General features: G+C 37.5%; 1 protein-coding gene and 1 non-coding gene across 4 annotated transcripts; both read right to left on the reverse strand.

Moving 5' to 3' along the window:
- Positions 1-4902: 4902 nt before the first annotated feature.
- bon (tripartite motif-containing protein bonus) lies at positions 4903-107775 on the reverse strand. 3 transcript variants are annotated; one of them, XM_089247948.1, is made up of 20 exons: positions 107596-107775; positions 106941-107075; positions 97622-97690; positions 91415-91464; positions 77986-78072; positions 68159-68439; positions 64729-64770; positions 49885-50219; positions 45895-46154; positions 45598-45808; positions 44964-45227; positions 42764-43272; positions 42275-42510; positions 26352-26838; positions 22685-22739; positions 19302-19873; positions 11766-11865; positions 9523-9597; positions 7699-7851; positions 4903-5242 (listed from the first exon to the last, which is right to left on the reverse strand). In XM_089247948.1, exons 2-20 carry the CDS (start codon positions 106941-106943, stop codon positions 5042-5044), a joined length of 3990 nt encoding a protein of 1329 aa, XP_089104074.1. In that variant the 5' UTR covers positions 106944-107075; positions 107596-107775; the 3' UTR covers positions 4903-5041. The 3 variants fall into 3 exon arrangements, with proteins under 3 accessions (XP_089104074.1, XP_089104076.1, XP_089104075.1); XM_089247950.1 differs by lacking the exons at positions 106941-107075; positions 107596-107775 and adding an exon at positions 102061-102194; XM_089247949.1 differs by lacking the exons at positions 64729-64770; positions 107596-107775 and having other exon boundaries at positions 4905-5242.
- Positions 91293-91395, reverse strand: LOC149071716 (U6 spliceosomal RNA). The gene has a single exon (XR_016194665.1). It is a non-coding gene; the product is annotated as a U6 spliceosomal RNA (small nuclear RNA).
- Positions 107776-123331: the final 15556 nt, after the last annotated feature.

Here is a 123331-nt window from a genome sequence, read left to right on the forward strand (position 1 = left end):
TTTGTTCTGTTGCTAATGTCATGATGGAGCAGTGTACTGTAGTTATACTGTGCAGTTTCATTATGTATTTGAATATTACACAGCACAGTATATATTTTGCATAACTGCAAAATGTAGGTAACTATATAAATTATGTACTTCTGGATGCTCAATATGAGTGTGCATTCATATAGCATTTTTCGAGCATAACTCTTGATATAATTTCTTTTTTGTCAAACTCAGCTTCTCAATGCAAAGATAAATGGTGCTTCTTGATACAATCTGTTCGTAGTCCAATGTTATTAGTAATCTAATGCACAGATGAGAAAATGTATTTCCATATTTTGTCATTTCCAAGATTTTTTCAGCACACAAATCTCACACGAGGTGGCATGTTTTCGAATACCTTGAACATAGAGACGTTTAAATTTTTCCTGCAAAATGGTGAACATATAAAACATGTTTTTGTAAAGACACTGTACTCTGAAATAATATTTAAAAATCAATTGAAAAAAAAAATTGACAATTTCGAAAAAAAAGTCAATCAAACTTTCAAAACTATAATTGTTATTTATTGTACTCATAAATGTATTGATAGAATAATTAAAAGGCAGAAAAAAAATTTGCATGAGCCCGTCTTGTATGATCATCTCAGACAAATTGTCGAATTATCTTTTGTGAAAAGAAGTGCAGAACCCCCAAGAGTGTTGCCTGTAGACTGCTTGCTTAGGAGTTGAGAGGTTTACTTGATTTGATCAAATTCTGTAATAAAGTACAGTAGCCAGAAATTAATGTGTATCAACTTTTGAAGTATCAACTATATTTCATACTACTTCAGGAATTTTACTTTATACATGAAACAATGACAGTGAACTAATAATGTAGATTACAATTTTTATAGCTTATTTAAAACTCAAAACCAATGAAAATAACTACAAATAAGAAATAATCTAATACTCATGAACTCTTAACCTATTTTTCTGTTTGCACAACACTTATTTACGTTAAACTCTTTCTAAACGTATTTTTTTATTCCATATAATTTTATTACAGATGTGAGAATATTCATTTTTCTTTTAAATAATTTAAATTTTTTTACTAATTTCATGTATATTGTGAAATATAAGTTGCCTGAAACATTACAACCAAAACAATTTTTGGTATAATCACCCCCCCCCCCCTATTAATCCTGGTCATGATGAGAGGTTTTAAAAGTTTGGTTATAGAGATTTTAGAAACCTTTAGATTAAATTATTATATAAACAATTATTTTAAAATTAGATAAATTTTCAGAAATAAGTTCACAACAAAAGAAATTAAACCAAATTTGATTGATAAAGGAAGCTATTCTTATATAGTAACCTTCATTCTAATACAGAACTGTTTTCTTCAATGCACATACACTTAAATATTCTGTATCACTCACTTTTCTTTAAAAGTTGTGCAATTCAGCCCCACGTAAAAATCATAAATTGAAACAAAAATCATTCACAAAAATTAAAGTATTTGTGTGCTCGACACTGGGTCATAAAATAAAGGGTAGAATTTATCAAATGATTTCATAATTGCTTTAAATTAACCATGCCATCAATAAGTTGCACAAATTTTTCTCGGAATGTAATTTTTTCTACATTTTTAATAGTAATTATACTCTTGCAAATGATGTTTCACAATTAAATAGCATATTCTCTTCCCATCCCCATTGGCACTGTTTACAAACAATGCAGAGTATTGTTTACAAACTGGCATTTCTTTGATGGCTCAATCGAATACACATACATAAACCTCTGCTTTTGAATAGAAAAGTATTTGTAATTTTATATGGAAAAAATAGAAATCTACTTTTTTTTTTTTTCGTGAAATCGGACATTAATATTGTTTCAGCATTTGTAATATTAAAAAAAGCACTAGTCGTCACATGGGAAAATGAGGTGGGGATGTTGACAGAGCTTCAGCCCTGTGATGGGTTGATCATAATTTTTTGTTTTTACATTCTAAATTTACATCAAAGGGCCCACAGAAAATCCTGGCATGGGGCCCGGCTTCAGGATGTGGGGACCTTGGTTGAGGGATAATCAGGGACCACTCAGCAACATTATATATCACACTTTGGATACTTCAATTTGTTTATATAATAATTTTATAAAAGGAAATATAAATAACTGTTGAATAAAGCGTTACACATACCTCATCAACTGCTTGAGAATCATAATCAGATTCCTCCATATCTTCCAGAAATACGATCGAGCATGTTTCTTGTGACGAGGTCGAAACGGATGAAGAGCTGTACCAACGTTACAAACATCTGTTTCTTGAAATTTCTCTAATTCGTTACTTTATTCAATAAAATAAAACTACCAATAACAAAAATAAATAACATCTTGCGGCGATAGCCAACGCGATCGTCCTCCATCTTGTTTTCAAAAACACTCGCAGCAGCAGAAGAAAAAAGAATAAACACGTGATCGATATTGACGAATCAGCATCAAGATCATCATCATCACTTGTTAAACGCCGTGGCCTTGTCACAGCCGCTCACTGGTTAGCCGAGAATACCGATTTTTTCTAACATACGCGATAGCAGTCATCCGCATGTTATTCGACCGGCCGTTTAACAGTCGCTCCGTGAATACGGCCATTAGTCAGCCACCTCGTTGGGCAATTTGCCTGTTGTGGCGTTGTATTTGTTAGTCTTTATTATGCACTCCTGTACCTCGTGGTTGCCTCACTGTGTTCGGCTTTACACATACAAATACCATTATAGGGTTAAAAGATGAAAATACAACCTTAATTTGGGCTTTCCAGGTTGAGCATTTCATGATTTCTTTCTTTTTTTTTTTGATCGACAAAATCAAATTTATTTTCATGCTGCCCACCGGTTTAAAACCAAAGAAGAATCACAACAAAACTTTAATTTTTATTCGATAGGTGGCGGCAAGCGCAACACTTTTTATTTCACGTAAAATAATGAAGCATCAGGTGGATTGATCATTAACAACTGCTGAAAGCAATTTTTATTCCTGATTTACAAATTTACAACCGTACATATATATACCAGTATGTACAAAACATAAATAATATTAATTATCATCACATCTACAAATAAATTCATTTTGAGCTAAAATATCATCCACGGCCCAATATATTTAGATTCTTTTTACTAAATAAAATTTCGCACAATATAATATATCTTCGATTGTAACATTCTCTTCACGATTAAATAAACGTGGCCATCTCTAGAGACGATAAAAGAACACTTTAATGATAGACAGTCGCACATTTCATTGACACATAAAGGCAGTTCCACAGGTGCCGAAACCCACTTGAAAAATGTGCAGTTTAAATCAGGGACGGATAAATCGCAAAAAAAATCTAGGAGCCAAAAAAAATCGCCTAAGGCGCCAAAAAAAAAAAAATCCAAAATAGTGCTTCTTTTGAATTTTACAGTGACGCTCTTTCATGTCAGCAGATATGCTGCTATAAATTGCCAAACATTTTGTGCTGTTCTCAGCCTGCAATTTAGTTACCACGCAAAGAAAATTTTAGGCGCTAATACCAATTTTTCAGTCGCCATGGCGATCTGATCTGGCGCCTGGGATTTGTCCAGCCCTGGTTTAAAGGTCTATTCACACACATCAGTGAAGTCGATGCACCGTCTTTGTTCAGACGCCGATACATCCGACCCTTCACTGTATGGGCTATTCACACACATCAGTTCAGTGTCGGTCAGGTTCCAGTCACCGCCACGAAATTTTACCAACAAGCAATTCAACGACCATAGATGGAGTCGGATTATGAGCAAGTGAGCACTAATTTACTCATTCGATCATTCCTACGCTCACTAATTTGCTCATTCGCTCACTCCCATGTTCCCTCGCACACAGATTTGTTCATTTACTCTTTTCTATGCTCACTTATTTTCTTAATCACCACTCTTATGCTCACTTGGTCACTGATTTTCCCATTCGCTCACTCTTATGCTCACTTGGTCACTGATTTTCTCATTCGCTCACTCCTATGCTCACTAATTTGTTAACATCCAAGTGAATCATTAAGTGACCAAATCAGTGAGCACAGGAGTGAGTGAATGAGAAAATCAACGAGCATAGGAGTGGTGATTGAGCGAATAAGTTAGCGAGTGAATGCAGAAGTGGTGAGTGAGCATAGGAATGAATGAATGAGAAAACCAATGAGCGCAAAACGAGTGAATGCGCAAAGCAGTGAGCGAATGAGCATAGGAGTGAGCAGCGTTGCAGCAAGAAAAAAAATAAAATATATAAAAAATACATTTTAATTACAATTCGGAAAACGATGGCTAATGGAGCCCTCGTTCGATTTGTCAAAAAAAATTCCTTCCAAAGAAACCGAAGTATGACGGCAATCGGATTCTGCACCGCGCCTGATGAGTGTGAAAATGTAAAGGCTAGCAGAGGAAACCGTGAGCGGTGTGTGTGTGTGTGTGAATACACCTTAACACAACACGTGATGAAACATTTTGCACCGATGAAAACATTTCATACTACTAAATGAAAAAAAACAACAACAAACCGGTGATTTTTCGGGATTGCATAACGTGACCATATGACTCGCTTTACCGGGACGTTCCGCTGTAAAGTAGCCAATTTTAATAGCTGAAACCACCGAGAAATCACAATAAGTGAATAAATGACGCGCAATTTCCTACTACACAAAAAAGTTCAACACAATGAGCGTATACAATCATAAGAATGATTCATGAGTTGCGAAAATAGTTCTGATTCTCGATTTCATTAAAGAATAAAAATTCAAGTAGGATTCGTTGAAAAAAATGTGGTAAAAAACGGGGCATATGGTCACCCTATAAAACCAGGCATGGCTCTCGCTCTGTTACACGGGGGGGGTGGGTGATGTTACTACAGTGGGGGGGGGGGGGAGGGGGTGTATCTGGGAAAGAAACGAACTCACAAAATGTTTGTACGCATCCGATTCTCGAGTGCAGTCAACAACAACGGAAAAATAATATCTTTTAAGCTCAAGAATTACCCTGTGCGCGATCCCTAGTACAAGTGGCAAAGGCACAATATTAATCCGAATCGAATGAAGATGAGGACGAAGTGGATAAGCATCTCTTGCTGGATCTCTTGGATGATCGCCACGGGATGATCTCGGCCGGTGACTCGGCAAGTTCGTCACTGCCATCTTCGGGACCGGCAAAATAGAGCGACATCAGGCTCTCGAAACGAGCTTCCAGTGATTTGGCGACCTCGTATAATTTTGATCCCTCCTGCAGGAGATGAAAAAAAATTTTTTTAATACTTTGACAACTGATACTTTCCCCACGAGATTTATTCAAAAAAGCATCCGAATATAATTTTTCGTGCGTGAAACCAATGAAACTAGAGAATAAGTGAGCGCCGCCGTGTTTTCGTTTTTGACAAAATGTCACGAAAATCTTGAACAAAGCTGCTACTACCACTAAACCACACATGTACCTCGTCCATATTCATCTGCGGAACTTCTAACGAATTGGTACATGCTGGAATGTGCGTGTCCGTGTTGTGAACCTACCGCGAAGCTTGTTTATGTGTAATGCTTGTTAAAGTGCTGCCATCTACCACATATTTTTTGAACTATGAATGAAGTGTAATGTTCGAAGATTTTATCGTTGTAGGCCTGTTGCTCTCTGCGGTGAAACTTTTTTAACGGGGAGATCGGCATGCATTCGCACCTCGAAAGTTGGGAACCACAGAAAACCAACTTCAGCCGACCACCACTGCGAACAAAGCTACTGCATAAATCGCGATGGAGCTGCCAATTGCGACACAGAACATCTTGGTAGTACTCCTGGGTGATGGTTATGCCGTGCGGAACGTACTCCTTCATCTCCAAAGACTTGTTGAATCTTGCGGATTGTTTCCACTCTGGAATCACTGATCTTCACTCAGAATTTAATGTATTACCGTTCTCAAGTTTTTCTAGCCATTTTGCCAAAAAAGGAAAATGCGACGGCGGTCGCTTAGGCAAGATTCACACTGGCGCGCAGTGATGGTAACCTCGTCAAGCAAAATTTCCCTGACTAAATTTTCCCACACATTCCGAAAATTGTCTTGCCATCTATCGGTGGAAATATGCAGTCAAGTCCAAAAATTTGTCTAAGTGGGAAATTTTAAAGAGTTCGTCAAACAAAAGCATTTTTTGAAAAAATAAAAAAAATTAATTTAGTGCAATACTTTTCTATTGTAAAACACTTGACTACGTACTTTCCCCGGTAGCTGGCAGCACATTTTACGAAATGCGTGGGAAAAATTTAGTCAAAAGGGAAATTTTGCTCGACGAGGTTACCATCACTGATCGGCGGTCTGCTGTAGGGTAAAAATTCAAACATGTGCGTTAGGATCTCCTACATACAAGGGCATAGCGAAGGGGACTTGGGGGTCAGGTTCTCCCCCCCCCCTCCCGAAATGTGAGAAAATGGTCGAGAAAAGGGAAAAAGATGGCCGAATCTATTGTTAAATCACTTCGGTCCCCGCCCCCCGAACGAAATTTCTGGCTACGCCCCCGCCTACATAGTGTAACACTGCGAGGCGCAGACGGTGTTACAGTTTCGACTCTTGAGTCGACTCCGTCACGATAGTTGCACCAAACCACCAGACCACACCTGTACAGTGCACGCCTTTTGCTGTACGCTTGGTGTGCGCACAAAAAATTATGATAGGATACTTTTGAACAGACCTCTTGTATCAGTGGATAACATTCTTAAACGATGCATAGCTGCCAACCTTGGATAATAATTTCCAAATCCCGTATAAAGACAAATATTAAAAGAGATTTTTGAGAAACACAAATACATTTAAACAATATGGGATTTCGACGTGAATACGTCTTTTAAATCAACAGATGACACTGGATGCATTCGCAAAAAGCTGAGTGGCGAAATAATTTAAACGTTCATATCTCAGGAAGTATTCAGTGTTTTGATGGCTGCGGGTAGATCTCGTTAAGGCAAATCCAATGATACAACTCTGGTCTTGATACGCCCTCTGGTCTGAGCATCAAACTCACGACCCGCTTCGTAACGAAATCGTTTTACGCTACATCTCGAGAGGTTCGCCAAGCTGACAGAAGCTAATGGTGACGCCTGATAGGCATTTTTGAGACAAATCCAATGATGCTACTCTGGTTTTAATATTTTAATACCTCTTCCGGTCTGGCCACCAGACTAGCAGCCCGCATTCTTGATGATTTCGTAACAGTTTTCTTTTTAGGCTATATCCGAAGAAGTTCGCAACACGAATAGAGAACATTGGTATCATCTGCCAGCTATTACAAGGACAAACCTGACACCAATTTCATTACGTTTATACCTACCACGCAAAGGTAGGCCCGAAAAACATATTCAAGTCAAAACTTGCGGCCGTGTCTATGACACTGTGCTGACTGACCGCAATTTTTTGCAAGTTACTTTTTAGAGCGGAATCTACATCTCAATAACAGGAGATTTTGTCACACGGGAACTGTATAAGAACTTTAATTTTTTTTTTAATGTATAAACGACCCTTCAAACAAATTTTGAGATTTTAAGTAACAACTGGACGTCGTTCGAAAACTTTTTGCAATTGAAATTATGTTTCTAATGTCAACGGCTGAAGAGATATTTGCTGCACAAACGATTCGTATTTCAAGCGGAGTTAGTATGCGCTACATCATTATTACTATGCACTCAATGTTTAGTATACTTACTCCATTGAATGTGCGGCAATTTGAGAGCATCAATTCAATGTCCTGACGGAAGTTCTGTACAGAACGATAGTTTTCAAAATTTGAAGGGCCAAGTTTCAATTTGATTGTAGACAGATCCATTGGTTCCTTGATAATGGCATAGTAGAATGGAGTCTAGAAGAGAAATACGTGAATAATGAAACTTATACAGTCAAGTACACAGCAGGGGTTCAAAGATTCCGTTCTGCGGGCCAGAGATAGAAGGCCTCCGCATGCTGCTTGTGACGCCAGTAAGTAGTTCATTTTCCCCTCAGAATATTCAGGGAAAAAAATTCTCGTGCCGGTATCATCATTGTGCTGAAAAGAAATTATCGGGCTCGGAATTGGCGATTTCTATGCCCCGACATCCAATCACTGTGCGGTATTTGTGAGCCAATCAGGAAGATGCTAAGCAAAAATGAGAAGAAACGAAATAGGATGCTGTGTTTTAAAATGTGGCAAACTTGCTAGGTAGTCTGAATGACGTTTGTGGCAACCCGTGCGGAGGCCTTCTATCACTAGGAGGTGCTGGCCAGACGCGGCTCACCAAGGGGGCTCCATCCGGTCCGCGAAAGTTCTTCAGGTACAAAAGTTACGGTAAATGTGACAAATGCGGTTATTATGTATACTCACCAACCATTTTGGTAAGTTTGACAAATTTCCCTAAATTATCATTTTTGCCAGCGATTATGCATAATACCCAAGCACCGCGTCGTTAGTAAACATAAATCGTACTACATCATATAGTATATCATATAAATCGCCAAGACGGACATTAAGGGAGTGGCACCTCTCTCGAATCTGACCTCAATGGCACTCGACTCAGGAATTTATCCCGTTTCGCCCAGCCAGTTTTTCGTACTGAGTGTAGTGTCAGATTTACTAAATTTTCCCGTATACCCTTCGGGGTGGGTTGGGGGGTGCCTCACTGAGATATATAAATCGGACTATACGATACATACGTATTATACATGATAACTCATACAAGTATTTTATCATTATATCGGGGTATGATCGCAAACTTTATCATTATATACGGGTCCGACTACATTCATACTAGACTCATTTGGAATTTTTTTCATATATACAATATTCACCAATTACACTTGGGTATTATGCATAACGACAGGTAAGGACGACATATTTCAAGTATTTATCAAACTTATCGAAACGATTGGTAAGTATGCATAATAATCGATTTATCACATTTACCATAACATACACAATACGGTAAATACCTAGGCTGACAATATTTCCTTCATAAAAATAAGGAATATCGCCTAAAAAAGTAAAGTTGCTAGACCTGCTGCAACCAAAAGTGGCTGGAGATGCCTGACTAAAGTCCGAGTTACATCCAAAAAAAGTTGCTAAAGGCAATCAAATTTGTCAATTACAGCCAAAAAAATTTGTCAATTTCAAGTAATTTTCCATTAAAAGGCAAAAAAAAAACAAAAAAACTGTCAAAGGCAAGTAAGTTGTCAATTTCAGGCAAAAAATCGTCAAGGGCTAAAGAAAGTCGCCAACTATCGATAAAATTGCCATTCGCAATAAAGGATGGATACTGCAATCCAGAACGTGATTTATCAAAAAATAAAAATAAAAAAAGCCAATCAATCGTGGAATTTACCGCCCCTCCGAATACTTACCACCTTGAGCTATAAAGGGGCTATTAACAGAGGGTGCCCGCTAAGTCCCCCTGCAAATGCTCCTCTGACCAAGAGTTAGTAGTCTCTTTTTAGGTTTTGGATTTCATTTGAAACAACGAAGGAAAACAAAAAATTGAAACTTTCAGTGATAGGTGCCTACCTTCTTGCTGACTTTATGATGGAACGGGAGACTATTCGGATCGCAGTACAACTCTAGAAGAATCTTTTCGCAATACTGGAAATATACACAATACATGTTATAACAGGGATGTAATTAACCGCGCTTTAGTTCGGATCACACGCACTTTCATAAAAACAATTCACACTCATAATAACAAATACACTGAGCGAGAAAAAAAAATTAATCCACTATAACTAAAATTATTGAACATGGAAAAAATATTTCAACACTAATAAAGATATGATTGCACGCAAGAAAAAATACTATCATTCTTGTATTAGTTACTCCTTACTTTAAAATGAATACTTTCCCCTATGAAACTTTCCACTTTGAAGTAATGCAACCGGCAACGTTTATGAACTGAACTGTTTCCTTTATTTCGAATCAATTTTTATTCAGTTTTATTCAGGTCATGTTATTTTATCATGAGCGAAAGCTTTTTCGAAAATTTGTAAAAAATTAAGCATTGAAGATATGTAAAATTTTAAAATGGCACGGAGTACCATATACGTACCATCAAATATGTGGTAAAAATTTGAAATAAATCAATCGATGAATAATATTTTTAATAGTATTTCTACATAAAATTTTTTACCACGTTAAAAGGTAGGAGGGCCCCTCTTTTAAACCAGGAGTCTTCAACGTATGGCCCGCCGGACACAGTCGGCCCTCGGAGCTTTTTGTGTGTGGCCTGCCGATCATTTTTAGAAAATGGTTGAAAACATTGAAAAATGATTAATTCCTAATTTATGAAAGAAATAATTTTGGAATTGAAAGAAATAATTTTGGAATTGAAAGAAATAATTTTGGAATTGAAAGAAATAATTTTGGAATTGAAAGAAATAATTCTAGAATAAATGAAAGAAATAATTCTAGAATAAAAGAAAGAAATAATTCCAGAATTGATGAGAACTCAGAATTAATGAAAGAAATAATTCCAGAATTGATGAGAACTCAGAATTAATGAAAGAAATAATTCCAGAATTGATGAGAACTCAATTAATGAAAGAAATAATTCCAGAATTGATGAGAAATCAATTAATGAAAGAAATAATTCCAGAATTGATGAGAACTCAGAATTAATGAAAGAAATAATTCCAGAATTGATGAGAAATCAATTAATGAAAGAAATAATTCCAGAATTGATGAGAAATCAATTAATGAAAGAAATAATTCCAGAATTGATGAGAACTCAATTAGAGAAAGAAATAATTCCAGAATTGATGAGAACTCAATTAATGAAAGAAATAATTCCAGAATTGATGAGAAATCAATTAATGAAAGAAATAATTCCAGAATTGATGAGAACTCAATTAATGAAAGAAATAATTCCAGAATTGATGAGAACTCAATTAGAGAAAGAAATAATTCCAGAATTGATGAGAACTCAATTAGAGAAAGAAATAATTCCAGAATTGATGAGAACTCAATTAATGAAAGAAATAATTCCAGAATTGATGAGAACTCAATTAGAGAAAGAAATAATTCCAGAATTTTTTAAACAAATAATTTCAGAATTTGTGCAAAAAAAACTTACTTAAAATAACAATTAGAGAAATAATTTCGTAATTTCCGATAGAAATTATTTTTCACAATCAATGAAGGAATAATTGCACAATTATTAAAATAAATTATTTCAAGACATATTGAGGAGGAAAATACTTACAGAATTACCGAAATAAATAATTAAAGAATCATTTTAAGTGATTTCAGCTTGAAATATTAATTTCAGAATATTAACTAACTTTTAATCAGTAATTAATCAAGGACTTTTTTTCAGAATTAGTGCAAAAAAAAATATTTCAGAACTAATGAAAATTGATAATTAATAAAAGAAATTATTTAAAAATAAATAAAAAGTCTTAAATTATTTTTGTCCCTGTTTAACTCGGGAGTTCCATTGGCCCCTTCCATTAAGATGTCACTAAATTACATGAGTTAGTGGCCCACGGGTTTCGTGGGAAGTTTCGATTCGGCCCATCGTGAAAACCTCCCTGTGCCTTAAACGAACCATGTACTTGTTCCGTGTTTATTTTTTGTCACTGTTTCACAAGTCATCTCAGAGTTAGGGAGACCTTTCTATGTTTCTCTCAGACGCTGTGTAAGCATCGAGACACTTATATAATGCATATTATAATTATAAATCATGATTAACAAGATAAACATAAGAACTAAACTGCCTCAGAATTCTAAATCAATAAAAAATGATAACAACAGCGTACCTTAAGCTCTCGATCGGATAATCCGATTCTTTTACGTTTCTTAACGGTATCTAGAGGCGTATTTTTGACGTCTTCACAGAGACGGCAGAACCATTCTCCACTGAAACAAATCGATTAAGTGTTAAGTACCGATGAAGCAATGCATAATTTTATTCTATAAAAAAGTGATAGTTTCTCCCCACTTAGTTGGTTGAAGGTTAAGAATCGAACAACATTAGGCCACAAAATAACCATGATGGGTCGTGCTTCACGAGTACTACCAACTGGAAATGAGTAGAGAGCCTCGTCTATTCCTAGACATGCGTAGAAAAAGAGTACGTGAAGTCCCCTCTTTGAATGCGCAAGAGTTTAAGTACCTCCTGGATGTATGTGGGCTTGCGTTTGCCAATAAATGAGTAGGAGAGACTTGTGTATTTCTAGAAATGTATTGCATGTCTCTAGGCTTCCTAGCTCTTATATACACCATGTTTCCAAAAGTCTGTGTCTTTTTTAGAGATAAGACGTTTTCTCGAATTTCTAGAAAAATATCGGGCGAATCGTTCTGACATTTCAGTCACGCATACCTTATATTAGTGCTCACCATTTCCAGTGAAAATTTAGTCATAAGTGCCTCTAGGGATTCGGCAAAATATTAAATAATAGAAAAAAGGATTTTGATCAACCCTGTATCAGAGAAAGCTGAAAATGACTTGTAAAAATATTGTAATATCTACGCGCACCACTTTGTGCACTACTGTTCGTGCAAATCGCACGTATATCCACGAAAATATAAAGGTTTTCCGTAAAAATTCCAATTTTCATCGCAAGATTTTTGCTTATAACATGCCGCGTTTTCAATCAATTTGCACGAAATATACAGAAAGCATGACATTATAGATGAAGCGTAGTGTATAGAAATTTAAAATATAAAAGATAATTAGTCAGTAGAATATGAGTAATTTTAGTAAATGATTATTGATTGTGCATGCGCAAGAAATATGAATTTCTCATAATTTGATTACCAGATCGAATGATATAGTGCAACTTATATGAAAACTCCAGCAGCAGCATGCCATGAAAATTCAGATGGATATACGCGATATTTTGAGTAGCAATTTCGAAACTTGTTCAAAGTAACTGAATAATAAGGAATTTTCTACAAATTGGTATAGGATTATTTGCCGTTATTTAATTTTTTCTATCAGTTTGTTTATTTTGACACTACACACGCGTGTTATGAAAGAATACATCTCTTACATAGCATCAGACACGCGTCTTCGCTCACGTGCACAATGCTGTGGGCTTATTGTCGGAATAATCAAATAACGTAAAATAATCGTTTACCAATTTGTGAAAAATCCCTTATTATTTCCAGTTACTTTCAGCAAGTTTCGAAATTACAGCTTACAATATCGTGTATATCATTCTGAATTTTCACGACATTCAGCTGGAATTTTCATATAAGTTGCACTATATATCTAGCAATCAAATTGCGAGAAATAAAATTTATATTGATTGCGCATTTTTATACAGTATGTTTCATCTATAGCGTCATGTTTTCTGTAAATTTCATACAAATTGATTGATAACTCGATAAGTACTGATTGATAACTCTTATAAGCAAATATCATGAGATGAAAATTGGAATTTTTATAGAAAGCGTTTTTATATTTTTGTGAATATACGCGCTATTCTCACGAAAATGCCCAAAAGTATTACACAGAGTTAGTACAATATTTTTCAAAGTTGCAAGTCATATGCGGCTTTTTCTGAGAGATACAGGGTTGATCAAAACCTTTTTTTTTTTCTTATTTAATTTTTTGCCGGTCCTCTAAATGCACTCGTGACGTGACTAAAGTTTTGCTGGAAATGGTGACCACTAATATAAGGTATGCACGACCGAAATTTCATGACGATTCACCCAGTATTTTTCTAGGAATTCGGGAAAATGTCAAATTCACTTTTGGAAACAATAGGAAAAAAAGTCCTTTTATCTAGGAATAACTCGTGAATAGTTGGTCCTAGAAGCACACTTCTAGTTGGAAAAGAGTCCAAATAACGTTTAAACCTCAGGTACGCAATTCATATTGCAACGGGTTGCATAGTTATTAAAATAAAAAACAATCAACTTTTTATTTGGTGATCCTGTCTGAAAAAATTCAAAGAGAGAAAGTTGTTGTTCAAAACCAAGTGTTTTGTGCCCAACCGAAAAAAAATTGCTGTTTTGAAGTGCAATATTCTAAGATATTTGAAAACCGCTGAAGGAAAGAACCGCATAAACAAACGGACAAGTTCATTATGCTGTTCTTTCCCTCATTTTCAGCAATTTTCGAATTCAAATATAACCCAATGTAATATATCATACTCAAATATAAATTTAAGCCGCTGTGGTGGTCGAGTGGTTATAGTGCCGGACTCGTGATGCGAGGATCCGGGTTCGAACCCCACAGTGGTGGTCGGCTGAAGTTGGTTTTCTGTGGTTCCCAACTTCAAGGCGCAAATGCGAGCCGATCTCCCCGTTAAAAAGTCTCGCCACAGAGAGCAACAGTCCTACAACGGTAAATCATTCAACCATAACACTTCACTCATAGTTAGTAAAACTGGGGGCAGATGGCAGCACTACACATAACAAGCATTACACAGAAACAAACTTTACGTCAGGTTGCACTACACGTACACGCACATTACCGCATGTACCGATTCGTTGGGGGGGGGGGGTTCCGCGGGGGGGGTGCATGTGTGGTGTAGCAGTAGTAGGTAGGGGCTCGGGGATCCATGATGTTCTTAAGTCAGCCACCTCGTTGGGCAATTTGCCTGTTGTGGCGTTGTATTTGTATTTGTAACCTATTTGCACCAACTATGCGTACTCATTTGAGTACAGCGGAGATTTGGCTTTCTATAAGATTTCAGCCCAGCAGCTAGACGTTGTATAATTTAGCGCGTGTAGATGACGACCCTATTCAGAGATTGGCATCGAAAACATTCTCGTGAAGCCATTTATGGTTTAGAAATTAATTCTCTCTCTCTCTCTCTCTCTCTCTTGAGAAGTTGGTGTATTTTATTATCTCGTGGGTAATTTTGTTTTGCACCTTAGGTTCTGGCCAGAAATGACAAGTAGCGCCAGACGAAATGCAGTAGTGTTTACAGTCCAATTTGAACAATCGCGAACATTTTGGAAAAGTTTAAATGTGTTTTAGTATTACGCAAAATTTTTTTAGTTGTTTGCAACTTTTAGGTATATAAGGGTCGTGTAAAATGTCGGTTGAAAAATATGAAATTCGTCACATCATTTGGTCCCACTGAAAATCCATACTTTGTGCTTTCAGGGCTGCAATCACGATTAATTCCGTCCGGAGGAATGTTCTATGGACATTCCCCTTGACAATCCAGATGGGAATTGCCCCGTGCGAGGGCAAAAAGACGGAGAGACGCACACTGACACACAAGAAGGTCATATTGTCTGTCTGGTGGAATCACAGTGGATTAGAATGAGTGAGTGAGTGAGGGTGTGAAATGCATGTCAGCATACGGTTTCTTCTTCCCCACGCTACATTTGCATGCAGAGTGTTCTTCACCCGATAAATTTCAACAGGAATGCAGTTTTAACGTTTGCGGAGCAGCCGTTTCGAAACGAGCTAGTACGTTTGCGTATCATGTTAGACCATGCATTCTTTGATGACAATTCTGTGGTGTTTGGTCAGAACATGATAACTCCGAAATCACATTTTTGAGATATACGTATTTTCATTGTCATTTAATAATCAAAAATAAAGCATACATACACACACAAATACGGATGAAAATTTCATGCATGAAAAAAAAACCGGCCAAACGTTGTTTAGCCGTACGCACGTATTTATGCATTTATCTCACTTCTAATTAGTTATAATTAGCTAGACTTACTTTTAGATCAAAAGGGCATTTTTTTGGAGATATCATGTTCTGACCATATACCACAGAATTGTTTGTATTGGTGTGTACGATCACCTCTTAAAGTTTTTCCCATCTTTTCTGAATCACCCTGTACATAGATTGATCGATTGATTGAGCGTGCGTGCGCGTGTGTGTGTGTGTGTGTGTGACTCTGCAGTGATGCGTCAAGGTTGGGTTTGGTTGTCCAAGTCGAACTTGCAAAGATAGTCCTGTGAGTAAACACTTTGAATCACCCTGTATATGCACCTTTACAGGTATAAATTTCATACACGCATCTCAAAGCGTTTAATGTGCTACATTTTTTCCCCAGCAAATACAAATACAAGGCCACGACAGGCAAAATGCCCAACAAGGTGGCTGAGGAAAAAGATGCCCATCATAAATATGGATGTCATATATTTCAAAAATACAGCAACCCAATTAAAAATGCAATTACAAACAATATATATACAAGATGAAATATTATACAATGCCCATAAGAGATACTTATGGTTGTCTCTTATTCTAAGTATGGATAACTTATCGATTTACCCCAACATGTTATCGTATTTCTTTTTAAATGTGTCAATCGTGTTACAATTTACTACCCCTGGGGGTACGCTATTCCATTTATTAACAACCCTATTCGACAAAAAAGTTCCCTGCGACACCATAACTTCGAATTGTCCCTTACCAATCGATACTGGTGTCCTCCACACATAATGGATTAGTGAATGGGAAGCTTTAACCCTTTAAGCAGCTACTAGAAATGACTAAGTAGGCTTTCTTCCGATTTTCAGCACGCGTAAACGAAGGGTGCAGGGAAAGGTTTTCATTTTTACAAAATATCTGGGCTTGTCAATGCTAAAATAAGAGGCTTTTTATGAAGGCGAGATATCTCGCCATTGCCGCTTAAAGGGTTAAAGTCTGGGGAGAATATAACGCATGCTGTCATTTATCATGCAAACAAATATTTGTTGTCATCGTCATTTCAAAATACTCACCGATACATGTTAACAGTTTTGAGGGCCTGGCCACTTTTTAAGGGAACTCTCCGTTTCTTGAATTTCATGGATAGTCTGTCAATGGGGAAGGGGGTGGATAAAGGGTTTTCTTTAATTCAAATGCATCAGTGACGTTTTTTTTTTCAACCATAGTAAAATCAAATGCATAAATGCACTCACTTAAAATTTCTTGCGAGGCTGCCATACATTTCAGAGAAATAAAGAGTGTCCCATAATGTTATCGCTAGAATGAGAAGGGGGAAAGGAATACAAGTACCGACAAAACAATTTTTTCCTACCGAACCCAGGACCGCAAAATACTTATTCGAGGGACGCATTCATTGCACTAAAATTCAGAAATCACCAAAATATGGAAACCCTGCTCACATCATGGGGAGCGCGACTGACGAAATTTCTTCTTTCCAGTCACAGATAATCATTTTTCCAGGTCTTCTTCGACTACCTGCTTATATCTTTTCGTTGAGACAAAGGGGTGGCCATGATCTGGTTAGAGGAGGTTTGATCTAGAGGAGTCACAGATAGGAAAAAAATTCGTCCTTTTTCCTCTCTACAGATGTTATGTGTGTAGAAGAAACCCCCCCCCCCTTCTACTCCCAGGGTTACTTAAGGACTTTTTTGGCGCCAATGGCTTCATAACTGCCAACTTTGGAGAATGAGAATTCGGGAGGTGTTCGAGCAGATCTAAAGTCCGTACAAAAATAAATGTAAAAGGGATTTTTGAAAACATTGCAGGGATTTTTCATTAGTAAAAGTGAAATTGTAAGGATTTCTTCATTAGTAAAAGTGAAATTGTAAGGATTTCTTCATTACATTAGTAAAAGTGAAATTGTAAGGATTTCTTCATTAGTAAAAGTGAAATCGTAAGGATTTCTTCATTAGTAAAAGTGAAATTGTAGGGATATTTCCCCGTTGCGGAAATGTGATATCGTAAAAGCCACCGCCAATCAGTAGGTTGAATTCCTTGGGTTAAATTACTTAGTCTGAAGAATTAAATCCCGCCAATCATAAAATTTCCAGCGGGCTTGAAACGGGACTCAACCGGACCTATAGATAAAATAGATACACACGCGATCGTGCCAATTTTGGATGTCAAAAGGCTGGATTGACGATGGCTGGCAAAAAATGAGATATTTTTTTGTGATTTGAAGCAATAACATTTACACAACGCTCGTGACGTCATTTAACGGATCAAAAACGAAAGCAACAGTCTTTTTTTCGGATAAATTCTTTGAGAATAAATATTTCCCTTAAATGTGGGCAGCTATATGGCTTTTAAATTGTATGGAAACATGCAAGTAAAAACAAGTCATTTGCGACCCTTGGCTCCATTCGGTAAAATTGTCTACCAAAATACGTGTACTACGTCCTCACCTTTCTCATTTTAGCGATAGAGTGCTGCGACACCATGTATATTAAGTGACCATAATTAATGGAAGAGGAGGTGTTCCAGGACTTGATAGGGTGAAAAACATATTGTGCCAAATTTGAGTTATATGGTGCGCATATATATATATTTTTGAAGTAAATATGGACATCAAGTCTTCTTCTTTCTTTGCAATTTTACCCCTGGAATTTCAGGAAAATTCAAATTTCTTTTTTTCAAATAATAGTACAATATTCATTTTTCAGCACAATATACACATTTTTTTACCATCGAGAACCGAACACCTCCTCTTATTTACTGCCACGCTTATTCCAAAAGCAGGAAGAGGCAACATCAAAGAAAGTGACATACAATTTAACCTCTCATAGGCATGGACGAGATATATCTCACCTTCTCTCAACCCTTAGATGCAGGATTTTTTTTTTTCGATCTGATAATTTTTTTCATAGTTACTGACACATATAGGGAAAGAAAAGAATGAAGAGTCATTCCAAAAAAATCTATCTCAAATTGTACTGCTTATGCAGGGCCTTAAAGAGGCCGTATAAAGCCTCAAAAACCACATGTAAAATACATGTATTGAAGTAATATTACATTCCACATACACAACTACCTTCTTTGGGATTGAAACTATGGTAAGAAAAAAAAATTTGGGTTGCAAACTTCAAGGCAAAAAAAAAAAAGCAAACAAAAGATGTAGTGCATGTAATGCATGTTCGTATGCGCATTGGCTAAAATTGACAATTGTCGATAGAGCTTCAGCGGTGCACGCTATGAAATGTGTGAGTGAATGTGGTTAATACTTCCCCCCCCCGGCGGCCCAGATTTATACGGCCCATATCGGAAGCGTCTGCGAAATGAGTTTGGTTTGCGAGCCATTCATTGGCTAAAAATTCCCCCGGTTAAGTGGATTTGTACGACCAATCCTGGAAGTCCCAGCGAAACAAGTTTGGTTCATAATCAATTGATTAAGAACCTCCCTGACCCCCCACGATTGTAAGTGGATTTGTACGACCTATTACCTATATCGGAAGCTCCTGCGAAACAAATTCGGGACTCGACACATAGGATAAGAACCCCTGCTTTAGCCAGAACCCAGAAGAAAGCCTACTTCTTTTAAAAAGGAAATGGAACTTTACATGGGGAGGTTCAGTGGTTTGCACTATGCCGGTCAAAGCGTTAAAAGTTGGCAAAAAAGTTAGCTTGCAGTTAATTTAAAAACAAAATGATACCTACTCAGGTATTCCGATGATTGGAGGGATGTGGCATTCAAAATGAAATACTCTTGGACAACTGCTGCAGCAAAGGACACGGCCACCATCCTTACACACGGCACAAAAGTCCTCGTGCGTTTCTGTCCTGTTCGGTGATAACGCGTGGTGACTGGCCGAAGCTGCGACGGCGTCTACGTTTTCTGAGGCACGAGGACTTTCTCCCAGTTTTTCGGGTCCCTGAGGTTTTTCGATCGTTTCGGACGCGCGAGAGCTCTCTTCTTTGTCAGATGTGATGCTGCTGAGCGAAGAGGCCACCGCTGCTTCTGCCACGAGCGACGACACGGTCGTAGTTACCCCGATGTCCACACCGTTCCCAGTTTCTTGATCACAAGGATCATCCAACGTGGAACAGTCGATACCGAAAGCCGACGGCGAGGGCAGAGGCGAATCACCGTAAACGTCTAGGAAACTTTCTTCCGAATTTTTCTGTTCGTCTTGGTCGACGGCAGCTGAAGATGGCGATGGTGGGGCAGCAGCGGCACTGGCGGAAGTCGATTGGGACACCTCATCTGTCGTCACGGTACTAGTAATTCGCTGGAAAGACAAAAGGGAACAGAAAATGAATAAAAATAGCAAGAATAACGAACAAGGATGTCACAAACGAAGAAGCATGTCCGATATTTTGGAAAAATTAACCCCTTTACGATCACGGACGTAATATTGCGTGCCGGTGGAATAAATACAAAAATAAGTTTTCTGTATTTCCTTTCCTCTCTCTTCACAATCGCGAAGCTTTATAGTAACCATATCGATTAAAAAGTTGCTTTTTCTTTCCCCTCCTTCATTTCTATACTCCTGTGAATGATTTTTTTCCACACATATAATGCATCTTTCTACTATACACATGTAAGAACGAAAGAGAAGAGGGAGGGTGAAGAGAGAGACCAAAAAAACTCTCTTATTACCTTATCCATGTATTATAATTATATATTTTTACCGTATGCCTGTAAAGGCAGGACGGCAGAACATGTTGATATATATTTTTTCCTTCCCCCCCCCTTTTTTTCTAACGTACAGTTAGCTCAGGACGAGGTTACCAGATTTATCGCCGATTCGTCAAATAGAGATAATCTACATTTGTTGCCAAAAGATTGTACGTGTGAAGTGCTTAAACAAAGCAATCAAAAAGTATGTGGGTTGAGACCACATTTCCTCGAGAAGAATCTCCGGATATTGGTACTATATTCTAAATACGGGAACATCGCCAAAAATTATGCCAAAAATAAGCAACTATTGCCAAGTTGCTAACTATTGCTAAAAAATCGCTGAAAAATCCTCAATGAGAGGAAATGATGCACTACTGCCAATTGAAATGGATTAAAATTAATTCCATCAAATAAAAAATTTGCTTAGAAGGCCGCTCAAGTGATTTGAAAAATGTACCGCGGGCAGCTTAAGTGCTCTGGAACTTGGCCGCGAATCACTCAAGCGATCTATAAATAAACTGCGGGTCCTTTAAGTGATCTGGGAATGTGCCACGGGCCACTCAAGTGATACGGAACTGCACCACGGGTCATAATGTTCTGAAAATGTGCCATGAACCACCCAAGTGACCCGGGAACGTGCCGCGGCCACTCAAGGCACGTGGAACTGCAGAACGGGTCTCGAGTGATCCGAAAATGTGCCACTGTCCACACTTAAGGGCACTTGAACTTCACTCAAGTGATCTATTAATATACAGCGGGTCACCTAAATGATCCAAGGAATGTGCTACGGTTCGCTTTAGTGAACGTGGAACTGCACCGCCGGTGATTCAAGCGTTCTATAAGTGCGCCGTTTCGTTAATTTTCACAAAATTAGGTGTGAAGTCAACATCAGATGACTCCGAGGGCCACATTTGGCCAAATGTGGGTTGAGCATGTATGACCAACTTGTGAGGCGATAAATGGAAAAATTCTGGGTATAAAACATTCCCAGAGCATCTATACTGCATTTTTTCAGAAACTGCATTTGCTACTTGCACTTCTTCTTTTCAAAGTATAATTTCAGAGGCCAGTGGACTTTTTAACGGTAGTAAGATTGCTATTCTATTTACTTGTTCTTTGTTGTTTTCCGCTCTTTTCGTGCGTTTGTTTTTCCTCCTTATATTTCAGAATTTTTTCCGGAACGGTCACGCCCTCCGGGTTAATGACCTAGAATCGCGTAAGTGACAGGGCCTGGTCGTGAAAGGTTTGTTCTGTACACATAAACAGAGAGTGACATCGTCTTTAACCCCCTTCGCTAACAAGCTATTGGCAAGAAATTCGAATGATCTATATTTGACGAATCGGCGATAACCTTGTTCTAACCTAACTGCACGTTAGAAAAATGAAAAGATGGCGAAGGAAGAAAAAAGCAGCAAAAAAAGGAAGAAAAAAAAAAGAAAGGAAAATAGTATAATAGATAAGTACATTCGTTCAAACTGAGCACAACTCCGGTCTATCACCATAAGACAATTTACTACCGATTGAGTTGTGCCTGAAGTGTGGTTCCCTCCCCCGAATCCCGTGGGTCTCGGGAACCTCCTCTGGTCGAAGACCTCCTGGAGTCCAAAACCCCTGGGCGGGGCCACGAAAACCATTATACACAAAGTATACAAATAACTAATAAATACATAGTACACACAACTGCCTCAGGACATTTGGCCAGTCGTGGCCCAGCCTTAAGTCGCCTCGCGATCAGTTGCATAATTGGAACGGTTTTCTGGGAGCTGTCTCGCGACAGCTGACTGTATGGCGCAGCTCTTACCCTTCCATGAGTCAGCTTCTTAAAGTGTAGCCAATGGGTCTTTGGGAAGTTAGCCCTAATAGATAAGTACAAGTAAGAGAGAGGATAGAAATATGAGAGTAGGTATATGTACAAAATCAATTTCTCTTTCCCCCCCCCCCTCCCTACCTGTTCTCTTTCGTTCTGAAATGTGGGGGGGGGTGAAAATCACTAATAGTAGTATAGAAATAAACGGAAGGTAAAAAGAACAACTTCATATAGGGTTACAACAAAGCCTCGCGATGATCAGGCCTGAGAAAAGAAAACAGAGGGAACTTGTTTGTGAATTTACTCCACTGGCCCGAATGATTTTGACATTCTGAACACAAATATCGCTATGAAAAAGGTTTTATCGGCCCTTGTTCTTGAGATTATTACCCTGTTAACAGAGCAAGTGCTTTGCGGACGTTATTGTACGGTGGGAAAAGGTGGAAAGGACCATAGAACAACGTTACCAGGGAAAACTGTCAACCTCGACGCTGGCGGGCTAGTGTTGAACGGTTGCACGACACACCGAATTACGTAAGAAATGAATGTTTTTGTTTCGTACTCAGAAACGTTTGTGAAAATGTATTGTTGAGTGAAATAAGATCCACATACCAATGTAATGGGGTCTTCATCATGCGCAGATCTTTGCTCTGTTACTTCGAAGCTCCTGAAAAGCAAAACGAATGATTAATTCAATAATTTCATTATTATTATTATTATTATATTGACTTTGATTCTTTATTGAAGTATGCACCGTAAATTTCTGTACATAACCCACGACTTTTTTGTTTTGTTTGTTTTACGCGATATTTATTAACAGTGAAACCTCGATACAACAATATTCTACGGACCAAGAAAAAAATATCGTTGTTAGAGGAATTATCGTTACATCGCGAGGCAACATTATTATCATCACGCGCTATCAAATGCATGCTGCCGTTGGCATCTTTTCTAAATCGGCGTTGTCAGTACACCGAAAAAAATGCTCGTTTTGAGTATTCATTCGACACAAAAAAAAAATTTCAATTGATCATTTGGTCATTTTTGTCGCACCATTTTCTGCACACGAGGGCCGATTAGAGAGACCGGGGCCTACAAATTATTTTCTATTCCGAACAGCAGCGTTCGACACTTTTCCTTTTTTTTATACCTACCGAGAGGTCGGTGCGCTAACCTCTCGGTGTGGGACTCTCTGCGGTAACAATATTTTTCTATGGTTATGTTTCTGCTGTACTTCCGCGTCCGGAAAGTTTCTGGCAAGGACGAATCGGCTATCGAACTCTAGACACCTTTAAACATCCTTTAGCACGGTTCATATACTCATTTTCGTAACAAATATTTCCCTGACTTTCCAGTCGAGAATTTTCAAAAAATCTCAGGTAATTTTTTAATCAAAAATTTAATATAAATTAATTATATTAGTAGCAATATGTATAAGCATAAATGCGTACATGAAAAAAATGTAATAATCGACAATCTGCGATCATCACATATAATAATCTCAGATTATCGATTATTAAAATTTTCTGATACACGCATTTATGCTTTTCAAATACACCTGATGGGAAAAATGGCAATCAAAGAATGCAAGATTTCCCTTTTTCCGCAATATCACTCTGTCTGGAAACATTACCTTAAAAATTTCTCCAACGTCCTTGAGTTGTTATAGGATGATTGGGACGTATAATTTCAATACCCGCAAGATTCAAGCCTTCACTGTTGTTTCACTCTTGCCATAGTAAGTCAAAGATGTGGGTGGTTTCACTGCATCACAATTCTTTGCAAGTTGGCTTGTACTCCTATACTCGCGCTGGAACCGACAAGTTTAGCAATCTCTCTCGAGAGAGAGAGGTTTGTTAACAAAACTCCTCTGATTTTACATGCCTGGTATAGCCCTGAATAGAATCATATATTGTCTGCCCACGTTGCTCAAATTGAACGGTTTGCTGCAAAGCCGACACCACGCTTAATACGGGCAATTTTTGACTGCTTCAATCCGATCAGCCTACTGAAGATTCCGGTTTTTATCCGCCCATTCCATATTGCTTGACAATTGCTAAGGAACAGTATAATTTTTCGTCATATCTAATGACAGTCATCCTTCAAAGAAATGAAACTTGGCATACATTAATTAACATAAACGTTTAATAGGCATCCCGAAGTATCTTTATTATGGAACAAATTGCATTTTGCTTTTTTTTTCCATGGCAAAAAAAAAAAAAGATAAGCAAAATAGAAAAAAAATGTTCCTTACAGCAATTGTAAGCAGTTACGAGAAAAGTGCTCGTTCTACTGGAAATAAAGACAGATACGAGTTCGTCAGTATGAAGTGTGACGTCCTCGGACACTGATGCACATTTGGCATCTGCTGTGCATGCTGTTCAGTAAATTGTCGAGGAGAGCGTAAAGGATTTTATCCCATTCGTTCTTCAAGGCGGTTTTGAGTTCCTCCGTGGATCGAGGCGGACTACATCTCTGAGCAATACATGTGCCGAGTGCATGATAGTCGTGTTCCATTGGATTTAGGTCCGGCGAGTATGCAGGCCATGGCATACGCTCAATATCTTCATCATCCACTTCATCAGTTTATCACACGTAGCGAAATGCATTTTACGGGCTTCCGTGCATATATATATAAGCCAACATTATTCAATCACTGAAAAATGGTTCTCGCATTCACGCGAGTGCCAGGTAGTGTTAGCAAGTTCTGCGGATATCTAGCCAGAAGTGGAGTTTTCGTCACTAGACTGGCATATCTATCCTTTTGAGGTGTGGTGATCCTCTCACGGCTTCCAGCACGCTCACTGCAGACGTGCTACATAACCGTTCTCAAACCATACAGCCATACAGGAACTCAAAATCACCTTGAAGGACGAATGGGACAACACCTCCCTCAAGTTCTCCATAACAATTTAGTGAATAGCATGTGTGCACAGCAGATGCTAAATGTGCATCAGTGTTTGAGGACGTCACACTTCATACTGAAGAAGTCATATCTGTCTTTATTTCCAGCAGAACGAGCATTTTTCGTAACTGTTTACAATTGATGGAGGATGTATATTAACATGTGACAAGTTTCACTTCTCTGAAGGACGTCTATCATTCGGTATAACGAAAATTAACTGTTCCTTAGCATTTGTCAAGCAGTATAGATTCGAAGCATCCTACTTTTCTTTCTTTCAAACCGAGCACAACTCAGGTCTATCACCATTTATGGGCGATTTACTACCCAGTGATGGAGGTGTAACTGTGTGTACCTAACAGTCTGAGTGCATATGTAGTGTTGTGTTTGATTTTTCAGTGCTGGAAGCATCTTACTACTCATAGTTCTCAAATAAAATTATAAACATGCTTCATCCGGCGTTGCTCACCGAACTGAGCTTTCCTGATACTTTTTACACATGGGTTTCTGCAATGAGAGATGAGTGCAGAGATGTGTGGGAAGCGGGGTGTGTCCGGTCCTTCAATGTTCAATGTCTACAATGCAAAGTTACGTTAAGTTTTCGAAAACACTTCACTTTGTATACAGTTACTATAAGGTAAGCAATACGTTCTTCCGCACGGGACTTACGAAATCGAAATCCTTGTTCCTCCTAGGCAGTTTCTACGGTTTTCTTTGCATCCCATTGCGAGTTTTACAGACTATTAATATTTACGATCTTATCGGATCGCCACTAACGTCGGGGGGGGGGGGGATTTCCCCTTCATTATTTTTTGCCCTTAATCGAACGACAATAGCCACAATTTTTCAGGTCAGTTGTCAGAAATTTCTAGGTTTTAGCACAAAAATAGGGCATTTTTTCCCTGACTTTTTAGTAATGTTTTTCCCCCGACAATTGCAGGTTCTCCCTGTTTTCCCTGACTCGTATGAATCCCCACATACCCAGGTTGGCCCATGGTTAAGAAGACGGCCCCGCCGTAGTGCCATTGACGGGCATAATAGTGGGGGGAGGGAGGGGAGCTCCATGATAATGAGATCTCGTGCTAAGATTTTCGTAAGTAAATATGTGAACTGATAGGTAGACGGGAACCCCCCAAGAGCACCACTTTGCCCGAGTGCCCATTATGCTGTTGAGACGACCCTGGATAACAGCCAGGCAAATCGTCAGGTAAAATTCAATTCCTTATATTCACAAGTTCACGCGTGCTTGACATGCACAGTTGGATGACGCCCTCCTCCTCCTCTCCCCACAGCGCACACTTTGACAGCCGCTGCATTACGGACCATTTCGAGAAGCCGACAAGATTTCTAGTGTTGTTACAATAACAATGAACTTACTCGGAAGATGCGGAGCATAATGAAGGTGATGGCTGGGATCCAACGGGAGCACCGGCGAAAATTCCAGATGACGAGGTAGCCCCAGAAAGTATCGTCGAACTCTGGTTGACGTCGATGTTCTGAGAGGTTTGCTGCTGCTTGTTGTTCGAGATGACGAGCAAGTTTCTCAAAGCCGGTTCGGCTATCAGTACAGTCTCACCTGGAGCACTAGTAAGAACCGTCTGCGAAGTGACCACAGCAAGTTGCGGATTCGCATTAAGGACAATATTCAAGTACCCATCATCAGTCATGGGAACCAAACTGTTTTGAGCGATCGGAGAATAATTCAGTGGCGTGCGTGAAGCATTATTCTGAGGTGGTAACGAAACGGGAGTCGACTGAGTAAGAAGCGGCGATGACTGTCGGATACTCATCGTGCTTGCCGTTAACGACTGTTGGCTAGATTGAGGTGGTGCTGGCTGATGCAAAAGTCCTTGCAGCACTGTCCCTGCAAAGATAAACAAAAAATATTCTTGATTGTATGGGACATGACAGACCAGGGCCGGAACTGTGGAGGGGGTCCAGAGGGCAGAATTTTAAAGTTGTGGGGGCGGCAAAAATCCTAGTTACGGCCCTGTGACATACCAATGGATTCCCGAGGCCTTTTAAAGGGGGGGGTGCACGAGGGCTAGTCATGAGTGGATAGCATCGACCGTTCAATAATTACACACGTGATTCCTTGTGAAAAACGAACATGAAAAAGTGTTTTCAGTTTCTTGATGTTACCAATAATTAAAGAGTTATAGCATTAAAAATTGATGACGTCACTTTCAAGTCCTGTCGAATTCACCGAACGTGCACCAAACGTATAGCTTAGCGTTTTCAAGGTGATAGCAATGCTATGACCCTGAGCGTAAGCAAGAAAGCTAAAGCTGTGCAAACCAATTTTTTTCTCCTTCCCTTTCCCTTCAAAAGATTTCATTTAACAGTGAAGGAGAGAACATTTCCACATTTTGGAAAAGAGTGTTATTTTGGAAGAACAATTTTTCAAATAGATCTCGTTTGGCTAACACTTTGCGAATCTGGTCATAAATTTGCCAATATAGTGAGGGCGAAGGTAACACGTAATAACGAGGTTGACATCACTCTACACGAAGAGGAAAAAGCGCCAATCGTGAAAAAGAATAACTGAACTTGGCTTCTAACGGGATTGAATATCTCAGTCCATTTTCAATTAGAGGCAACCCGCTGCATGATGATACATATATCTTTTTTTTTTTTTTTTTGGGGATGCTTTTTGGTGCGTAACTGACCGTTACAAAACTGACACGTCACGAAATTTCAAAACGTTACACTGAAGTGCCAAAAGTCATGGGATACCTCTTAATATTGATGTACTTCGCCGGATAAAAGGAGGTCCCACACGATATTAAGAGGTATCCCATGATTTTTGGCACCTCGGTGTATAACGTCGTTAATATTCGTCCGATTTCTAATACGGAAAAAACACTTCTCTACATTACTTTTTCACAAAGAATCACGTATGTAATTATTGGGCAGTCGATAGTATCCAATCTGTACAGTAAGAGCTGTTTCATTCCTTGCCACCTTGGTTGACTGGGCGTGGTCTCGGAGCTACTGCTCGACGTCACTGCTCAAACACTTTTTTTAGCAGACATCATCAGCACACGAAACGTCTGAATTGAGTGGCTTTCTTTACATTATAGTTGCTTAAGTGAGTAATCTCTCGTTTATGGTGTGTTTAATGTCACTGATATGTGCGGGTGACATTTCTGTAATCTATCCGCTTAGAAATGAATTAAATCCAAGAAATAGTTGGTGAGTTGTAATAGCTTTTGATATTAGCATTCAAAATATCACTCTCGACAGAATTTTTTTTTTACTTTTCATGTGCTTAAGATATTTTAAGGGTTTTAGGGGTGTATTTGGGCTGTTAATTCCGAACAGCCCCAATACACCCCTTAATCTGGCATTGGTTTTGTCAGATTGGTTCTAGTATTTGAGTTGAAGTAAACATTAAATTTCAATAGAAACAACATAATCAGCGTACAGATGAAATTAAAACTGTGCGTTATCAATAAGCACAGTAAATCACTTGTTCATTTGCAAAGCTATTTCAGTGACTTTGAAGTCATTTCGGGGCACTGATTCCGAATCTGGCATTGGTTTTGTCAGAATGGCTCTAGCTTTTGAGATGAAGTGAAAATTAAACTTCAATAGTAATACATAAGCAGCGTACAAATTTAACTTTTTAAGAGTGTGCGTCATCCCAAAAACTTGAGCTAACTTGGTGAAATCAATGCCAGATTCGCAATCAGCGCCCCAAAATCTTCCTAAAGTCACTGAAATGTCTTTGAAAACAAAATCAGTGTTGAGCAGTGTAATAATAATAGCTTTCAACAATTTATTTTTTTGTATCGCTTCCCATGTTTTTATGTTGCAGTGTTGTATTGGTTGTAACGAAATCGCACGTCTCTTACACCTGATTCAAATAAAGCAAAATTTATAATGAAAAATTATTAGAAAATTTAAATGATAATTGAAATTATCAAATTTAATAATTAAATTAGAAAATTTAAATGATAATTGAAATTATCAAATTTAATAATTAAATTAGAAAATTTAAATGATAATTGAAATTATCAAATTTAATAATTAAATTAGAAAATTTAAATGATAATTGAAATTATGTTTCGAGTGGGCTTTGAATCAACCCAACGTACGTACTGTTCGCTAACGTACATGATTCAATTGAAATGGATCCTAGAAAAATATTCTCACAAGGAAAGCGTCCAAAGGTGTCATCCTCAAAAAACTATGAAATTTTTTTTAGTATTTTCATCTTACCCAAAAACATAAAAACAAAAAAGCGGCGGAATGCAATTATTAAAGACAAAAAATTATTAAAAATGGCAGCAGTTGGATACTCGTCGCGCTCATGGGCGGAGATACGGGGGGGGGGGGGCCCAGAGTCAAACGTGGAGTCGACTGATCTAATGTATATATATATAGATGAATTGACATATACATCATCGTGCCCCCCCCCCCAGACTTCCAAGTCAATCTGCGCCTATGGTCGCACTTCTTGGCGATATCTGTGAAAAAAACTTCTTTCCCCCTCTTTTCTAGAAACTACAGTAGAGCATCGATTATCCGAATACCGATCAATCGAAATATCTTTTCGGAAGAAAGCAATAGAAGATTACTCCACGATGATTATTCCACTAGACAGACAATATAATCTTCTTGTATTCCAGTGTGCGTGTGGCGAACTTTTTTGCCCTCGCACCGGGCAATTCCCACCAGGGTTGTTAAATTTGCTCGCCAGGTAAACACACATTCTTCCATCCCGGACTGGGTTTTCAGCCGAAAAAACCCGGGGTTTTTTTTTGGGGAAAATGGGTTTTTTCGAGGAAAATGAATGATTTTTTTTAGGAGCAAAAATGTGATAATAAATAATTTCTTGAAATCACAAACACACTTTTTTGTAATACTTAATGGTTCTGGTAACATCTGGTTTTATATTCGACGGATGAAGGCACTTTGGACTAGAAAAATTTGGAGAAAAAAAATTCAGGCACCATCCTGATGTCTCAGAACTTTCATTACCCAAATTCATTACTTTACTACAACCAATTTTCTTGCTAAAGTTCTACATGCAACTCAAGGTTCAGATACAATTACGCCCAAGTGGGTGTGTTCGTGTGTGAACAATTATTCCCTTATTGTATGGTCAATTCTATTAATCAAATACCTACTTTAACATGCACCAAAAATGTATATTTGGACAATAATTTTTGAGGTTTTTTGCCCAAAAAACTCGATTTTTTTTTTAGAAAAACCTACCCGGACGTTTTTTGTGAAAAAAAACCCGGGTATTTTACAACCCTGATTCCGAACCCTGATTGTCGAGGGAAATGCCCATAGTAGAAACAGTATCCAACTATTCTAGCACTTACAGTGAACTCTTCTAAGACAAAATTTATCGCCGTTGCAGCCCTGAAAGCATTAAGTTTCAGTGGAACCAAATGATGTGACGAATTTCAGATCTTTCAACGGAAATTTTACACGTCCCGTATTACACCTAAAAGTTGCAAGCAACGAACGAAATTATGCGTACTACTAGAGAGCACACTTCAACGTTTCCAAAACGATCGCGATTATGCAAATTAGACTGCAATCACGACTACTACAGCTCGTCTGACGCTACCTATCATTTCTGGAAAAAAAATTTGTCCACCACCTAAATATGTTAAGAAATAAACAAATAAATAAATAAATATATATATATATATTTATTTACCTTTCTAATTAAAATTCTCTCACCAAATTCAAATGAAAACCACGCCTACCATTGATAACTGTTGTACATATAACGTTTGTACAACGTTTGTTTTATAGCTGTACTTTAGCACGTTCTAGAATCACGCTGAATTTTACGAAATGTAGTTTCAGATGTTTGAAAAAAACTGCTATTGTGTTCAGTTTCTTCTAGAAAATATTTTAAGAAACTTAAAAAAAAAAAGGAAAAAAACAATGGTTTTTTTTTTTTTTTCATTCGGGAAAAATTACCAGATGGAACAATATATTCGGGAAAGGCTTGTCATAAAGCAGACGTCTTATTGCTGCAATCTCGTTGATTGTTTCTCAAGCTGAATCGCGATGTTGTTGCACATTAAGTCAGTTTTGTGCAGGAACTTTTAACACGTTTAACAAAATATAATACACAGTGGTATCATTGGTCATTCTTTTGAATAGAGCAAAACTGAGGTATACTGCCATTGAGCAATTTTGCTACCGTGCAAAACCCTTTCAGAGGTAAGTGAGTTGTGCCAAAAGTGAGTGTATGTGTATACTAGGGTTAGGGGCCGTTCAAGTATTACGTCATCATCGGTGGGGGGGGGGGAGGGGGAGGAGGGGGTTTCCGATTTGCTGACTTTTGTTGACAAGGGGGGAGGGTGGTTTGGATAATGCTTACGTCATCAGCCACCCTTTATGAAAATATGAGTTAGGATTTAGAGGGGCAGAGCTGATGACGAAATTTTGCTAACGAGGGGGAGGAGGGGGGTCAAAGATGGCTAAAAATTTGCTTACGTAATACTTGAACGGATCCTTACGAGAGTCGGAACAAAGTCGTAGCGCGGGACGGGGATGACGACGACGACATGGAGGTCCGGTTCCTCCGAAATGTGAGAAAATGACCGAAAAAGATGGCCATCTATTGTTCAAACACTTTGGTCCGCTCCCGAACGAAACTTCTGGCTACGGACCTGATTCGGAAACTGAGAAAGGAGGACGCCTGCACGCATACCCTTGATGACGTTATTTTCTCAAATTCTCGCAACAGATGGCGCTACTTTCCTTCCTAAAAAGGAAACCCATACCAAAATTTTACTTATCCCAATTTCCACAACAGATTGCGTTGGTATTTCGATTAATAATATCGGCCACCATAGGCGGAGATGACTCGGAAGTCTGGGGGGGGGGGGGCAGGTCACGATGATTATGTCAATTCATGCACAACACATACATTAGATGTGCCCACTCCCTTTTTGACGCTGGGGGGCATCCCCGTATCTCCACCCATGTCGGCCACTACAATAATTATTCCCAATTCTAAAAGAAAACTGCTTAAAAAAGCAAAAACACAGAAAAAATTCTGCTAATTTCGACGGCTATTGGTGAATTGCGTGAATCAAAACACCACAAAAACACTCATATCAATGAAGAAATATGCTTCGAAGTGAAAAAAAATTTCCCCAGAAAAAATAAAAATAATTCTAGAAACTTGAAAAGGAGGAAGAAATAGGCGAATTTTCAGAAACGTGGGAGGACGCTGGAAATGACATCAAAAAGGAGGACGGTCGTTAACCCTAATTAGGCATCTGTATATTTAAGGGGTCATTCAAGTATTACGTCATCATCGATGGGGAAAAGGGGGGTTCCGATTTGCTGACTTTTGATGACAAGGGGAGAGGGGGGGGGGTGTTTGGATAATGCTTACGTCATCGACCACTCTTTATGAAAATATGAGTTAGGATTCAGAGGGGCAGAGCTGATGACTAAATTTTGCTGACAAGAGGGGGGAGGGGGTCAAAAATGGCTAAAAATTTGCTTGCGTAATACTTGATCGGCCCCTAAGCTATTTACAGTGGCTATAGTTAACCCTAGTCCATACCTGATACCCACTGAGCTATAAGCGTTTACTTACAGCTCAGATACTCATCTACCTGCGCACCTAGTATTGTGCTTGCAGTTAGTGCTGCCATCTTTATTTCGAATGTCGAATAAAGTGCATTGCTTGAATATCTGAATAGTTGGACGTAAAATTTCCGTGGTTTTTTACTCAGAACACTGAGCTTTAGGCAGCGCCAGAGCAACAGGAAGGGACAAAGCAAGGCAACTACAGAACTTGATGGAGCGCAATTTTTGGGACAAAAATAAATGATTTTTAAAAAAAATCTAAAACATAATACAAAAAAGATTGTTATATAGCTTTGGACTTTTATTACAGTGACGGGGAGTTCCGGCAAAACCGTCTGTCCCTCTTGACAACACTCTACCCTGTGTTAAGCATGATGAAAATGCATTAAACACGAATTTACAAGATCTTAATGAGTACGTGCTATTCAGAGTTACCCTTCAGAAACATAGTAAGAGGATGAATCATCTAAGAACCAAGAAATGGCCAATGAGAATGCAAAAGTTTTTGATACAAAAAAGAAAACAAAGAACAAGAATTAAGGGGCCATTCAAGTATTATGTAAGCAGATTTTCAGCCATTTTTTACCCCCCTCCCGTCAGCAGCTTAGAATATTTCATATCTTCAAAAAGGGGTGGTTGATGACGTAAGCAACCTTCAAAACCCCCCCCCCGTCATCAAAAGTCAGCAAATCCGAAACCCCCCTCCCCCCCCCCGATGCTGACGTAATACTTGAATGACCCCTAATTGCAAGTGCACTACAGTAGAACCTCTCGATGACGGACACCCATGGGACCATAATGAGAGGGAGTAATGTACATACCATCCCAGCAATGCACGAGGGAGTGCGAAAAACAAGAAAAGGTACAAACGTTTCATTCTCTCCAAAAACATGTTTTGGACAGCCGCTCCTGTTCACCAAATCCGGATTTTCGCAATGTGAAATTGTCACGATCGGCAACCGCCGACGACAACCACACGACCGCATAGTGGCTAGATGGCAAAAATATGAATATTTTAGCTGGAGTTTTTACAGATCCCATTTTTTCTCAACGATCTTCGAAAAATGTACGTAATTTAAACGAGTAAACCAATTCCCTTTTCGATGCATGCAGTCTTTGAACGCAGGTTGGCAGCCGCGAAATTACCGTTATTTTCAGTATATAACCTGCAGGAGAAAAAACGGTCTCCGAAATCGGAAAATTCGGCATGTTCATTCAGGGACTTTGATAGCCCGCCGGTTAACCAATAACAGTATAGGACTTTATACTTCAAGGTAGTAGAACTACTTTCCAAGGTCACGAGATAACGCTATTGTGATAGATGGTGGGAAGTTTCTCCCTCCGTATCTCAGAAAGAACGCGTCCCGTGGACATAATTTTCATGCTTCTTTTTCATAAATTCCGGACATTTGACGCACTACAGTACATTAGCGGTACCTCCGCGAACCACAAACAAGAATTGGCGCAAATGCGCCAGCGATTCGGCACACCATGTAGCAAGAGAACCGTTTCGGCGCAGTCTGGCGCAGCTCTTGCACACCTGCATCTTTAAAAACATCAAACAAGTGTGCACACTGTATGATGTCTGATATCATCCCATGTCAAGTCAGTGTAGATCTATATATATAAAATTGATTTTCTGTGTGTGTGTGTGTGTGTATGTTCTCTATACAAATCTGCAATTTTAGATCGATCGTCGCCAAATTTTGCATATATACCAAATGGGACCCGACTTGAACGATAGGCTACTTTAAAATTTCGTCAGCCCAGGGCAAATGCCCCAAATGGGCAAAAAACTGTCCAGCAACAATGGTTTTTGGGCCTCAACAATCACTTTCGGAACGTTTACTTTGGTTACCGTGGTTCCCTAGCAATGCGTTTCAGACGTGTATATGCCTTTACAACGGTTTGTCACTTCTTTAATCCTGTTAGTATATGTATAACAGTTTTGCTTTACAACGGTTTGCCACATTTTCAATATACTCTCAGTAATGAGGCTTTTTGAATAGACGTCATAATAATCATCAGCATCGCTTTGAGGATCAGGAAAAGGGTGATCCTCATAGAAATCAGTGTTAAAATTGCCGATTTTACTGTAGAAATGCTGCAATTTAGTGGGGTTTTCTGTCACATCAATAATTTAAAAAATTGTATTGAGTTCTCGATTGTTTGAATACTGAAGTTCGCTTAGAGATATACGAAGCCCAGGAGATTAAATATGAAGTAATTAGCCGGACCTATACTTTTGAGTTGGATATTCATGCAATATCATTGATTTCATTTATATCTTCTCAAGTATGAAAATTAATGTCTCCATATTGTCTCTTTTGATATTTATTTGCATAAATTCATGTGGGTTAGGATATTTTAAAATTAGTTATGAGCCCGTGAAAAGTGCATCGAAAAAATTCCACAGCTTTAACTAAGGATTTTTGGAAGCTGGAACATACAGATGGATAACTTGAAGTTCAGGGGGGAGGGGGATCGAAATACCTAGCGCCCCTTAAACAAAGAAAAATATATATTCATTTCTACGTTTCTGTGTAAATCTAGATTTGTTTATTTCATGAATCGCGCAGGTCGCCATATTGGTTAACTTGGACACGGTTTGTATGTCCCTCAAGAAAAAGAGAGGGAGATATCACGTGATCCAAAAAAGCCTCATTGAAAAATACCCGGGAAGCGCCGGGTATTATAGCTAGTACCCTATATGCATCTAAACTTTCTAGTGTGCAGAATCAGCAGATGATGTTGCATGAACTAAAAATTGTGTAAAAGACCATCACGCCCATGAGAGAGTAAAAAAAAAGTTTGCGGTTTTTTTTGTCATGTCAGTTAGTGTAGTGCAAGCATTGTTTTTCTTGCCTGTTATTTAATTTGTATGAAATGTTATGCTTCCATTATTAAATGTTGTTTGTGAATAAAATACCTTTTCATCTTTGCCATTTTGTGTCATGCTACAACATGGATGGTCACACACACACAAATTGAATATAGAAATGTTCATGTACGGTTGCATGTCTAGAAAAAAATAGCATCAAATTGCAATTAAGACTTACTGATGTCAATCTGTTATTTAGTGGCTGTATCGACAAGTTTCAAATAGATACCATGAATCAGTGATGTTCAAACGTTAAAAACTTTTTTTTATGATTATCAGAAAAATTAATACGCTCAAGGTTATTTAAAACTAACTTAACATCCAGTAGGTCTGGTTAATAATGGCAGCGCACACTGATTAAAAAATTCAGATTAGTCCTTCTCTTCAATGATTTTTTGTTTTGTTTTCAGACTACCATGATTTCCACTCCCCAGAAATGAATATAACCCTCATTAAATAACAAATATTTAATAATTTTAGATAAAATTTAATTAATTTCACGATTTTGTTAAAAAAAATAGTAACAGCATGAAACTGTAGATTTAGCAGAAAGAAGTATGGCACCAGACCTACTGAATATCTCTATATATTCTAAGTTATATTTAAATTAATAGTGAATACAGAAAAATGACAAAAGAGAAACTTGACATTTAATAGCGAAAACCTTTAATTTTCATCCAATTTTTTGGATACAGAATACATCACAAAGCAATGTGAATACTTTTTTTATATTGCATCTCAGACATCTGCATAGATAGGATAATACTCATGACAATTAAAAAAAAAAAAATACAAAACTTCGTTTAGGTGTACACAAATTATATCAACTATATTCCTTTTTTTCAGTCCTTCAAATAACAGGAAAAAGAAAAAAAAAGCATATGCTCACACAAATTTCTGCTAAATCTACAGAAACATTCCTAAGAATAAACAAAACTGAGGGAGTAAAAAATAATTATTACTGGCTTAGCTTATAAAGTGGGAACAAAAAATTGGTGGGTAAATGAAAATCATAAAGGCACTGGAGTTTGAATAGATAACAATTCTAATGATGGAAGAGGTGATTTTGGAAGTTAGGGTTGGAAGGAGAGAAACAGAACAAATCAGATATATGGCATAACAAAAAAAAGGAAGAAATAGAAATTCTCAGAGGTTACCAAACAAAAACTCAAAAATTCTACGTTTTTAAAAATAGTTGAATTAAAATTAAAAATGGCACCCAATGGAATGTGGAGTATGAATTAGACATTTATGTCACCACAAAATGTGTTACCATTTCAACATTTTTTTTTTGTAACATGTGTATTGAAGTTCTATCTTCTGTTTTGAAGTTGCCTTGACTGTTGTGGGACACGAGGACTGTGATCTACAGTTAAGAAAATAACATTCCTTATTTACTATAAACGTTATCTCAGTGAATATTTATTGTTGGCATAAAGTGTATGCAGTTAGAGCAAGTTCGTTTGAGGTAATTAAGTTTGTCAAAAGAAATCTGGCGATTCGGAAATCTTCAAAGAAGCTATTTATGCAGAAAAATCATTAAGAAATTAATCTTGAGTGTGTGTGGATAGCAAAGGTTTCATCCACAATATACATATTGCATTACTTTACTCTTGCGAGAGCGATAATCATCATTCCTATTGATTTGAGGGGATGAAATCATTGCAATATTTTTATCCTAGAATATTTATAATGCCATATCAATTGTGATTACCAAATAGAATTCTCTTAAGACTAGAATTCGTTGAAAATCAAATGCTACTTTGACAAAGCTCAGAATATTCCAACTATCTCAATATTTGAAATTTTATATGCATAAGTTGCAACGCCTTGCCATAAAGTTTATCTTCCTTATAAATCCTAAAATTTTCTGAAGCCATCCAGAGTTCGTACAACGAACTAACATTATGTAAATTTACTTTAAAAATGTAGTGGAAATTTCTTTTTTGCATAATCAAATGACAGCAGAGTGTTACTATTACGAAAACAAAGACAGTATTTGATCATTTATAAGAAAAACTTCAGGGTATTACTCTGCATATTATGCATATGCACCACAGTGAACAGAATGGTGAAAATCAGGAAACAACTTTTTTGCATAGTTAATGAATGTTATATCATATCATTATCAAATGATCACTGAGTAATAGTAAATTTCCATTTTCTTAACATACACACACATACAATTATGACCACCCACATACTGGAGCAGGGCCCCTAGGTTGGGCTCTTTTGCGAGGCCTCGGTCAGACTCCATGGGCCCTTCTATAGTTAATTTATAGCATGAAAAAGAAAAAAATGATGAGAACTGTCCTGAGCCCAGTCAGCCCTGCCCTTGTGGGGTGCCATGCATACAATAACACTAGCTAATATTCAATGTGTTTGTTTTTAGGTACACACATTTTTCATTCTCGAATTGATGCCATCCTCAAAATTTTAAATAGACACACCATTTTTTTCATCTACCACTCATAAGAATTATAAATTCATAAAACATTAAAAGATATTGCTATAGTCTAATGCAAAGTAAAACAATAATAAAAGATGAAATTATAAAAGCCAGTGTCCGACAAAAGATGAACAAAAAAAAAACATGATCTGTATATTATGCCTTGCTTCTGGAGTAGCGAATGTCAAAAAAAAGTAGGGAAAATGCCTGTTCCCGTAAAGTTCTGTTTCAACAGACTGCTGATTAACTGGATGTCAATCAATCACCGATCACCTACCTATTCACGATAAAAATAAATCTTAACTGCCACACAGAAATGAAAGAATTTTTTTTTAAAAAAACTTATTACATTGCTCATTATATTTACCCTTTCTCTCTCTCTTCCCAGTTAAATTTTAAAATAAACCACTGTATCACTGAAATGAAATATTGTGTGTAATGAAAAACTTGATTGATACTTGAATTACACGTGCCCCCAACACACACATATTTATACAGGCTCTTAACCGTTGGTGCACAATCTCCAACAAGAAAAGCAATTCTAAACATATTCCATTCTTATAAAGATCATATAGAGTAATTAAGAAAGTTTGTGCACCTGTGTCCTTAACAGTAGAACCTCTGCCTTGAAAAACTCCATATATAAATTCCCTGCATTAACTATATCAAACCAACGCATTTACATCAGTCTCCAAAAATTTCCCCGCACAAAAACTTTCAATCTTTAAAATCAAGCAATGAAAATGGCAAGACTTGACAAAGAAAAACAAATATGTAGATGCCAGCCAGATTTCTTAGGAACCAAGCATGGTTTTTGCTCAAATAAAACAGCCCTACATAAGGTTTCAATGATTTTCTTTTCCTGAACGTAATATAACTCTCCTATGTTAAAAGATGTACTATAATGAAATCAGAAAATTGTGTTACCCTTGGGGGGAGGGGGGGGGGAAAACTAAAATTCAGCAATCACACATAAGAAATTTCATGCGCCAATACCAATTTTCTAGTCACGATGGCGACTTGGGATTTGTTGAGCCCTGGAAATTACCATCTTGAAATTGGCAGTAATAACAAAAAAAATTAATAAAAACAAAAATGCTTTCCCCCTTTGCAGAAAACTGAGAAATAAAACCAACACTGAAATACTACCCCACATGTAGACATTCATACGTACATGATACTGATAAAATAGGAGGCAATACAAAGTGGATAAGAGGAAAATTCAATGATATTGAATAAAGTGATAGAGGTGACACAGATTAAGGTAAAGAATAGTGATGCCATTTGGTTACATAAAAGAAATCAGAGCCATGTGACACTAGCCATAACTACTTTAGGCTTGTATTTGCAACTAAACTAGTGGGTGGTTTCCAGTAAGCAAGATATCCTTGGAGTTAAAATCCTCCTTAATGACCAATTAAAGAGAAAAATGGAAATACATTCGAGGCTCGATATAACAACACCCTTCATCCAATCAAAAACGAACGTTATATTAACCCATTAAAGACGACTTGATTTTTTGAAGAAAGAAAACACTGAGTGGGAACCATTCCCACCATTTATTGGCAAATAAAAAAATTAAAATTTTGAATGGCAAATTTTCTTACCAACCGGCGTTAATGGGTTAAGAGAGTGCTATGTCGAAACTAAAACATATATGATAGTTGTTATGTGAAAACATTTAGGACTTATCCTACTGGCCGTTATAACGGAATGATCGCTATAACATGGGGTCATGTATAGCGGCATTGACTGTACAAGGGATCCTAGGTCGCCATATTAAATAGTGACAAATCATAGGCGATGCTCTGTGAGATCACACTTTGCAGTGTGGCATTTTTTGCCTTGCTGAAGATTGTAACCTGGCAACAGATCATCTAAGATTTTAATATTTTTTGTGACTCACGATATATGATGAATGTCGATGTATAACACACACATGCTCATGTAAATAAATGTTTGTTTTAAAAGTAACTTGCGTCTCCTCATTTCAGTCGCCTTTAAGGCTATTAGTGTTTGAAAAGCATGAATCATACTGATATTTTGACACCTAGTAATTTTAACTCATAGAAATAGTATGCGAAATTTGAATGTTTCCAGTTTAAAGAGACTTAAGACAATGACAATCTCTTATATGCACTTTTCAGATGTTTCTGCAGAAGTTTTTTTTTTTCGATTTTGTTGTGTTGCTTAATATACGTGTGTATTTTCCAATAATAAATTAATTTCTTAATTACTTTTCAAGTTCAGAATTTTTATAATACGTAACTAATGGATATTTAATGTGATTAACAGCAAAAAAATTAAATTTTGTAGCAAATACAATATGTTAAGCATAAGGATGTGGGAAGGTAAATCAAAATGCACTGAGATTGTAGGACGGAAAAGAAGTCAAAAACCACTGGTCTAAAATAAACCATTTAACAATAACCAGAAACCAGAGAAAAAACACAGGTATGAAAACATAAAAAAAGTAATACAATTGTGCAATCTTGAGAAGTTCAATAATGAGGTTTATGCAATGCAGAAAGAAAACAAAATCCCATCAGTGGACACCAAATTTTTGATGAAGCTGAAGATTTATTTTGCTACATAACATACTGCCTTCAGTGCACACAGACAATATACCTTTAAAAAACTGTTAACTATTGTTTTTTTAACTTCGGGTAGAATCAAGAAAAGAGGTTCTACTGTATCTATATTTTCTAATCTGAACATATCCGTGCATTTTCACGACCTTTTCAGTGTCTCAAATATTAAACATTTTAATTGCGCAAAATACTCATGTAAAAATTAAATTATCTTTAAAAAAATATTTTCAGATTGATCTCCCCCCCCCCCCCCATTTATTTCAAAAACATTAAAATAAACGCAAGTAATATCTTAATTCCAACACCAAACGAATTGCAGGAAAGAAAATTGAAATTTCTGCAACAATTTTGATTCAAACATTGAATCTATTTGTGAGTTACTATGAAAAACATTGTTAGTAATACAAACTGCAGCCAAAGTAGCACTAAAATTTGAATGAAAAAAAAATAGGATAAGGAAACTTAAGATACTTAATAGAGTAGTAATTAATATTTTAAAATTTACTATTTTAATATACAAGGTAATTTAAAATAAATGATGCAAAAAGAAAAAATTCCTGCGACTACTGTAAATTACCATATTTTGACATGTATAAGGAAACCCCCCCCCCCCCCGATTTTTTGGGCTTAAAATTCAGAAAAATTTTCATCAAAGATATTACTTTAAGATATAAAAAAAAATATTTTTTATTCATCCTCAAAAACCATTAAATTCATCACTCATCTTATGCATCATAGTCAGCTATATCAACTAGTTCATTATTATCATTAGTCATTCTTGTCGTAAATTGCAAAAGATTGAGTTTATTTAATATCAATAAATACAAATACAAGGCCACAACAAGCGAAATGCTTAATGAGGTGGCTGAGAAAAAGATGCCCATAACAAGTATGGATGTCATATTACTAAAATACAGCAACCCAATTAAAAATGCAATCACAAAAATTATAAACAATATATATACATGATAAAATATTATACAATGCCCATAAAATATATTTATGGTTGTCTTATTGTAAGTATGGATATTTTCTCAATTTATCTCAACATGTGGGGGAAAAAAGGTTCTTTTATCTATTATATTAATATAATTATTATTTAATTTCTTTTTAAACGCATCGTGTTAGAATTCACTACCTCCAGGGGTAAGCTATTCCATTTATTAACACAACCCTATTCGAGAAAAATTCCCTGGGACACCATAACTTATAATGGTCCCTTGCCAAATGATACTGGCCTCTCCTTGTAAAAGCAGTTGATTGACGGCGAAATTACTGAAAACTCTTGGTAGAAGATATGTACAGATATTAGTTTTATTTTTTTAAAAATTGGGATGGACCATGTTGCAGTAAGCTCAGATGTGAACACATTGTTTATACTGGTTATGTTACAATTCAAACGATTCATATTTATAGGAAAAAAAAAAACAGGCCACGTTTTTTGTGAGGGGAAACATGCTGTGAGAAAGCAAATTAAAGAAATTTCAGTGCCTGGAATTATATGGAACTTTGAACTTCCAAGACTATAAACTGTGCCATTTTCTACTCTTATAGGTGCACGAAAACTTATAAAAATTCATAAACTATACTAGCACTTTGCTATACAGACTTGAGTGTATCATCTACTCTTATAGGCATGAAACGTATTAAAATTCATAAACTAAAACAACTAGAAAGTTTTAATGTATTATATTTCAAATGGGGAAAAAAAACCAATATATAAGATTTAAAAAAACAAATGACTACATAAATTCTCAAAAAGCAAATTTCTTCAGTGCTTATCAGAAAATTTTCCTACCTGTATTGTTCTGGTTTGTGTATATAGGCTGAATCTGCAAAGACGGGTTAGCAGAAAGAGCTGCAGCTGCCGCAGCTGGGAAGTGAGATAGACGAGAAGTATTGGACATGTTTGGTGTTTTGTTCAAATTCTCATCAATGACTATGACTTGAGGCTGACTCCGCTGGGGGGATTGTTGGGTGACTGGTTGAGACTGCCTTGAGGAGCTCTGCAATGTCTGCTGAGGTGTTACTGCCCTAAAAGTTATCAATATTTCCCATTAATAAGTCAGGTTGAAGGTGCTCATACACTTTCCATCACAAAGAGAAATGGGTACTTCCAAATCCATTAAAATAATAACTTACAAGCATCCTGAATAAATATCACCAAAAAAAATTGCAAATTAAAAATATACATGTTTAAATAATTAAATTGTTAATAAATTTAAGAAGACCTATTTCAAAAATTTTTGAGCCACACTTCACCATAACATGTTATAAAGACACCAACCTTTGTTTAGGTGGAGTTGGCCCGGGTATAGGTGAAATAGTCAGATTAGTATTCTGCATCAATGGTGCTGGTAAAGCTGCAGGTTGCTGCCTTGCTTGCAGCTGCTGCTGCTGCGGCTGTTGCTGATGTGTGGCTGGTGCTACCCTTCCAAAATTTGCATTGTTTGAGTAGTTCTGATTTGGAGCAGGTCGTTGATGCTGAGCTCGTGAATAGGTCTGTAGATTTCCACTACTTATCTGCTGCCTCATCTGGTTTTGGGCACCACGATTTTGAGCTGGATCTGTGGAGGAAGTGACTTGTGGTTGCCCATACTGTTGCTGAGGAGCAACTTGTTGATGCTGGAGCCGCTGCTGTTGAACTACTTGCCTGGAATGTTGTTGACTCTGTTGCTGTGGGTGTATCTGTCTCTGTGTTTGTTGAACAGGCAACTGACTGACCAATGCATTACTCCTCTGATTAACAGCAACCATCTGTTGAGAATGCATTTGACGAGCAGATGTCATGTGTTGCTAAATTTTGAGAGAAACGATTAAAAAAATTATCATGCATGAATCAAACAGAAAATCTATGAGATATAAAGTTTCAAGAGATGATTTTTATTTACTGTCATGAATATACAATGGAAAGTAACAAACCATAATTGGCTTGTGTACGATCAATTCATTTAATTTTTTGCTTATATTACCATTAGTCTGCAGCATTAGGCTACTTTCCTTAATTTTATTGTATGGTTCCAATGGCAGCATCTCAAGCAAGGGTCTACTATATATGCATACAAACAGTGGAACTTTCGTTAACGAGTTTAATTTGTTCCACCAATGTGCTCATTATCACAATTGCTCGTTTATATCGAATGAAACTTCCTCATAGGAAATAATGGAAACTCCGATTTGTTCCACAATTATTCATTCACATAAAAATTACTAATAAAAACAGCATTCAATCAATAATACACACAGCACAATATAATAAACAATACAATATATACAACATAATGCCATAAATAAACATACAATAAAATAATGTTTACAAATTAACTTTTACTCCAAACGCAGAGAGAGAGGACAATTTACTAACTCCTTGTTGTTTGCGAACTTATTCTTTTTACGTGAATTTGAAAAATAATCCATGCAATTACACTTGCATTTGCCCCCTTTTCAGGATTTCTCGGAAATGGTAGATCCCATTGTCATTGGACAGATTTATTGCTTGTTTTGATATATCTTTATTTGATTGTTTTTTTTCTAAAAAATTTCACACAGGTTCCCACATTCTACACATCTTTCTAATCTCATTTGAAATTAGGGACTTCTCACTTCTCTCTTTCTAAGAGAAGATACCATCGATGAACTCTTGCTGTTATGTGCAAAGGAGATTCATCAACAGTCAATATTCCTGGCCATGTTCCACTAGTTTCGAATGTCATTCTCATGCACTGCCAGACCCATGGTGTTCCCTGCATGGTCTTCCCTTAGACAAATGTTTTTTCATCTTCATGCGTTAGTCCCTCAAAATCAGGTTCAATAATGCAATCAGTCCACAGTTGTACAAGCAAAACTTAAAAACTTCAAGCGTACATGAATGTGGTTACAATGCTGCATCTGGTTTCATACAGGTTGCATGTTTGTTCAAAATTGAATGAGGCACAAAGAGTTTTGTAGGGGGGAATATTACCCATAATTTCACAGCACAAGTGTGGAAAAGAGTGAAAAATGATCAGCTCAGTTGCAGCAACATCAAAATTGAATAAAGCATAAAGTGCTTGCTCATAATGTGAATCATCACTCGTTTTTAAAAGCTTTGGAACCATCTCTAGGGAAAGGAGAGAAATACAAGACGAAATGTACTCAACAGGGAAAACAGGATTTTACTACTTTTGACTGAAAGATTTCCCTGACCATCAAATAAACAAGTAATTTCTGAAAAAAGACTAAACTAAATAAATAGTAGTAATTGTGAATATATGCATGTCCCTCTCTTGAAGAAATATTCCAGTTTGTTTAGAAATTTCCCTGACTTTCAATGACTGTCTTGCCTGACCCCCTGACCACAATTCTTTTCTCTGACTTCCCTATAAAAAGTTAGTTCCTAACTAACATATATATCCTGTAAAAAGATTTTTTTTTCGAAAAATATAGTTTTCAAAATATAAACCAGAAAAATTATCCCATTTCAAACACAAAACTTAAAAAGTATTTACAATATTTTGCATTGGTTGCTGCTGAGGTTGCATGATCATTTGCTGCCGCACTATCTGCTGCTGTTGTGGCGGTGGCTGCTGCTGCTGAGGTTGTGTTGCTGCTGATGGTTGAGTACTATGACTTGGTACAGGGTGTTTATCAACCAGCAGAGTACCCATTTCAGCTATGTACTGTGACAGATAATTCCCTTCATAACTGAACACAATATCTACCATATGCTGTGGGTTTGGAACTTCACATTTGTGCTTGAGGATTCGCCTCAGCTAAAAAAGAAAATAACATAAGTGTCATTCAACATGGTTTAAAAAACTTTTCATCTGTAAATTTCTCAAACAATTTTCTATGTATGAATATTTAAAGGTGGCAATTCCTTTCTCCAAATTTTGCTTCTTTTTCCCCACAGGCCCATTTCTTTTTTAAATCTAAATAATGAGGGAAAAAAACAGCTTATCTCTTGAAAAGCACAGACTTGTTGTATGGGTTATAAAAAAGCAATAAAAAATAATAATTTTCAAATGAAAGTGATGGCATATTAGGCTGCTCTTAACATTGCCATATTCGGGCTAAGACCACCCAAAAATCTGACAGTACAGAGAAGTTAAACTTTCTTTTTTTTCGATCAAAAAGCATTACCTGATTAGTTATACTCCTTTTGCTGTATACAAGTGCAGTTTCACTTCCATGTGCCAATGCTGCTTCAGCAAACTTCTTACAGAATTCCAGCCGCTCCTCCATATTGATGAGCTCTTGATTCTTGTAAGATAACTGATTCTTCTTATTCTCACAAACATCAGCAAGCTCTTGAAGAAGTTGCTTTCCTCTCTTGTTTATTTCGGTTATAAACCTAAAAGGAGAATAAATCATTCAATCACTGGTGACATTTCAGAAATACATTTCTTAAAAATACCATAAACAATAAAATATTCTTACTTCACAGCAAAAGTTTTGATTTCCTGAGTGACAGACTGCTCTCTTTGCACAATCTCTCCATGTCTTTTGTTGACTAAGGAACGAGCACCATTAATGTGTTGCTGTTTCTCTTTGATCTTAGCAAGCAGATTGGTAAGCACACTCTTTTCATCTTCACAGGCATTGGAAAGGAACTGGTATTTATGTTCTTTATGATCTGAGAGCTGACAATCTCGACAGGTCAACTTATCACAGCTTTCACAATATAGCTTCAAGGGTTCCTGCAGAAAATCTAAATATAATTCTAGCATCACAAATGAACTTAAACATTCCATAAAATACAAATGAACTTTGTAACACTCCATAAAAGAAAAGTACACATGGGTTATCATTTCCTGGAAAATAAGACCAAAATAAGTAAAAAAATTAAGCCCAGGCATGTTTTGAGCTAAAACTAAACCCTTCTTTTGCAAACACTGGCAGAAAAAAAAATTGTCTGAAAAAGAGGGATCACAGTTAAAAAAAGGTTTCTATTGAAACTTTTAAAACACAACCTTATTATTTGTCCAGAAAAAGAGGGGTGACTGTTAAAATCCTGTTTTATTTTCAGGAGAAAAGTTCTGAGAACAGATTTGTTTGAAAAAGTACCTTACCATAATTTTTCATGTGTAAATCAATGAACCTGGGAACTAGGAAGGAGTGGTTTGATGCACATATGTAGGCAATCCTAGTGCGCATGCTTCAATCTTTTCCTGCCTGCCAGTCTCTGGCAGACTGCTGATGAATACGGAAGTGTGAGTGAGAGCCGTCTCATTTTCGTTTTTGACAAAATGGCAGGAAAAACAGAAACTTGAACAGTACTGCATTAAATTTTGTATGGAGCTCAGCAATTCCCAAGTGGAAACAATTTGCAACATTCAATAGACCTTTGGAGATAAAGAACTGTGCAACACACCGATAAAGGAATGATACAACTATTTCAAAAATAGCCACACATCAATGGAGAGTGAAGCATGTTCTGGTATAAGTCCTCAACACCTAGAAATGAAATTGTCATTGTGACCAAGTGAGAACTCTGGTGATGCAGGATCATCAAATCCCAACCAGAGAACTTGCAGACAAGGCAAGTATTAGCATTGGATCTATTCATTCTATTTTGACTGATGATTTGGTCATCAAGAGATGTAATATAAAAGTCATGCCGACAGATTTCTTTGACCCCAGTACCGTAGTTCTTCATGAGCATGCACCACGCAGCACAACCATCACCAAAGAAAACCGCCACGAGATTTTGTCACAGTTGACAGCTCCATCACAAGTAATGCAGCAGCATTGTTCCAGTTTTTCCCGCCATTTTGTCAAAAATGAAAGTGTGACGCCACTCACACTTCCAGACCTGACAACCTTCAAAAAGGTAAAACTCCTGCAATTTTCTCATGAAAATCCAGCAGTTTACTTGAGAATCTGGCAAGCGTACTTTTGCATGTCATTTTATTGTCATGGTAAGAACCTACATATAGACATGCCCAGTGTTCATACAAAATTTTCAAAATGAAAAGTAAGGAGTTTTTAAGGACTTTTTAAGGAGTTTCAAGCAGTTTTTAAGGAGTCATGGCAAACTTCATAACTTACAAGTTTTACAGCAAAAAAAGGGGGCGGGGCACATATGCAAATTTATTTTTAATTTGCAAACAAACTTTCCCTCTTCTCAAAAATTACAAGTTTTGATTTGTTACCCAGCATCATAAGAATTCATAAAATAATCAATCCACATACATGCTTTCTGTCGTCACCAAAGTGTTCTAAAACCTTCAAGTATAAGTCAAAAATATAACTCGTAACAGCATCACATAAATTCTAAAAGTGATATTCATTCCCCTCTAATTATTCAAAATAAAAACTACAGCCGACAAAGATTTTTCTTACAAAATTATTTATATTTGCAGCAACTCTACCAGCTTTTGGAATCCAGAAATTTGGAAATAACCCACCCCCCCCCCCCCCGCAGAACCAATCAATTTTTTTTTTAAAAATCAATTGAGGAAAAAGTGTCCCAAGCCGGTCCTGGGTAGCCTCTAGTAGAATATATTTATCGTGGATGCTATCAGTGATGGATAATCTTGGGTATACGAACTCTCAAAAGCAGTTGTATATTTTCTTTTTGAAGACACATTTGATCAGAGAAAAAAAAAACCAATTTCAAAATGTAAAGGTGCTGAGGGAAAAACTAAAAACTCTAGTGATATCACATATCACGTGGTGTACAATCTCTCTCTGTTATTGTGTTTGCCATGTGGTTGTTGACAGAATACAATAACAATTATACAGGGATGTTGGCAACTAAGACCATCCCCTGATCGATGATTGCCGATAAATGCTAAGTGAACAAATTCACGTCGTTACCAGTTTGCTTAAATGCAATCACCAAGAAATTTTTTGATGGCTACTCGATTTAGGCAGGTTACATGGCCTATGGCTGCCCTCTATAGGCGTTTTCCCAATGCCGACCATAGTCATTGATATCACGGCATCATGGAAGCTCTGGGAAAAATCTGTAGAATTTAGATAAAAAAATTTTTTCTTTCAAATCTAATTTTCTGCTAAAATCTGGAGAAATCTTTAATCTTGAGAGCCGGAGGAAGGGCAAAAAATCTGGAGTCTCCGACCTAAGTCGGAAGAGTTTGGAGGTCTGCACTTCCTTACCCATCGCCAGACTGGCAGCTTCTGCAGGCAGGAAAAAAATTCAAGCATGCAAACTAAAATTGCCTACATACATATACCAAACCATGCCTCTCTAGCTTCCTCCATTCATGCATGAAAAATTATGATACAGTACTTTTTTGAATAAACCTCTCAAAACCATGAGATGTGGAATAGAATCTATTTTGCCCTCCTTAATCTCTCCCTAAATCTTTCTTTTAAAAACCCGGTTTAGGGAGTTTCCTTAATCTGTATTGTGAATGATCTTAATGTGTTACTGTAGTACAGTCCTTTGTACATCTAGGTACATCATACAGAGAGGTATGTCCCTTTTTGGTTATATAACACATTCTTATTTTTTATTGTAATTTTTTTCTGAAGGTTTGAGATTCTGAACTTAGAAAACAAGTTTCTGTTTAACATAGTTTTTGTAGATAATAAATAGGTGAAAATTCCAGGAAAAAAAATCCTTTTTGTAAATTTTTCAGTTGATATCTCTAATCAAAAGAAATCTAAAAGAAAAAATAGTTAAAATCAATCCAAATCTGGCCCGTAAAAGATTCCAAATACAGATATAATTACTTTCCAATATCAACCAAAAAAGAAAACCAAACATTCAATTTTTGTTACAAATTTTCTTGATGAGGTTTGACAAGCACTCTCATCTGTCCAAATTTGATCTAAACTGGCTGACCCACCATCCCAATCAGACAAATAATAGAGAAGTTTTACTGAAATAACTGAATCATCAAAGTATGACAAAAAATACTAGGTGCCTACAGGAACAAACTTTTCAAATTAAAAATGCTTATGAAGGTAATGCAATATTATACTAATAGTTGAAGATAAGATTAACTGAATCAACTAGCATATCAGTGAGACAAACAGTGCAGTTCATTTCATCATGCTAGGCTCCTTCAAAATTTAGCTTTTACAAGTTTTCCACATTTACCCAGCTCCCATTTTTTTTCTAGCAAAGTCACTGACACAACTAAGTAAAAAATACCCCAAAATTTCAGAAAATTATGCATAAAAAATTAAATGAATGGATCCCACAGTACATTTTTACTGAGTGAAGGTTTGGGTTTTCTCAAAATTCTAGTTTCCAGGCAAATTAGGCTGAAGTAGCTTCGCTGGCAAACCAGATACCCAAGTTACACAATATTAAACAACGAATAAGCAATGTGAAATACAAGATTTTCATTTCTATTGAGGATTCATTTCTTAAAAATTAAGAATCAAACTACTATTTCTAACTTGCACACAAAAATGCAGTTATAAACTACAAATTAAATTTACATCAACACTTACATGACTATGAACGGGACAAAAGATGTATTTTTGACTGAGACCAGTGAGTTTTTCCCCGTCCATTTCTTCCTTTGGCCTAATTATATGATCTTTAGTGACTCTGACCCTGTGATGGGCTGTAACACAAGCATCGCAAAGCCATTCCTGGCAGTCCTGGCAAAAACCAGACCCAATTGCCTCTTCCTCGCAGCTCGTGCATGGGTAGGTCCTGCTTTCCTCTGGAAGACCCTCTGAATTTTGGGACAACTGCTCCAAAAGGAATAGATGATCGATTGAGTCATTTGCATTGACTTCTTGGTTACACGATGGACAATTTAGGTGAGGGTTAGGCAAACCTGTAATAGAGATAAGTTATGATAAAGTAAAAAAAAATTATGAAAGCATATCATAGCACAATTCAAAATATCAAAATTTTAAATAACCTTTTAAAACCCATGTACAAGACGGGTAAAAAACTGTATGCTAGATTTTTCATAAAGTTATTTCATAGACACAAAAACCTTTGCTTGCAAAACCACCAGGTAAACACAACCAGTAAAATAATGAAAACACATTCTTTTTCAAATCCCCCCCACAATGCATTATTTGTCATGGGGGTAACAATACAGTTTTACCTAAACAACGAGTTGTTACAGTTTTAACCCACTCCATTTGCATCATTTGATAAGCTGGTTGGTTAGGCCAGGGCCATAACTAAAATTTTTGCTGCCTGGGGCAAACATGATTTTGCCACAACCACAACTTTAAAATTTGATAATTTTATAAAGGTGTTCTTTGCTAGAGATATGGTGGTCGAGTGGTCATAGTGACGGACTCGCATCGCGAGGACCCGGGTTCGAACCCCACTGTCGCCATAGTGGTGGTTGGTTTTCTGTGGTTCCCAACTTCAAGGCACAAATGTGAGCCGATCTCCCCGTTAAAAAAGTCTCGCCAAAGAGAGCAAGACCACACACAGCACAAATGTAATTCAATCATAACACATCACTCACTTCCCTTCTGAAATATAGATGACAGCACTGAAAATCAAATGCAACATTACATATGCACTCAGACTGTTAGGTATACACAGTTACACCTCTGGCACAACTCACTAGGCAGTAAATTGCCCATAAATGGACCTGAGTTGTGCTCGGTTTGAAAGGAAGAAAAGGTATTCTTTGCTAGCATCTAAACTGTGCTTCCCCTAAATTTTGTCACCCAGGGCAGTTGGCTCAATCCCCTCTAGTTCTGGCCCATGGTTAGGTAATAATACCAAATGTGCAAATCTTGCTTCATATTTAAATCAATCCATGCAAAAAAGACTTCCTTCAAATAATTTAGTATCGAGAAAGAAGGAAAAAAACATTTCCTCATCCAGCTTTGTATTATATTCAGCATGAAAGCATAGCTGCTAACTATAAAAAATGAGAATTAGGGAGGATTTCATGTGGAATCCAAATCAGAATAATATAAAAGGAATTTTTTGAAAAATCATTTAAGGATTTTCATTAACAAAAGTAAAATTTGTGAAAATTAGCAAAAATGTGACATCATGCAAGGATATAAAAAATATATTTTTTTTGCAATAAATTTCAAATTCAAAGTTTATTTAAAAGCATTATCCCATGTAGATAAACTGGAACCCAAGGGGCTCAGGCCACATGAGCCATTTTCCCCAGGTAACTTTGAGAGGTTGTAGAGTCCTTCAGTAATTCACGAATACTGAATGCAATCTATTCCCACAGATGCTCTTGAGGATAGTATATACTGATGTCTAGCAACACTAGGACTTCCATTACTCCATTGATCTGATCATATCAGAGCTTCTACAGCACCTTCTGTTGATACGTGCTCTGCGGGCATGGGCATGCACATCCAAAATGCACCCCTGTGCATGAAAAACTAACTCTTTCCCCCAAAGCAGAACATGCCAAAATCTGTGACATACGCCGCAGAACAATCAGTGCTACTGCAGAACAGTCTGGAAAATTTTTAAGAAAAGTGTAGAAAACATTATTATATGAGAATTTTTACTGCAGAAAGTCTCCAGTCAGCATGTTGCAGAACAATACAAAACATTATGCTTTGGAGAAATTTCCAAACACACTATTGGTGAATATGATAATGATTCGTAATTTAAACAACTCTTTTCTTTAAGTTTTTTTAGTCCCGAGTTTTGACTTCTATCTCAATGAATTTGTTATTAGTTATTAGCTATAGCTAGTCTAAAGATTGACATGACACTTAAAAAAAAAGTACTGTGGGAAAAAAAAGATAGAAACAAAAAAATAACCTGAATTTTTTTCCCAAAAAAAATTCATCTGAAGAAAAACTATTTCCATAGTACTGAGAGCATTTCCCGTAAAAACTACAGACAATCTGTAGCAGTTGACAACTCTGCATTAGTAATTCCTCACAGCCGCTGTGTGGGCATTACTAAACTTCACTCACAACTTGAAATATGGATGGCTACATCACTAACATCACACATTTCCAGCGCAATTCACCAATAAAGGGTACAACAGTTGCTTAGTGGCGATGGACCAGAGAATTGTACACTCTGAGTTCAGTAGTAATTCCTTACAGACATATTCAGCGAGGTGCATGAACTATTTAGCAATGGTACTTGTATGTTTGGTGCAAAGCTGAAATCTATTTTTCAAAATTACAGGCACTCTCTGGCTTGGAAATTTGCAGTTATCAATAGGGGAAAGAAGGGAGAAGACCAAACTCTTTGGGGGAGAATTATTTTATTATATTGCAACTATGCAGTATTTTGTCTTAATCTAGGGTTTGTGTATATCTCCACTACAATTGTGTAATAGCTTGAGAACAAAGAAATAAAATCAGTTATATTGAAATAGGTTGCCATTTCAAATTATTGAAATGCACAGTGTCAATCTTGTGTAGTAGTTTCTAATTAGTGAAACTTTGGCACAATGATACCCTACCAACCAAGAAAATACATTGTTGTAGAGGTGAATATTGTTATATCAAGAGGCAGCAGTTTTAAACATTAGACATTTCCAAACAAGACTTGAAAAAATATCAGTGTAGAGCATACTTGCCAACTACAACAGAATTTTTATGAATTCTGTGGATTTTTACTATAAAATATGGAACTAAGGCAAATTGAGGAAAACTATGGAAGTCTGGTTTTTTTTAAGAAACTTTTGTTTAAGGATTCCTTGAATTACATTATCCTGTCAAGTACAAAATGATGTCAGCATAGGCTGGAGATAGAATTGGAAGTCTGGGAGGGGGGGGGGCACTGGCATTATTGCTGGAGAGGCACGATGATGTCGATTTATATATACACATACATTAGATCAGAGGACTTCACCTTTGACGCTGGGGCCATACACCATGCCCCCTCCATATCTCTGCACATAGATGTCACTCAAAGACAGCATCTCCAAAGAATAAATATCAAATTAATAACAAATTAGACAATTGAATAAAAAGGTGTGGTTCACCCCAAAATAAGTAACCATTGATTCTAAAGACATACTTCCAATCACAAAAAGTATCCAAATAAAGTTAGTGTAGTACTCAGATGTTATTCATGTTGCGAGGGGTTGTTTAGTTATTAAAATATGTTAACTCTTTATACAGACACCAGACTTAGAGCTGTTTTTTTAATTAGAATATCTCAGCGAACATTACACTTAGAAATGTGGAGTTCTTTTTGTTGGCATCAGGAGAGACACAGAAACAACTTTGTAATTGGGTTCTCGAGCACAGGGTGTCCATACAATTATACATATTTTTATTTTAGTAACTACACAATCCTCCACAACATGAATAACATATCTGAGTATTACACGTTAATGTTATTTGGATACTTTTTTCTAATTGGAAGTATGCCTTTAGCATCAGCGGTTCCCCAGTAAAATACCACACATCCTGCTATCTACGCACCCTGTATATAATTGATTTTCTTTGTACGTGTGTTCTCCATACAAGTAAAAAATTTCATACCAATCTTTTTCTAATTTTGTATGTGTCCCAAACAGGCTCCAACTTAAATGATAGGCTATTTTAAAAGTTTGGCAAATGCCCGATAGGGTCAAAAAAACTGTCTAGTAACAGTGACTTTTGTAATGTCTACTTTGGTTACCTTGATTCCCAAACAATGGTTTGTCAGTGCCAGGTATTACTGCTAGTTTGATATAGAATGGCAGATTCACATTTTCATTCATGCAATGGTAATAAATGAAAATGATTCTGCAAACCCCTTACAAAGTTCCTAGGGATCTGCACACCACAGGTTGAAAAACACTGACCTAAATATTTCATGATGAATCTTTTGTATAGTCTTTTTGTAGGAGACTTGACTGGGATGCAAAATATATTACTGAAGCATCCCCAAAAAATTGTTAAAACAATGCATCCAACAGTATTAAACAAAAACATGAAAAAATTTATCAGCTTTTGAAAATTTGGACTTCACTATCAATTTGCGACAAGTCTTGGATTCCATCATTTGATTTTTTCCCTGTCATGAGTCCTATAATATTTTTCTGTCACCTTAAATGAACTGTTGCCAATTGGAGGCGGGCAAAGGGGAGTGCCTGGACCCCCAGGGGTTCACAGCCTTTTTACTGGAAGTCTGTGGTGAATTAGTAGAATTATTAAAAAAAATCAATTATTTTTTAGTTTCAATTAACTTGCATGTTGGTAGTTGGTAGACTGCAGCAGTAAAATTATGATTTGACAAAAATTGTACGTGTGGCAACAGCTCGCAATGGAGAATAAAACGTTTAGTTTTTTTGCAGTCCAGTAGATTGCACTGCTACTATCACATTGCATTCACTAGTACATACAGCTCTTACACATTCTTCTATGGAATTTCTAACGAATTGGTACATACTGAAATGTACATGTCTGTGTGTGCTGAAGTTTGTTTTAATGCTTGCTCTGTGTAGTGCTGCCATCTGCCATCAATTTTCTTGACTATGACTAAAGTGTGATGATTGAACAAGTACTGTTGTAGGTCTGTTACTCTCTGTGGCGAGACTTTTTAAATAGGAGATCGACTCGCATTCGCGCCCCTAAGTTGGGAACCACAGAAAGCCTACTTCAGCCGACCGCCACTGTGGCGATGGTAGGGTTCCAATTCGAGACATTCACTAGAACTGGATAAAATGTCCTCCTGGATGACACCAATATTTCAGGAGGTCAACAACTAAAAGCCGGGAACCCGCTGCTCTAAATTATTAGTCAAGAAAAATTCCTGAAGTCAGAGGTTTCAATCAATTCTACTATCTAAATCGCACAGCAACTGGGGGGGGGGGGGAAATACACAATATAGACTTCAAGCCAGCCCCACCCGTACCTAAAACAGGGAAGAAAGAAAAAGCATGATTTTTTTTTTTTTCCTATTCAGAAAGACATTTGCAAAGGAACCACTAGTGGAAAAAGAAAAATCATGAAAACTGAAAAGTAAAAGAAGATGAAAAACTTTTTTTCCCTTCTCTTTTCATCACAGCGAAAAGCGTCAGTGCTTGAAAGTTGGGAAATATAGTGGGTGGGTGTGGGGAAACAGCGCTGCTGGTGGCAGCCTTTCAGCTATTATTTCATGGGAAAAAATAAGAGAACGTATTCTTTCTCTCTCCTCAAACGAGAAAGAAAAAATTCAAGCAAAGAAAAAGCTTATTTATATTCGGAGCGACATCGCCTATTTGGCGACCTTCTTTAAAGAGAACTCGCAACTCTTCCACGCGGTGGGTTCATCATGCGTTGGTTATGTCTATATGAAAAAAATCTGGCAGCTTTCGGCACAATAACCAGAACTTTTTTTTTCATGAAAACTGGAGACAAAAAATTTAATTCCGGAATTCTAACGAATATGTATTGGTTGAATTTTTCAAGTTTTATAAAAGAGCTTTCGTAAAACGTTTATAGTGTAATCCCAGCCTTAATCAAGAAGTTTTCACTACAGTGCTGAAAATTAAAAAAAATACTGATGAATAGAATTAATCGCGTTAAGTTTTGAATGAGCCATTCGACATCTCTCGAGACACCGCCCATACACATAAGCGTCGGAAGAGCACCCATGTCGACTCATTTCTCATTTGCTCAAAACTCAAATCAGGATGACAGAAGTTAATCGTTTACTCAGAATAGTTTAATTACAGCCGTTTTTTTGGGGGGGTTTGTGTTTTTAGGTGGGCGATATCATGCTTCGGAGAACGCTGGGACGGATCTAGAGGGTTGGTAAAATTAACACACAATATGTAACGTGTTCTATAAAATCCACAGATTGGATTTTTTTAACTGGGCATTGAAATGCTCTTAAGCAGCAACAAGTTAGAGCCGTATTCACCGACATGGTTTAAACCTGTAGTTACAATTTTTGGTTAAGAGATCAACATAGATTGGTTAAAACCCTGAATTTAACCAATCCGTGTCGATCTCTTATCAAAAAATTGTGACTATAGTTTAAACCATGTCGGTGAATATCGACCGCCCTTAAAGATGCACTAAACCGTTAACTATTCTTCAGACCCGTGTCAATGCGGGCTTTCAAATTAGATAGCTTCCACCCCACAGTTACTGGGAAAATAATTTTTTTTTAAGCGAAAAATAATTACGATCTCTCGCCGGCGACATACAAAATTTTATTCCGAAAATACAATTAGCATATTTACAACATATCCGAAAATACAATTTTGATGTGTAATTTCACTCCTCTCCGAAATTTTACGAGGTATTTTTGTAAAGAGAAAAGTTATTTTTTTAATCAGTGAGAAACAAATCTACTAAAAAAATTACCTAACAGTTGAAGTATTTTCACTCCGCAACGAAATTTGGAGTAAAACTGAATTTTGATGCGTGAATCACGCATGTAATGCGTATAAACGGACACTGATCGAGATTATTATCTACTACTCCAACACAAAAGAAACCATTCTACTGCGCGATCAAGGACTGCTTATAAAATATTTACTACCTATAAAGATTCCATGATGTTCCCACTGTTGAAAAAGCTTCAGTATTCTCCTTATAGTTATCAGTTACGGCAGTGGTTCTCGAACATTGGTTATCGGGGCTTCCTTGCCCTGGTCACAGTTTTTCCACGGTTCTCCCCAGCATAATATCGGAAATAACACTTTACAGTACTAGAAAAAGGTGCACATCAATATCGGAAGCTCACCGCGACGTCCTCGAAAGAAGTTTATGAAACCCATACAGAATTTTGTGTCAGTTTCCCTGACCCTTCACAAAATTCAAATTAATGAAATCACAAATTTGGCATTCTATTTCTTTCTGATTAATTAACTAGATTATTTCGCTTCCCAAAAAATGACATTCTTTACAAAATTAATGACCCTTTTCATAAAAAATAAGTAACATTTTCACAAAAACAGATCCTGCCCTAGGTGAGGCACGGCTTTGAGGATGTAGACACGTAGTCCCCTTGAGTGTAAAAAAAAAAAAGAGATCCATAATATAAGAGGACTCTACAGTTCTTCTCAGAAGTTCACTTACTCCCCCAAAAGAGAAAGCCATAGCAAATCAACAAACATCGCAGCAATTCTAACGAGGGGGGAAAGAAAAGGCGCCAGACTAAACAAGATCTACTGCACCGCACACCAACTCCGATCATATATCGCCATACGGCAATGTCCAACCAGTGGAGTTGGGTGGGAAATTAAGGTTCCATCCATCGGTGGCCGCCCAGGCTCGGTAGGCAAAGAACTTGCTTCTGACGTTCTATGCCCGGATTCGAACCCATGGACCTTGATGGTAACCTTCACAGTGGAAGACAAGCATCTTACCACTGCGCCACTCGAGCGCACTAAACACGATCTGGCACTTGATGCTCCACTCTGCATGATGGCAACAGGGAAATAACAATTGAAACTATAGCTCTCTGAAACACCACAGGTGACAGATTCACAATGTTTGAGTGGAGTGCGACTTCAGTATTATCGCTATAAGCCGATCGCTGTTCCCTATCCTGCTCATTTTTAAAGGAATAAACGTACTTTAAACAACAAACTGGTTTTGTCGCTCCAAGACAGAGGACGACGAGTCCGCCCGGTTATATGAACACATCCCGATTTTTTTCAGTGTCACTTGGAGCGGCAAAACCAGTTTTTGTTCGAAGGTGGGGTAAGGGATGGACGATGAGTCGGGTCTCCTTTATCGGTGCCGCAATTGAAATATACCCTTTTCATTGGGGATTTAAGCCGTACGAAACACATCTAGTCGTGTTCACCGTCAGACCACGGCCTAAAAGTATTTAGAGAAAGAACCGAACGATCTGGGCGACCTTTCAGACAGGTCTGCAGTGCGTCGGAACTCCACAATTCATCCGCGTACAATCTCGATGTATTAAAGTGAGGGTTATAAGCTTAGAACACAAGTTCTTCATTCACTTTAATCCTTACAGCGGCAATCCCAAGATATCTCGGGTTCTTAAAACCACTTTAAGGATTAACAGGTAGCAACAGGTTACAGAAATAGTAAAATAAATTACGAAATTACGATTACAAATGAAAATTCATAAGTGAAAGCTGAGTGAACCGGGGGGGGGGGGGGACTGCATCTCCATGTTTTCTTTGCGTGGGCACTGTCGACGCCTCATAGATAAAGACTAACAGTATCTACGAGGCATTGGCACCGTCCATCTTCCAACAGTTTTTTCCCGCGCTGATGGTTTATGATCGCTCATAACGGTAAAACATGTGAGTTGTGCCCCCTGCAGAGTCCGATTGTATTACGATAAAAGTCGGTGTCTTTGGCTCTAAAACCAGACATTTGAATCCTGTACAATGTTAATGTTGTCTCTCCAATTTTCTTAAAAAAGAACATAAAATAGGAAGGCCCTGAAAGCAAGGAAAAACTTTTTGCCCTTTTTTGAAGTTTTTGAGGTCTGAAAGCATTCTGGACTCTGGACGGCCCCCCCTCCCCTTTTACGCACAAATCATTGAAATGTCATTTTGTCATTTGAAGTTGAGTCATATCAGCAAAAATTTCCCATCCATCTCATTACTAATAGCAGAAAATGACCACAGGCCGACAGCAGAGAGGGATAACTTTTCATGTAAAAAATTTAGTAAATGAGAAGATATGTATCTATTTTGCCATGTCAACGTTTTGAGGCAAATAACAATATTATAAGATATTGATTGAAAAATAATTTTTTATAGTGAAACTGGATGGCTGTTTGACAACCATGGAAATGTAACAAATATTCTTATAACTGAGAACTGTTCATTCATTCTTCCAGAAATCTTGCTACTGCAGGGCTCCCACTCAAAAAAATTAGAGTAAAAGAGTAAAAAGAATAAATAAGAGTAAAAAAAATACAGGACAGGGGAGAGTATACCCCCCCCCTAGAAATCATCATAGCAAAATAAAAAAAAATTCCTAAATTTTTTTCACAGCATTATTTCAGTATCAGTCAAAAATTGTTTTGTAACCAAAACAGGGTACTAGCCAACCACAGATAATTCTTTTTTGTCTCTCCTCACAATAAAAAAAAAAATTTCCCAGTCTTCCACAGTCCAGTCTGTCAACTCTTTTGACAATGCGCAGAAAATTATGAAGGCATGTATGTTTTTCAAGAATGACCCTCTTTGGAGACTAATTTCAAAAGCAGGGCGCAAAATGTGTAAATTACAGGGTCCAATGTGTAAATAAGTCAAAAAGAAATGGATGATTTTACTAAGTGTCCATCCTTCTTTTAAAGGAGTTTGTTTAAATGTCATTGTTTAATGCCAGTGTAGCCGTTTTTGACAAATGAAGCACTTTTATTTCTAGCTCTTTGCTGAGCATTGTAAACATTGTTTATGCCTCTGCATACACTAAAAATACAGAAGACAACTGAATGCTATTGGGTAGCATCAGAATCATCAAACCTAGAATAGGCCTATGTACCCAACCCCCCAAAGCAGACTATGCCAAAATTGTGTTCTCTGACGACAACAATCTGGAAGAATTAAAGTGCAAAAAAACTATTATGGGGATTTTTACTGCAGAACAATTCCAGTCAGCTGAGGCTCGTTGCAGAACAAAGCCAAACATTCTGCTTTGGTTTTCCAACTGCTTTGTTATGAAAACTGTTGTTTCATCTATATACAAAATGTTCACTATAATTTTGAATGATGAATGTTTACTGTCCAAGACCATGAAGTAGTAAATACAAAATTATTTTTTATATCCAGATAGAAGTTTTCAACCACTACTCTACTTGTTGAACCCTCAAACTAAGCAAATCAAGAATTAATAAGCCAAATACGTCCACATTCAACCTTAATGATATGCTAGACTGGAGGTTTCCAACGTATGAGTTCTAGCGGTACCCTTGATAGTTATAAGCAGAGCCCGGATTATATGCACTAAAAAAAGTGGCAAAATATGCTCTAAAAATATGCAAATATTCACTTAAAAATGCAAAAATAAACACTTAAAATACAAAATGTGCACTTAAAATGCCAAAATATGCATTAAATGCCCCAGAATATGCACTAGAAATATTGAAAAAGTCAAAAATTCCAAAATATGTACAAAAAAATGAGAAAACATGCATTCAAAAAATCTCCATGCAAAAACAAGCAGATGTATTTTTAAAATTCATCTTTTGTATTTCTTAGTGCATATATGCATATTCATTTACAAAAAAAATCCCTTGATATATACATCCGCACATGCAAATAAATTCTACACATTTTTTTATTCAGGCATTTTTAAATTTTTAGTTTGATATAATTGCTCAATAACAGAAATTCCAGTAAGAAAAGAATTTCGACACTATTTCTAAAAAAAATTTGACACTTTGACATATCTCTAGAAATAGCCTTACAATAAAACAGTTCGTATTCGTAAAATACTTTATTATAAACATGTATTAGTTCACTAAATTTCACCTGCGGGGAAAAAAACAGATGTTATGAAAATATTATGAACAATATTTATTTGAAAAATTGTAAAAAAAATTGAGCGAGCTTAAATAAACCTTCAAAAATATGCACTTATACTGAAAATTCTGATTTTATGCATTTGTATGCATTAATGCTAAAAAAGGCCAAAATATGCAAATGCATTTGCATATAATCCGGGCTCTAGTTACAAGGCTGTTCCCAAAAATTTTTGAATATTTTTCTAGCATACACAGTGTCCCATAAAGCTCACGTAAGTTTTGCGATTAAAAACAAACATCTCTAGCTAATAAAGTTACAAAGAAACAATCGTTTTCACAACCAAATTAAGTATAAAATATTTATGGCGTCTTACTGTCGCATAGAGTTAGAACCAGCTTCTTGTTTAAAATTATTAAATATTCAAAAAAATCCAAAAGAATTTTAACAAAGAAAATGTGTGATTTGATGAAAAAAAATTCTTCAAAAATACAATTGAATTCCTATGGTTAAAATGTCCACAGTATTTAACCGACGAGGTCGGCAGAAAAACTGGAATTACTGCTCAGTTGTTGTCACCCACAAGCTCTGAATTTGTATGAATAACACTATTACGTCGAAATTCAGAATAAAGACCATCTGCTCATCACTGTAGCAGAATAAGAATTTTTTTTTTAATAATAAGCACTCCGGTTTCCAGGGTTTTCAAGCGTTCCGTGACGTTTGGAACCACAGAAGCTGAATGAAAAGAGGATTTGGTGTGTCCAGTTTATTTTGGCTCCAGAGAGATATAAACCCGTATTATTACACTTACAAAAACACCAGGTGAAAGAAATTTGTAATTGTGAAGTTTGTGTGTGTGTATGTAGTTTTATGTGTGTTCCGAGTTAGAAATCCATGTGCTAGATACATATTCCGTCCCATTGGCGTACTCAAATGGGATTTTGGGGTTCTACCCCCCCCCCCCCCCGAGAAGAAAAAATTGACCCCCTTGAGAAACTTCTGCGTAAATCTTTGTTCCGTCCGAATTTACGGCCGTGTTGATGACACCGCTCTCTCCCTCCAAAACTACAAAAATTCAAGTAGTTTGAAATTTCAAAACATTAGTTCATTATGAAATAGTTCAATACTTAGAATAATTTGATTTTATTGAATCTTCGATAACACGAGTAGCCGGGACAAGCAGGTGTTAAAATTATCTCTAAAATTATCAGGCGTCCGTCTGTAAAATATTTTATACTTTTTTTTATCAGTGAAAATAACTAATTACCTAAAATTCGGGAGGATTAAATTGAGAAGTATTTTCACTCCTTAACGAAATTTCGAGTAAAATTGAATTTTGATGCGTGAATCACGCATCTAGACGCATATTGGCGAACATTGCAGCCACACTATCCCAAACAAGATTTGTTGCTGAATCATTAACAAGAGAAAATCTCTCCAAGTCCTGAAATTTCGATAATTAATCAATAGCATTCTTCCGTTGACATGATTTGATTTTCCCAATACAATTCAATAGATTTTCGTCCATCCAAAATCAATAGTCAGAGAAATAGCGCTCACGCCATCGTCTAACCAGCAAAAAAGATAACGCTGGCGCCAAAGCTATGCTACAGCAACCCTATACCACTATTTCCAAAGATAAAAAAGAAAGACAAGCTCAGCTCCAGGAAGAAAACTGCTGCTCGCAGCTCAGCCAGAATTTCCTTTACCCCAATACCAGTTATCGACCGCTCACGCAGCTTGAAGGAGGAAAAAAATAAAAAAAAACCCTAGAGCTGTGCCCCATTATCCAAACCCATCTTCCTCAGCCCGATGTTTACGCCCTCTACAGCGCACAGCTAGAGATAACCAGTTCCGAGAAGGAAAAGAAACGAGCTGTGAAAAACGACTGTGTATTTTATACGAATGAAAAAAACACTACCCCTTCTCACGCACACACAAAGTATAAGCTCTCTCAAATGAAATCATGGTAGAGAAATGAATCATGATTCTCGGAGCTGTGTAATTGGAGTTACGTTTCCTGTGCGTGTTTGTTCAGTACCACTACCCTCCTGGCCAATGAGAGGATCGCTCATGGCGGAGAAGCGCTACGTGTGCTAATATCAGTGGTGGGGCGGAGAACATTCTGGGTCGAAGGCATTGTTGCCGCCAGCAACATCATCATCATCACCCGCTGCCAGCCACAGGGACAGGATCATTCGCGAAAAACGGGGGAGGCCGTCTTCGGACTTTTAAACGTGGGCATGAGAACTGGCAGCCTTTTAAAAGCTAGATTTCTCTTCCTCCACGGATCGAAAAACATTTTTTTTTTTTAAATGCCCTGTAGTAGCAGGATGCACCATTTTTTATGGGAATTTTTTTTTTCCTTCAGTACAATATTTTTTTCTTGAAAATTAAAACTAAAATGGCCGATTTCCCTCAAAACAAAGTGAGAGGGAGTACGATTGCCATAACGAGGCAGTAGCTTTTTCGGTGCGCGAATAACTCTACTACCGAATTAATTTAAACATGTTGCATGCATGTTTTTTTTTTTTTTAGCCCCTCTAAGCCGCAAGCAGTAATCAATAAACCCCTTTAAAAAAATTTCTTTTTCGATGAAGTAGGCCTTCCGATTTTCAGCAGGTTCAAACTAAGTATATGGCAAAGTGTACAATGGCAAAAACGTTTTACTGAGAAATCAGCTTTAAAAATATCAGGACATGTCAATGCTAAAATAAGAGGCGAGATATCTCGTCGATGCCATTTAAATCGGGACTGGACAAATTGCAAAAAAATTAGGTGCCTGCTAAATTTCTTGGGCGCCAAGCATGATTTTTTTTTCTCACAAAGAACGATCCTGAATAATGTTTATTCGACTTTTCTGAGGCTTGATTTGACAAGCCTCCCTCCACCCTTTCATACAAGACGCACTACCATTAAATCAGAAAATTTTGTCATCCTTAGCCTAATTTATCAATTATATATATAGTTTTAAGCACCGATACCAATTTTCTAATCGCCATGGCACCTGGGATTTGTGTAGAAATTAAATTTAGGCTTAAACGAAAAACACGCACAAAATAGCCCATTTAACCCTGTCAATGACGACTTTACATGAACTATAAAATATCCTGAATTCAAAACTTGTCTTTGTAGAAGCCTTTCCACACACACACAGCCACATTAATTCACAAGCACGCATCAAAAACTTGTGTCAAGCTCAGTAGTAGGCAGGGCTTGACAAATGCGAAAATTTCCGCGAAAGCTGAATTTCTCGTGAGATGAGCAATTTTTTTTTTTTTTTTGAGAAATGGTAAAATTAATTAATCTTCCTTACTTTACAAGACTTGGTGTCTCATTTCAGTGTTGGTAGACACCAGAGCTTGACAAAATCTCCAAAAAACTTACACGCTAGACTATTTAAAAATAGTACATACCCGAGTATTATACATCAGTATTTTTAACGCTAGTATTGGGCATGTGGTTGAAAGAAACGCATGACCGCTCAACATGTACCAATTTGTTAGAAATTCCGCAGAGAAATATAAACGAGGTACATGCGTGGTTTAGTAGTAGTAATAATATTTATCCAGCCCTGGTAGACACTTATAAAAATTTCCAAAAATTTTAGTTAAGACTTCTATTTGATGATCAAACATGTAAAATTTTGTGAATCAACGCCAATTTTTTAGTTCCCATGGCGACCTGGCACCAAGGATCGTCAACCCCTTCTGGTATGGGCATACCACCCACCCCAGATCTTTTGGCAAACCAATACTTTTTGAGGGAAGCTCCTAATACCAATAATAAACATTGTAAAAAAAAATTCAAACATAGTGTTGATCAACAAAACCCTAGGCTAGATCCCTATCAGCCTCAGCCACATTGTGAGGCCATGTGGCTCAATTTCAATTCTACAGCAATTTTAAACCTAAAAATTGTCAAATTAATAATTTTTTACCAAAAGGCTTTTAAAGCAATAAAAACAAAAGCATTTCTAGGTGAGACTAACCTGTCAGAGAACCTCGTTTATTTCGTGCAATTTTTCTACCACCTAAAAAATTATGACCAAGCAACAAAACAAAAAACTATTACAAAGCAACACAAAAAGCACATCAGAGAAAGAATATAAAAAAAGCAAGCAATCCAGCAAAATTAAATAATTTTCTTAGCATGCAAGAGAGAACAGTCATAAACCCAATGCACATATGAAAATAAAATTCCAAGCACAGGACTCGAAAATGACACAAGCAAGCAAACTAAATACAATGAACAAACAAGAACATGACATGCTGTTTTATAAACTATTTTACTGACATGCTTAACCTTTCACTTCATTAGTATTCAATCTTTTTGTGAGATAGTTCACGAGAACTCATCATTTGCTTTTAATGGTTTAATCATTTTCTTGCTATATTTTTCTAAAGAACAACATGAAGTTACTGTGTTCCTTTGATGCTAACGCAAAACTTATTTTTTCACAAAGCCCAAGATGAGAGTGTTTAAGGCTCCCGTTCGGCCAGTTTATCATATAGTGTTTTATTATTTCATATTAAACCTAAACTTGCTCTTTAGACTCAATTTGCCTTGTTATGACAATTGAACTTGAATTATCTGAAACAATAGAGACTAAACACTTCTTGGATAAAAGTACATAACCATAAAGCAAGGCTTGCCAAATCGAAAAAAAAGGCATCGCCAAATCTTTTAGGAGCCACACATTTTTCCACTTTTGTGGGACTTACTGACCATTTTATGATGGTATTCATGCTGACAACTCCTACCATAAAAGTATGAAAAATATAAGTAAATTAGGCCTTTAAATCCAATGAAGAGTTCAAATTTTTAGAATTTCATTCATAAAATTTTTATAAATGTAACATCTGCTTTCAAATTAGTTGTCCAATTTCACACCATTTCTTTGGTTACTGACCCACCACGCTCTTAGCCCACACATACCGTCAAGTATCCACACATATACGGCACCACCCAAACATCTTCTTGCACATCAGCACAGAAAAAGTTTGGCTGCTATCGAGCTCTGTGCCACACATTTTCAGTTCACGCTGAACCAAAAGCAAATAAACTGCAGTCCTGGTTTCGGTTTCACCGACTCCATTATTACATTTTAAATGTAAAACCTACAAATTTTTTTAGTTTTCATGTTCTTCCATAACTTCATTAATGTTTACATTAGGGCTTGACAAAAAACTCACAGGTTGCAAAATGGCTGACCAGCAATAAACAAGCAAACAGGCAAGCAAAAAAAAAAAAAAAATCACCAAAGATAAAGAAGGGATTATAGGCCTACTATAGCTGTACAAGAATTTTAGATGGCACCTAGATTATGTTTCTGATTCATTATGCCCTAGCCTCTATACATCCTAAGTCGAAGATAAAGTGAAGTATATTGAGAATTTAGAAAATAAACTAGTGTAGAATGACAAACTTCATATAAGACAAATCAATACTAAAGCAAACGTGACTAAAAATGTTTAGGTCCCATATCTAAGGAGACATTCCATGCAATGTGAAGTGGTCAAACACAAGCCTTTGTGTGGATAAAAAAAAATAAAAATGAAACATTAATCCAGGGACTGACATAATCAGGAAAAATTTTAGTCATTCTTTTAAGATTTAAAAAAAAATTCAAAATATTTTCCTTTTTCTACATTGACTTTTCACACTGTAACCCTTTATTCTGTATTATTCTTCATTCTCGCTACAAATTGAAAAAATAATTGTCAAGCCTTAACCTAAATTTTCAGAGGTAAAGCATTTATTGTTCCTGAGTGTAACTGCCCCAATATTTGTTTCCCTTCCTCCATTTTTTACTGGACTTTGGAAACTCCATTTTCATGTTATAGACATGTGGACAATATTCTAAAAACTATCCGTTGCAATTTATACATTACATTTGAAAATTATTGACACCAATGCAAAAATTTAAGACGCCAAGTTTTCCACCCAACAAAATCAAACCGAAATAGAGAAATTGTTTTGTGTCAGACTGGTATACTTTTATACTAGCAGACACAGACATAATTTCCAAGACAATTTTGTGGACTTAGCACCAGTGCCAATTTTTTAGTCAACAAGACCTGCTAGCACAAATCCCAGGCACCAGGTCGCCATGGCAACTAAAAAGATGGAATTGGCATCTAAAATGTTTTTCTTTTCTTTTGTGTGAGAGATTAAATTGGAATCTGAGGGCAACACAAACTTCTTAAAATTTGTATTGAGATTAGATGGTACATTTTTGGCCTGAAATATAATGAGAACTTAAATTTTCTGGATGTTATGCCGAAACTAATATTTGGAAAGAAAAGTGATTTGTCTCCTCCAGGAGTCGAAACTGGATCCTCTTGCATACCGTGCAACTGCGAATACGCGTATTGGTTCTATTTTTCAAGTTTTATAAAAGAGCTTTTAAAAAATTTTAGTGCAATCTCAGCCTAAAAAAAGTCTTGAGAACTTTGGGAGTGTAAATTACTGGAGGGAGGGGGGGGGCCTGGCTCCTAAAAAATCAGGTTGGCGCCTTAATTTTTTTTTTTTTTTTTTGATTTGCTAAGCTAGCCTGTAGAGAATTTAGCATATGGGAAAAAATTGTCTCTGATTTCAATATGTTTAATGCCCGTGGAAACCTGAGATTCCCCAAGCAATGCATTAGCTCACCCAAAACGTCAAGTTTCCTTTTAGATGGTATTTTTTTTTCCCGGCCTGAAATATACTGAGAAATTGAATTTTCTGGATGTTAATGCCAAAACTGATATTTGGAAAGAAAGGTGATTTACCTCCTCCCGGAATCGAAAATGCATGTTGAAGGGGGTTGAAAGTGCGTGTCTAGTGCATTGGTTAGCGCACTTCCCCGGTATGCAAGGGGGCCAGGGTTCGATTCCTGGAAGAGGCAAATCACTTTTCTTTCCAAACATCAGTTTCGGTATTAACATCCAGAAAATTCAATTTTCTTTTACTGTTTAGACCAGTGGTTCTCAAGAGTGGACGGCTGCCAACCGGCACCGTGGTGAACTGTGCTTATCAAATGTTAATTAATTCAACTATTTAATGTGTATTTATCCATTACCATGAAGCGGTTCTTTGTTCAAAATATTACGGGGAGCCGCGGACGCATGTCCACTAGGGCAAGGGAGCCGCAAAATGAGAACCACTGCTCCAGACCCATTTTCCAAAATCATTTTGTATTAATTTTTGAAATGTATTTCTGCGAATAACTCCAAGATGGCAAAAAAGATTAATTATTCGAGATGGCAAATAAAATTCATTTTGACACCGAGTCAATCCATAGACACAACGCACACAAGTTTCCGAATCGATCATGCTTTCGTTTTCCCGGACCAGTTTCGTATTCGAAATTAACATTTGAAAAAAACGGAACTAAAGATCCCAAAAAGAGGAAAAGAAACTGGAACTTAGGCACTTACCTAGGGATGGAGCAACGGGTGATGGACTCGCCGAAGATTCCGTTTCCAGACACGATTTGCACGAGGTGTGGAGGCACGGCAAAAGTTTTGGCTCGTGGCTGTCCTTAAGCTCTTGTCCACAGAACACACATTTCAGCTCGAGCCAGGGCTGCGGCAAGAAATCCGTAGTCCCACTTTCGGTAACTTGGTCGGCGGCTCCTGGAGAGACATCGGTGTCTTCGCCGCTGGCCGGCGCCGTGTCCTGGCCGGGACTCGAATTCTTAGAACTGCTGTCCATCGGTCTGCCGAAACACACACAAACAAACAAAAAAAAATATGGAAATAAAAACAAACACAAATCCGTTTCTATACCGCCATTCGAAGAAAACTTGAAAAAATAATAATAAACACTACTTGATTTTTTTTTTTTTCAAAATAAATAACGAGCACGCTTCTAACACTGACAGCGCCTGGAACTGCAAACGCTACCGGATGCCATGGCTTGCGGAAGATGTGGAAATGGCGCCGACGCTACTAGCTACGAACCCGCTCATGAAATACGAAAAAAAAAAAAAAGAAGAAAAGGAAATCATGATCTCTCCACGAGACGATCATGGTTTTGGAACCTCGGTAAACAACGCTACGCCAAAGGAAAAGGAAACCCGCGCGCCATCTGTATTCACCAAATGACACTTGACCTAGCTCATGAGTTCGTTGGTCGAGAGAATAGAGGTTTTTTTTCTTTTTTCCCTTTTCTTCTCGTGCTGATGAGAGCGAGAGCAGCAGCGCTTTCCGATCGATAACAGAGCTCGGGCAACCTGAAAAATCATGCCATCATTATCTCATCACAGCGGAATTTCCTGTTTAATTTCCCGCAATAATTTGGGAAATGGAATGAAATGTTGATTGAAAATGTTTTTTTTTTTTCCCGGGGGAAAAAAGGTACAGTCGAGCCCGGATATAACGAAGTCGCAAGGGAACATGAAAAACATTCGCAATATCCCTATATTTGTTATAGGCCGAAACATGATAAATATTCGAGTTTAATGAGAAGAATCCATTTTTTTGAAGGAGCGTTTCGTTTCCCAACCTACGGCATCGCGGATAAGACTTCGTCCACGTAGATCAGGGGTTCTTAATCTATGGGCCGCGACCCAAACTTGGATCACAAGGGCTCCTGAGATGGGTCGTAAGAACTTACAATATACAGGATCAATGAAAAACGTTTCCTAATTAATGGACAAAGATTCCAGAATTGATGAAAATTCCAAAATTAATGGAAAATAATTTCAGAATCGGTGAAAAATAATTCTTAAATGAAAGATAATTGAAAATTGAAGAGAAAATTCTAAAATTAAAGAGAGAGAATTCTGAAATTAATGAAAGATAATTGGGATTTAAAGAAAACTCAAGAGTTAATGAAAAATAACCCGAGAATGAATGAAAAATAACCCGAGAATGAATGAAAAATAATTCTAAAATGAAAGAAAGATAATTCTAAAACTGTGAATGAGAGATAATTCTAAAACTGTGAATGAGAGATAATTCTAAAACTGTGAATGAGAGATAATTCTAAAACTGTGAATGAGAGATAATTCTAAAACTGTGAATGAGAGATGATTGAAATTTAAAGAGAAATAATTCCAGAATTGATAAACAAAAATAACTCAAGAATTGGCGGAAAATAACTCAAAAATTAATAAAAGATAATTGAAAATTAAAGAGAATTCCAGAATTGATGCAAATTCAGAATTTACGAAAGAAAAAAAAATCTTGTTTTTAAACAAGAAATTTAAAAATTTAATGAAAATCGAAAACTTTCAATGACCTGGTGCTCCCACCCCATTTCATTCGGGGGCTGGGGCCCTGGATTTCAGCCTTGTTGGCCTACCTGGTAATACACCATGAACTGGGTTTGATTAGGTTCAAAACTAAACATTTTGTTAATCAGAAATATTTAACAAGAATTTAAAAATACCGATGGGTCGCAAAGTTGATCATGTTAATTTTGGGACGCGACTGAAAACGGTTAAGAACCCTGACATAGATAAGCAAAAGTAGTCCTGAGACTCGAAAATTTAATAATAATTGAAATGAAAAAAAAATCACACGTATATACGTGTCACAAATATTAACGATATTCAGACTTGAGTAAAATATTATACCTATACGCTGGTAATATAGGTGTAATATTTCACCTTTGAAAACCATCAAGTCAATGGTTCTCAAAGTCTGCGTCGCGGCTTCTAAGGGCGTCTTCAATCTATGTCGAGGAGAGCTGTCAATGTGTGCCTGTTTGGTAATGCATGTTCGCTAGTACAAAAAAACTTCATTATAAGTTATAACCGAGACCTCGAAATATCCGATTTCGTTATAAGCGGGCTTGACTGTAATAGTATAACGTGCAATAAATTTTCGAATTTAGTTATAATTCCGCCCCGCCTATAACATCAGTTTTTGGAAAGTAATTCGTGAATCGCTGGAGTGCTCGTAATAAAACAATTTTTTTTTCAGTCCCCTGGAATGAGGTCATATCGAGGCCTGACTGTGTTTAATTAAAAAATACGGGAAAGTGGACAACCATGACCCCTGTATACCGCAGCAGGGCCCCTAATATCTGATCTTTGGCGGGGCCCTCAAAATTAAGTTTATCGCATGGAAGAAAAAAAACTCAGCATCGTCTCGGAGGCCCCCAGGTTGGAGCCTCGTGGAGGGGGATCACGGGGACAACCCACGATAGCATTACGACAGGTGTTCTCAACCAGGAGTCCTTGGAGCGATTTTAGGAGGTCTGTGAGCGTGGATAAGAAAACAATTGATTCGTTACTTTCACATTACTGAATATTATTTTGTAAAAAGGGGTCCGGGCCTTCATTTTAATATCACAAGGGATCCTTGAACTTTATCTTTTCAACCCAAAAGGTTAAGAACTCGTACATTAAGAGCTGCACCACAGTAAACAACTTCTTTACACCTGCGGACCGGTGAAAACTAAAATATATCGCGGACTAACTGAAATGAAAGTAATTTGCAGACAATCAAAAAATGAATATGGAAAATAATAACTATATCGGTTCGCCATATACTCGATCTAATTAAATCTAATATCTAATTAATTTAATATCTCGTTCCTTATAAGCCGGAGTAGCAGTCGCGGCATTCGATATGGAATTTTTTTTCCTGGACAGGGTCCGGTGTTCACGTTAAGCTCACGAGTAGTCAGCCCGCATATTTGCGGACTGGCAAAAAATGAATAGGAAAAGGCATTTGTGAACCCGAAGAAACTAAATAGGAGGAATAATTGGGGTCGAAAAAAAATAAATAGGAAAAATAATTAGCGGACCGATAAAAAATAAATAGGGGAAAAAATTTGGGGACCGACAAAGGAAAAATACAGTCGACGCTCGTTGTAACGACCGTCGAAAACCGTGTCCGGAAAATTCACCGACCAGCATAGGTGGAGATAGACTTGGAAGTCTGGGGGGGGGGGGCACGACGATGATGACTATATATATATACATTAGATCAGCCGACTCCACCTTTGACGCTGGGAAGCAATGCCCCCCCCCCCGTATCACCGCCCATGCCGACCAGCAATTCACCGACAACAGTTCGACACGAAACTACGAGTTCGTCAGCGAGTGAACTTTTTACCAGTTTTGCTTATGGAGAGAATTAAACTTATCTTTGTATTCCCTTTATTCCATTAAATTTTTTTTCAGCATCAGTAGTAGGACATCGTATGAATGAGCCGAATAACTGACACTTTTTTTAAAAAAAACGACTCCCCCCCCCCCCCCAGACATACAAAAATATTATGCTGCGAGAAATGCAAATCCCAACAGAAATTGCGAAGTGCGGCGTATACGGGAAAACTAAAATTTCCAATTCGACCCTGTCGGGAATATGACCCAGACCCATATCATACTACTGATGCTGGACAAAAAATTAATGGAATAAAAGGGAATATAAAAATAAGTTTTATTTTCTCAATCAGTAAAACTGGTAAAAGATAGCCTCAGCTTCTTATTGTTTAAAGTCATGCTTGAGTTCAAAAACTGTGCAGTTATCTCGTTTTAAACATCCAATTCTTGCATATAAAACCTCTTGGGAGACAAAAACATTTTCGAAAACTGGCTCATGAAACTAGAGCCTCAAAAAACGAAAACAAAAAATAGCACTCCTTTTTGGGCAATGTTAGGAGATACAATTTTCGACAAACTTTCCATCACATTGTTTAATTGGTAACTTTCATTCAAACCATACAGTACTCACAGCCGTATTCATCAACACAGTTCAAACTACAATAGCAGGTTAAACGATTAGCGATCGATACGGATTGGTTAAAATCCTCAATTTAACCAATCCATTTCGATCTTCAATCCTTTAACTTCCTCATTACCTGCGATTGCAGTTTAAACTGTGTTGGTGAATACGGCCGGTAATTAATAATTTTCGACATAATTTTCATTACTAACATATTCATAATTAAAAGGTTCCTCGCTCACTCATTGTCTCACTATTTCGTTTGCTCACTCACGGACTTGGTAGCTCACTCGACCACTTCTCACTCCCTGACTTAATTTATATTTCCCTCGCTCTCTCTCTCACTCACCCTCACGGACTCCACTCGCCCACTCATGGAATCTGCAGCTCGCTCGCTCACTTGCCTCACTCCCTCGCTCACTCACCCCATCACTCGTTCGCCCACTCATTCACGGACTCTGAAGGTATGATCGAGCGAGCTACTCTCTCCCGCCACGAACTTAGTAGCTCGTTCGTTCACTCACGGAGCGCGGTAGCCCAAGTCGATAAGATACTCACCTAAAGTGCCAAAGGATGTTCAGAGGTGTCACGAGTTCGATACCCGGTTCGTCCTTGTCAGAAAACTTTCCTGACACAGGGGTACAACAGAACGGCGACATGACCTCAGAAAAACATGCTACCGCAGAGAGTCCCACATCGAGGTTGTTAGCGCATCACCTTGATACAATCGACGCTAGTTATAACGAAAATGGGTGTATATCAGGGACTGTTATATGGAAAGGAAAACATAGAAATATCATCACAGTAAAACAAATTTGGGAACTTATTCGACCAGTCGTTGTAATGGAATAGTCGCTATAACGCGGGATCGTGAAAACGAGTGTCGCTGTATAACTTCCGTTTTCGACGGTTTACGGAAAATTCACCGACAACAGTTCGTCACAAAGCTACCGCGAGAGAGCGAAATATTGAGTGACGGAGTGAGTGAACTACGGAGTCCGTGAGCGAGTGAACGGGCGAGTTTGTCGGCGAATAAGTGGGAGAGCGAGCTACTGAATCCGTGAGCGGGAGAATGAGGGAGCGAGCGAGTGGGTGGGTGGGCTCATTTGATCATTTTTGTCGCACCACGGTCATTTTCTGCACACGAGGGCTAATTAGACCGGGACCTACAATTTATTGCCGATTCCGAACGGCAGGCTTATTTTTATACTGATCCAGAGGTTTGGTCGTTATATAGAAAGGAAAACATAAGGTATATCATCAAAGGAAAATTAATTTAGGACTTATCCGACCAGTCGTTAAAATTGAGTGGTCGCTATTATGCGGGGTCGTAAAAACGAGCGTCGATTGTAAATAGGGGGAATAAGTTGAAAACCAATAAAAGCGATTTATTTAGATTTTATATAAATAAATAGTAGGATATAAAAACAGCCAAAAATGAACAGGAAAACAACATGCACGGCAGCTGACGGGGAAAAAAACAAAAAACTTTAGAGATAGTATTTGAATTTTCAAATCTGAAATTATGTAACAGCTAGATAGATTGGGCGAAATTTATTGCGGTCCGGCACCGGTCCGCGGACGAGCGGTTAAAGAACACTGCGCTATCATGCTCTTCAAATTCGCTCTAAAACGGCTATTGATGCTGCACAACAAGCAATTTCAAACAAAAAGAAATAATTCACTCTTTTTAATTGCCATACTTTAAACTACACATACCACACTTTTTTTTCGTACGCTCCACATGAGTGTATGCGCCTCTCGCGGTACATACCGGCATAACGTCACCCGCCTACGGGAGACCAAGCAAAAAAATCTTAAGTGGGGCGACAACAAGTAAGCGTAATTTGCTGAGTATGCTACTGGAAAGGGGGAAAAAACTGCACTTCGTAAACTGACGTTGCAAGTGGATTGACGTCATACTAAGAAGGAGGGTGTGTCCAGACTTTTGTAGTTTTTGTGTAAATTTTTTTATTTCTGTGAAAATGGCCATTAAGTGAAAAGTACGTAATTTTGGGGAAATCTAAACAACCGAATTAATTTAAAGATGTTACAAAAGAAATGAAATGTCAAATTATGATTCCGTTAATTTGTATTTTATGAAGGGTGCGTTTCTCAAATCCAGTTTTTTGCGAAGGGTCCGGAAAATGGACAAAAATTTTGGCTAGACAGACCCCTGCCTGATTACTGACAGGTCTGACTGATTACTTGTTAGCTTAAGGCCCCTTTCACACGGAGCGGATGCGGGTCCGGAAGAAGTTTTAACAATTAGTATATAATTCCGCATCGTACCCGCACCTTTCGAAGTGTTCATGTGGGTCCGGATCATCATCGTCCGCATGCGTCAAAACCTAAGTGCGGGCTCCGCATCCGCACATACAGGTTTCTACATTGGGTTATTCAGAGCTATTCACACGACACGTATCCGGGTGGAATTCACCCGCATCTTTGGCTACTTTTTTAAGATGATTTTGCATGGATTTTTTTCAATTATTTGCCATAAATACCCTTAAAAACACCATATGAAGGTCCCTGTTCATCAATAGAATATACAGTCAAACCTCGTTAATGAGTCACTCTTGGGAGAGCAAAAATGTGACTTAGTAAGCGGAGTGACTCGTTAAACGGAGTAAGCCATAGCTGTGCTAATTCCTGTGTAAGGACAATTGGGACTTCCAAAAAGTGACCGGATAAGCGGAGTGACGTATTAACCGGGTGACGCACTAACGAGGTTTGACTGTACTCATATGTCTATCCCTCTGTTTCCTTCTGAGATAAAGGACATATAGCAACTTCAGCTGCCTTTTGTCCATACTTTATAATAAAACCTGCCAACAACGGCCACTGACAGGACCAAAATTAAAAGCCGTTCTGCAATTCATTATGAATATTTAATTGACTAAATACTTTAATAAGTTTTAAATTTAATTACAAAATTTTAATTTTTTCTAATTTTTTAAAATTATTTAAAAAAATAAATATTTAAAAAATATATTTAAAATTTAAAATTATTATTTTTCTATTTTTTAAATTTCAATCTTTTAATTTTTTTAAACTTTGAAAAAAACTTTTATTAAACAACGTTACCCATGTACAGCATTCACTCAGGGCCGGATTAAGACGTTTGAAGGCCCTAAGCACTTTAACAGGTTTTGGTGCCCCCCCCACAAGTATATTTTACACTCGATATTGAGTCTACAAACTAAAAAAAGTGAAATTTTATACCTCAGAAGTAACTAAGGATGGGATTTCACTATAAAAGGTTTATGAAAGTTATTTAATTATAAAACTTTGAAAAAAGCAACCAATAAATTTATCAGTTGCATTCGAGCAAATGCAATCGATCACCTTATTGATTGCATTTGTAAAAGAATTATAAAATTTTTATAGTGTAATCCGGGCTTAAGACAGAATTGTGATATGAATATTTCTAAGCACAGGCATTTTGAAACTCTCCACCATTCCCCTTTTCTCTACTTTGCAGTCTTTGATATCTCCTGAATTTTTTTTTTTTGGAACATCATTGGATGTTTTTGGAATTTTTCTTTCATATTTTCCAAAAAGATTAGATCTTAGATTTTTTTTCAAAATATTTTCTCCCATCGACTACTTGTGAGGATCCAACTGAAGGCAACTTTATACCCATATTCAATGGGGTTCTAGATTAAACCACCAAAGAATGGCTCTATGCTGCCTATGAACACTCTAAATCAGGGGTAAAGGAGAAAAATAATTACAAAAATTGCAAAAAAAAATCGTTTATGCACAAATTTCAAATTAACTGTGAGTCTGGCTTATAAGAAACAAAATATTAGATTTCATTAGATCGAGTATGGCTAACGGATATAGTTAATGAAATTTTTTGTCCCATATAGCTGTTCATTATAATGGGGTTTCACTATAGTAAAGTTTTGTTTCCAATAGAGCAACTTGTAGTTCTTTTTTTGTACTCTATAAACAAACACAGGGTGGGCAAAACGTGGGTGGTGGGTTCCACGTGACCACCACCACCACAGGGGACAACACACTGCAGGCGAGTCAAAAATCCAGCAACAGCAGAGTGCAGCAGGTCCACATACACGGTTCAAAACAGTGAACTGATTGTGGATTAAGAAGTTGAAGTTCTTATAACCATCTAATTTGCATATTTCCTCCCTCGTACCAGTGCCACCTTTCGGTTGGTTTTTCCTTCTTAAAAAAATTTTAATGACCTAGCGATGCTAACCCTGCAAACCGCTTTTTATTTTGATTTTTCCATTTTTTATTCATTTTTAAAGTTTCTACGGACTTTTTGCCCACCCTGTATGTTATAAAATACGTAATATAAACGCTCAAAACCAATTCAGAGTACCATAATTTTCTGAATGACATGCACAGCAGGAATAAGCACTAAAATTAAAGTTCGGTAAACAGCCCACATTGTTGAATAGCCCGCATCGCAGGCCGGAAGTGAGGGTGGATGAATAAAATATCAGTAAGACTAAATCTATTTCCATGGCCTCTACATGAATTAGGCTTACAGGTTTCCAACCCTGGGGAATGCACACAATGGACATGAATGGCTGCAGGTGATCAGACAGGATGCTTACGTACCTGTCACCTGTCAGAGTCGTATCTAGACTTATCAGGGGTCCCATATCACGCCAACTGCACACGCCCCATACCATCACAGAGCCTCCACCAGCTTGAACAGTCCCCTGTTGATGTGTAGGGTCCATGGATTCATGAGGTTGTCTCCATGCCCGCACACGTCCATCAGCTCGAAGCAATTGGAACCGAGACTCGTCAGACCAGGCAACGTGTTTTCAGTCCTCAACAGTCCAATGTCGGTGTTGTACAGCCCAGGCGAGGCGTAAACCTTTGTGTCGTGCAGTCATCAAGGGTACACGAGTGGGCCTTCGGCTCCGAAAGCCCATATCGATGATGTTTCGTTGAATGGTTCGCAAGCTGACACTTGTTGATGGCCCAGCATTGAAATCTGCAGCAATTTGCGGAAGGGTTGCACGTCTGTCACGTTTAATGATTCTCGTCGGTCGTCGTTGGTCCCGTTCTTGCATGATCTTTTTCCGGCCGCAACGATGTCGTAGATTTAATTTTTTAGCGGATTCCCGATATTCACGGTACACTCGTGAAATGGTCGTACGTGAAAATCAAAATTTCATCGCTACCTCGCAGATGCTATGTCCCATCTCTCGTGCGCCGACTATAACACCACGTTCAAACTCACTTAAATCTCGATAACCTGCCATTGTAGCAGCAGTAACCGATCTAACAACTATGCCAGACACTTGTTGTGTTATATAGGCATTGCCGGCCACAGCGCCGTACTCTGATTGGTCCCATATCTCTTTATTTGCATACGCATGCTTATACCAGTTTTTTTGGCTCTTCAGTTTATAACGCAAATTATGTATAAAACCTATATAAAATCTAGGAAGAATAGCTTGATGCAAATGTGTTATGCTGGTATAGGGAAAGATCCAGTCACAACTGGGCAGGTAAAGAGAGTTCTACCGTTCGTTCAAATACAATAGGTTAAAAAAGTTCATATATATCAAAAATAGTCAGTCCAAAATAAATACCTTTTCGTAGAGCTTGAAGCTTTAGCTTTGAAATGCCATACTGATTGCAGAGCAACTGATTGATCAGGTTTGCCATTTACTTGAAGGCTATACGAAAACAAAAATTACAAAACAAGTATAACTAGCAGAATTTTCACCATTCGATAAATTATTGGCAAAAAAAAAAAAACGAATTCATGTAATTTTCTATTGATTTTGTAATATTGCACATTTTATACACTTAAAAGCTCATTAGACTATCACTACTTTACTACACACCAACTCCAGTCATATTGCCACACAGCGATTTACTACAAATAGAATTAGGTCACAAATGGAGGCACTATCTATCAGTGATCAACTCAGGTTTGTCAGAGAAAACAACTTGTTATCTATGTTCTTTCTCTAGAATCGAACCTGCAGACCTAATGGAAACCTCCATGGTAAAAGACGGGGACCTTACCACTGCAAAACAGAATATGCTGAAATCTGCGACGTACATTGCAGAACAATCTGGAAGAATTTAAAAAAAAAAGTGTAGAAAACACAATAGAATTTTAATGGATTATTATCATGGGATTATTACGGAAATTTTTACCACAGAACATTTTCAGTCAGCTGAAAGATCATTGCAGAACAATGCATAGCATTCTGCTTTGGGGCCACTCGAGCCAAGCTCATTTGACTACTGCAATTGAATCGCGTTATAAAGAACTCCAAGAGACCGGAGAAATCCCTTTTTTATACTGAAATTTTATTATAAAAGAATTCTGGGTTTCAGTATTGTTCCTATGTAAACTTATCTGAAGCAGGGATTAGAAAAGTATTTGTTAAAGTAAGATTTTTGCTATAACGTAGTCGTTGAAATGGAATTAGATTGTACTACTACTAAACCACACCTGCACCTCATTCATATTCCTCTGTGGAACTTCTAATAAATTGTTACATGTTGGAATGTGATGTACGAGTGTTGAACCTAATGTGAAGATTTTTTTCGTGTAAAGGTTATGTGTAGTGCTGTCATCTGCTCTAAACTTTTCTAACTATGAGTGAAGTGTAATGATTGAATAATTATACCATTGTAAGCCTTAAGCTCATTTGACTGAAACCCACAGCATTAGAAGTTATAATTCTCCTCCACTTCATCAATAAGAAGTATTCCAGAGAAATTTGAGAAATATTTAGTCAATAACACATGGGTACTGGTGAGTTAAAGAGAAAAAAAAATGTGTGCTTTAAAAAAAATTTACTTTCCTTAAAAAGCAGGGTGCAGCTTTTGATGTCAAAAACTGGTTTAAACCATCAAAAACCTAAATGAATGCTTTTGGATAATGTTTTGAACATATTAGGTGTGTAACATTACATACATGCAAAGGAACATACCTTTGTGCATATTATGTTTTATTTTTAAAAATTAATTTATAATTAAAACAAAATATTAATTATAGTTTGTAATTTTGCAAATTTTTCAACATAAAAAGAGTCTAGAACAGATAATATATCATTTCAAGGTCCATTTTATCTAAACTACTGATTAACTGTGTTAAATTTGCTAAGCAAAATAGAGCTGTTTATTCAAAATACGTGTGATAGGGCATCATATGGTAAGATTTTTGACTTAATAAACCAACTCAGTATTAAAACAGTCAAAAACTTATTGTCAATGTTGTCAAATAGTTTTTTCAACTTGCTATGTTAAATAACAAAATGTTTACTTTTATATTATGAATTATAATTACTGAGAAAAAATGTCTATTTTGATATTTTAAATTTTCTGATCTGCCCAAAATTTTATTCCACATCAAAATTCCTATGAGAAGCATCTTTTAATGCGCTAATTAAACTCATTTATTCTAACCTAAAAATTTCTTAGCTCAGGTTTTATAAATACAGAGTTGTAAACGATGTCTGGTGGAGGCGAGTCTCTTTTCTGTGAGATGGCAGAATATTCCTAGACACTTGATATTTTAGGGGTTTCCAACTAATGCATGAAACTACGAAACTTAATGAAGACTTTATTTCAAAGCACACTCAAAACAGACAACCTTCCAGGACGGAGAAGCCACATTCCACAACTCACGCTCTCTTCTCTTGGAAGATAGATTTTCTCTTCTTTCCTTTCCCTTTCCTTCCCTTCCCTTTCTTTCTTTCCCTTCTTTTAACAACGTACAAACGAACAAAACACATTACGTAGTATAAGGCTAGAGAGTTAGTAAAAATGTCCATACTGAATAAAATAGATTCTTACAATCTCCCTCTCTGGCTCCGACATCTTGGCGAGGAGCCAGTAAAACCACTTGGCTTTGGGAGTAGTTCCTGACGGACAAAACTGGAAGCTCCGGGCAACTGTCAACACTCTTGTCTCAGATCAAAGTTCAGTCCTTGAGTCACACCGGTTCTCAGGATGTCCACTAGGGTTCGGATGTACTTTCGAAAAATGCTCTTCCGGAGTCCGTGCAACCATAGCCGTGGCCCAAGCATCTCGCAATGGAGTCAACTCCCCTTGGAGTTGGCATTGCTCCACTGGATTCAAGACGAGTTGTTTTCTCCCGCTTGCGTAATCTTTAGTTTCCTGCGTATATTCAACGTTTTCGATGACCTTATCCAAAGCATCATTCCCAAGTTCTCTCGAAAAGTCAGTGAATTCTTCTCCACTACAATGAAGTTCAACAACTCACACCGCTTGGCTCCTTCACAAATCAAGCAGGATAGCTTATCAGTGTGGCTGCTGGGACAGTTATGGGCAATATGACCACGATTTCTACACTGGTAACACACTATCTGATCCAAACATCGTCGGGCAATGTGACAATGGCGACCACAGTTATACCAAGCATGCCTTCTTCACAAGGTTGAGCGAGAATTTGATGCACGACACTTTTTTTAGTCTTCTCCAGGGCCACCTCTACAGCAGTATACCCTGTCATCACCACTCATGTTGATCTGGTGTTTGAGGAAAAATCTTCCTCCCCTGACTTGGAGCATCTATGGGATTCTTTTGAGAAGGAATAAAGTTCTCGCTGCTTGATGAAAGGTGTAGGGCCTGCCTCTGACTTGAAGCATCACTTGAACTCCTTCGAAAATGAATCAAGTTCTCATTGCTGAGAAATAAGGTGGGTACCTACATCTTCACGAAGTTGGCACGATGAGGATTCAGCAGGTAGTGCCAGGAGGGCACTACTTTCAGATGGGCTTTCGGCAAAGGGATGTTGCTTCAGCGAGAAGTACCACTTTCCTTGCTGAACATCCAGGACGATTCCAGCATCTCTGAGAAAGTCGGTACCAAGAAAAGTTTGGGTTTTCTCTGGCTTGTGATAGCTTCATCATCTCAGTGGGAATCACTTTACCTTGGAAGTTGATGTCCACAATCGTAGTTAGGACTTCAGCTCTACAAGCATATCCATTGGCTAGTCTCATAATGATAGTGTTGCAGGAAAAGGGCAAGCTTTGTTCTTGTAGGAGACAGTATAGCTTCTCCGTGCCCGAGTGGCATGGTGGTAAGATGCTCGTCTACCATCGTGAAGGTTGTTGTCAGGGTCCCGGGTTCGAACCCAAGGGAGGATATAGATAAGATATTTTCCCTAACGAACTCGAGGCGACCACCGATAGACAGCGCCTTCACTTCCAACCCATCTCACTAATGGCAGTAAATTGCTATATAGCGATATGGCCAGACTTGGTGTTTGGTGAAGTAGTATAGCTTCTCCCCTGCCATTGAATGTGTGGCACCCGTGTCAGCACACACCACTCCACGCCTATGACATATCATAGCTTTGATAGCATTTGTTTGCCATCTCTCAGTGGAGAAACTGTAAAAGTCCAAGGCATCGACACTAACTTCTGGGTTCTGGGGTATTCATGGCAGGATTGCATATTCAACATCAGGACTTGACGACACCAGGTTCTCCGCAGCCGTAACATCTTAGGAGACAAGACTGCTTCCAGCATCTTCCGATTCCGTATTATGATGGGTTGATAAACTGCATGTCCAAAGCGTTGACACTGGGTCTTGGTTCTATCAGTTGGAGGATTGCACTTTCAGCATCGGGACTTGGTAACACCAGGTTCCCAAGAGCTATAACATCTTAAGACAGGATGACGTCCTGCCTCTTCCGATTCCGAATTCACACATTGATTAGAATTAAAGCCTCTTCTTCACACGGGAGATCCAGAAATTTCATGTTGCTTGGGGAGTGCAACTTCTTCCCTTTCACATTGGATCTCGCTCTTTTTGTTTCGAAGGTTATAAGCATCAAGCTTCTCCATGATATCTTCAGGGGTAGTCCACTCACTCCAAACATCCAGAAAATGTTCTTTAGCTTTAGGTGGCATCCTCTTCTTCATCTGATTCTAAATCATCAGATCTTTCAGCTCGTCAAAGTTTCCAATGTTCAGTTCGGACAGCCAGCCTTCGAAGTAACTTTGGATCTCAAAGTGATAGTCCTTCCAGGTACTTTTCTGTGAGCAGAGAACTGCTGGAACCTTTCTGCACTCAGCTTGAAACGGTGTAAGAGCACCTCCCAGATGTGATCATAATCATGGGCCTTATCCTCAGGTTCTCGAGCATGAGTTTAGCAACTTTCGGCAAAACTCCCAGCAGATACACAATCCAGTTCATCTTCTTCACTTTCAAGAACTTTAGATGTCTTCGAAACAACTTTAGGAATAACGACATATCATGTTCATCTGGACTGAAATTCGGTATCAACCTCTTCACATCAAACTTGGGCTGATAGATGAAAGTTCCAAATGGCTCTTCTGCCGGTTGCAAGAGTCATTGAAACTCAAGCTGCAACTGCATCTTTTCAAGTTCCAAAGAAAGTTTTAGGGCAACGCCAGAGCGCTTTTCCTCTCTTTCTTCAGCTGTTCTAGCTCATTCCTCAGCTATTCTAGCTTGTTCTTCCTTTCCCTCTCTTTCCTCAGCTATTCTAGCTCATTCTTCCTTTCCTTCTCTTTCTCAAATAGTAGCCAGCAGGGCTTTCACGAATTCTTTCTCATAACCAGAGGACTTTATTATGTTTCAGATCTACTACACACAAATCATTTGGAACTTCCTCTCCTAATTCTAGAGCAAGTAGAATCAAATCATGTTTCTTACCTTTGGCCAGGTATGCCATTTAGATTCTAGGCACTATCAGGACCTCACAGCTGAGATGGAAAGTCTGCTTTGTATCACCTTTCGTGCGAGCCACAAAGTTGGGCACGAATTTCATAAATGACGTCGGGTGGAGGTGCGTCTCTTTTCAGTGAGATGGCGGAATATTTCTAGGCACTTGATATTGGAGGGATTTCCAATTAATGCACGAAACTACAGAACTTAACGAAGAACACTTTATTTCAAAGCACACTCAAAACAGACAACCTTCCAGGATGGAAGCCACATTCCAACTCGCGCTCACTTCTCTTGATAGATTTTTTCTTCTCACTTTCTTTTCACAATGTATAAGAAAACAAAACACATGTGGTATAAGGCTACAGAGAGTTAGTAAAAATGTCCTTACTGAATAAAATATATTTGTTACAGAGTTTTATAGAGTATTTTCAATCAAAGCAGAGCTGGCAAGACTTGATATCCAAAGCATTGTTGATACAGCTTCAATTAGAAAACAATTGCATTAACATTATATAAATGCTAGTAAATATATCATATCATATTCAAACTTAGTTATTCTTACTTTTGCACTATGAATAAGTTACCTGAGTTTAAGCTCAAATATATATATATATATATGCATGCAAGCCAGTACTGCCAAATTAAAGGGCATTTTAATTGTCCTTTAATTTAGTCCACCTACAATTTAGTATTTTGATTGCTAGTTATATTCCGTTATGCACAATAAGGGGACTGTTTTAAGTATCTGATTATCTAAATAATTTAATAACACAAATCAGAATTACATACATAGTTGTTTAAAAAGTTTTTTTTACGCCATATATCTGTTATAAAAAAATACAGCAGATGTTTATATCCATACATACACACATATATACACATGTGTATAACACATATGGACTGTGTAAACACATATGGACTGATTTTTTCAGGAAAAAAATTGCTTGGGACCTATGAAAATTTGCTGGTGCCTAAATTTTTTTTTTTTTTTTGATTGTCAAGCACTGGTTTTTGCAACATTCTACTGTGGGGGAGGGGGGAGGGTGTCACTAATTCATTTTAAATTGTATTGATAAAATGTTCCACAATTTTAGCTTAGAGATGTACACAAATTTTATCATCTTAATGGTATGGGTATGACCTCAATTTGTATATTTTCCACATACAGTAAAACCTCAATATAACAATGCTCTACAGACCAAGAAAAAATATTGTTGTACAGGGGTTATTACATGAAGAAAGTAAAAAAATTATCTTATCATTTTGATTTTATCTTTATTGTCATCAGTAGCCACAAAATTTATGATGCTGGCATCTCTTCAGAATTGGCATTGTTTAGTTAAAATATCAAATACGTTCATACGTATTTATGTGAAAAAATTTTTTAATTGATTTGTTTAATACAATTCAGTTTTTCCACACGGTAAGGCTAGATATACACTAAGACCAATATGATAAGCTAAACAACTTGCAACTACAAACAGATTAGTTGAAAAACATGATATTCAGGTTTTAACCAATCTGTATCGAGTTGCAAGTTGTATAGCTTATCTACTGGCCCAGTGTGTACCAGGCCTAAAGTGCTTTATTGTATACCACTTTTATGTACTACACAGAAACTAGCTTCACTGTGATTTCATTAATACTTTTTGGAAGGTAGATAGTGCAAAATATGATGTATTTAAAAATCCTCAAAAGAACAAAAACTGGTGAGGACTTTTAAAATACACTGGTGATTCCGAGTGAAATGTAAAAAATATTGTAGTTTTTCAAAATCTCCACAAAATATTGTTATAGCAGCAAGATGGTATGTTGAAATCACAAGATAGCATGTTACACAACTGACCGAAGTGTGTGGGGGGAAATGTTAAGCACAAAATGCTAAAATGAAATGCTGCCTAGCAGGGTTGTTTGGTTTAAACCAAGTGGTTTTTTTTTTAAATCAAATAAAAGTTGCCTAAATATCATTTTTTTCCCTTGAAAAATATCATATTGGTTCATTATTAGCCAAAATGTTTCATTTTTACCACATTTTATATCCTTGGGGTACATTCTGATGGTATATCTTTAAATGACATAAGATTTTATAAGTGGTTTTTTTCAAAAAGTCTGATAAAAGTGGCCAGAATATATATATATTTTTCATATGAAGTATCTTAGTTATTTAAAGTTATATACAAAAGCCAAAATTTCTCATTCTTACAACATTTTCTAACCTTTGGCTACGTTCTGATGCTCTATCTTTAGCAAATTCATGAATAAGGATTGCATCACACATCTAAATGTAGTGGTGTATTATATCACAGGGTTTCTTTTTCCCTTCACAAAGAAGCAGCTACAGTAGTGACACCATCATGCTAGGGCCAGGTGGTCCTATAATCCAATAAAGACACCAACTGTCCTTAAAGGACAAAGACCAGTGTACTAGTAGTTACATTACCTCACATACATTTTCATTTTCTTTCCCATAAGAAGTAGCACATCTCCTACTGTATATCTCCCAGTCTTAATATTCAATAGTTGTTTTTTTTTATACTTTCACACACACACTGTTAAGCCCAGTTAATCAAGGTTCTACTGTATAGTAGTAACAGATTTATGAAAAATAATCAGCTGTATACAGGGTGATTATAATTTAAGTTTTGATTCCAAAACTATGCAATAAGTACTGATTGGAATGACTTGAAAATTTGCATGGATACTCCTGAAGCAATGGAAGTTTCTTTGGCAAAAGAAAAAAGTGCAAATAGATGATGCTGTACTTGGCCAGCAGTATAATCTATTTTGTGCAACCACATCATTTCGGCACTTCCACAGCATCAGTGTGTGGATAGAACTTCTATCAAGATGCACATTGCAATACCAGCAAAGCAGCTGCTGCTGAAGACCCATTTTGACAGGATGCACCTTAACCCTTGCAACTTCTGGCTGTTGGGTCACCTCAAAATGTTATAAACAGTGGTCAGATTGCAAACTTTGGTGAATTGCAATCTCCAGCACATTCCCTATATGTTAGAAGTTCCTCAGGAATATTAACCGGGGGGGGGGGGGGTTTGATTTAATAAAGCTGAATTGCAAGCACATACACATTATGACCATGGCATACTCCGATTCTGTTGTTGAACAAGAATTTTTGTGCTTTCAACTTCATAGCCAGAACACGCGGTGGACAACATATTTAACATTTCTTAAGTGAGTTGTAGTTATTTGTTCAATTACTTCGTTTTTTGTGATGTTTCCATGAATTATGAAATTATGAAATGCTATAATTAAGGTATCATTTTGCCATGACTGGCTATCATTTCCATTCTGCGAGCAAATTTCCCACCTGTTGGATGATGTCATTAATTTTACATTTTTAAGTATTTTTTCCCCTTTACCAAATAAAATTACATTTTTTCAGGAATTTTTTTTTTAACGTGATCCTCACGTATTCCCAAGGGATCAGCATGATCTGTCCAGGGAATTTGTTAGTGTTAGTAAACATCCATGCCCGAACCGGGATTCGAACCCAGACCTGCAGAGTCAAAAACTAGTTCCCTAACCACTTGACTGCCAGGCGGCGTCAATATTCATGTAAATTTTTAAGTCATTTTGACAATCATTCTTTTTTTACAGTGTTTTGAAATCAGAACCTTAGTTATAATCCTGTATATCGTAAACCATTGCTAATTAATCTGCATTATTTATGCTTCATTAAATACATTATATTCACCTAATTTTTATTACTTTTTGCAAAATAGCTTCCTAATTAAGTATACTGAAGGTAACTGGAGAAAAACCTTTATATATTATATGATTAATAATAACATTAAAAGAATTTTCAAACACAAGGTAATCCATTGAGTTAAGCAAAAAATAATTAAATTGCAAAAGTTGGTTTTTGTTAAAATGTAATAAATATTTATTGATTAATTAGCATGGGAATAGTGTTAATAACATTAATAAACATTTCATTTTAGTTAATTGTTAGAAGTTTGAATGATTTTTCAGAAACTTCGTTGTTTTTAATGTTAATACTATTTAAAACAAAAAACAGGTTTAAACCAAAAAAGCCTGGTTTAAACCAAAAAAACCCGGTTTTTTGGTTTTTTTTATAAAAAAACGGTTTTTTTACCAACCCTGCTGCCTAGTAAGTTCTGCCAGGTAAAGTTCTTGGATTGTCATCACTTACCAGATGTGTCAAATGCCCCACAAAACTAAAAATCGCATAGACTAAGGTCCAGGGATAGGGGAGGGCATAGATTAGGGAAGTGCTAGCTGATGACACATTCTTGTGTAAAATGTGTTTTAAGAACATTCTTAACATACTGCAATTATTGACTACTACTAAACCACACATTCACCTTGTCCATATTCCTCTGCGGAACCTCTAACGAATTGGTAAATACGGGAATGTGCGTGTACGTGTAGTGAAACCTGACATGAAATTTGTTTCTGCAATCATTGACTGCACCATCCAAGTGAAAATATGCTTCATCTGTCCAGAGGATATTCCAAGGATATTCTGAATCAACCTCAATGCAAGCTAGAAACTACAGTGAGAACCAGAGTTGAGCACCATAAGGTGGAAGCAACCACTACACAAGTGAAAGTTTGTACAGATAATATCAGAGGATATTCCGCATGATCTTATGGACAGTTGAATGTGGTCCTGACACTAGTGCTACCACTAGAATTTGAAGCTGTCCTCTTCCACCTGAAGCAAAACCTCCTGTACTGCGTCTATTGAAATGGGTTTTCTTCCTCTTCCAGGACGAACAGCCAATGATCCTGTGGTTTGAAATCTCATTGTCATACTTACACTGACTGTTTTTAACATTCATTCACTCATTGGACCTTTTCAAACCCTCTTTCCAGTCTGATATTTCCGCCACTGTGGTGGTCGAGTGGTCATAGTGACGAACTCGCATTGCAAGGATCCAGGTTCAAACTCTACCATTGCCACAGTGGTGGTTGGCTGAAGTTGGTTTTCTGTAGTTCCCAACTTTGAGGCGCAGATGCGAGCCGATCTCCCCATTAAAAAATTAAGAGAGCAACAGGCCTACAACGTTACAATTATTCACTCTTCACTCACTATGAGTTGAGAAAAAACTCATAGTTTAAAAAATTGATTGCAGATGGCAACACTACACATAACAAGCATTACACAGAAATGAATTTCACGGAAGGTTCACTATGCATACAAACACATTCCAACGTACACCAATTCGTTAGAAGTGCAGCAGAGGAATATGGACGAGGTGCATGGCTGGTTTAGTAGTAGTCCAATATTTCAGTAGAGCAGTTACTGAGGAATTTTGTTTTGGTAAAACAATTTGACCGAAAAAGCACAATCTCAAACTTATCGTCATTGTGAGCAGCATAAACAATAAGAAACAAGATCTCTGCGAAGGTTTTATAACAGCTGCTGCATGACATCACATAAATTCACGTTTACTACAGGTATTTGAAATGCCTTCTGTTGGTGATATATGTGCAACTAAGTTTTTCCCCCTGAAACAAATTCCCATCTCTTCATGAAGTCCTCCACAAAATTTCAAACTTTTCTGATGATTGGTTTCACCTGTAAACAACTTTAAAATATGGTCTTTTAATTATGAATGCCTTGTACAATGAAATGCCTATGTAACAATGCAATATAATGAGACTAATTTTAAAGGAGTATCTGTATGGATGGAAATATGTACACACTGTGAAAAATAGGGTCAAGTGGGGTAAAGTGGTCAGGTGGGGTAAAATGGTCATACTGAAAATAAAATGGCATAACTTAAGAATTTCAACTGATATTACTACCAAATTTCTGTTTTAACTTTCACTTGCTAGTAGCAAAGTTTTTCACCTATAATATAATGCCAAGCAACATTTTAATGGAAATGAACATTTTTTTTGTTGTTGAAGCTCGGATTCCATTTTTTGAGTGCCTGAATAACTTCTCTCTACCATTTTAGTTGCTAAAACTTTTTATAGATTGGCTGTACAGGACACTCCAGAAGTATCTCAAGAACACTATTCCATGCACTGGTAAGTTGTAATCATTATATTTCATATTTTATAGTAATTTAAACAATGTGGGGTAAAATGGTCATAGCATTAGGCTTAACTAACACTTAGTTGCTAGGAGCTATTTTGCCTAACATATAATTGAACTTGTAAGAGTTTTTTTACTTAATTTACTTTTTACTTAATGTAGTTCAATTTTTTTCTTTTCCAGAGCAAACATGCACTTGGAAAGTAAGTGTTTGAACCTATATGTGAAAAGAATATACAAGAGTACTCTGACATTCTTCCATTAGTATTGTTAGCTGTTGGAAAGAGCATTAGAGTATCATGTGAGCTGCAAGAACATGAGTTAAAGATTCCATACGACTTAAGGAAGATGGATCATTAACAAGTCAAGACAAAAGGATTCTAGAAGAAAATCACGGTTACCATGCAAAGGAGACTAGTATTGAAGGCTTGAAATCTCTTGCTCAATGTGAACAACCCCCCACCCCTTTTGTAGACGTTGAACTTTCACAATTCACAACCAAGGGAAGTAAAGATACAGAATCAACTTCATGAGTGGCTGACTTGAACTTAGAAAGTGTCAAAATTAACTAATATCAGTGTTGTGTCTGATGAGAGACTTGAAACGAGCCATATACTGACTACCTTGCCCTCGTTAATCTCAGCTGCAAACGAAAGGGCAATACAGAACTCAAGGGCAAAATGAAAACATGTTCAGGATAGAATAGGAGAAACCTTAATTAAGGAAATAGTTGAACTTTGACTGCCACAAAATAAATATGCAAAAATTACATTAAACTCTCATAGCCAAAGAAAAAATTTCTTGAAGATCTGAGGCAAATCTATAACTATTCAAACTTTATGAAAGATGTCAGAAGGCTGTGTGCGTGGGGTGCTGGTTTATTATGAAGAGAAAAAAACCAATAATGCAAATTATCAGACAAGTGATTAATAAGGATTTATTATCTGTTGAATATCTTGAAAGAGCCTAAATAATGAATTTTTATGCCTTTCCAGAAAATAAGGCCATAGATGAAATAAGAGATCAGTTGTATTTGAAGATCCTAATGAAGCCAAGATTTATAACCATAGAGTACATTAAAAGTTATAAATTTAAAAGTATAAAATGATTGTTTGATAAATGTGTTAAATAAAATTTCAATGCCCACTGATTATTTTCTTAAAATTTCATTATTATTTGGTATGACCATTTTACCCCATGCACTACTCACTTTACCCCACCCCATGGGGTAAAGTGGTCATAAAAGTGAGGTCTAAAAAAATGCAGAAAAAAAACCGTTACACTCAAAAAATATTTTTGAAAAATGTGCTAATATACTCTCTAAGGATGTAATGTAAAATATCAGCCAAAATATATCCTATTTTTGAAAAAGTCATATGGTTATACCTCTTCAAAGATGAAAACACCTCTTTTTATGACCAAGAGAGTTATATTGTTATCTAGGCGATTATCATTATAGAGGGCATTGTTATATAGGATTTTCACAATAGCATACAAGTACTATCAACAACCTGCAACAATTTCCAAACTACAAAAGTTCATTCAAACAACATTTCATATTTTTTGAACCCCTTCAAAGTTCAGATTGGAGCAAAGACAGAGGCTCTTGTGAAAGATAAAGGAAGCAATCGCAATAAAAAGCGAGAAGAAGAAAGACAAGTCTACACACTCTAAACTTGTCAACATTTGAAGAGAGATGACACCATCTCACAGATTTCCCTACCAAATATTAAACGTGACTTTGGTATATTTTAAAGCAGGGCTTGACAAATAGAAAAAACATTTAGGCATCAACCAAATTTCTTAGGAGCCATGCATGAATTTTGCTGAAAAAACTATCATAAATAATGGTTTCTCCCCCCCCCCCCACTTTTCTAGGACTTCACCCAGGACCAATTTTCAAGATTGTTAAAAGACTTACTGCAATGCAGGGATTCTCAAATTGTGCGTTGTGGCGCCCTGACAAAGATTTTTAAAAAATATTCTTTGTTAAACAGCTCATGGATGAACAATGAATAGGGGAAAGGGGACACCGAAAGATTTTAATCGTACATTAAGAAAATTTCACACACCCATACAGATTTCCTGGTATGAGATTTGTCAAGCCCTTCCTTGAAGCACAACTTATATGCCATCCTAGTATCTTGATGAACATTTTACGTTTAGACATGATTATTGCAAAAGAAATGCAAATAAAATCCATTGTTATATATCTATCATTCACACAATAAAGCTAATCTTCTCCGTATCGTTCCAATTTTAGTATATGTACTGCCGAAGCGAGTACCACACAATAAAACTCTCACCTAGAATTACTGTTCCATTTTCTGATTGTCTTTCGATTTCCACTTGACACCTAAAGAGTAAATTTTTTTAATCAAGTGATCATACATATTAATGAAATTAAATTAATTTGTAAAATGACGTATCAATCACCACTGCCATTCATAACCATTTTTCTTTCTATAACCGTGTTCCCAGCAAAATTTGGTAATTTTGCTGGGATTTTTCATATCATTTCATATGACCAAATCTCAAAAATTTCCTTGACCAAAACTCCAGAAGCAAGAAATATAGTCAGACCCAGTTGTAACTAACACGGATATTACAAATCATCAATTATAACAAGGGTTGGGTTTCTGATGTCAAAAACTGGTTTCTGACATGACAAGCATCAAAAACTGGTTCAAACTGTCAAAAACTAAAAACCCATCAAAAACCCAAATGAATGTTTTGATGATGTTTTGAACACAATAGATATATAACATGATGATAAACTTACTTTTTTTGCATATTACAATGTTTTATTTTTAAACATTAATTTATTACAATAATTAAAACAAAATATAATACTTTGCAATTTTGAATTTTTCAACATAAGAGTCTAGAAAATATAAAATATAATTTTATGGTTTATTTATCTAAGCTACTCATTACATGTGTTCAATTTGCTAAGGCGGAATGCAGCTGCCTATTCAAAATATGTATGATAGGGCATCAGTTAGATATTTGACTTTAGAAACTAAATCAGTGTTAAAACCAGGGTTGGGTTTTTGACGTGACAAGTGTCAAAAACTGGTTTAAACTGTCAAAAACTGGTTTAAACCATCAAAAACCTAAATGAATGCTTTGGGATGTTTCGAATAGAATAGGTATATAACTTAATGATGAGCCACTTTGATATTACAATGTTTCATTTTCAAACACTAATTTATTAAAATTGAAACAAAATATTAATTATAATTTGTGATTTTGAATTTGAGGTACAAAATGTCTAGAATAGATATATAATTAATAGTATGCTTCATTTTTACCACGTAGCATCCGATAACATGTAACTAATTTTGCGCATTTTTCTACACCTAAACGATTTCTAAGTTTTGAATGGACAAATCCAAAGTTAGAAAATACTCTTTCAATGGTGGCTGAGCTGGCGGGACTGGACAGCAAAAGCATTGCTAGTTTTATAAGTTCAGATGCAGGCTCAGCTGAAAAAGCATTACATTTAGAAAGTCCTTTCCACCAAATCACAGGGTTTGTCATTCTTCCTGCTGCACTGAAATAAAAAGGTGGAAAAGGAGTTTCTTCCGATTCATATGAAATTAGCAATGGCAGACAACCGTTAATTTTCTCTGTTGCCCATGTGCGAGCCAAATCACTTTGCACATCAGTCAGTCCTTCACCTTTATATTTTGGGTGCAAATTATATGCCAAATAATGAAATGGTCTCAGAATCTGGTTCATCCTGTTTTGTATCTTTTCAATGTGAGGCTGAAGAGCACTTTCTTTGAGAAGGCTTAGCCAATCACGGCATGAGTCAGCTATTGTATGTATCTGTTTGAAGAATATCCAATGCAACACTTATTGGCTTGAGTTGGAATGAAAGATCTTTACACTGTTTGTATAAATTATAATTGTTGATTAAAATAACAATTCCTTTGTCAATGTCATTTTCGTGATCTACTATTTTCTGAAAAAATGGCCTATTGTGTAAAAATGTTTCAAGACAGGTAAGTGTACTCTTCCATCGAGTATCACCAGGTAATTGGGGTTTTATTAACCCCATATGTTCATTAAGCCATCCAGAAGGCAAATGATGGTTTCTAAAGTATTTTTGTATTTTAACCACCTGTTTGAGCACAGCTTCAGGTGTTAGATCTTGTCCGAGTAAGTTGAACCAATGAGAAGAGCACCCATATTCTATTAAATTTTGGTCAATCTCATTAAGCAAAAGTTGCCTGGCTTTCTCCATTACTTTCCCACAATCAGTTACAACTGCCTTTACTTCACAAGAATATTTATCGTGGGCCAAACGTATGGAATTGTCAATTATTTGCTTGTGGTAATCTGCATTTTTCATAATAGCACCACACTCAACAGCTTCAAGAAAATAGGATTTACCTTCAGAATGTATACATGTAGCTATGACTGGATCGTTATGAATATTGCTCCATCCATCTTCAATTAAAGTTACAGCTTTTCCACAGAGATTGTCTTTTGCAGTTTTTTCAACCTCTCTTGTAACTTTATCAAGCAATGACTGAGCCAAAGCTTTTCTACTTGGGGTATTATAACCAGGTCGCAAAGCAGAAACTAGATCTTTGAAACTTGAATGTTCAACAACACTGAATGGGATATTATTGGCATAAAAAAAATTTGCCTAAATCAATTTTTTTAGTTGTAGCAGAATTTGATTTCACAATGAAGTCATCAATTTTTTGCTTCTTTTTTTGAGTGAAAATTTCAGGTTCTGTTGATTCCAACAAAATAATAGGCTATGAAGCAGTGGACTCTGTAGATGTTGATGTAGTTGCTTTTTGTACATCAGGTATTTGTTCAACATCATTGCCCCTTCCAATACACTGAGCTATATGGCTCTTCATCCTGTCCACACGATTACATCGCATAACTCCACAATTAATGCATTTTACATATATCTTTCCATTTTTCTCTACTTTATCAAAATTTTACCAGGCTATATGCTGTGGCCTTCCACCATGATTCATTATATTTTAAACTAATAATAGACTAAATATTTATGATTTCTTAGAAATTGGTTTCACTAAACATGAAAAAATATCAAATGAAATTTCTGAAATTGGTTTCCATATTAATCCTCACTACTTTACAATTCAAACAATAAATAGCAAAGTTGGACTTTTCTCTAGTACACTGGTCTTTGTCCTCTAAGGGCAGCTGGTGTCTTTATTGGATTATAAGACCATCTGCCCCTAGCATGATAATGCAGTCACTACTGTTGCTGCTTCTTGGTGAAGGAAAAAGAAAACCCTGTGAGATAATATACCACTACATTTAGATCTGTGATGCAATCCCCATTCATGAATTTTCTAAAAATAGAACGTCAGAATTTTTCAGGGGAAAAATTATTTTAAGATAATTTAGTATTTTGATTGCTGGATATATATATTCTAATGTTATGTACAATAAGAATATTGTTTTAAATATCTGGGATTGTCTAGATAATATAATAACAGAAATCAACATTATATATAGCAAGCATGAAAGAACTTTTTAAACATGTATCTGTTGTAAAAAAAAAAAGTAGAGCAGATGTTGATATGCAAATATATATATATATATATTCATATATAAATAAATAGTTGGAAGAAATTTTAGAAGGTTGAAACTATCTTGAATACATTACATATCCTTCCGTAGTTTTATGCTATGCTCTTCTCAAATTCTATATTTTACAAGTATATATACATGTATATAATTGCCCAAAATAATTATGTGGGGGGGGGGAGATTATTTTAAAATCACACATTATGTATTGCAGCATAGTCACTTTAAGCATTACATGCAATCAATGTGCGTATTTTCAATGGGAATTTATATGTTGAAAAGCAGTATTTGAGGTTTTTGACAGTTTCTGACAGAGGTTTTTGACGTGACAGTTTAAACCGCGATTTAAACCGTCAAAAACTGACATGAATCAAAAACCTGCCAACCCTGGTTAAAACAGTCAAAAACTTATTTTCAATATTGTCCAATATATTTTTTTTTTTAACCTGATAGATATGTTAAATAACAAAACATTAACTTTTATGTAGATTAAAGGGTTTTGTATTCAGAATTATAATTACGAAGAAAAAATATGTATTTTGATATTTCAAATTTTCTGATCTGCCCAAAATTTTATTCCATATAAAAATTATCACGCAACATCTATTAATACACTAATTAAACTCATTTGTTTTCACCTAAACATTTCTGAGCTCAAAGTGTATAAATTCACTAAAGAGTTTTAAAGAGTATTTTCAACTAAAGCATTGGTTGCAAAGGACTTGATACCCAAAGCATTTGTTTTGCACATTTACATACAGCTTCAATTAGAAAACCACTGCATTACAAATGCTAGTAAATATACCATATCGTAGTGCAAAAGTAAGAATAACTAAGTTTGACTAAGGATAAGTTACAGGAGCTTCTTAAGCATCATATACAAGCTAGCATTGTCAAATTAAATGACATTTTAGTCCTACAATTTAGTATTTTGATCGCTAGATATATTCCAATGTTATGCACAATAAGAGTATCGTTTTAAGTATCAGTGATTATCTAGATAATTTAATAATTACAGGAATCAACATTACATATATGATGTAATAAACTTTTTTAAACACTTATCTATTGTAAAAAGAGTACAGCAGATGGTTTATATCACTGCAAATATATAAGCAGTTGAAGAAAATTTGGAAGGTCAAGAATCATCTTGAATCAAAGAATGTCAAATCGTTCCACAGTTTTCCATTCAATGTTTATGTTATGCTTTATTCAAATTTTATAAGAAAAAAAAAACATATATTGTCCAAAATAATTCTGTCGGGAATAGAAAATTAGAATCTTATTAAATATTTATTCTTTGTATAACACAGTCGCTTTCAACATTACATGCAATTAACATGTGTATTTCCAATGGGAATTTTTGTATTGAAAAGCAATATTTGACAGAAGGGATTCGGACATGATTTAAACCGTTAAAAACTGTCATGTGTCAAAAACTTGCCAACCCTGCTTATAACGAAGTTTTTCCATGTCCTGAGAATTTCGTCTTGCATATCTGTTACTTTTGTTTGGTTATAATGAACATCGATTTCAGCAAAGTACGCCTATAACGAATTTTCAACTGGTTTTCAAACAAAAATTTGCTAGAATTTCTTTGTATTCTTATCTAAATCTGTCTGAAAATTTACCTTTCTACAATGCTTAGTTACAGCTGAAAATTATTCTCGTTCTTTTTCCCTGGAAGACATTCTATTGGTACATTTTTTTGTTATTGTAAAATTTTCTTTGCTTTTTTTTACTGTCTGTCATCGTGTCAGATTGTTGCTTGAAGAAAGTCTTGGACGAAAGAAGAAAAAGGTTATTTTATTCTAAAGACCTTACATAACCTACAAAATGCCTTTGTTGAATTTGCTACCAGTGATGTCAGAGCCAGGGTGTTGTGGGTGCTCTCCACAGTACTTATCATGCATCAGAGCAGAACCGGAATCGATTCAGAAATCAAAACTTCATACGTAAAACTCAATTTCACAGCACCCATGGTCTAAAACAGTTTCAATGTCCCTGTTTGCCATTTTTCTTCAGCTAGATTCGTATGTTGGTTGGGGTAGTGTTATCATGTATGAGTAAATGTCCAAGCACAAAGCGCTTTCTATAGCTTCCAAAACTGAAGTTATGCAGTTGGCTTAAAGCCAAAAAACTGACAAAAAAGTGAGGTGTCAAAGAAATTTAAGATTATTCGAAGTTTGTTATTCTAATTTTTGAAGAACAAAGAGAAATTGAAGAGAAACTCCAATTGAGAGAGAGAGAGAAAAAGAATCTGATGGTGATCTGAACATCTGTAAAAAGAGATTCAGAGAAGGAGCTCACACTGATACGGAGGCAGCTCTTGCATTGTTTAAAAAGAAATGAGGAAATACTTGAACAAGTGGCATCAACTATTCATGAAACAACTTCTCAAGAGCTAAAATTTATTCCACTGCTTTCTGTGAGAGTAGGTAATTGGAATAATGCAATGCTAGCATGTTTTAAAAACTGGCTTTTGTTTATTTTCCAAGAAGAAGCAGATCATGTTCGTCCCCGAATTCCCAACATTTTCCTTAGCTCAAAATTGTAACTCCAGCCGACTTTAGTCTCATAGAGGTGTAACTTGATACAGGCTTGGTTGATTCAGGTTCTACAATGTGTAATACAGTAAACTCTTGCTAATCTGGCACATATCAGACCAGGGTGTACTACCAGATTACTGAAATTGCCAAGTTACTGGAAATCAATTGAAAAAGTACATTCAAATAATATAAACTTTGTCTGTGACATATTTTTCTCTTCTATGGTCAAAGAAAACCAGCCTCAAAAGCCAGATTACTGGATGGGTCAGACTAGCACATGACTGAATTATCGAGAGTCTACTGTAATATGTATTAAAAAATCAATTTGAAGCAATAAGGTATAGAATATGAGGGAGGGAAAAACAAATATTTTCTCACCTTTTCTCCTCCTGATTTTGAAATGATGGAATCATTCGAGCGACTGTTGTCACTGACTGGTAAACTTCCCTGAAAAAAAAAACCATTAGTGAGCAAGGGCTAACAAAAATGCTCAATACCATGATTCATTGCATGCATATAGACATTTACTTTTTGCACTGTACAATCCAATCATAATAAATGGTGTCATTAAAAAGATTTTTTTTTTCTTTGATAGGCTATTGCTGAAAATATGACAACCAAACCATCACCTTGAGTCATTTAGCAAACCAGTCAATACAAACGAAGAATGGTTTCCAAGATTTAAAAAAAAAAACCAACATATATACAAATTAAACACTGTGGATACATGCACAGAGCCAGATGTTTATTCAGCATATGGCATGAATGAACGCCAAGGACTCTGCCGCCGGACTTATTCCGTTGCCGAGATCTCTTCCAGCCCAGCTTCGTGGCAGAGTCTGGAACAAAGTGAGTGCACCTAACAGTCTGAGTGCACCACAGAAAACCAACTTCAGCCGACCACCACTGTGGTGCCGGTGGGGTTCAAACCCGGATCCTCGCGATGCGAGTCCGTCACTATGACCACTCTATCACCACAGCGGCTTCAGCATATGGCAGAACAAATAGTGACGTTACTCTTCCGTGTCCATTTTGAGAGCGCATAGGCATTAGTGACACGTAGATGTTCAAGAATTGATAGATTAAATTAGGATACAGACTAGCATCCACTGTCAACCCAGTTGTTAAAGTAGGCCTATAAAACTAGTAGTATGAAGGTTGATTGTTCGAGTCCCAGTCATAACTCCAGCATTTTTTTCCCTCTTATATTTTCATCTTCAATCTTTTTCCATCTAAGATTTTTTGGATGATTACCGATTTATTTTTCTTTGTTTCCTACTTGTATGCAAAGCTGATATTAAAAGCCCAGTCAACCCCAGACGGTCGCCATGGCCAAGCCTTCACAGCAAGTAATTCATTTTTAATTAGGCCTACTGTACTTATATTCGAGAGGTGAAGCATCATTACGGTGTGATGCAGTGAAGCACGGCCACTAGCCACATTTGAGCTGTCATGACAAAATATGTAAAAGCGAAACTGCATCACCCTAATTATAATAGACAAGATAATTATTTGTTTTATTATTTTCAAAGGATACAGCAAAATAGTGACGTGACTGAAACAAATCTGCCGCACACATCTAATAAACGTCCATGTGTCTATCATGTGTCTATAAAAGAACCAGCACGTCACCGCAAGTCTCCCGGTATAATGAATAAACGTCTGGCTAAATATAGGTATCCTCTGTCTAAATTAAATTTCTATCACTGCACAGCTTTAAAATGCAAATCAGTGTTCATTAGCTTGTGATATATATCAATACTCACAGACCCCTGTATTTTGTAATGAGTTTGTGGGATAATTTTTTCATTTACTACTGCTGCATGAATGAAGATCCTAAATATGGGACATTTTGTGATGGAAAATTGCAATTTATTCTTTATATTTTATGACATGCAAATCATAAAAAAACATTGCATTTTGATTTTATGAGAGGGTGGTGTCGGACTTGACCTTTTGATACTACTGGGAATCTACAACAGAGCTTGACAAATCGAAAAAATATTTAGGCGCCAGCCCAATTTCTGAGACGCCAAGAGCATGGTATTTTGCTCCAGGAAAACAATCCTAAGTAATGTTTTCTTTCCCTTTTGCCATGTTAAAAGGAGTTGCATAATTGAAATCCATAAATTTTGTGTCACCTGTAGTAGACTCCAATTTAGAAATTTACTCTAGTTTAGAAACCACATTTAGAAAATTTTAGGCGTCAATACCAATTTTCTAGTTGCTATGGTGACCTGGCACTGCGATTCGCCCAGCTCTAGTATGCACCATTACAAAGGTGGAGGGGGGGAGGGGAACCTGCATTAAGTCATGACCACATATGGGAAAATGACAGGGGCTCTAGTCTGAGAAAGGGGAAAGACCAGCTACTAGAGTTGACATCAAATTTCAGTTTTAAGTCAGGTCTTCAGAAATAATTTTAGTTTTGACTGGCCGATTCGTGAAATGGCGGAGATTCCTAGCCAAAGTTCACTGTACTGACGCAAGATGGTTCAGTAGGTGCCAAATTCATTTTTTCATTGCCAATATGTGATGCATGGTGATATATATAGAGTAGTTTTATTGGATTAGCTTCATGTACAGTCCCCCCCCCCCGTATTTGTGTTTTTTTTTCTTTAAAATACTCAGCAATTGTCGTTCACATGTTTTGTTTACAAAATTTGAGTTGTGCTTGTTTAGGATGGTCATTCTTCCAGTGCTACTGATAATGCTTTGAAAAGGTAAATAAAAGTGAAAACTTGACAAGAAAAATTTGATATATTGACTGCTTGGCGAAGTCAATACCTTCTGTGGTCCGCCATTACGAAATAAACGAATGTTCGGTGAGATATATGAAGAAAATGGAATCTGAAATACAGGTGCAGCTACAGCTACGGCTGTACCCGTGGCAGTCAAAACTATGCAGCGCCTATGGGATCCATGTGTTTCACGTACAGAAAATGCTGTTTTTTGTGGGTACAAGACTGACACAAAAAGGTATTTCAATTGATTGTAATATTATAACAGAAAATGCAAAAAAATTTTACTCTTCCACAAGGAAAGGGCTGGTGAAACGTCTGTTTCATCAGAATCTTATGCAAGTAAAGATTGTTTCATAGGTTTAAGAAACGATTCGGATTGCGCAATGTAAAAATAAAAAGCACTGGCGATCAAGCCTCTGCCGACCAGGAGAGGCAGCTAGAAAATTTCGAAAGACTTTGTAGAAAATTATTGAAGAGAAATGTTATGCACCTTACCAGGTGTTTAACGCTGATGAAACTACACTATTTTGGAAGAAAATGCCACAAAAAAGTTAAGCAAGAGAAAGAAAGCGAGCTCCTGGTTTTAAGGCAAGTAGAGATAGACTTACTATGTTGTTTTGCGCAAATGCGTATGAGTACATGATAAAGCCCACCATCATTTTCAAATCTGCAAATCCGCGAGCGTTGAAGGGAAGGATAAGCCAAAGCTCCCAGTATTTGGACGAACAATTTTTTAAAAAGGCTTGGACTATGAAAACACTTTTCCTGGATTGGTTTAAACAGTTTTTCATTTTGGAAGTCAGGAGGTACCTTGAGAGTGAATACATGCTATTCTCAAAGTTCTTTTAATATTGGGTTGACCGAGGAGGAGTTAATGCAGCTGACTGGTCCTGAAACTGAAGCAGCACCAAATGAAGAAGATCGAGATAAAGAAGCAGGAGGCGCGTACTCATCAAGTGACATAGCAGAAAGGCTTTGCAAGTTCAAATCAGCAAGATTATTTTCATAACATAAATCCCTCTATTTCACGTTCTTCACATGTAGAAAAATTAGTAGAGGAAGCCTTGTCAACATACTCAATATGAAGAAGACACAGCAAACAGAAAAATCACAACATTCTTTCCGAAAACATCACCAACAATCGCTGCACCCTCTTTTACATTTCCTTCTACCTCTGCGTCACCCTGCTCTTTCTCATGATATTCAATAAACGAGATATACAATAAAAAACCTATGGTTTCTGTTATTCAGGGTCACTTCTGGAACGTAACCCCTGCGAATACGGGGGAGGGGGTACTGTATGTGATTAGAGAAAAAAATGGGAGAAATTTGAGAGAAAAAATATAAAAATAATACAGACGTAGTTTTTCTGTCAAATGTTGAAAGGAAAAAAATTACCTCATCATGACTGCAGTTTGATAGGTTGCCATAACTAACTTAAACATAATTTTCACAAAAAAATACGTCAACTTCGCAATAACCCAGAATCACAACTTGTGTTATCAGACTGGCCAGGGATCTTCGGCTACTTCGCAAACTGGCTGGCTGAAGCCCAAAATTTGAACATCAGCCGGGTCAATTAACAATGAAATTGGCCAATTTCAGGTTTTGGCAGTAACATATATGTAAATCTACGTTTGCAGTTCCTTTTATTTTACCGAGTCCTCTTGATCTTATTTATTTTGCATAAAAAAATATTCAATTTAATAAAATAGTCCAAAATTTTAGGTGGGTTCGCCATTTTTTTAACTTCAACAAAATATAACAGTGAAGGCTTACAGTAAGCTTTGATTATGAAATTATCAAATCCCTATTATCCCATCACTTTTGCCGGGAAATCATTTATACTTACATAAATTGCGTTTCAAGTAATTTATGTTATAAAGATAAGAAAGCTATACGGTTGATTTTCAACTTGAACAACTGCCAACCATATGGAAGCCAACATAGAAGCTGGGGCACTTTGTGATTATTTGTTTACTCTAATTCACGTGCCTTAAAAACTACGAAGTTGGAAACAATTTGAAACAATGGCTTTTTACGTTTTCAATATTACTTTGGAAAAAAAAATACCTGGAAACTTTTCCCTCGAATCATCTTTTCAAGAAATTATTGAAATTCCCACTTAAATTTTACTTGCTAAAAATTTAAAACCTGTATCGCATTCCGTGAGAATATTTCTAACTCGGCGCCATGACAGCTTCTGCCACCGTCTGTTGACACAACCGAGAATAATTTTTCTAAATTTGTACTTCTTCGCTCTATAAATCGGAAGTCAAATGCTTTTAGTTAAAAAAGTGTTTCAGATTAAAATTATTCAAACGTGTCATGAATAATTCAGTCTAATTGTATGACTTAGACCTAGGTCAATTTCGTGACTGTTTCTTCACGGTTATATTTCGTTAGCAAGGTACATTGACCATAATACCACTTTTCAAGGGACAGTTATACAAATACAAATACAAATACAAATACAACGCCACAACAGGCAAATCGCCCAACGAGGTGGCTGACTTAAGAACATCATGGATCCCCGAGCCCCTACCTACTACTGCTACACCACACATGCACCCCCCCCCCGCGGAACCCCCCAACGAATCGGTGCATGCGGGAATGTGCGTGTACGTGTAGTGCAACCTGACGTAAAGTTTGTTTCTGTGTAATGCTTGTTATGTGTAGTGCTGTCATCTGCCCCCAGTTTTACTAACTTTGAGTGAAGTGTTATGGTTGAATGATTTACTGTTGTAGGACTGTTGCTCTCTGTGGCGAGACTTTTTAACGGGGAGATCGGCTCGCATTTGCGCCTTGAAGTTGGGAACCACAGAAAACCAACTTCAGCCGACCACCACTGTGGGGTTCGAACCCGGATCCTCGCATCACGAGGCCGGCACTATAAAAATCTTTTAGTCATCAACCTTTAGTTTACGAACGTCTCGGTTTGTGAACAATTCTGTTTACGAACAACAAAAATGATTTGGTTTAAGAACACGCAAAACGATCCAGATCCTGAAAGAAGCATATTTCAGAAGTCTGTGATTGCAACTTCATTTTATTTTTTCGACAGAATTTGGTTGAAGAATTATATTTCATCAGAGCAGGGGCGTAGCCAGAAATTTCGTTCGGGGGGGGGACCACTTTCATTTCGGGGGGGGGGACCAAGGTGACAGAACAATGGATTTGGCCATCTTTTCCCCTTTTTTCGGTCATTTTCTCACATTTCGGGGGGGACCAGACCCCCAAGTCCCCCCCCCCCGGCTACGCCCTTGCATCAGAGTAAAAAAGTTCCCACCACAAATCACTCTTTTCCTCTTATCCAGCTTATGAATCAGCAGGTCATTTCAAACTTTATGAAGCTCTGGAGAAAAAGACCTTTCTCAAAGATGTTTTGCAAAATCTGACACAGAACTAACAGTCAGTAATTTCTTGAAAAAACTATTTTATCATCCTACAATTGCTTAATTCTTATTATTTACAAAGCTTTTAGCAGCAATCTGGGCCGTCTTAAGGGCATCATGGGCCTCCGTTCCAAGGGATTTTTCTGAGGCCCTACCTGAAAAATTCTCGAAAAAATTCAACTCCTTCTCGTTTTTCTGAGGCCCCCGGGCCGTGCCCGAGTGAGCTCATGTGTTAAGACGGCACTGGTATTAAGTTTCTCACAGAACCATCAATTCAATTTATAAATTTGGCCAAGCCGGCTTGGATTAGCCTATATTTTGTGGCCAGGTAGTGTTGCAAGCTGAGATTTTTGAGGGCTTTGACACTGAGATTATAGATGGTACCATATTCACGAAATCAGATTTTGCTCAGCATCGTTTTCATTTCATTCGCATGTCATCTCTTTCGAATTATGGTCATTTTTTTCAGTGTTGGTTTAATGATAACCATTGTTTATACAAAGCAGCTGTTGAAAAGTTTAAAAGTCCGCATTAGAAATCTTCGGAGTTCCGGGGCGGATTAATTCATTTTACATTAATTCCTATGATAAAAATTATTTCGGTTTGTGAACAATTCGGTTTACGAACGGACTTCTGGAACGAATGAAGTTCGTAAACCAAGGGTTGACTAATTTTAGCCAACCCGAATTATCATTAAAAAAAATTTATCAATTTTTCTCGTATCCAGGGGTGGGAAGTGACCAAGTCCGTTTCGGAGCAGCTTTGGAGCAGCAAAATTCAGGATTCGGAGCAGTTTTGGAGCAGCAAAATATGGGATTCGGAGCAGCTTTGGAGCAGCAAAATGTGGTATTCGGAGCAGATATTTATAAATTGGAGCAGTGAAATTAACAAGAATATTTTCGGTAACCCTCAACCCTTTTCAAAATAAAACTGCACTGTCTTTTGTTATCAAATATCTTTTCGTCAGCTTGATTTTTGTTTCTGGTGTTTTAGGCTTTTGACACCTTGTTTGAAAGAGCGGCTGTCATATAATTTTTTGCACCCGTCTATTTAAGATGATTTTTGCTTACTGAGGGCGCTATTTGCTGCCTTGAACAGCACTTCTTCAAATGAGCTAAAAAAATTTTTATAAGTTTTCAATTTTTTTATACTTGGAAAGAAATTGTTGCAAAATGGGAGAAAATTTCGGAAGTATCAACTCGATGTTTGGCGATTCAGCACTCATTATCTGGCGAGATTGGCGATCTGACACTCGTTATTTGGCGAGATTAGCGATCTGACACTCGTTATTTGGCGAGATTGGCGATCTGACGATCGTTATTTGGCGAGATTGACGATTTAACGCTCGTTATTCGGCAACATTGGCAATTTAACGCTCGTTATTCGGCAAAATTTCTAAACTAAAATTCGTAATTCGGCGGACATGCGCTTTTTACTCCCGGAATGAAAATTTTTTTCACGAAACATTGGGATTTAACACAATGACGATCGACTACAGTAATTTCTGCTGCTTCCAGAGGCGACTTTTTTTTTTAAACGGAAACACTCCCATTTGTACTTTAAAGCTGAAAGACATTGCAAACCATCTTCAGTTCCCCGATCACGGACAATATCGGGGTTTCGCGATGGAAAGCCCGATGAGGTGCCGATAGTTTGAGTATAGTGGAATAAAACACACTCTTCTCGGAAAGAATCGTTTCGTGGCTAGCAGGAACAAAATTTTTTTGGCGTCCTTTCCGAAATTCCGGGCATACTGAAGCAAAATTCGCTATTTGGAGCAAAAAAATACGAAAATACGCTATTGGAGCAGGATGGCGCAAGATATTAGTTTTGGCGCAGTGCGGCGCAATTGGCGCAGAGTTCCCACCCCTGCGTATCTTAAACGCGAGCAAATCTCACTTCGATTTGAAAATCTCAACGGAAATTGTGGATGAAAATGATTTATTACTCACAAATAACTTTTTCTGATAATTATGACTATAAATATTGATCTCATGTTTGTCATATTAGTTTTTTGTCCACTTCTTTTAACTTTTTGTTTCACCGAAACCGTAGGTGTCCCCATATTTAGGAGATTCACTTCATCCACCATTTTTCTTCAATAAAATATGGTTAGCCTAGACCAGGCGCATTTAACGAGGCGCGTCGATACAGTGCGGACCACATTTGACAGTTTACTCAGTCATGCGGGCTAACTCAGACTGCTATACTCATGTTATCAAAGAGTTCAGGGACAAATAGGGTAAACCAAACACAACTAGGCAGGGCAGCAATTTGGGGGGGAGGAGGAGGAGCAGCGTTGCTGGTGCGTCAGGTGCTGGACTAGAGGGGGTGTCGGACGAAGCCTCCCCCCCCACAGTCTAGCATTCCATCAACATGATATAAGATAGAAAATGTAGCTTAAGAATGGGACATAATGTCGGGGGGGGGGGGCACCAGAAAAGCTGTATAAACTATCTTAATACAAAGAATAAAATACGCAAAAATTATTACATATATATATACGTGCGATATAAAACAAAAAATATAGCTAAACAGTGGGGGGGGGGCAATGTTGAAGACCCTTGGCCTAGCTAAGCGATGCCAAACTTTTCTAGGAGCGGGCTAAAAAATAAAAAAACTGAAAGAAAAAATTAGACATTCATAATTGAAATTTTTATGCTTGGAAGTGAAGCGCAGCAAAAAAAAATTCTTCGGCGGGCCAGATAGGACCTCTAAGCATTTAGCCCCGCTGGCCCATCACTAGCCTAGACATCACCCCTCACATAGCCAAGGCAGAGAACAGACCAGAAACTTTGTCAGGCGAGGCAAGAACAAATTTTGATGCCCCCTTATGATGTTGAAGGAAAGGTAGAAGGGTGAAATTTGCGCCGCCTCTGGTTCGGCTCTCGGGGAATCAAACTCGCCTGCTCCTCCAGTTGCGGCTCTGACCTTGGCATTATCTAGGTATGGTGTGCCCTCATCCCCAACGGAATGGACGACCTCTGAAAAAAAAATGAGAATCTCCAATGACTCAAGAAAGACAGAAAGAAAGAAAGCTGTGAGGAAAAAAAGGGGGTGGGGAGAAAAATTGGAATTTAACCATCAGATTGGAAAGACCGAAAGCCTAATGTGATGCACAAACTGGCTCTAATAAAATTTTGTGACTTTCAAATTGTGTTGCAAAAACCACCGATTGGCCATTACATTAAAGCGATTCTCAACAGATCTTGAGTTCGAATTATAAGGTTCGATTTCTAAGGCATCCATTGTTTTCTTTGGAAAAGTATTACTCAAAGCAATTGAAAAAAAACAGCAGTCAATCCAACGTTGGAGATGGTTCGTGTCGATGCGCATGTCGACGACGATCCCTTATCGTGTCGAGCAGTTCCACAGCTAGAGCCTGAATGAGGAAAACTAATGAATGCGGTGGGTCACGGTTAGAAAAAAAAACTTTTGTCCAAATAGTTTTAACGCGTGAAATTTCAATAGGGGATACTAAGAAGATGAAAATGTGACATTAAAAAGAAATAAGGAAGAAATTAAAAATAAAGAAAATTTTTATGGAAAAAATTATACCATTCTTTTTTTATTTTTACTCGATTTATTGGACTTTGGGGTCTTCGGTTCCCATGCGTCATCTTCACCGCTGAGCGAAGTTGAAAAATCCTCTGAATTGTCAGAATAACAATATGTTTTCCATTGCTGAGATTCCTAGATGAGGAAAATATATATAAAGTATTTATATACAAGAAAGAGTACATGAAAATATTTCATTTTCCCTCATCCACAAGCAGGGCCGCAACTAGATGTTTGGTCAGCCGGGGCAAGCACGCATTTTGGCGCGGCATTTCGACCCCCCCCCCACCTTATAATGTTAAAGGAGAGGTTAAAGAGTGAAATTTGCACCCCCTTTAGTCCGGCGGCCGGGGCACTAAACCCTCCTGCACCCCCCATAGTTGCGGCCCTGTCCACAAGATATCAAATAATATATTCTATAAACTGACGTTGACCCGTTCAGTAAGGGCGGGATGACACTATAAAAGTTTCATAAAAGACCTTTTACGCAACTTGAAAAAAAATAACCAATAAGCGTATCGATAACGTAATACTGGCCAAATGACAAAATTCAGATACAATGGCTAATAGACATCGTGCATTTGACAAATTTTTCAATATGATAGGGTTTAGGCTTTTTTAATGTTATTACTATAATGCGGTATTTCTTACTTACATTACGGTTTCTACAATTTCTCTTCTTCGGATCAGTATTATCAAATTCATGGACTAGTCTACTCGTATTAGCATCAAGTTCATGGACTAGTCTACTCGTATTAGCATCAAGTTCATGGACTGATGTACTCGTATTAGCATCAAGTTCATGGACTGGTGTTCTCGTATTATTATCAAGGTCACGGACTGGTGTACTCGTGTTATCAGGGTCTGGTAAAAATATATTATCATCACCATCTTCAAGTGCCGGCGGTAGCTCGAAAGCAGCAGCAGAGGTAGTAAAAATTTCAACAATTGATAATGAAGAAGAAGGCGACTTCTTTTCTGACCTAGCCTACGAGCATAAATCGAAATAGACAGGCAAATATAACACAATCAATGCATATACTGTACATGCACAACTTAATCGATACCTTTATCTGATATTTCCTCAAAATCACCAATTTCAAGGCAATAACAGTCTGTTTAACCAGACATTAGTAAAAAATGAAATTTAACTCAAAATTCTTACGGGTGTTATCTTCCTGTGGGTCGTTTTTGTCTTCTTATCTGGTGGTTCCGAAATGACTGGTGAACTAGTACGAATATTTGCTTTCTTGAGAGGCGCAATGGAATCAACTGCTGAGACGATCTTGCACAATTCCACCGGAAGACTTGGTGATTTACCATGGGAAGAAAAGGGAACGAGAGCCCTAGCACTCTCGGTTATTTTTTCACCGCCTTGAGAATCCTAAAAATTGGCATTACAAGTTGCTAGGTAATACAGAAATAAGTTTTAAAAAGATCGCAACTAATGCACATGTTGCAGTCAAGTGTAAATAATTACTAAAGCGAGCCTCACGCATGTTTTTGTCTTCTTAGTTCTCTTGTCTTGCTTCTTCGATGGAGCAATCGGCTTTTTTTCTTGTATAATATCATTCGTCGGGAACTGACACATGTTCGTGTTGGAGACATCTTCATTGAATTTGTTCGGCGTACAAGATGCACTTGATCCTGATACGCTCATCGCAATGGCGTAATCGTGCTAAAAATTCAGTATGTGTTTAAAAAAAAATTATGAGATCACAATATTCATTTAACAAACTTTAAACTTGTCTGCAACAAACTTTAAACGACCATGTGAAATAGAACAATTCAAGCTTTTACGAGAGTTAACAACCACACACAATATTAACATTCTCATAGGATTAATAATGATTTTACCTCTTTCGGTGCAGCCTTCTTCCTCTTCTTCGCGTTCCTTTTACCACCGTTCAGCAATGGAGCTTCCGGACTGCATGATGAATCCTATAGTAAGAATCACAAGTTTCTTAACCTGAATTGGGAAAATTTCAAAATGATGCATTTATGCAAAATACCAAGTGTCCAATTAGGTTAAAATCAATTAAAAATGGCGTGCAACATCACACTCACTGATAAACAAGTCTTCGGCGCTGGTCTCTTTCTTTTTGAATTTTTCTTGAGTTTCCTCTGTTCATCATTCTGCTTTTCCTTCTTCTCGTCTTCAACCTTCACCGATAAAGACGAGGCATCAACAGTCTGGTCGTGGACATGAAATAATTCGCCGGAGAAAGGTTCGGGCGTATCCTAAGTTAACAAAAATACATGTGTGCTTACGAAAAATCTAGTAGCAGAAAATTCATGAAAAAAAAAAAAACGTCCCGGTGAGCCGAGATTGCGTGAGAATCCAAGTTTGAGAATTTTTTAAAGACGATAAGTAGAAAAAACGATCATAGTGATTTTTCTTCCATGATCGATTCAAGATGTTATTTTCACACAAAAATCGTGCCGTGTATCCACATCATCGAAATTAAGTTTATTAAACAAAAATTCTCAAGAGTTAACAGTGAACATATGATTCTATAACATATTATATTTAGACTTTAATTCAGTCCATGGACATCCCCAAGCTTTTCCCGCTCGCAGCAGCACCCTTGATGAGATCAGAATTTCGAATATCTCGCGGCACAATCTCAAGGAACTTTAGTGGCTCCTTGTTAACTCACCATTCACGTAGTTTCGAAGTCTATTCTCTATGGAATAGGGCCTTAATATATTTCGCTGTACATTAACGGTCACTCCGCGTTAGCAGGCAAAAAATTCATTTCGGCGATGTCCGTTATCGGAAAAGGTCCCGCAGTATAATTTTCTCCTGGAAATATCTCGCGACTATCCTAGGGTGCCAAGGCACACCATTCTAGAATTATTACCGATACAGTTAATAATTTCTGACAATTGCCACGGCTTTTCTGGATAGTTCGTTCTTTTGTACAGGGTGATTCCATCCCTTGCCAAATTTTACTGGTAAACCGTTGATCCAAAAGACACTCTTCCAATTACAAAATGTATCCAAATAACGTATACTAGGGCTCCCACTCAAAAAGTTAGAAAAAGCAGAACTAAAAAGTAGGATGAGGGAGGGTAACCCCCCCCCCCCCAGACAACATAATCATAACAATAAAAAAATTCCCAAAAAATTTTTTTATTAAAAACAAAATTTCCCATTAATTTTTTTTCTTTTTTTTCGCAACACTATTTTAGTATCCTATAAGATTGACACAAGTCAAAGCAAAATGACAGAAATGACTTGGCAAAACTTTGATTTACAAAAACAACTTCTGACCAAAACAATGCACTGGCAACCAAAGATATTTCTTTTCCGTTCTCGTCGAATACAAATTAAATTTTTTTTGGAGTCTTCCACAGTCCAATCTGTCCACAACTTCTTTCAACAATGCACACAGCAAATTATGAAGGCATGTAAGATTTTTAAGAATGACGCTCCCTCCAGACCACTTTCAAAAGCACAGTGCAAAATGTGTAAATTACAAGCTCCGATGTAAATAAGTCAAGGTAAACCGGATAGTTTTACAGCGTTGCCATCCCTTTTTTAAAGGGATTTGTTTACATTTTAATGTTCAATACCAGTGTAATCATTTTCGGAAAATGAAGCACTTTCATTTCTAGCTCTTTGCCGAGTATTGCATATATTGTTTATGAAACAATCTGCATGCTCTAAAAATACAGAAGACAATGGAATGCAATTGGGTAGCATCAGAATCACTAAACGTGGAATAGGTCTATGTATCCAACTGATTTGTAATGCAAACTGTTGTTTCACCTAATTGCACCATAATTTTGAATGATTAATGTCAGTTACAGTCCAAGACCATGAAAAGTACATCCATGTCCATAAATTAAGGATAATGCCAGCTCCGGCAAATAAAGGTTCAGAAACAAAACAAACGTTACTTATTCATAAAGCCCATTTATTAAACAAAAGATAAAGAACAAAAACGATGGTGTATGTATGATACCATTCATAAAAACTACGATTTTTGCTCCCTGGAGCAATTGTAAAAAATATCTCCTTTACAAAAACTTACTATTACATGGTTGGTGTGATGGTTTATACATTGTATGTCTTCCATGCGATGAAATACAGTACGTACAACGCCTAGGCATGCTGAGTATCAAATTATCGATCTGATCTTGGGGAAGATCACTCCACTCAGCAAGGAATGCTCTCCGAAGTTCCGGTATACATGTAGGAGGTGGTTGACGGGCTGCAACTCGTCGGCCAAGCATGTCCCACACATGCTCTATCGGATTCAAGTCAGGTGAGAATGCTGGCCATTCCATACGGGTTATATCCTCAGATTCAAGGCATTCGTTTACGATGTTTGCTCGGGCGTTGTCATCCATAAACACAAATTCTGCGCCCATGGCACCCCTAAACAAACGTGCATGTTATTCCAGAATGATGTCCCGATAAATTTGGGCTTTCATGGTTCCGGTTTGAACATGCAGATCTGTTTGGGAACCCAGTATAATTCTACCCCAAATGAGCAATGCTGCACCACCCTAACGGTGTCGTTCAATGATGTTGTCTTGGTGGTAACGGGTAACTGCCATTCTCAATTTGAAAGTCCGACGTGAATCAGACTGCAAGCTAAACCTGGACTCGTCGGAAAACATCACACAAGCCCACTGTGACGATGTCCACATTGCATGTTCTCTACTCCAGGCTAATCGCTGCCGACAGTGAGTTGCCGTGAGCGGAACACATCTGACAGGCCTGCGAGCATATAGACCAATATCTCCCAAACGTCTGTACACGGTTTGCCTTGAAACTGTGGTACCCGTGGCTGCAGATAGCTGACGAGACAGGTCGGATGCTGTGCTCCGTCTGCTTCTTTTGGCAGTTACTGCCAAATACCGGTCTTCATTCGGCGTTGTAACTCGGGGGCGACCTGTACTGTAACGTCTACTGACATTTCCGTTATCTTGGAATCGTTGCCAAAGCCTAGAGATGACACTTTGGGCAATTCCAAGTTCCTCGGATACTTCCATCTGAGTACGCCCACATTCCAGGTGGCCGATAATTCTACCACGTAAAAAATCATCCACATGCGTCCTCTGTGTCATAACTATTCACTTATGGCACTGAGCGCCTTACAGAACTCTTGTGAACAATTTTACTTCTTTGCCACCATTCCTTATACCCCCTCTTACACTCTCGTCATTGTGACGTACTATCGGCATCATCTGGTGGCTTCCTGAAATTTGCATATCATTCTTGCAGATGTGTGTGATAATTCTACAGGTGAAATTTTTACTTTAGATTTCGATTTCCGTATGATTGTGAATTATCCTTAATTTATGGACATGAGTGTAAATACAAAATTATTTTCCCCATCCAGACAGCAGTTTTTAATGACTTCTCTACTTGTTGAACCCTCAAACTAAGCAAACAGAAAATTAATGAACCAGATAGTCCATGTACCCCTCTCCCAAAATAACCTTAAAAACAATACAATTTCGGCTTTGGCAGAATCATTAATTGCAAACTACAACATTTGTACTATTTGGCAATATATCGATGATTCCTTGCTCAATTAAAACCAATTACACGAATTTTGTAGATAGGATTTGGTAAAAAAAAGTAGGAAAAGTAAGAAAAAACTAGAAAGTAGGACAAAACCAAGAAAGTAGGACAAAACCAAGAAAGTAGGGCATTTTACCAAAAAAAAGGAAAAGTAGCACAAGTGGGAACCCTGCGTGTATAATTCAGATACTTCATCCATGTTGCAAGGGGGTTGTGCAGTTATAAAAATGAAAAAAAATGACTTTTCATAGGGACACCCTATCCTCAAAAACTCAATTAGAAAGTTGTAGTCCTGTCTTTCCTGAGGTCAAAAAAGAAGAAAAAACTTCTAAGTGCAATATTCCCTGAAATATTTGGATTGAAAAATTGGGAAAGAACAGCATAAATTAATGGACAATGAATGAATGAACGCTAGGACTCTGCCACCGGACTTATCCCGTTGCCGAGATTTTTCCAGACCAGCTTCGTGGAAGAGTCTGGAACAGTGGTTCTCAACCAGAGGGTGCGGGAGAGCATTTCTGGGGTTGCGAGATGGGATACAACACGTTGACTGATTATTCAGGAAAATTAAAATAACAAAATTGAATTTTTCAATTCCTAAAAAAAATATGAATCGTACCAATATTTTGACGCCGCATCATTTGCCATAACCGAGAGGCATTAAAAAATAAGTAAATTAATTCGTAGAAATTAATTATCGGATAATTAATGAAATCAATTACAGGGAAAATTGCCTGAGTTTTCATATATAAAAAACGTAGAAAAGAGTGGCGGGAAGGTGAGTCACATTCTACTGAGGGTGTGGGAAGGAAAAAAGGTTGGGAACCACACACTGGTCTGAAACAAAGTTTACGTACCAAGTGTTGTATCTAATTTTTCACTGCTGCCATCTATATATTTCTGAAATGAAGTGCAATGACTGAATATTTCTACCGTTGTATGCTTCTTGCTGTCTGTGGTGAGACTTTTTAATGGGGGAGATCGATTCGCATTCGCACCTCGAAATTAGGAACCACTAAACTAACTAACAATGCTTCTTTCCGTCGTTTACGCTGTTCTTCCCAACTTTCTCCCAAGTATCTCAGTTAACACTGCATTTGGAAACGAGAATTTTTTTTCCGGCCTCAGGAGAGACAGCGCAACAACTTTTTAATTGTGTTTTTGGGGGGGACAGGGAGTCAGTACAAAAAGTTAATTTTTATAATTTATAATAACTATACAACCCCTTGCAATATGAATGATATTCATTATTTGGATACTTTATCTGATTGAAAATATGCCTCTAGGATCAGGGGTTTGCCATTAAAATGCGGCAAGGGTAGGGTTACCAGATTCGAAAACTGAGAAATGAGGACACCTGTGCGCACCCTTAGTAACTTTTCCCAATTTTCACAACAAAGGCGCCACTATTCTGACCAGTAGAAGCGGCCACAAGAATAATTTTTCCCAACTAAAACAGAATCGCAAAAAAAAAAAGAGCAAAAAACAAAAAATTCTGAGAATTTCGACGGCTATTGATCAATGGAAAAACCACAAAAACATTCATGTAAATGAAGAGATATTTTAAAGTAGGAAAAATAAATTTTTCTAAGAAAAATAATTCCTGTAACTTGAAAAAGACAAAGGGGCGAATTTCCCGAAACGTAAGAGGACGCTTGAAATTACGTCAAAAAGGAGGACGTCTGGTAACCTAGGCAAAGGAATCACCCTGTATAGGCAGCAGTGAAGTGGTGTGGTAGTAGAGTGTTTAGTACTTATTAGGGTTACTCATACCCAGAGAAAACATTACATATTCATTCCTATATAACGTACCGTATTAAACGATAGCTGTTGGTTGGGGGGGGGGCAGTTATTTCTTTTCATCAAATATATTTACAAAAAAATCCAAATATAAAAATGATTATATAAGCGTCTTCTCTTTACCGATTCGGGAACCGTAACTTTAGAGCCTAAGTCACAATCGAGATCATCGTGGACATTGTCAACTGTTTTCCCAGGACTCGATTCAAAATCCAAAGCCGTCGATACGATCACGACATCATTCGTTTGAGAAGGCGGTGTGGTCAAAATGTCATTCTGCAAGACAACGAATATATTGAACACCAAGCAAAAAAAGAAAAAGAAAAACGTGGTTTGAAAATGTGTATTCAATAATAAGTAACCACTAGATAAACTCAATAGTGACCTCAATCTGTTTCTCGGCGATAGAGACAGCAATTGCGAACGCCTTGCGCCATCTCTGACTCGCATATGGTGATCTCTGCGTTTTCCCTTCCCTCCAGTCTGGATCCACGAACTCCTGCTTATGCTTCACGAATGACCAGATCAAATGGTTGGGGATATAGCCACTATAGAGCACAATAAAAGGCAGATGGTGAGCACCCAGAAACACGTAATCAGCATTAATACAGCACGACACATTTGAACATCTCAAATGTTTAAATCAGGGGTTCTTAGCCTTTTTCAGCAGCGACCAAAATCAACAAAATCAGCTTCGCGACCCATGGGACTTCAAAATTAGTGGAACGAGAGACGGAAATAAGTGCATTTATAACAAGGCTAGGAGTGGATTTACGTACCGTCTACGAAGCCCCCAAAACAAGTTTTTGTCGTGAGCTCAAGAATAGCTCAAGAATCCCTGGCTGTAAGTGGATTTGTACGACTCACCTCGGAAGCTCCTTCGACTTAAGTTTGGGTCGCGACCCATAGGTTAAGAACCCATGGTTTAAATGTTCTTGCATACAATACACTATGCCATACAGTTGCGTGATACTTACTAATCGTTGGTTTGGAAGAACCGAACCCAGGATGAATCAGGATCGGACATCACTTCGTCACCCAGAATGTCCTCTGGAGGCGTTTCTATAATCTGTGATCATAACATTTTATTGCATCACAGAGAGGGGGGGGGGAAGGGAAAAACTGAACATCATCATATTTTAAACTCAATTATAAATGTCTGGATGAAATAAATTTCAAAAGAAGTATATAAATGAGGATAATAAATGCACACACGCAATTTATCAACATCAAAAGTATCGAGTAAATCTATTTAAACTTACATAGCCCGGCCATGCCGGCCACGTCTTCATTTTTGCCCTGAAAAAAATTGCAATATACATGCAGTCAACCGGATGGAAGCATTTATTTCCACACAGTGCAATATATTACAGTGCGCAATAATTTTTTCTGAAATTCATCAACAATAATTACTGAAAGACTTATTGTAGAATAGAGCAAACAAGGCGTCAAATCAGAGATTTTAGCGGGCAGGAGGCGTACTAATGCTAAATTAATGTACAGGGTGCATAAGCTAACTCCTCAAACCGCAAATTACTGGCAAACCGTTGATTCTTGCGAGGCATACTTTCAATTAGGAAAAGTATCCAAATAACGTGTGGATCTCAGATAAGTCATTCGTATTGCAAGGGATTGTATAGTTATTAAAATTAAAAAAAAAAAACTTCATACGAACACCATGCGCTCAAAAACCCAGTTAGAAAGGTATTACCCCCCGTCTAACCTGAGGCCAACAAAAGAAATTCAACATTTCTAAGTGCAACATTCACCGAGAAATGTAAATTCAAAATTAGGGAAAAATAGGGAGAAAACAGCATAAATGAGAGGAAAAAGCGTTTTTTGCGTTTTTTTTTTTTTTGCTGGTTTTTTCCCACTTTTTCTCAATTTCTGCTTAGCAAATTGGTGGATTTTTTTGATGTTTTCCTGTAAATGTTTCTGCAAAAGTACTTTACATATTTCAAAAGTTTTTTTTAGGTGCATTTGATTTGGGAAAATAAGATGAGACTGCTTTTCCTTTTGTGAAGTTCATTATCAATCTCTCTGATTATATACCAACAGTAATACCCTATAATTGAAGAGGTTCCAATGTCTCTGATAACGATGCTCCATAGTGAGAATGCCTTGGTTAAAGCGTTCACGTTGTTCGTCTCTAAAAGAACCTAAAATTTCCGAAAGAAATCAGATTAAAACTGAAGTTTGGTGACATCTTGGATCCCATGTTCTTGATGTTGTATAACAAATTACTCACTATGAAAACATAGTTATTGTCGTTTCTACTGCCAAGAAAGGCGTAGATCAAGCGTGCTCAATCTTCTGTAGAGTGCGGACCACTTCTTTGGTTTGAAAACGTGACGCGGGCTGCTTAAGTGAGCTGTAGCAAATGTGTAGCGGAACCGTGCAGCGAGTGGGTCACTTGAATGAACTGAATATGCCGCGAGTCATTTGAGTGAACTATCTATCTATCAATATATAGATATTTTTCTGTATTTTTGTGCCTTATATCCCTATCTTGGGACAGAGTGGGAGCCATGTTCTGGTTTGGTGGTGGTGTATTTTTGTGCATTCTGCAAAAAAATGTTTCCCTTTTTTGAATGAGATGAAATTTATAAAATCATCAAGAGGGACTCCAGAAAATGTCTGGGGCCCAGTCCAGGCCATCAAAATAATTAATAAGAGACGCCCCTGAACAGTGTATTCACAAATGGGGTTAACGGGCTATAAGTTCACCCGGGGCAGTAAGTTCGGAGGGGCGGTGAATTTGAAAAATGAGTGGTCAAGAAAATTGGAAGGGAGAAGGGCGGCAAAAATTTGTATAACCCTAAATAAATCCGCCTCTGTGCAGAAAGCAAGGCTGGATCTAGAATCCTGCAAACCACGGGACCGTAGAAGGCGCAAACTGAAAGGGGGCCGGCATTTTAGGGCACCAACTGAAACGGAGGAGCAATTTTTTATCACCAAAATATCATTCGCTTACACTTAAAAAATGTCCAGAACCAGCCCTGGCGGAAAACTAGACATGCACTATAGATCAGTGAGTGAACAGAACCGGGGCGTAAGCAGGAACGACCCTTGGATGGGGCACAAAAGGCTTGAGGAGGAAGGGGGGGGCACAAAAATTTTCTTCCCGAGAAATTTGAAGTTACCACCGTTTAAAAAGCATCTATATTAACAGAAATTGGTTAAAATAGCATATAATGTTATTATATATAAGGTATTTTATATTTCGATATTTTAATTTTTTTTACCGCAATACTAATTTTTCAACTCTAATTTTTGTTTGGCTTGGAGGCACGGGCCCCTATGCCCCCATCTCCTACGTACGCCTCTGCGAGACCTAGAGAATTCCCAAGCATGTGAATGGACGAAAGAGTGACCTAGAAATCGAGGTGCAAGGTCAGTGAGCGACAAAAAGAGTGACAGAGAGAGTGTGTGAGCATGGGAGTGACCAAGAGTGCGCAAATTTCATTCTGAAACCTCTCCTTCAACATTACAAGGGTGCGTCAAAATGCGCCCATGCCCCGGGTGACCAAACATCTAGGTGCGGCCCTGAGTGCATCGGCTCATTCCGCATTGCACGGGACAAACAAATTTTACCATATTATTCGGCTCTTGGAAGGGACGATAACCCCCCCCCCCCCACCCCGGATCCACGCTAGCTCTGCCCCCCCCCCCTCAAATAGGTGGTGCAACAAAAATACTATGCAAGTGAATTCACTCGATCCGTGTTAGAAGCCCCTACGACCAAATTTTGGTCGCGATCAACAAAAGTCCCCTTTTCTGAGATTATAGCTCATCTAGGAGGTCGTGGTACGACGCAATATTCTCTCTATAGAAAAACGACTATTGTTTACGAAATTGAGTCGAATAATTAAGACGGCTTTGACTTAACCTGACGTGAACATGAAGTGGGGAAATCCTGCTGTTGGTTTGTGAATCACGGCCGGCCAAACTACTCATGTAAACAAATCACACGAAGCGAATGTTGCGCATTAATTAGAGGACGTTAATCTATATCTGTTGTGCATTAAAAAAAAAATACAAATTACATTTTCCTTTTACACATGCATTCAAACAATAGCGTAGGTAGTGAAAAGGTTGGGGGGGGGGAAAGGGAGAATTCATTTCTTCCCCCGCCACATTGCGTACACGGTGAGCGGAACGCTTAAAAAAAATTACGGACCGCGGGGAGTAGGGCCACCGAAGATCGCGGGTTTACGAACCGGTTTTCAACATGTACGTGCAGGACCGTGAATAAAATCGAAAATTTACCCTGCGCCTTCAGCAAACCCCCCCCCCACCAAACCGTAATTTTGAACTGAAATACCGCAAACTCAACGCCCTCCTGATCCAGCGCCCGGGGCACCAGATATCTCCGCCCTACGCTCCCCGAGTAGCGACCCTGTGCACATGGTTCGCGGGCCTGAACATAGCTCTAGGCACTATTAAAAATTTGGAAAGAAGGAAATTTGGAAAAAAAAGAAATGAATTTCCCCTGGTTTCGGTTTTGAAAATGCTGTCAATAAACCAGGGCCGCTAATTAGTTGGTGCCCCGGGTGCCGGCTTAAGGAAGGGTGCCGAATCATTCCTCATTTGAACCCCCCCCCCCCCCAATTCATTATTTTCGTTCACCGTTAAACGGAACTGATGCGCTTGTATTACTGCCCCTGGGAAACCAAATAAATTACTTATACGACCCTGCACGAACAAGAACTTGACCAAATGCCCATGGTCTCTACAAGGATAGAGCTTACGGGGCCATAGTCTAGGAAGCCGGTCTGGCGGCCCCCGCTAAGGATTCTAGGCCAGGGGCTCTGCTGCAGGATGTGGAGGGGCCATTCGAGTTTCTGACCCGCGAGCGATATCTATGTCACATATCTTGATGCGTATTTACGGGAGGGGGTGCTTAACGAGATTATAGTCCGGGGCGGCAAGTTCAAAGGAACAGCAAATTTGAGGTATGAGTGGTCAAGAAAATTATCCAATGGATAGTATGTAATTGTTCCCACTCTTCTTTAAAAGGTCGATCTATTTTTTGGCAAGAGTGGCACGTCATTTGTAGAGGGGACGATCCCCTCCCCCGCCTTTAAAAAAATGAAATAGAAATGAACAAACAAGGTGAAATATATATACATATATATATTGTGTATTTATTCTTTGCCCCACCCCCCGGAAAAAATTGAAATGACGGGCCTAGCAAGGGTGGCACAAATTTAGGTAGAACAATAAATCTGTCTCTGCCCACACAGCGAAGGATTAGGTCACTCACTGACAGTCAGTATGATATGTCAAATGAGTGACCTATAGTGTTTACAAGCATGTGAGTGAACAAAACAGTGTGCAAGTGCACAAAGGATCAAAAGAGTGACTAAAAAAAGCAAAAAAACCAGTCAGGCCAGAAGAGCACCTGAGCATGCGTGGGATCTTGAGATCAACGGGATCCCGGTCCTAAGCAACCAAAACAAGGTGTAAGCATGCGAATAACTAGAAGAGTGACCTAGAGTGTGAGGGACCAGGTGAATGAGTAACAAAAATATTGTGAGGGATCAGGTTAATGAGTGACAAAAAGAGTGTGAGGGACCAGGTGAATGAGTGATAAAAAGAGTGTGAGGGAACCAGGTGCATTAGTGACAAAACGAGTGTGAGGGACCAAGTGAATGAGTGACAAAAAGAGTGACCTAGAACCTGTGCAATCATGTGAGTGACCTACAGCAGTGATTCTCAACCCTTCAAAGCTTGTGGCCCGGTTGATTTCTGCATGCGCATGCAAGGCCCGGTCATACATACGACTAAGTGGAAGTAAATGGGGAAAGGAAACAGCGCAAATCGCTCACGACCGTTTCATTCGTGTTAGGGACCTTGTACCGGACCACGGCCTGGTGGCTAACACTGACCTAGGGCGTGTGTAATTATGTGATTGCCCAAAACAATGTGTAAGCATGTGAGCGACCAAAGAAAAAAAAAATGCCCGTAAAACAGAAGCGCATTTACAGAGACGGGACCTAAGCGGTATAAGGCCTACGGCTGCAAATTTTACGATTAAGTGAGCGATCAAGAAAATTAGACTATAATGGCCGAAGGGCGGCTAAACTTGTGTTGCCCCACGGGCGCCTAAACCACAAATCCACCTTTGCACCAGTTCCGTTTTAACATATGTGCCCCGGGCACTGCCCGGATGGGCTCATGAGGGTGGGCTCAGCACAAAATGCCCCCCCCCCACAAAAATGACATCCGGTTAAAAAAATTTCAAGAATTTACCAGGTAGGGCCACTGAAAAATCCCTTGGTCCGAGGGGCCTCATGATGCTCTTAAGACGGCCCTGCTCTGCACATATCCAGCCCGCGGACTGAAAATGTTGTACACACCTCATCGGCATTTCCTAATAAGTCACGGACATTTCAGGGACTTTCAAGCGGTTATTAATAGCAATTTGAATTTGCCGCCGCTGCGTTAAATCGAATCGTTTCGAATGTCATTTTTGAAAATAGACCTTTGCTAAAAAAAATGAGACATCATATTGGAATGTCAAAAAAATGTCTAAAAGGATTAATCAATACGTCTAACACTAATTACGAAAATTTAAGTTGAATATATAACGGATTATTTCACAAGCTAAGATAAATCACAGAACTAAACTGACGCTCATTGTTTTTCCCCGGTATAACGTCCGTTACCTCGTATAACGGAAACAAATTTAAATTAATTATTTCAATAATTAATCAAAAACATCTCATATCAATTAAATTTTAAAAAAACATCTGTATTTACCATACAATCTCACCATCGCGGTACTTCGGCTGCGTGACGAGCTCCATCGTGGACGAATGGCAATAAAACGAAAACGATACTTGTTGCAGAAGGAGGCGTGCCTTTCTGTCAAGGATTGATATCACTATTTTCATTGGCTCATACCTTCATTGATTAGCAAATCATCGATGTTGTTTCAAAAATATATTAAGGGATTTTAATAGTCATGATTACTTATGAAAATCGGAGCACAAATTCCAATTTGTTTATTTTCAAAATCAAGTTTATTTACAAATAAGACGAAAACGCATATTTTTGAATTTATATATTCTATTATTGTGAAATTTTAATTACTGATTAAATTTAATATAATTTTTAAATATTTATCTATTTCAGAAATTTCTTTGATTTGAGGATTGAAAAAAAAAAGAAACCAGACGACATTATTTTTTTTAATAGCTGACCATATTTCTTTAAGAGAAATACGGGAAAATATTGGAAATTGCCGGTTATTACCAACAATGGTGATAAAAGAGAGGGGGGGGGGGAAATGTTAATGTTGCCGAAAATTCGCCAATGACGGGAAACGAAGCACCACCGTTAATCGTCACACTGACCATAATTCCTGTACTTTCCGGGACATTCTGTATTTAATGTAATTTTGGCTATGACGCCTTTGTTTGTAAAAATGTGCTAGTTTTTCACGTACTTTCAACCAAGCCACCTTGAATTCTTGTTCTTCATTGAAAGATTAAAATTATCTTCCCATTTCATAAATTATGTTAGGATGTTATTCAAGTATTACGTCACCATCGAAGGTGGGGGGGGGGGGAGTTTTCGATTTGCTGACAGGAGGGAGGAGGGGTTTGGATGATGCTTACGTCATCAGGCACCCTTCATACAAACATGAAATATTCTTAATGGCATCTTACTCGGTGCATCAAAAATGACATAAACCTTTAGCTAGTTTGTGGGCAACTGAACTAACATTCCCCCTATTCATAAGTCCTCTATAGAGCCACTTTAGTGATCTCTAAATGTTTCGCTGATCCAAGTGATCCGGAAATGTGTCTGGGCTGCTTAAGTGCTCTGGGACTGTGAAACGCATGACTCAGGTGATCCGTAATTATGCCGTGGATCACATAAGTAATCTGGAAATGTGTCGTGGGTAACTTGAGTGATGTAGAGCTGCACTGGGGGGCCGTTTAAGTGCTTTAAAACTGTGCAGCATGTCACTCAAGGGATAGCTGATGTATTGAAATATGGGTTCAGGGATTGGATTCACCTGGCTGAGAGAAAGACTAAAGCCCAGACGTGCCAACGATAAAACGTGTTTACCGCACGGCTGTTAATGGAATACAATAACGATTATACAGGAATTTCGGCAACCAAGGTCATACCCCTGATAAATGATTGCCGATAAACGCTACGAAAACGAAGTCGCGTCTTTGCCAGTTGCTTAAATGCGGTCACAGAGACTTTTTTCAAGGCTGCTCGATGGAAATGACCAAGGCTGTCCTCTATGGGTGTTTTCCCTAACGACGACGGTAATCACTGACGCCACGGCAACGTGAAAGCTCGCGTAAAATCTAATTTTCTGCCAAAATCCGGAGAGCGGGAGGAAGGATGAAAAATCCGGAGTCTCCCGCCTAAATCGGGAGAGTTGGCAGGTCTGAAAGCCATAATTGGTCATACGAGGTGTCTCGGTGCAATGATGGCACAATATAACATCATTGCTCTGCATATTGTTTTGCAGATGCGCAAGTTTCGTCATATAATTTTCGCAGTTCTTTTACTGCTTAGCGCCATATAGTAGTGGAGATGGGACTTGGAAGAGATTGGAAACAAAAAAAAGGGGGGGGGGGACGGCAATTTTCTTGGGCTGTATCTAGCGTCTCAAAGGTGGGGGAAGGGGGGTCTTACCGTGTGTGGCGTAGAACGTTCTCTTCGATAAGGTAAGCACGGCAGAAAGAGTTAGTTCATGTGCGATTATACAATTGTATTAGAACAGGGGCGGGTTGAGAGAGACGGTCCCCTATGAAATAATGATGGGATAATAATTTCCACAACCATGGATAATGCTCAATTATGATTTATATGCCTCCACCAGAATGATAAATGAGCATTGGCTCAGAAGCCCAACGTAATTCTTATTGGCATCTTCAGGATGAGGCACATTCACCACATACCAACTTCGGCCATATCGCTATAAGACGCATATACATTAGTGTGCAGATTACGCAATGTAAGCATTTGCAATTAGTTCAGTAATTTATACGGTGTTATGCAGGGGCGGCTCGAGCAT

The sequence above is a fragment of the Pholcus phalangioides genome, unplaced genomic scaffold (genome assembly GCF_987345545.1).
Source record: "Pholcus phalangioides strain wild (caught in Gottingen) unplaced genomic scaffold, Ppha-v1.0 ptg000018l_1, whole genome shotgun sequence".
NCBI lineage: Eukaryota > Metazoa > Arthropoda > Arachnida > Araneae > Pholcidae > Pholcus > Pholcus phalangioides.

Excerpts from the sequence above, each read along its gene's own strand:
- bon (XM_089247950.1), bottom strand. The coding sequence starts at position 102,084 with ATGATTCGAGGGAAAAGTTTCCAG. Across the intron at positions 19,874-22,684 it reads ATGAAGACCCCATTACATTG|CGAATTACTAGTACCGTGAC; the intron begins GTATGTGGATCT and ends TTGTCTTTCCAG. Across the intron at positions 11,866-19,301 it reads CCAATCATCGGAATACCTGA|TGGAGAATGGTTCTGCCGTC; the intron begins GTAGGTATCATT and ends GATTTGTTTCAG.